General features: G+C 40.2%; 1 protein-coding gene and 1 long non-coding RNA gene across 9 annotated transcripts; one reads left to right on the top strand and one right to left on the bottom strand.

Moving 5' to 3' along the window:
• Window positions 1-30,391: 30,391 nt before the first annotated feature.
• myt1la (myelin transcription factor 1-like, a) lies at window positions 30,392-124,340 on the top strand. 8 transcript variants are annotated; one of them, XM_012923915.3, is made up of 24 exons: window positions 30,392-30,781; window positions 53,323-53,420; window positions 54,494-54,548; window positions 55,306-55,339; window positions 64,002-64,064; window positions 79,698-80,185; window positions 82,948-83,578; window positions 85,020-85,441; window positions 87,265-87,399; window positions 91,294-91,384; window positions 98,157-98,267; window positions 99,213-99,370; window positions 100,865-101,148; window positions 103,156-103,404; window positions 109,626-109,777; window positions 112,770-112,838; window positions 113,229-113,291; window positions 113,410-113,493; window positions 115,299-115,520; window positions 115,752-115,843; window positions 116,025-116,128; window positions 117,076-117,219; window positions 118,737-118,799; window positions 120,676-124,340. In XM_012923915.3, exons 3-24 carry the CDS (start codon window positions 54,494-54,496, stop codon window positions 120,814-120,816), a joined length of 3,855 nt encoding a protein of 1,284 aa, XP_012779369.2. In that variant the 5' UTR covers window positions 30,392-30,781; window positions 53,323-53,420; the 3' UTR covers window positions 120,817-124,340. The 8 variants fall into 8 exon arrangements, with proteins under 8 accessions (XP_012779369.2, XP_012779367.2, XP_012779366.2 ...); XM_012923913.3 differs by having other exon boundaries at window positions 99,147-99,370; window positions 103,180-103,404; window positions 109,653-109,777; XM_012923912.3 differs by having other exon boundaries at window positions 99,147-99,370; window positions 109,653-109,777.
• On the bottom strand, window positions 39,521-50,428 carry LOC143412683 (uncharacterized). The gene is made up of 3 exons (XR_013093210.1): window positions 50,289-50,428; window positions 41,161-41,209; window positions 39,521-39,952 (listed from the first exon to the last, which is right to left on the bottom strand). It is a non-coding gene; the product is annotated as an uncharacterized LOC143412683 (long non-coding RNA).
• Window positions 124,341-124,741: the final 401 nt, after the last annotated feature.

Here is a 124,741-nt window from a genome sequence, read left to right as displayed (position 1 = left end):
TGAAATGAAAGGCATTAAGAAAACATCAAGCAAGGCTGTGAGTTTGGTTTCAGATCCAGTTACAACTGCTGTGTAAATCACTGCAGAAACCCAGCTAATAAATTATTGTAATTTAGTGTAGTCATGACTATAAAAAGGTATGTCCCCTTCACTTCATGTCTTTGGAGAAGAGTAAGTGAAAATAAATCACTTTTAGTCAGAATTCTTTTTATCTTAAAAACAAAAACTTGAGTGGAGTCTGTTTCTCAGGCTTCACACAGCCCAGACAAGCTCTTTAAATAATCCAGTGTGCTCGGGAGAATATGGCTGTAAGCATCCATAAAATGAGGCAGGGCAGCCTGCAGATTGCCTGAGAGCCAGAACCCAGGGCAACAAGAAAAGTTATACACTGAAGTTTCCATGCAAATTAAATTCTGATAGAAGTTTCAGAAAATCCTCAAAAGAAAGTGATAATTCATGTAAATACTGTTGGTGAATTTAGATTACTTACGTCACGTCATTATTGTTCTAACAGTTAAGGGGGCTTTCAGTCTGTGCTGACAGACTGAAGCAGGACTAGGGAAAAATGAGTATTCCCTAACCAGCTGATGAGAGGCTGCCGGAAGTTTTTGGTTGTTGCTGAGTGAAATCGGTTGAAAACAGACCGCTGCACCAAAAACCAATTTGTGATTGCTTTGGTCACTGGAAGATTGATGGGGTTGCCTGTAGTTTGCATCAAAGATGCCAACATTTCTGCAAACACTCGCTAACTAACCACCAAGCAGTAGTGAAACTTAGTGTGATGCAAATTGGAAATGGACACTGTCTGCCTTCAAAGTAAAAGTTGTGCGTTACTGCTGAATCCTACATGTTTCAAACAGCATAAATGACCTTCTTCATTGTTTCACACATGCTTAGCGAGTAGTTCACAAGCATTTACACAAAAGTCTTCCATTAAAACTATGGGTAACCGCACCAATCTTCTAGTGACCAGTAATCACAAGGAGTTTTTCTATGAAGCACCGTATACCACTGTGGTACCATTTTGCCTTGGTATAAGCTAGCAACCACTTTCCAACTGCTTAGAGAATGCACATTTTTCACTAGTGGCCAGAGGATGCTAGAGAGTCATTTTTGGAGCAGTAGTGAGAACACAACCTGCAGCTAATAACACATTTTGATATCAATGTTTCCAAAAGAATGCATTGTGATTGTTTGCGTTCATCAGTGCATCAGTGGAAATCAAAAGTCTACGCTTATAAATTAGATCGCAGACTTTGCCAAACTGTCTGAGAGTGACTGCAGACAGTCAGAGTTGGACCATAACTGTTTGGAGGCCGGTTGCCTCTCACCAGGTGACCCGTGGAATCATCTGACTGAAAGGGGTCATCCAGAGGTTGAGGTTGCCATTGTATAGGAAGAGTTGGACCTCCTCCAGTGCAGGAGTGGGCAATAAATTTTCCAAAAGGGCTGCATGAGTACGGGGACCCAGCAAGGGCATAGTAACACCACCAATTTATCACTATTTGATCAGCATTCCCAAAAACAGTAGTGAACAAACTGAATGAATGTTTTAACTTAAAAACTTTTAACTTACAAAAAATATTCTATTGCTATTTGGCTTGTGGTTTAATTGCTTAATCTTTAGTTTTTCAGTTCATTCAATGGGAAAAATCTGGTTTTGGGCTTGAACAAGTGTAATAAAGTCAGGTTCAGTTTCTGACATAGAAATGTGAATGACACAGCAGGATCTCCCTTCCATTCGACATCTGAGAGCCCTGGGATGCCTTTTTCTCACAGAACTCTCTAATTCCTGCTCTCAGGTCCCACATTATTTATACCACTTTATCCAGTCCGAGTTGGTTTTTCAGCTCAAGCTCCAGATTTCCTGCAATGTCCTTGATCTGTCTTGTTACGGTTCGCCAGGAAGGGGACACAGTTCTCAAATATTTTTTTCTCAGGGCATATCAGTGGGGCACAGTCCGCCAAACACTCTCTGATAACTCCCCATCAGAGAATGATTTACTGGTTTTTGTGATTTTGTGGGAAATCGCCAAGCTGGTCATGACTGCTTCATCCCTGAGTGTGTAAAGCTGAGTAAAAAGTCCTTGTTGCTTTTGCAGCTCTCCTGGAAAAGGTTCAGACGTCTACACGCGGCCTGCATCAGTCAAGTTCTTGTATTCCTTTGCATGTTTAGTCTCAGAATGAAATTCAAACAAACTAAGCACACAGCTTTACCTTTAACTTAAGCAAGTAAATAAACTGCTCAAAAAGGAACACATTGAAAACACATCAGATCTCAATGGGAAAAAAGTCATCCTCCAAATACTGATATGGATTCAGGAATGTTAGGAACGAAAGGATGCCACATCATTTGATGGAAATTAAAATTATACAGCAAAACCTTCTGGCAATGACATGTATTGATGTGGCATCGTGGAGGAGCTGGGCTACTTATTTAACCTCTGTAGGGTCCAGCTATCACCTCATGCTACCAGTAGTGACCCAGACGCTAACCAAATGCAAACCTAGTGAAAAAAAACAGTCAGAAAAGATGAGGGCAAAACTGATTAACAACCCCCTCGGCTACTTACTGCTACTGACCAGAACAGAATGTGAGGGAAAGAAATGCAGTCACCTTCAAAAATAAAAGGTACAAAGTTGTATTGTAGTTTCGAAGAAGTTTACAAAAAAGCACTAAGCCATTGTCTGATTTATTAAAGACTGTTTGGTGTCTGAAATGGGACAAACTCCACACTGATTTGTGTTTGAATTCTGATTTCCCACTGAGGTCCTTGGGGAGAATAAAAGGGCCGGATGTGGTCCGGAGAGCGTCCGGAGAGCGTCCGGAGCGTCTGATCCAGTGTGACAGAGTCGGAATTGAACAGCGAGTGAAATCAAACGTCTGCCTAATCTTTTGGGCAAACGTTTTCTAACTTATTCCGCTGCTCCCCCTCCTGCCTTCATTATACTTCAGCATGTGATTGTTTTTTGTGTATATAAGTAGGTGTATTTTCGCAACTATTTCACAAACTGCCATGGTATTGTGTGTAATTCTTTCAGACTTTATAAAGCTCACTCAGAACAAGTGTAGTCACCGTCGTCCTCGTAAGAGGCAAACTCTACTTCCTGTTGAAAGCTGGTGGACGGTCAGTGCAGTGAATATTAACCGTTCTACCAAATCTGCACATCCTGGCCTTGTTTACATTTACGTACAATGATGTTAAAATTTTTTATTTAATGATCAGCATTTATTTATTCATTACTGTTCAGTGTTGTGATGTTTCCATTCATTTCTGGCAGCTTGAATGAATTCCTTCAGTAACATGGACAGCGCTGTCTCACTCTGTCTGTCTCTCACTTGTATTAAATGTTAATCAGCCTCCTGCAGACTCAGCTGCTCTCTCTGGATTTGTGTTTCTTAATTCAGCTCCAAAGCTTCTCCTCATTCTTTATGCAGAAGTCTTAGAGAGAGAAAAAAAACCCTGCAGAGAGACAAACCGCACTCCCAAATTACAACACAGAAAGACTGACAGAGAGCTATTCTTAGAAAAAATGTGAAGTGTGTCCCCGGGGAGTTACCAAAAGAAAGGTTGAAGGGTGATCCTCTGGGGAGGTTAAATGCTGTCAGTAAATTTTATGCTAATTTTGTCCACAATTACTGTAGATTTTTGACATTTCTTCAATACAGGTGCAACATTTGCCCTGAAGTGGTGCAAGAGCAAAGGTCAGAGGGTTACACAAATCATTAAGATTCAAACCCCTAGGGTAGAAAACTATCCACATGCACATTTCATGCTAATTTCAGTGCTAATAGGTGATGGGAGATTGAAACCAACCGCAATCTAAAAATGCAAAGACTAACTGACATTAAAATCCATAAGAGGAAAATTAAAGCTGTATCAATAAATGTTTTATTTCTACTTGGCTGCAGAAGAGCTGCAAAGCTCTCTGCTCTCTCATGTGTTACAGAGTTGCACAAGCTGTCCTTTAGTATCTGGACGTGCTGGGTTAAGGCAAGAGTGAGACAGCGCTCACTCCTAACCATATAACATGGCATCGCATGTGAACACACTGAGCTAGCTACATTTTTAAATATGCAGGGTTAACGCTGTTGGGGTAAACTTTAAACCAAATCTTGATCTTTTACCCATCGGCCACCAAGAGCACGAGTTTGGATGTATGAACTGCTAATTTCATCCAAACCAGAGATCATGAGTCATGCACACATTTATATTAATGTTTCATCTTTACACTTAAACTATGTTTTAACTCACTGTTTAATTTAGTTTTCACGCTGGTTTGATAGATTTGGGCACCTGCTTTGTTAGGCTGAAGAAAAGATGACAGGGAAATACGCTTGGCCATCCGCTTTATTAGGTACAGCTTGCTAGTACCCCCTTTGGTTTCAGAGTTGCTTTAATTCTTCCTGACATGGATTCAGCAAAGTGCTGGAAACATTTCTCAGAGATTTAGATCCATATTGACATGATAGCATCACACAGTTGCTGCACTGAACTCATTGTCATGTTCAGGAAACCAGTTTGAGATGATCTGAGTTCTGTGACATGCTGCTGGAAGCACAAGATGGGTTCACTGTGTTCATAAATAGATGGACAAGGTCAGCAACAATACTCAGGTAGGCTGCGGCACTGAAATGATGCTCAGTTGGTACTAAAAGGCCCAAAGTATGCCAAAAAATATCCCTCACACCATTACACCAGCCTGAACAGTTGATACAAGGCAGGATGGATCCATGCTTTTACGCTATTAATGCCAAATTTCTGAGTCTACCATCTGAGTGTCGCAGCAGAAATCGAGATTCAGAGTCTGAGTAGCCTCAGCTGTCTGTTCGTAGCTGACAGGAGCAGCACCCAGCATCTTAAAGTCGGTTGTTTGGGAAAATCCTGCAGTTTTTAAAATACTCAGACCAATAACACCACGCCACGTTCAAAGTCTGAAAAATCACCTCTCTTCCCAATTCTGATGCAAGGTTTGATCTTCAGCAGGTCATTTTGACCGTGTCTACATACCCTAATGGACTGACTTGTGATTGCCCAGTAAAGATGAACAGGTTTACCTAATGAAGCTGCCAGGCTGTGCGTGTGGTGCAGGCATGAAAGTCACTTCAGTTATGCCACAAGAAAAATAAAGAATAACTCGTTGTACACAAACAGAAAGCTGACATTTTTGTCGTAGTTGAATGAAATGGCACGAGAACTGGCTGCTTCACCAGCTAGTCTCTGACTGTGTCTGCTGCTTGGTGCTGAGCAGACAGTGTGCAGCAGGTTAATCAGAGCTTGTTTTCTGTAAACACCTCCTGCTGCTGGACTCAACAATCAATGTGCCTTAAAGCCAAAACCACCAGTTATTCTCTGAAATTAGTGGGAATGTCACACATGTTTAAAGAATTTTGAAATTGTGGTTTGATGGTAAAAAGCAAGTTTTCCATCAGCTAATGTTCTCAATTATGTTTAGAAATGTTTTGATATATTTAAAAACCAACAACAACAATAAAAAATAGCATTTATTTTGTGTATACTTAAGATAAGAGTCATGAAGAACATGTATTTCTTTGCATTCAAGCCCACGGTTTAAACATGCACACACACACACACACACTGTACTCTGTATGTGTGTCACAGCTCATATCAGAAGCCCTGTCGCCACGGGGAACCACAGTTTGATTGATGGCAGCCGCATTTACGCCATCAGCTTCCCTGTGAGAATCCAAAATGGCTGCCTGTTTCCACGGAGACAACAGATGTGCCCCCCTGCTAGGGAGATGAATGAAAATTCTCCGTGTTCCAGGAGAGGCAGACGGAGGGAGTGAAAGAAAGGGAGGTCACGGTTTTAGTCGATCTGTTTTATTGCGAAAGAAGCCGTCGTTAATGATGATGCATGTGTTGGGAAGTCCTGGATGGTGTCCAGCTGTTCAGAAATCCATCACCGAGCTTGTGACATCCTTCCTCTGCTCCTGTGTAATGTTCTGGTGACTCAAGACGTTTAGACTACGAGTCAGATCCATACAGGATGTTATTATGTACACTTCAAGCTCTTTATCCACCTCACATCCACAATCAGTTCAGACTCATCAGTTAACCTAACATGCATGTCTTTGGATTGTGGGAAAAAGCGCAGAGGAAACAGAAGCAGGCACAGGGAGAACACGGAAACTCCACACGGAAAGGCCCCAGACTGGATTCACAGCAGGAATCTTCCTGCTGGGAGGCGACAGTGCTAAATGCTGCACACTGTGCCACTCACAGTAACTTATAGAGTACTAAACTCTGTTACATCCAATGTAAAAGATGTCTTAGCTGCTATAACTGTTCTTCAGCTGTGCTACCTGTGCTCCATCAACCTCATCAGCAACTGTATGAAAGGACCAGCTCCTGCTCCGAGTCTCTGCCAGTTCATCGGCCTCCTAAGTGTGGTAATCAGGCTCTTTTGTAACTCCTTTGTGAACGTACCATACTGTTTCTTTGTTTCCAGTGCCTCCCTGCTGGCTGAAGAAGTGCTTTCCTCCACTCCTGAACCAGCCTGTTTCCGTTGAGCTGGTCAGCTTCCACCGAAATCCTGCTTCCCCGTCTGCCTGCTCAGCCTCCATTGACCTCCTCCTCTCCAAGGAACAACCCAGTGGACAGACACCTCTCCGCATAATTCCTCCCGAGATCCAAGTGAGCACTGTGTTTCAGTTCCTTTTGCAGCAAAGGACAATTCTAGTGGATTAACTGAATCGACTCGTCTGGACTAACCACTCTCTCTTCTTCTGGTGTTTGAACTTCACCAGTTGTTTTTTCGGTTTTGAATACTGGTCTGACTGGCCTTTGACACCAGGAGTTTTTTTGAGCATTTATTTTCAATCCCTTATCTAAATGAATGAGGATAGAGCCTCAGCATTAGCATGACATAAAAATGGTCCAAAATATGTAGTCAAAAAGGAATGACACAATCTAACCAGAAAACATGAAAAAGTTCACTTACCAACATACAGCTGAAAAAAAATGTAGCCCTCGTCTGTGTGTGTGAGTGCAACAGCACAATTGGCTAATAAGCTTTTTGGGGGTGAGGGTAGGGATGGAATAACCACCATCTTTGCTGTTACTGAATGTTCCAGATTTGCAGTGCTGGGTCTCAGCAACTATTAGAAATGAGACTGAATGCCCCCTGGAGTCTAGACTTTGGTGGTGATGGAGATGAAGCAGTTGGAGTCTTGAATGAGGCTCCCTGACCAGAGTGCGCAGAATGAGGTGGAGATGGGGAGGAGGTCAGATGCAGAATGATAGAAGAACAATGAGGTTTAAATCACTGGGAACACAGGTTGATTGGCTTGCAGAAGGTGGCAAGAAAATTGTTGGACCACAGTGATGATGACAGAATTGAGTCTAACAGCGGGGCAAATGCTTAAGTGATGTAAAGAGCTCAAACACTCAGCAGTGCAGGCAGAGATCTTGTACAGGTTTGCTTGAGCTTAATTTAAACAGTTTTATCTCTAGTCCATTTATTATAGGTTATAATCACTCAACAGCCTTCCAGTAGTTAGCCAATAAGATGAAAGTGGCTTTTCGGGAGGGGTGGGTGGGGGGTAAGAGACCGAAGCTAAAAAGTCTTGTCCATAAAATTCTTTAAGCGTTTGCTTATGTAAATTAAAGGCAACTCAGAAGTGCCTTAAAACTAAATTCTTTCTAAGCAGCAGGGGGCATTTCCCGTGGCCCCCAAAGGATGTCCAGTTGTACAGAAATGAATGGAAAAGAAGTGTCACTTTATACAAAGTGATTATCACTTAACAAATTATGTGAGATAACAAAAAAAAAATGCAGATAATGCGTAGGGTATGATTTCAGGTTCAGATCCACTCCTCATCAGTCACGTTTAATTTAGAAACACCAAGACACCGATGTTTAAAGATTCAGCTTGAGGCCCTTAAAGCAGTGCCCAAGTCTTGTGATATAAACAAAAACCCAGCTTCACAGCCAAGTGGTTATTAGAGCAGGAATTTGGCTGGGGAAGGAACACTGCAGGGACATAAACTTTTCCTAACCTATACTATAATAGCTTCTATAATTGCACATCAGGCTGTTGTGGAATTAATTGGACGGACATTAGATATAAGTCAACTAACAACAGTGTGTTTGTGTCCTTTTATTTTTTTATCTCAGCAAAAGAATTGAGAATAAGCAAACTGGAAACAACAGAAAAACATATTGTTTATTGATTCTGTTCAATCAATAAAGACATTATATATTAATAGATTTTCTTGTGTTGTGCATCATGTAAAATGGTGCTGTATCGTTTAAACTTCAGTTTTATATTGATTAAAATAAAACATGTCCAACATTTCAACATCCCTCTAGTTTTTCTTCTTGTTTTTTTTCTTTGTTTGTTTTTGGATGGGTTCGTCCCTGTAGAACATCCTTGAATGTGTAGGAAAAGTTCATGAGAAATATTTAATTTTTTCCTCTCCAAAATCAAACAGTCAAGTAACTGAAACATTATCTGGGTCCTCTCTGTGCCTAAAGGGCAGAAATGCAGATGAAGGAAAACAAAAGAAATAAAGTCCATAAAGAAAACTCAAAAGGTGGGTTCGATTAACTGGGTAAGCACAGGTGAAAGTAATACAGGTAATCATACAGACAGAATTTCATACAAAGAACACGAGCAAAACTTAACCATCAAAACAGGAAACAACTCAAACGTCATATACTGAAACACGGAGACAGTGGAACGCTGACTGGAAAACACTGTGGAGGTTAGAATAAGGAATACAATTAAAACAGAAAGCAAAGAATGAATCAAAAACAGGAATATAAAACTGAAAACATAATGATAATGGATTGCATTTATATAGCGCTTTTCAGGGCCCTCAAAGCGCTGTACGATTCCACTATTCATTCACTCTCACATTCACACACTGGTGGAGGCAAGCTACAGTTGTAGCCACAGCTGCCCTGGGGCAGACTGACAGAAGCGAGGCTGCCATATCGCGCCATCGGCCCCTCTGGCCAACACCAGTAGGCGGTAGGTGAAGTGTCTTGCCCAAGGACACAACGACTGAGACTGTCCGAGCCGGGGCTTGAACCGGCAACCTTCCGTTACTCTTTGAGCCACGATCGCAAAATATGACTAAAAAATATAACATAACATGAGCTGTCTCCATGATAAAATATCCACTTTCTCATAAACGTTTCTGTGGCTACATTCTCTATAAACGCCTCAAAAACACACTCCCATGAGCTTATTATTATTATTCTTTGACAAGTCTTTTTTAAAGTAAGTAAATCTGTAATTTCTTATTCACACTGATATTTGCGTCTCTGAGAAAAACCAGTGAGGAGGACTTCATCTCCATCGATACCTCCACCTCCTGTCAGGGGTGATTTTCGTGCTTCTCTGATTGGCGATTCATCACCCGGCTGCTTCGCTTCAATCCCTCTTTCTCTCTCTCCTCCAGCACAGAGGCCGCGCAAGATAGGAAATGACCTACATAGCGTGGCGGCTCCCTCGCCTCGGCTGTCGTTTGCATTTCAAGGGGTGATGAATAATTTACACACACATGCACACACACGCTCGCAATTCCCAGACCTCCCCATCCGAACATTGAACGTACATCCCACCGCAACATGACAGGCCTCAATAACGTTAGATAACTGAATTCAAATATGGATCCGTATGTGTGTGTATGTGTTATGGAGGAGGTGGTAAGCTCTTTGAGGAGGTGTTAGGAGGAGATGTGCGTGCAGGAGAGGGGCTGAGAGAGCTCAGGAACCACAGGTGAAACTTTCTGTCTGGAGTAGGAGCAGAAGACGAAGAAAGAGGGGGCGGCAAGAGAGGTGAAAAGTAGAAAGGAGGAAGAAGAGATGACAGGAGACGAGGGGCAAGAAGGAGAGGAAAGAGTTGGATGTGGCAGAGGAGGTAGTCATGCAGTTCAGATGTTTCTTTACTCGTGGCTTGTTGTTTGAAAGACAGAAGTTTGGGGTGTTTGCACTAGTTTTGCTGACATTGTGGGGTCTATCACCTGTTTGCTCTCACCTTTTGGGGATGCAGGAACAAAAAGGACACCAAAGCCTGGCACTCACCCCAAACAAACACAAGTATGATTGCACTTCTATATAAGTACGACGAGCCTTCATGTGTGATGCACTTCATGCTCTTCATCGAGTTCTAGTAACAAACAGATCTGGTAGGGCACATGTGGGGTACACTCTGAGAGTACGAGGTTGTAGGTTTGTTGTTATAGGGCACCAGGTCTTTGTATAACTAAAGTGAGCGCTGAGTCTGTGTCCTTTGCACAAAGTCAAGAGTGTTTTGAGTGGGTCTTGAACTTTGTCATGATCACCCCTTGTCTCCGATCATGTTTCTGATGTTCGTGAACATGATCTCATGGCTTACTGGGGGCGGGGAGGCTGTCCATTTTTTGGGAACTTCAGATTATCATTCCGTGTTTATGCAGATGATGTCATTCTATTGGTATGCTTCTTTATCTTCTCTTACTGACATCATACAGGCCAAGAGTAAAAAAAAAAAAAGAAGACTCAAACTGAGCATTTAAAGCAGCCTGAAGTCTGAACTTCTGGGTTACAGAGATTACTTGTGGATAAACTGACCTCATTATTTGAAACTTGCTTGAGATGTGCATTCGCCAATGTAACGATGTGAACATATATATGCATGTGTGGCATTAAATAGAGAAAGAATAGGTCCCTTTTATTCAAATTTGACACAGATAAAGTTATTTTAAGGAGTATTTTCAGGAGTGGATTAATCCACATTTGATTCACTATTGAGTATTTGATGAACTGAATATGAATAAAATCTATAGTGTTTTCACTGATGTATTCTCTGATAGATTTAAAAAACTAAAAACAAAACAGAATTTGCCTACATGTTAATTTTAAAACCTACACAGTATCAAGAGTTACCCTTTGAGTATTAAGAAAATAAAATGTGTTCAGCTATAAGATGCGGGAGTGTCTATAGTGAGACACAGGGGTGTAATGTGGTGCTTTAAATCGCAGGAACAAACATGATTAACCCTCTGGTGGGTATGCGGTGGGTTATATTTAGGTATAAAGTGTGTTGGGCTTTATTTGAGGGTACATTGGTGTAATGGGAGCTGAATGGGGGGTATATGAGGTATAATGCTGTAATCAGTTCACTGCAGGAGGAAAACCAGTGGAGCTTATTAGCTTCTGCAGAGACAGAGAGAGAGCGCGCCCATGAGCTCGGCGCTCTCTCACAAGACTACTAATCCTGTGCAGCGAGAGCTTTAGGCTTTCAGATGTACACACACACACACGCACACACGTTGTATATATCACCGTGGAGACCTTCACCTGATATAGACACATTGGCAGTGTCCAATATATCTAATTATACCTCAGCATTTTCCTGATAACAGTTTATCAAATGCTAACATGAAACTGATATGAAATCAGCAATAGCGAGAGCCTTCAGAGGATTATCATCTGAATCTGCAGCTTTACGGTGACTTTCAGCGCGCTGTTTGGCTGCCGGGGCCCTCAGCTTTACCGTTTTGGTTCACTGCTCTCAGAGCATCATTTCTGGCTGCAGCAGAAGCTTTGGTTGCTCCGAACAAACATGGCAACAAACAACAAAGCCTCCGAGTTGCGGGAGGTGGGCTGCAGTCAGAATGAGGATTTATTTATTAATTTTCACATAGAGTTCAGCTTCTGGTTTTGTCAGACCACAGTTAAATTTCTTTTAAATTAACCTTCAAAGACTTAACAGTTGTTTAATCCTGAATGTGTCTGTAGAACTCTTTATACCCAAGATATGCACTGCATTGGAAATATGCAGGTTAAAAGATCTAGATATAGCTGACTGGACAGCTTTTATTTCAACAGTATTTATACACCAGTAAGTAAGTAAGTTATATCTTAAATACACAGTGAAATATTACATCACAATAAATTAATATTATAATATTACAATACTAAAAACCTTTGTGCATAACTGCACAAATCCATCCTCAAAAGACACATCGTAGAATGTATTTTCTTCAAATCTAGATTTGATTTGTTAGTGAATGTGGACATCTATCCTAGTCTGCTGGGGAGAAGCCACAAATATATATATATATATATATATAAACAGGAACACACTGTGGTGAACAGTAAAAAAATAAATAAATGAATCAATAGAATCTGGTGCTTCTCTTTCCAACATCGAGGGCTTCCACTCTTCAGGAAACAGGAAGCAGGTAGGGAATATTTTCACAGATCCCTCACACCCTGCCTTTTTTCAACTCCTCCTCTCCAGCAGGCGGTACAGTCAACACATTCTCACTCGCAGCTCGTCAGATGGTGACGTTTGGTCAGAAGCCCATTCTCCTCACATTGTAACGCAGGAGTTACCCCCCCTTTATTATCACTGATCTCAAAAGTGAGCAACAACAAAAACCTGCCAAAGGCCACATTAGGAGAACTGTGTTGAGAACAATGCCGCTGTCCCAGGTTCTTTTATGGTATTTGTTGAGTTCTGGTTTCTGTTCTGATTTCATTAAAATGGTTTGTTTTGTTTCTACATTCATGTTTTTCTGTTTACTATGTTGTCTTCCGTATTTAAACTTCCAGTTTTATTTTGATAGTTTCTTTGCTTTTCCTTGCCTGTGTCCTTTATGCTCCTGTTGTTGATTTCGAGCACATCCACCCAGTGCTGTTTGGACCAGTTAAGCTGATTCTGTTCATTTCAGTGAGTATTTGGGGCTTCTGGTCATGTTTCAGCTCTATTTCAGTGGTTAGCAGTTTAATCACAGAAACATTTCCCTGCTAAAATTCTCACATGGTTTCATTTCTATAACTGTTTGAAAAGATGAATAATTAATAGTATTTCACAAAGAGATATGCCTGGGATAAGAGAGACTTGCAAAAAATGAAAATGTTTCCTTTTTTTCTTACCCGTTAACGACCTGAAAACACCTCCGATTTATATTCTGACGTGCTGCAGGGGAATGCATTTGCAGATAGTCTAAACTTAAGCAGTAAAAAGTGATGCATGTCACAAATCGGTGACAGTTTCTCAGCTGCAGAATGAATGCTTATACTTTTAATATTGTATTTTTTAGATGATACTTTTGTACTTTGACTTGAGCAGGATGCATATTGAGCAGGCTGTTTCCATTGTAGCAATGTCACCTTGATTTCAACAGTGAAGTTATCATTACTGATGCAAATGTCAGGGTCCTGGGTCTGAGCAACCCAGGATCCCTGAGCAGTTATGAATTATATGATTATTATTATATGTATTTTGGTGTTGCTGCTGCTCTTCTCCATGCTTGTAGATGTGAGTGTGTGTGTGTGTGTGTGTCTGCGGGTATGCTTGGAGGATGGAGCTCAGCCACCTGCAGGCCTGAGGGGTGTGGCCCTGCGGAAGGACTGGCCACACCCGAAGTCACACACCTGCTGCTGATCAGGCCTCGTCGGGGGAGCTACTTAGGAGAGAGTTGGAGCTCCCACCGACGCGGGATCATTTGCTTGGGACTCCACGTTAGTTACCCAGTTTAGGTTTTGGTCGTGTAGTGTATGCCTGCCATTGTTCAGTGTCCTGACTGCTGCCGCTATTGTTTCCCGCAGGAGGAGCGTGGAAGGCTTAAGGAGCAGCGAGCACCGGGAGTGCAGACACGGGAGCAGAGAGCACTTGGAGGACACGACACGGGAGTCTGGGGAGAAACACGGGGATTTATTGTTGTTTGATATCACCCTCTGTAAATAAACACTGTCTATACGTAGAGCACCGCGCCTGGGTCCTCCTTCCCCACACCTTCCACGGTGTGCCATGCCGCACCGTGACAGCAAATGATAAACAAAACTTAGGAAACAAGCATCAAGATGCAGTGAATCACTATATATTATTAAACTCTGTGAATAAAGTGCAATTTTACAAGGCACAAAATTAATGATCGGGTGTATGGATCGATACAGCTAATCAATAAATGACTCGTGTAACCATATGGATGTGAAATATTAAAGTTTAAGAGTCACCTCACTTCCTCTCCTGCCTTCCTCAGAGGTTGTGCTGCAGCTTTCTGGCTCTGCGTCTGGAAAGATGCAGCAGGGCAAAGTGCAGCGCTCGCCGCCCATGCGTGCAGCTGGGGGAGCGCTCGTCGGCAGCCATCTTTATGTTCTTATCTTCCTCCCATACGCCCCCCCGCAGGCCAGGCTCAGCCCTGCTGTAATTGACTTTCTCCCACTGAGCCCAGTGGAGGCTTCAGGCTGCAGAGCTGCACTGAAAAACCTATTACACACTGCTGCACACCTACACACTGCAGACCTATAGAGAGGGAGAGGAGGGAGGGAGTGTGTGCCTGAATTCATCCAGAGGAGTCGACAGCGTGTGTCTTGGTACAGATCCAAACAGGTAGGAACGACAGAAATCTGATTAACCAGCTTAGATCAGTGTGAGGATGATGGATCTGTGTGTGTGTGTGTGTGTGTGAGTGTGTGTGAAGATGTGTGTGTGTGCTTTCAGACAAACCCATCTGCAGAGGTCTGAAACTAACTCAAGTTTGTGTGATCTATCTAGAGTAATAATCCTGCCTACTTTTATTGTCAGAGTTATATGAAGAGAAAGTGCGCTGCAGCCGATACCAGAGGACAAGGTCACCTTCTTCTGTTTTACTGTAAATTTTCATATTATCGATTCAGACAGTATTCAGACGCCTTAACTTTTTGCACTTTGTGTTTGTGTTAGAGACTTCATTTACAATTCACAAAGATCGAGTGAAAGTATTACAAATAAAAACCTGAAATGTTTTATATTTACACCAGTACCTTGCTCGAGCACGTGATCGAAGCCTATCATAATGTCACAGGACATTTGCCCCTTGAAGTGTCACCTTCTCATGCACCTGGGGACTGTTTCCATCAGAGTTACTATATTTAGGGTGTTTAGGGCTGGTGCACTTCGTTTGTTTCGCAATTGGACCAAAACAACTAAACTCAGAGACTCTGGGGTGGTCTAAGTCCAGCTCCAAATGAACTCCACTGTGGTTTGTTTGTGAAAGAGGTGTCAAACAAAAGGCCTGGGGACCAAAATTAGCTATGCTCACTGCAGAGCTTTGGAAAATGTAAAGGACGACATACATTTTGGACTTTTAACGATATTTAAACTTTTGAAGCTTTCCCTACTGATAAAGACCAGTTTCACTGGTCCGGCCCACTTAAGATCAAAGTGGGCTGCATGTGGGCCATGACCTAAAATGAGTTTTACATGCCTGGTGTATGGTGTGAACATGATCAGACCGACCCAACTACCAGGTGTACGTTTCAAGTTTGAGCTAAACACCTTCCCGTAGCCACATATTCATTGATGTGCAAAGGTGCGCTAATGGGCTAACAGCTAGCTGTGAAATTAACTGAATTCTTAATGTTCTCCAATAATCCAGAACACAGACACTTCTTCCTGCATTTACTTGTTGATCTCAGCTCAGACGCACCTGGCCAATTAGTGGACTGAACATTCTCACGTGATTTCAATTCACCTGGATTTTCTTCTGTGAGTAAAGAAAACAAACCAGAGGAATAAAAACGACAGGTTCACAAACTCGTCAGCTGATTTGGACCAGAGTAAACGGATTATAGGTGTGAAAGTGCCTTTAGTGTCACGGTTATGGGTCCGTTGGACCCAGTATTTTGAGTTTATTATGTTTTGGTTTATTTCTGCTTCATGGATTGTTTTCTTCTCGTAGTGATGATGATGATTATTATTAGTTTCTTGTTTCTGTTTATCCGTGCTTAAGGATTTGTTCTCAGTTATATCTCACGTTTAGTTTAGTTCAGATTCCATGTGTCATTCTGTCTGTCTCTCAGTGTAAAGTCTGCATGCTTGTTTAGTAATTCATGTTTCCTGTTTTATTGTGAAAGTCTTTGTCTTATGTTAGTGTGTGCAGCTTAGCTCCCCCGTCTCGTTAGCCCTGATCTCTCCCAGCTGTGTCTCCCTCCTGTTGCCGATTCCCCCGTTACTACCCTGTGTATATAAGCCCTGTGTTTTCCCATGCTCAGTGTCGCGTTGTACCCTCAGAATTATGCCTGTGTGTCCTTGGTCTCAGTGGTCCATCCTCACTCCATGTTTGTTTTTCTGCCAGCAATAAAGCTGAGGTTTTTTGAGTTTCAATTCTGTGTTCGAGTCCTGCATTTGGATCCTCATCTCTGCCTGCCCGCACACAGAGCCCTGACATTTAGACAATTATTCTGACTGCATGGTGGATGGTGAGCAAGAAATGTTTTGGTGCATTAGTACATTACAGTAGACCTTGGAGATTTGAATTTAAGGTGCACTAGCACCCGGTGTGCTGCATTTGAGTTCAGAAATTGTGGAATCATCTCCTGAAAACCTGCTGTTTGGTCTCCCATTTGTAGCTGAGATAAAAATCGGATCATTTTAACTCTGAAAGTTGTCTTTTTATTAATTATTTACATCATTAAAGCTGTGATGCTGTCAGTGAGGCTTGCAGCTAGCAATTGGGATCATAAACTCATCAGGAAAGTTGTTACTGAGGTCATAAGTCAAGGGAACAGAAGTATTATTTTCCCATGGACTTTTAGAAAACTGGACAATCAGAGGAGTCGCCCCCTGCTGACCATTAGAAATCATCATGCCTATTTCTGCTACCTCATTGGTTCACTTTATAGAACCAGACGATATGTCCATCCTTTAGATAAACTCCAGGGTCCTGAAGATTTGGAGAGCGTTTCATTCTCGATAGCATTTATTCTTCTCCTTCAACAACATAATAAAGTTTGAGAAAAGAGGAAGGGGGCTGAAATCTTCCAGAATTCACTTTAAGAGTTAAAAATAACAGCTGGTAGTCAAATAAATGCAAAAATCAATAAAAAAGCAATATAAAAAACGGGACCCTCACTCCGTTGTATTTACACTGAGTTTCTTTTTAAACAGAAATATTTTCGAGGCTCTGCTTATTTCAAGTTGTTTTTTCTTTGCCTAAAGTCAACAAAACACAACTTTCTTTTTTTTTAAATTAAAAATGTGCAGACCAGTAAAAGCTTGTCTGTGGGCTTGAAGGTTAGAGGGAACATAAATATTCTGTAAGTGTTCATAATGAGGAATATTTCACAGCCAGACATTATGTTACATAACCCTGATTATGTGAAAGCAGCTGGCATCGAGGTCATTCTTGAGACTATTAGAGAAAGAGAGGAACTTGGAAAAAGGACTTCAAGGGAAACTTTTTGGGGTTTCAGCACTTAAATGAAGAAAATCCCAAGGTTTAGTCAATATATTGAATTAAATCCAGAATTTGTAAATGGAAAAGTTTTTTGGTGGAGAAGTTCCTCAGGTTGAGTGAATTAAACCCCTGTTAGGTAACTTTTTTGGATGGCTTCATTCTTGCATATTTCATTGTGAAAATGCACTGGAGGAGTCGATGGTCAAGCAGCTTTTTTGTTTTCCTGCTGGATTTTTGCAGCCTCTCCTTCATTTTTTGTGCTTTATTTTTTCAGACATCTTAATGAAGACTTTCAGTTTCTCTCGTCTGCTTTGTCTCAACTCTCTAAACAATGTGTGAAATCCTTCACAGTTTGTTACTTGTGCACAAAACAAAGACCCTTTTCTCATTGTCAGTTGTTTGCCCAAATTTTTAAGCACATTTGGGCAAATAACTCAGGACAACTGTCTGCACTGTTAACAAATATTGTTGGGATGTCTTTGTGAGAGCTGTTTCCTCTCTCCAAAATTCAGTCAATGGTTACTTTATTAGGTACACTGCTCAAATGTTTAGCTGCTTGTTAATGCACTTATTTAATCAGCTAGTCAGCAACTCAGCTCACTTGGACATGTAGACATGGTCAAGACGACCTGCTGAAGTTCAATAAGAATGAGCAAGAACGAGATGAAAACTGTGAATGTGGCCGAGATAGGTCTGAGTATTTCAGAATTCCAGATCTCCTGGGATTTTCTTACACAATCATCTCTGAAAGATGGAAAATATCAAATGAGCGGCAGTCCTCTGGCCCTATTGATGTTAGAGGTTAAAGGAGAATGGCCAGACCGCTTGAACATGGTGGTATTCTCTTGGCAGCATTGTTCAAATAAGACAGCCGACCTGAGTTTTGTTGCTGACCACATGCATCATCATGTGGCTGCAGTCTACCAGTTTTCCGATGGCTACTCTGAACACGATAATGCTCCATTTCACAAATCTCACATCATCTCAAATTGGCTTCTTGAATATGAAAATGACTTCACTGTATTCAAATGGCCTCCACAGTCGTCACATCTCAGTCCAATAGAGCAGCTTTGGGATGTGGTGGAATGAGACACATCTGCAGCAACTGTGTGATGCTCTCATGTCAGCGTGGAGCAAAGTCTCTCAGGAACGTTTCTATCACCTTGTTGAATCTGAAGCAAGAAGAATTCAATCAGATCTAAGGGGGTCCAACCCACTGCTATCAAGATGCATCTAATAAAGTGGCCAGCAAGTTGTTGGAGGAAAGATGTCATCGCCTAAGTCATCAACAGCAGAATATTTCATCTAATAGTCATAACCTACCCTCAGAGCCCAGAGTTAAAATGCATTTACAGACTTGTACCCACAGCAACAACTGAAACAGCAGAAATTTTCAGAGATAAACACGATGCTAAGGAAGGTAAGATCGATGGATAACCTCCGCATACATGAAGCAGAGCTGGAAGACCTTTGTTTAAACATTTTCTGAAAACATTACCATCTGTGTTTGATTATAGTTTGGAACAGCAGGTTTTTATTTTGTTCCCAAAGTGATTTTTTTTAAAAGCAGGATGATGTTTCTGGAAGACGTCTAACAATATTTGATGATAACCTTAACAATGGCATTGTGTATCAATGGTAATGTTGGAATAATTCAGAAATATCATTTAAGAAGCCGAGGTGGAGCACCTGGCTCAGTTTCCGCTGATGCTGTTGGTGATGCATTGGGACTACATAGAAAAACAAAGGGAACTTTTCTCTTTTAAGAAAACTTTGCAGAATGAAAAGAAGGTCAATCACGCTTATGAGGATCTAAGCTGATTTGAGGATTTTACAGGAGCAGATGATACATCTCTGGGTCATAAAAGAGCCCAAACTATTTTTCCTGGCGATGTGGAGAAGGTTTTGAGACACCACTTTCAGTTTTTCTCCACTTTTACAATAATTAAATTTCAGTCTTTGAAAGCCTTTCATATGTCTTTTCATGTGGCCCCGTGTTTCTTTTTTATGTAAAGAGTTGAAATAAAGGAGCTGAATGTGCTGCTCTGCAGAGAGACGCTGTGCTCTCTTGATGAACTGCTCGAGCAGAAGCGCTGCCCTGATGCTTTTTGCAGCCAAAGTTTTGAACTAAATAGAAACCTGATCTCCATAATATATGAGAGATGTCAAGAAACGTTACAGATTATAAAATACAAAACTCATTACAAATAGAAAAGTTAAAGCTAGCCTTATGCAAATTTCAGAATTGTTCTGATTATGAACCGCAGCAGTAGCAGCATTAAACAGACTTTCATAAAAGCAGCTGCATTAGTTCGAATCAGTGACACAACAGCTTAGATTTAAATTAGATGACTAAATAACTAAGGCACTATAAATGTTCTAGTCTAATTTAAAGGATAAAGTCTCATAGATCACACAGATTAACAAACGTGAACCTCATCATCTACAACAAGCCAACATTAAGGACTCCACCTGCTCTCTGATTAGGATAAATCTGCAACAGGAGAAAAAAAACATTTTTTTTCTGCTGGCTGCTGCTTTCACTCACAGTGGGCTATCTTCCTGTGCCTCTATGTACCTTACCTCACATGTGTAAAAAGACATTTCTGGCAGCCACTCTTTGTTGATTCTCTAACTTTTATCAGAGGTTATATGACATTCCAGATTACTGTCCAAAGCACAGTTCGAGTATCGCTGGATCTTGTTCCAGGATCTGGAACTACAGTAATGTGTGTGTTGCACTGGACTGTTGTGATGGGTCGGGAAGTTAATCCTAAAATTTACCGGAGGAGCTATGTTCTAACCCTCATCTCATCGTGAGCTCAGGGTGGAAGAATGAGGTCAATGAGTTTCCTCTGTGGGGTGGCTGAGTTTAGAGACTCTCTGATATTGGGGTAAAGATGCTGCTCCTTTGCATCCAGCTGAGGTGGTTGTAGTTTCTGATTGGGGTTCCTCTTCAGTGCCTTCTTTGGAAAGCTTTCAGGAAAAGCCCAATTGAAAAGAGACCACCCCAGATAGACCCAGAACTCCCTGAAGATAGCTAACTTTGAAAAGTTTGGATGGATGGATAGATGGAAATAGTAGATTATCGACCCCAACATTAAAGCCATGGAAGTTGCAGAAATTGATCATCTGATGTTACAGTGAATGTCAGTGCAGAGGTGCTTACTAATCACAGCCTGCGGGCCCCATGCTGGAATATTACAGAGACCCAATGACTTTGACCCAGGCTCCAAGCTCCCCTGATCCTAATCTAATCAAACATCCATCCACTTGGAATACACCAGAACATGTCTATCCATCTCCATGACTCATAGAAGCTTTTGGCAACATCCTCATGCCATCAGCACATGACACCCTTAGATGTACTGTACCCATTCTCCAACGGCCCAGAGGGAGCACCTAACCCTAACACAATATTCAGTAGGTGGTTTTCAGGTTTTGGCTTTAACAACATTGATCCATTTTCCTTAAGCTTATTTCTAATAACATAGTAGTTTCGCATAATTCCCAATCTAAATGAACGATTATGTTCATAATACTGGGGCTGGGCAGTTGATCTTATGTCCGACTCAAGGGATTTATCTCCTCTTCTTTTAGCCAGTAGCTCTCAACTGCTGGGTGGGCCATAGGGATGTGGATGCTCAGAGGAAAGATATGGAGTAAAACTAAACCGAACTACCCACTGATTACAAATTGTGGTGAGCAGGGTGTGGCATTTGAAATGGGGCTTGAAAAGATGCTTTAAGCCAGCTTTCTTGTGATTGGCTCCCTCTGATAAACAGAAGGTTTGATTAGGAGGTGGGCTGGGCTTCAATGCTCACATATTATAATAACATATTACGGTAGCTCTCACTGACATCACACAGATCTAATTAAAGAAAAGAAAACTGCTTCTGGCTCATAGGAATTATTTGTACACACTTAATCTCTGACATGTTTAATATCAGCATCCATCATTGTAGCAATAAAAATCATAAAATATACACTTAAACTGCTTCTCTACCAATTTGAATTTGGCAGCAAATGGAGAGAAGAGGAGGCAGTACTGGGGGGACATGGAGGTTATGATGTAGGGCAGCTGGCCTGTAAGTGCCCATATGTGGAGAGCCGGTCGAGAAGTAAAAAATTGGGAAATAGCAGATTTCTGCAGTAATAACTGACCGATACAACAAAACAAGTCCTGCAAACACTGAAACTCTGCAGCAACATAAACTGTTGGCTCCAGTAACTTCATAAGTCACAAACCATGGTAACAACAGCCGTATCCCAGTCGTGTCCAGGCACTCCCTAGTTTCCCCTGGAAACAGCTCTCTTATTTTCTCCTCTGTGCAGGATTTTTAGTAAATGCCACACAGGTGAAAAGATGTTTTTCTTTCTGGTTTGCCACTGTTTTTACTTTGTGTTCTCTCATAAATTGCAGATCTTGGAAATTTCAAGGCCACTGTAAGTTTTCATATTTAGTCAAACTGACATCTTTAACAAGCATCGCAGGAACTGTTTCTCAAGTTTCCAGAACTAAACCTTGAATCCAAAACTGAACTCTCCAAAAGAAGTCAAGGTAGAGAGAGCTGAGGAAGCAGAGAGAGAGGGGGAGAGAGAGAGAGTGAGGGAGAGAGAGACCTGTGTGTTTCTTTTCTCAGGCTCAATGTTTTATTGAAAGGAGAGTCTAACTAGGTCAGCCTGTTCAAACCAAGCTCTCTCTTCCAGCCTCTCTCCCTCCATCTCTGTCCTCAGTTCACTCTGGTCTGCTGTCAGAGCAGAGAGACGAGAGAGGGGAGAAGAAGGGATAACAGAGATGTGCAGGAGGACACGCAGCGATGGAGAGAAATACAATGGTTCAGTTAAAAGACAAAGCGATGGATCAGGGGAAAGGTGGGGAAAAGACAGCGTGGCGATGGATTGAAGTGAATGTTTAAAAAATGGGAGGGAAGGAAGGAACTTTAAAGGGGTGGGGGAATGAAAAGATGAGGATAAACTAAAGAGAGAATTTAAAACTAAAGAACAAAGGTGGATTGGTGTGGTACTGCTTCCAGGAAATCGCCCAAGTGTCTAGTAGTGTCTAGCACTGAGCAAGCTTCTCCCTCCTCGTGATGTCTGTGGAGGCGAGGAAAGCAAACTGAAATGACTGACAGCTCAAGGAGAGATCAACAAGATGTTTTTGGTGTCTTAAACTTCATTCTTTCCAAGCTCCTTAGACCTTAAACTTCATAAAAAAGTCATGTTCAAATTCTACCATGCAGCTCTGAGCTAATGGAGTCTAATGGGGGCATTTAAGGTTTATAAGCTCTAATTCTGCTACTGTTTTCAATATTCTGCTACTGTTTCACTCTTCTGCCACAAGGTAGCACAGGGCTGTGCAACAATTTCAGCATAGCCCAGTGCCCAAACAGCATTACAATTTCCATCGTTCATCATGTGACTCACACTGGCCACAGTGAGCATTACCAAACCTGATTATTCCTAATTCCTGTCATTCCACTGCCCAGGAAGCGCATTGCTCCAAAGCTGGCTGTAGTTCATCTAAAGCTGATTTTAGTTTTCACAAATGCAGCATTGATTATTTTACCAATAATAAATAAATAATGTCCTTTCGTTCCTTTTACAGAGATTGCAGTTTTACAGAAACATCTAGTGCTAATTCCTAATCCTAATCCAAATGTTTAATCTATAAATTCAAACCTATGAAACAACTAAGGAAAGGAGAAATGAACAATTAAGCTAAATGTTCATACCAAACATGCATTTCCAAACTTTTAGTGTAGTGAATGATTCAACCAAATATCCTTAAAACTAGAGTTTAGAGAGGCTGTCGCAAGCCACCCCCACCCTTCATATCAGCCCAGATGCATTCAAAAGATGAGTTAGAATGAAATCTGTTTCCATAGGATGTAAATTTTGTGTTTGCAGTACGTTTGTTTCTACTTTTACTTCTCAGATGGGATGAAAATGAGTTGTAATTTATTTTAGTTGAGTCCAGTAATTTTTATAAGATAAGAGGTTTAATGCATTTGAAATCATGCAGGTAAGTAGAGGATGCATGTAGGATTCAAACTGGTACTCTGGTGCTGGCAGTGAAATGCCCCCTTCAGCTTCCAAATGTGGCCCTGACTGCCTTTCAAAAAAGAAAAATGTGCATATCAGTGTGTACATGGACACTTTGTTTGTCTTTGGGGTTTTTTTTTTGACATATGAGACCAATCTGATGAAAATTGTGTCCAGAAACACATTTTAATAAAATAAAAATCATGAATATTTTACAAACTGTTGCCAAAATACAGAAGAAAATACGTTAAATATTAAATCCTCCTGTCAGCAAATTTGTGTCTTGTTATTTCCCACTTATTTTCCAGCAAGCATAATTCCCCTGCACTGTAGAATATCCAGAAACCACATATACAAGTTTTAATGCAAGCCTGCCCAACTTGGTGCTTACATAAATGCATTTATACTCTTCTCAATTATAAATGTATATATAGAGAGAGTCTTAAAAAAATGTACATCACTAGACGTCTTCAGGAGAACCATGATGAGCAACAGCTGTAAAAAGAGGTGCTCCTCCCAAGCCAACCCAGTTATCAGGTGTGGATAATTGGCGACTAAGGAATTAAGCACATGCAACAACCAGTGTTGGGCAAGTTACTTTGAAAAAGTAATTAATTACAGTTACTAGTTACTTCTTCAAAAAAGTAACTGAGTTAGTAACTGAGTTACAATATTCTAAAAGTAATTAATTACTTGAAAAGCAACTATTGCGTTACTTTAAAAAAAACAACCCTCTGTGGTCCAGGGTATAATTGCATATTTTTCACTACTTTTGATGTTTCCTCTACATTTCACCTTTAAAAACTATTTAATTTGCCTTGTTTGGTATCATTCTTTTCAACACAACCTTGCGTGTCTGAATTTACAGTTATGTTTTCATTTTGACATACTGTATTAACACAATTGATCTAAAATCAGACAACAAACAAAATCAGAGTAGAAAAAGTTATATTTTGTACTGTAACAACCACAAACATGTTTATTGAATCACATTTCACAACTTTAAATGCAAATATAAATTGTCATTGTTTTAAAATCATATGCAGAAGTTTTGCAAACAACAAAGTTATTTGCAGCCATTTACCTTTTACCCCTTTTTTAAAATAATAATTTCAAACTGTTTACATAACAATCAGCTGTTCTGCAGTCAATAAGATGCCACACAAATTATTTGTGCCACTTCAAATATTTCTGTCCACTATAAAGGAGAACATCACAGCCTGATACCTGCAGGTCTGACAGCAGCAGGTGTATCACTCCTGTTCTTTACCTGGAGACAGCAGTCACCTCATTGTTCTGACACACAACACAAAACTATCCACAACACTACACACTAACTACACAAGACAACACATTAACTACAAACTACAAACACGTTAAATGTCACAAATCTCTCACATCTCAAAACTCGCTCTCTGTGTTTCTGCTGTCTTTCTCTCTCTCTCTCTCTCTCTCACCGTCACTCCTAAAACTTCCCCCTCTTCCTAAACAACCAAATGTCATGTTGCCATATAGTTTTTGATTGGTTGGCATGGTGCATTTTTCCACCAAGATCAAAAGGCTGTTTTTTTGTTTTGTTTTGGGTTTTTTGGTCATAAGCATGGAGTGCTTGCTAGCGCTGTCCTTAGACGTTAAACATGAAGAAACTATTAAGGAAAAAACGCCGCTTATATATTGTTTATCATGACTCTGGTTTTACGTGGCCTATCAACACAATTTAAAAAACTGGTGTATATCACCTTGTTGCTTTGTCATCTTGATGTGGTCATGTGATTGGCTTACCACGACTACTTTATGCTTCCTCAGTCAAACAGCAGCACTCATGCGATTGTTTTGCCCCTTAGCTCCAGGTGTTGTGCCAAAAAGTGATCGTCGGGCAGAAAGTGATTGCCTTCCACGGGAGCGCGCGCAGCTGCTTAAAGCTGTAGCGCCCAGATTACTTACAGCTACTGCCGTGCAACTGATATAAGGTAAGCTGAACACAGCTTCAACCGTCTGTTTGTTGAAAAATAGTAACGCGACTGCACCGGTAACGGTAACGGCGTTGTAACGATAGAAATAGTAATTAGTTAGATTACTCGTTACTGAAAAAAGTAATGCCGTTAGCAGTGTTGGGGAGTAACGGAATACATGTACCGCCGTTACGTATTTAGAATACAAAATATGAGTAACTGTATTCCGTTACAGTTACCGTTTAAAAAGGTGGTATTCAGAATACAGTTACTTTGTTGAAATAAATGGATTACACTGCGGTACTTTCCTGTTTCATTTTGTCGCGGGTCAGGACTGTTTGGGTTTTGTTTGACAGCTATGTTCTGTTGTTCCAGGCGGCAGCGTTACGGTTGCCATGGTTACAGGGCGACGCTCTCTCTCTCTTTCTGCGACTGTGTGTTTCCTGGGTGAGAGAGCGCCTTTTCGTTGTTGTTGTTGTGCTAAGCTAACAGGCAGAATGCTACAAGCATAGCTCTAAAGAATGTAGCAGAGGTGGGACCAAGTCATTGTTTTGCAAGTCTCAAGTAAGTCTCAAGTCTTTATCCTCAAGTCTCAAGTCAAGTCTCAAGTAATGTCAGGCAAGTCAGAGTCGAGTCTCAAGTCACTGGTGTAAAAGCAGAGGTGTGGACTCGAGTCACATGACTTGGACTCGAGTCAGACTCGAGTCATTAATTTTATGACTTTAGACTTGACTTGAAAAAATGTTCTAAGACTTGTGACTTGACTTGGACTTTTACACCAATGACTTGGGACTTGAATTGGACTTGAACCGGTTTACTTGAAAAGACTTGATATTTCACCCCAAATATAAAATTTAACATGCATATTATATAGAGATTGAAAATGTGACGTCATTCACGGGTAGAACCGCAAAGGATTCTGGGAACTCGTGGCAAGCGGTACTAGCGCACGCAGGCTTTCAATTAAAATCAGTCACACAGCGATAAAAAGAAACACAAAAATGTCAAGAAGCTGTTGTATTATTAACTGCAATAGCCGGTCGCATGACAGCCACGGGAAGCCGACGGGTAAAGAGATCGGTTGTTATCGGATTACGTCGTGGAAGAGAAATTGTTCGAGCCATGTTTCTGAAGTAACAAAGATGCGACTGGATTGCAGCCATTCAAAGATCAAATATAACGTCCTAGAACACTCCAGCTCACAGGTTAGTCTGCTCCAAGCATTTACACAAAGGTCAGTCTGCTGTTGTAGTTAATGCGTCATTTTTCTTAACATAATTGGTGATATAGGTTACAAGCAAGTCTGGCGCTGAACAGAAATGGTCGCGCTATGCTCCTTTATTTATTGTGCATAAATAGTAAATTATCCTGACACAATATTGCGTTTCGCTTCTGTTATTATGGTACATTGACAAAAACATATACTTTTATTCACAGGATAAAACAGGTTTTTTGTATCACTAATTGTCCAGTACGATTACAGCATACAATATTATTGTCACTGCTACATTTCTGTGATGCTACCAGAAATTATTTCCACTACTAATTAATTACCGTTGAGCTCAAAGGTCCTATTAATAAACGGTTAACGAATGTGTATTTATGAAGACGATTTGTGAGACTGGTAAACTTATGATACGTACGATGGTCTTTCGTTCTACACGGTGCATTTCAAGGTCCTGCACCCATCCGTCGGTAAACTGTACCTGGGCTTGTTGCAGTGACCTGAAGTTACTAAACTTCATGAGTGTATGCACTCACTCCAAGAACCGTATAATTATAAATATGCATATAAATATGCTACGATGAGATAGCTGACTTCATCTAACTAGCAAATGTTTTCCAGGCTACGTTGGTGATGCAGTTTTTTTTAATATGTATGATATTTTTGTCATGCGATTTTAAAGCTGGTCCTACAACCGCATCCAAGAATAACATGCAGCGTATCTCAGAACTGTCGGTGAAAATTATTCTTGGAGCTAAGTTTAATTGAGCTGCATTTTAAAGAGGTGCAATTTCACAATTTGTGTATATTTTCTAAGTTCACTATTTTGTATGTGTTGAGAAAAACACAGATTTTAAAATTACATGGTCTAATATTTACATTTAGCATATAACTGCAACATTATTTTTTCGTTTGTTTTTTTAAAGACTCGAAAGGACTTGAAATTCAAAATTTCAGACTTGTGACTTGACTCGGACTTTTACACCAGTGACTTGAGACTCGACTCTGACTTGCCTGACATTACTTGAGACTTGACTTGAGACTTGAGGATAAAGACTTGAGACTTACTTGAGACTTGCAAAACAATGACTTGGTCCCACCTCTGTGTAAAAGTCCGAGTCAAGTCACAAGTCTGAAACTTTGAATTTCAAGTCCTTTCGAGTCTTTAAAAAAAAAACACGAAAAAATAATGTTGCAGTTATGCTAAATGTAAATATTAGACCATGTAATTTTTTAATCTGTGTTTTTCTCAACACATGACAAAATAGTGAACTTAGAAAATATACACAAATTGTGAAATTGCACCTCTTTAAAATGCAGCTCAATTAAACCTAGCTCCAAGAATAATTTTCACCGACAGTTCTGAGATAAGCTGCATGTTATTCTTGGATACGGTTGTAGGACCGGCTTTAAAATCGCATGACAAAAATATCATACATATTAAAAAAAACTGAATCACCAACGTAGCCTGGAAAACATTTGCTAGTTAGATGAAGTCAGCTATCTCATCTTAGCATATTTATATGCATATTTATAATCATACGCTTCTTGGAGTGAGTGCATACACTCATGAAGTTTAGTAACTTCCGGTCACTGCAACAAGCCCAGGTACAGTTTACCGACGGATGGGTGCAGGACCTTGAAATGCACCGTGTAGAACGAAAGACCATCGTACGTATCATAAGTTTACCAGTCTCACAAATCGTCGTCATAAATACACATTCATTAACCGTTTATTAATAGGACCTTTGAGCTCAACGATAATTAATTAGTAGTGGAAATAATTTCTGGTACCCATCACAGAAATGTAGCAGTGACAACAATACTGTATGCTGTAATCGTACTGGACAATTAGTGATACAAAAAACCTGTTTTATCCTGTGAATAAAAGTATATGTTTTTGTCAATGTACCATAATAACAGAAGCGAAACGCAATATTGTGTCAGGACAATTCACTATTTATGCACAATAAATAAAGGAGCATAGCGCGACCATTTCTGTTCAGCGCCAGACTTGCTTGTAACCTATATCACCAATTATGTTATGAAAATGACGTATTAAGTACTAAAAGACACTGACCTTTGTGTAAATGCTTGGAGCAGACTAACCTGTGAGCTGGAGGGTTCTGGGACGTTATATTTGATCTTTGAATGGCTGCAATCCAGTCGCGTCTTTGTTACTTTGGAAACATGGCTCGAACAATTTCTCTTCAACGACGTAATCCGATAACAACCGATCTCTTTACCCGTCGGCTTCCCGTGGCTGTCATGCGACCGGCTATTGCAGTTAATAATACAACAGCTTCTTGACATTTTTGTGTTTCTTTTTATCGCTGTGTGACTGATTTCAATTGAAAGCCTGCATGCGCTAGTACCGCTTGCCACGAGTTCCCAGAATCCTTTGCGGTTCTACCCGTGAATGACGTCACATTTTCAATCTCTATATAATATGCATGTTAAATTTTATATTTGGGGTAAAATATCAAGTCTTTTCAAGTAAACCGGTTCAAGTCCAATTCAAGTCCCAAGTCATTGGTGTAAAAGTCCAAGTCAAGTCACAAGTCTTACAACATTTTTTCAAGTCAAGTCTAAAGTCATAAAATTAATGACTCGAGTCTGACTCGAGTCCAAGTCATGTGACTCGAGTCCACACCTCTGGAATGTAGCATCATGGGCAGTATAGTCCGTGTTGCAGGGAGAATGGACTGCCATACACGTTATGTGTCTGTGAGCGTGAGGAGGGAGAAAAAGGCGAGTGGAAAGGTACGAGTTGTCATCGAGGAAAAACGGGAGCTGGAAGCATGTAAATATAATAATAACCACTGCAGCCAAGAAGAGTGCCTGACGAGCCCAGTTGTAAGTAAGCTATTAAGACTCGACTGTACACCGTGTTCGTGTTTTCCTCCGAAAACAATAAGTTCCGTTGGAGCAGCCTTTCAACGCCTCTCTCTGTCTCTCGCAAGAAAAATTGACCCACACAACAAAGTAAAGCTAGTTTTCGGCTACGAGCCGACAGGGACCCCGCCGTATTAGTCAGAGGTCCCTTTACTACAGTTCGGAGTCGCGGACCTTCAGTAATAGTAATAAATCACACAGCAATAGTACATTCACGTTGTTGTAAAAAGCACGATAATATATTAAGTAATCCAAAGTATTCAGAATACGTTACTCTCATTGAGTAACGTAACGGAATACGTTACAGAATACATTTTGGGGCATGTATTCTGTATTTTGTAACGGAATACATTTTAAAAGTAACCTTCCCAACACTGGCCGTTAGTAACGCCGTTACTTGTATCGCCATTATTCCCATCACTGGCAACAACCACAGAGTCTTGCAAGGCAAGTAGAGGCAAAACAAAGAGCCTCCACCCCACAGCATCTACTTTAGATGAGTTATAGGTCATTTATTTTAGCAGCCATCCTCTAAAATGACACTTGTCAAGCATGCTTGTCTTTTTGCCTCTTTGATGCACCAGGGAAGCAGTTCCACTGGACAGTCTGAGCGCAAATCCTCTGGAAAAGCTGCAACACATCTGTGCCAAATAAAACCTGGAGAAGGAGAAAAGGACACTTTCACAATCTGACACCCCAAAAGTTGTGTTAATGAACATTTTACTCTCAAAATAAAACTGCAGTGTGAGTAGTGGCCTACTCCAGCTACTACTAATGAAGAGAGTCTAACCTCTTTGTTCACACAGAGCTGAACAAAGGGAATTACACACTGACACATTTCAACGCCTATGGAGAGACTTTTGTCTGTGTGTGTGTGTGTCTGCAGGGTGCAAAAACAACACACAAGCACACACACACGCTCTCAGAGTCTACAGGCTTGAAATTAATTCAGAAAAAAAGCGAGTGAGAAGGAGGGATGAGGAGGTGGCGCGGTGGTGGTGAATGCATCGCTATCCTTGGAGCCTGCACGCGCGCGTGCACACACCATCGGGAGCGTCGCTGGGCTTGCGTGCGCGTCCTCGAGAAATAAAGAAAAGAGGATCAGGAAGAAGGTGAGAGAGAGAGAGAGAGAGGGAGAGAGAGAGGTAAAGGCGCCGTCTTCTTCTTCTTCGCTCTCTGCTGCAGTGTCTGATTCTCCCTCCACCATCTTCATCAACATCATCATCCTCTTCTCCCTCCTCTCTGTCTGTCTGGCCCCCCCTTCTCCTCCTCGCCCTCCTCCTCTTCCACCCCCTCCTCCCCCTCCTGTGAAGGCATGGCCAGATATCACAGCGACAAAAGAGAGAGACAGTGGTAGAGAGACCTTTAGAGAGAAAGAGAGAGAGTGAGAGCGAGGGAAGAAGGCTGCAGACTTTCAGACCTGAGAGGAAGAGGAGAGGAGGAAGAAGAGATAGAGGAGTCTCCATCTTCGCCATTTCAGTATGTTTTCCTTCTCTGAGGTTTCTCTCATTCTCGCTCTTTCTGCGGCTCCGGTTACGTTGAGCACACTGCTGTAATTTTCCTATAGTGTCACGCTCGCGTTGTTTCACAGCTCAGTTGTGTTGACAGTCCTCTTATTATTCCCGTAAGAGCGCGAGGCTGTGGAGTGTGTCTGTGCCGCTTTCCGCGCGCCTTCGCGGGAACATTGTCTGACTGTGGCACCTCTGTAATCTCCCTGTAGTGAGTCAGTCATGCTTCTGTTGTTCCCATGATATTTTGCACATGTTTGTCATGTTGTGCGTTGTTTCTATGGTGCCGTGGCGCTTTGCCTCACTGTGCCTTTTGTCACGCGTTGTACTGACTTTAATATTCCTGTCCTGTGATATTCCCATCGCAGCGCCACAGTGAGCTGTTTGAGCTGCTCAGTCTGTGGTGACCTTATGCCACCTCTTTGATTATGTTTATGCTCATTATCGTGCTCGTTTATGATTTCACTTTTATTGCTTAGAGGTGTGAGTGAGCAGACCCGGGGCTCCGTAACATCCCTGTAATATTTATGTAATGTTCCTACTGGGTGCCATGAAGCCTGTATTGTTCTGTATGGTGAGTGTATAGGATACCTCTGTAGGATATGATAATCTGGGCTGAGACCACTGTATGTAATGCTGTTTATTCCTACTGGATTACCAAGTAATTTTCCTGTAATGATTTATGCAGAGCTGAAGTGAAGTCTGCGTTGACCTTTTGGAACCTTTAACATCTTTATTTTCAATTTGACATGTTTGAACAATCTGCTTTTCCCTGCATGGGAAGAATCTCCATAAAATTAAGGTAAATTGCTTAAATCCTTAAGAGATTATTGACTTCTACAGTAAAAATAAAAAAGTAGTTACATTTTTAACACTTAAAGTAACTTAATGCTGCATTTTCGTTGTTAACTTTTAACAGCAGGCAAGAATGCAAAAAACGTCATACAATAACATAAAATACATGCTAAAATTGACTAATTTAGATTATGCGACAGCTTCACATGAAACCTGGATTACTTTTAGACTTCATCATCCAACCCAACCATCAGTGGATTATATAGGAAAATCTGCCCTGGCTTATCTTCAGTCTGCTAGCTGTGCAGGCGCCTATGCTGAGCTTATTGTACATATTTATGTCGAACCCAGTGCGCAAATTAAAGTTGCTTAATTTTAAAAAAGGGTTAGTACAGCCGTGGGAAATTACATCACTGAAACTCTTGAATAAGAACCACCTGATTTCCCTGCAGGGGGAAATTTTGGGGGGATTGGAAGCTCTGAAGCAAAATCAGGGCATCTTTAACATTTATGACTCGTGTCTTTACTCAGATATTAACTCTTTTTTTCTTCACCTAAAGTTTCAGGAACTTTCCCAGAATTAAGGTTCCTTCAGTGCATTTCCACACAAGGGTCAAATCCACAGGAAGATAAAGCAAATTATAGCCTGCTGACACATCAAATCTGGACAGCAAACCCAGTTTTCATTGGTATAAAACCTCCTGTGCTTCCTGATTATCATCTGCTACAAACTACAAATAACAAAGAACCGGTGTGCAGCTGAAAGTTTTCCAAAAAAACTGGGTGAATAAAATTGCTGTTAAAGGCGCTAACACAATCAGTGCATTCCCGACAGGTACAGTACACGTTTATGTTTCCCCAAGGACCAATTACTGGGCCCCAAAGTAACCATGTGTTTCTTCTTAAGGTCCTCAAAATGCACATAGAAGTTCTCAAGCAATAATATTTGTGCAGCTGTTTGGTAAAAATAGAAAAAATAAATATTATGATATAAAATATTAACTTTATTGTTTCATTAAAATCAATATATATTACAAGCTTCCTTCTTTTTCGTCTTGCATATCAGCAGCAGAGGTTTGCACACAAGAAGGTCCTGGACTTTGAATCTTCTGGAGGTCTTTGTGATTCTAAATTGGCCAAAGATGTTTAAAAGATAAAGAGTTGTGAGGTGAGCAAGGCTAGAAAAGTGCCTCACAAATGTCATTTCCACATGTACGAATGAATAATAAAAAATAAACCTGTAAAAGCCCCTGAGCCCAATTTTTCCTTTTTTAAAGGGTCCGTTTCTGTGCCGTCACATTAACGTGCAGAGTTCTTACCAGAGGTTCAACACCGGCCTCTGTAGGGAACCAACCCTGAGGGTGCAAATAAATACCCCCAGTCCAGGGTACAAAGGCAGGTTGTTAATTAGGAAGTTCATAAGAAGGTTTTGTTGCCGTCATGAGCATCCGATCAGAATGCACTTAATTAATAAGCTATTAGATTATTATCCAGTGAACAAAGGTTTATTATCTGACTTAAAGTTAATTTCAGCCACGATGAGAAATGTGAGAAAGATGTACACTGACTGCTAAATTGGAACCGTCGATGGTGTGAAGGTGAAAAAAGTGAGTGCTGCCCTCAAATAAGGTGTGACAGGCGAATTCAATGAGGAAATGAGCAGGTGACAAAGGAACAGGAGAGCAAGTCAGTGATGAGGAAAGGATGCGAAGTGAAGAAAGTAAAGAAACATTAAAGCCTTTACTCAATTAGATAAATATAATATTCTACAAAAACCATGCGCTAGCAAAATGGAATCTCATTTATTTATTTATGATTATGTTTGTTTGTTCTTCTTCTGTAGTTTTCTTTATTCTTATACAGATCTTATAGTTGGGGGTGAAAAGCTAAAGAAACTAGAAATCTTTCCTGCAGCAGCGCCTTAAAAAGCACTGCTCAGTGTTGTAACTACTGGGGAATCATTTTGTGGGTTAAATCATTCTCACTGGAAATGGATTTAGACCCTGGCTTCAGGTACACTTGACCCTTGAAACTGGAGAGGTGGGCCGCTGTCTGGACGTACAGTATAGTCAGAAATCAGGGACAACATTCAAGCTTTTCCATGAATGAGTTCCGATTTAATGCAGGATTTCTTTAAACTGTCTGAGGTGTTCACCAGTGAATATAAAAGAGAACTTTAGAGGTCAAAGGCAGGCCGTCTTAGCGTAGGATGAGTGTTTGCATAGATATCCTTTATATATAAAATATACTTTATTCCTTGTGTTTGTTTGGTTCCATTTAAAGCAGAAGTTCATAGTTTTGCAGGGATAGCAAAGTGTCGAGACTGTTGTCTCGATCAGGCGTGAGGACTTTTGTCCAGTTTCCAGCGGCTTTATTCCCTAAACGTGTATTAAAAAAGAGAGACTCTCAGATGCTTCTATACATGACGAAAGATTTTATGAATTTCATGTGAATGCGCTCTGCAAAGTAATGAAATATTCTAGCTCAGGTGTTGGTTAAAGTCTATATTGTACTTTTAAGTGAATCATTTGCTGCGTTAGCATCCGTTCCTGTAGAAGGTCCACTGCATCAAGTGGTTTTTCTCCACTAACCGACCTTAAGTTGATTTAGGTTATAAAACCCACCAACAGCAAGTCGGCACACTATTCAAGACAGTTTGTGATGGTACAACTGTTTATGTCTCATGTCAGGGAAACTCCACCTACTTATGAATTATGCGTCATTAGATTTTTGTGAAAAATGTCTTCGTTTTTAGATGATTTTGTAGCCTTTGAATTCTAATTTTTTTGAATTTGTGTTTGAAGCTTTAAGTGTTGTTGCAGATGCTGAAAGTCGATAGTTTTCTAAAACTTGTTGCTGTCCTACCTGCTAATTTAGAGCCTGAGGTTGTGTAGGGTGAAAGGCCCAAAACTTTATTTACTTTTTCATCCTAAGACAGTATGTCTATGTCTGTATTTAGACATTTATAGATGTCTGTATTTTCACCTTTTGTCATCATTACTGGGTGATCACAGTGTTCTTGGCTGAGCGAGCTCTGATCTTTGACCACGTCTCTGTTGTTTGTCGTATCGCTGTTGTCGGAGGGAATGAAGTGGACTTTAGTTCAGTGATGTCAAACTCGTGCTCCAACCCGGACAGATGGGAAATTTTCTGTGAAAAGGTTTAGGATCACGCTTGTCGTTGATCTCAGCATGTGGTTTTGCGTAAACGGTCTTCTTCTCTGCTGCGATGAAGAATGAGAAGAGACCTGACGAAATATAATCTTCCTGTCAGACCGGGTGTTGTGGCTCTGCATGAACCGTAGGAGATTTCTCTCCTGGCTGTTTTGCTGTGTAAACAAAGACACCAGGTGAACTCAGTTGAGAAGTAATGAAAGAAAAACTCCTTTATTTTCTGTCGGCTCTCTGCAGAGTCTGAGTCAGAGACAGGCCAGAGCCCGGCGATCGTTCATAACTGCAGAGGAAAATAAACCTGCCTCATCTCCGCAGCCCAGCACCACCTGTGTGTGACAGAGGATATTAAACACAGGTTCAGCTTACACTTGACCAGTCATAGCAGACTGCTGGTCACAGATAAATTCTCCATTCACACCTGTGGGTCTCTTCACATCACAGATAAAATAATTCCTGCTGCTGCTCTCCGTGCTCAACGAGCTGTTGTGTTTCAATTTGCAGCATTCGGGAAAGTTCAGCTCAGTTTCTTTACAGCCGGGATGAGGATGTCACTTTGAACATCAGGCTAAGCTTCTGCTACGCAACTGACTTGCAAATCAGTGGTTGAATGCAGATTTACAGCAGTAAGGTGGGGAAGTTGGAGGAATTTTCGCAAACTACAATTTACAATGTAGTGGTTTACACATTCATCTAACACATGAGAGATCTCGGGTTCAAGTCTTGGAGGAGACAAAAATGCCTGGGAGGGTTGTTTCGGTAAAAATCTGCCAAATCAAATATGTGGGTCCATCTGCTGTGGGATCCCCTCATGAATAAGGGAGCAGCCAAAAGAAGTTTTAAACGATAGTTTGCAACAACTTTTAAACGATAGTTTGCAACATGAGAAAGTTTGGAACATTTCACCTAACAAACCAAAGCTATACTGGTTACCCAGACACGAAAGAGCCCAGTCATTTAAGAAACAAAGCATAATACTGTCACAAACTAATTTTTGGTAGTTATGACAACCAAGGGGAAACTTCCTGTGTTGAAGTACCAAAAACTGCAATTCCTCTAATGGCCACTTGAGGCTTCCTCTAACAGTTTGTCAGTCTTCCTGACATCTAAATGTCCAACTTTAAAGCAGAAATAGACAAAAACAGCTTGGAGCTCCTCCTAGTTCCCCATTCTTAACAGCTGAAACACCTGAATTCATTCATGTGTGTTTAGGCTTAATTTAGGGGCGTGGATGCTGTAGCTCAGCGGTCCCCAACCCCCGGGCCTCGGACCGGTACCGGTCCGTGAGTCGTTTGGTACCGGGCCACGAGAGTTGAGGCTCAGGTGTGAAATGTATGGTTTTCAGGGTTTTTATCGGTTTTCAGCGTTATTTTGTTATCGTTTTTATCATTTACTCGGTTTCCCTGGGTCTTTTCACGTGTGTTATGAATAAATCTTCTTTTTTCGGTACCGGTACTAGTTTTATTTTGTTGTATTTATCCACGACACCTTAAAGGCCGGTCCGTGAAAATATTGTCGGGCATAAACCGGTCCGCGGCGCAAAAAAGGTCGGGGACCGCTGCTGTAGCTTATTGGTGTATGGGCCTCACTTCCACTAATTTAAGTAAGTGAACTGCTGTGCAGGTAATTGTAGTTGTAGCTGTTGCAAGTGAAATCCTGGTATTTAATTAGTCTGTCACTTAGTAATAATTAGCAGGGATTGTTGCATCGCTATATCATTGAGCAGTTCTTAAATCCACCCATTATATAATAAAAACTATAACTAATACCAGAACTAAAAAACAAAACAAAAAAGAACTTAAATGAGCTGAAATTTGATTTAAAACTAAAACTGCAGAATTCTCGCAGTGAACGCTGTGGGTCAGCAGTCAGACCGTTCTCATTCTGGGGGTGTAAAATAATGCTGTTGTATAGCAGCTGGTATGCTGTTGGTTATGGTAGTAGTAAGATGGTGCAGTCAACCTGCAGTTTTTCAGTGTGAAGGATTACAGGGTGTGTTATAACCCAAACCATGATCTTTCGGCTTTGGCGCTGGTACAATTCCACCCAGAGACTTAAATTCCTATTGGGGTGGGGTCAGTGAAAGCATCCTAAGAGCTACCAACTGTGGCAACTCCTTTTGGTAAGGAGCAGCCGACAGTAACTTTCTAGTAGCGACTGTGCAGCATTCAGCTGTCGGAGACAGACATGAAGTCACATTGCCTTGTGAAAATGTGATAGATGGCAGCACCATTTGGATCTCTGGGGTTCAAAAAACTCTGCACCCACAGAGCTGATGAAGACTGGAGGAGAAGCTGAAATTAAATCTCAACAGGGCAAATGTTATAGCAAACGGTTCCCTGGTTATAAAGAACATCACATATCAGAATGTTGGTCGTCATGTCTGCAGACAGCTCAACAAATGAGGAAACACATGAGGTGGTCCAGGGGCAGCGCTCGATGTCATTTTAAGTGGGCCAAAATGGCTTTTCCTTCATAATGTAGGACATAGCAGCACAAAACATAACAAAATGAGCTATTTTCTTCAAATTTCACTTCTTGTCTTATAGCCATCATGAAAGACTACGCATTCTTAACACATACACATGCAGTGCCATTTCAGTAATGGTGTATGAACTGTAAACGAGTACAAAAATGACTTTAGCCAGCCTAAAACACCATCAACCCCAAAGATATGTTACAAGGAGCAACCAAATTGCTTTTATTGTTCTATCAGTGGCTCAAATAACAACACTGCCATCGCCATTTTACCTTTGCAGCCTTCATTCATGTGGTGGATCTCTAAGTTGGCATATCAACTTTGAGAAACACTGCCCTAAACACAACCAGCAAGAGAAAGTGGGAATATAAGAATCAGCTAGTGGTAAAAACCAAACATGAATAAATACAAACTAAAGCCTCCTGGCTGGTGAACCTAACACTTCAAGCTATCCAAAAACGGTTGTATCTCTCCATGGCCAATATTCCCAGTTGGTGCACCAACACCAGAAGACGCCTTGTGTCTAACAAAGGCAGAGGAAACATTACGTGATGCTCTGTGATTAGAACACACTGGGTCTGTGCTGGAATTATAACTGACATCGTTTGTGGTTTTCAGAAAATTCCAGCTCAGGAAGACGAGCACCATACGAGACATTGGCATGACACCGACATTTGCAGGTTTACGTAACATCTGAACATCTGACAGTCTTTCTCTGTGATGTCACACTGTCAAGTCAGACCGACACGACCTCATCTGAACTGCCCGCCTGCATGTCTGTCCGTCTGTCTGCCTGTCTGCCTGCGGTTTATTAAATCTAAGCTGCTGCCAAGACTGCCATCAATCTGATTACCTCACTCTGATCAATGGAGGTCACACACACACACTCACACACAGACACGATGCAGAAGGCTTCATCACAGTCTATTGTGGAGCCTCGAATGACTCATAGTGTAAAAATCACAGACGCACACACACTCTCTGGATAAGGACACACACATTTTCAGTGATTCAGTGTGGGTAGATTCTGTTCTCTATGAAGAGTGTGTGTGTGTGTAAAATCATTCATGTTAGCAGACCGACAGCTGGTTTCTGTGGAGTCCGACTCAGAGCGTTGATTACTGGAAAACTTAGTAATATTTTTTCCATCTTTTATGGCCTCTGACCCCTGAAACATCTGTAATCTTATCTCACAGCTGGAGTCTGTCTGGGTGAAAAACTCAAATATCTTAATTGTTAGGCTTCCTTCCTTCCTTTAAAAATGATTCACAGAGTCACCTCAGATTTGGTTGGATGTTTTCTGTTCCTTCACACACACACACACACACACACACACACACACACACACACACACACACACACACACACACACACACACACACACACACACACACACACACACAAATTCAAGCAGGAGTAATGATTGTGGATCTCTGTAGCCACTCACGACCTGCTTTGTCTGCTTGTTACAGATCATTAAAGCTTCACACATTGACCGCATCCACTCATCATCCTGTCAGTCACTCAGCCCCGCCCCGCTGCTCTTTGCCACAGAGGTGAATGATGGGAGGTGGAGGAGTCGTTAGCGGCCAAATCTGTGTCTACATGATGAAAAATGACAATGACGTGAGCTGTGAGCTGGTATCTAACACGTCGGTTTCTTGCTTTTAGAAGCAAAGTGTTGTTTTTGCTCCAGTAAACCTGCTGAAGGTTGGATAAGATTTCCTTACTTTTATTCATTTTTAATTTTTATTTACTTTAAACCTTTTGTCCTCTGTTTAGTTTTTGTGGATGGTTGTTTCATTTGAGTGCTTTCTGTTCCAACAAATGTTTAGTTTCACTTAGGTTTGTAATAGTTTTAGTCTTTATATAATTTGCATAGCGTTTGTCAGACAAGCCAGTTGTCAAATACCAGTCATGTAGACATCACAGCCTCAATAAACAGAAGCACCAAAACCTCCTCATGCTTGTTTCGTTGAAAGGCATCAGCCCAAACAGTTGTTTCTTCTTTATCTTTTTTAATTTATAAGAATACTATATTATTACACCTGAGTTTTATGCCAGTTAACAGAAACTTTTTTTCAAGGATCCACTGCCCCAACTTTGTCCAGCTCCTCCTAAGTAAAACAAACAAACAAACAAACAAAGAAACACTATAATTTGACACTGAGTTACATTGTAATTAACTTTATGGAAATACCCGATCCAATACTTGTGTTTGATCAATAAGCCAAATTCCTCACTCTGTGGAAGAGACTGGGAATCTTTCACTGACGTTTAGGGCAATGTTATTTTACCACAAGTACAACAACCGTTTTCCAAGAACGTGGCACCAGTATGGGTCGCCTATTTAACCCGTTGGTTAAATAGGCGACCCATACCATATGAGGTAAGGCTAATGTGAATGCCTGGGTCCAAGTCTGCTTGGATACCATTTACTGAATGTCTTTCTTCCAGCTTTCCCTGTCTTGTCTCCGCTATCCTACCAAACAAAGACTAAAATGGTTGCAGTCATTGGAGCTCTTTAGTCCTGTTGACTTACTTAATCACAGTTTGTGTTTAAGCGCAAAAAATTGCAGACATACAAAGAGAAGCTGTTGGTGTAGCACAGCTGAAACGCCTCCAAACTGCTGCCACTTTGCTGTTAGGCTCCTGGATGATTTCTCTCAGTAGAAATCGCTGCAGTGCTTTAAAGGTGCTGCAATAAAAACACAGAACAGCATGAAACTGAATTTGATACTTAGCTCATCAGTGCATTGCGACCTATAGTGTAGTTTTATTGAACTACAATAACAGTAGATGTCACAAATTCATTTCCACATATAAACAATTACAATAAACAATTTTTATTTTTAGAAGTTTGGTCAGTCAGTCACCGTACTCAGGCAATTAAGATGCAAGCAAGTTTGCATCATTGCTCTCCAGGCTCTTGTGGTCAGTGCCAGTCTTTGATACTTTTTGGATAAAGTAATTACACTACATTGCAGAGTGTAATGTAGTGTCATTATTTTATCCATATAGGGGACATTATTTAAGCTGGTTCAGCCTTCATAGATTTGCTTCTGTCGCTGCAAGCCTCTTTGCAGCCCACCTCAACTCCTCCGTTTCATGCTACATTTGACTTAATCAGTGTCATATCGATGGTCACTGATGACTGCTCTGTCTTATTTTTTGGTCTTGCTCATGCCTTCCTCACTTTTTCGTGTTTTCTTGTCTGAACACGTAAGTACTGGAAGTTTCAGAATAGAGCCAGACTTTCAAATCCACCTTACTGCAGACAGAACTCCCGTCTTGCATCTTTTGGAGAGCAGTTCTTGCCCTAACATCCAAATTTGTGTTCATCAAAATTGACTTGATGCATGCTCAATCATCCGGGTAAGGAAATCCCAAGAAGTTCATTCTGTTCATCTGGACGTAGGTGAAGAAGTCCCTTGGATGAGTGACGACTTGTTTCTCCCGCTGAAAACATTCCAGATGAACAGAATCAACTTTTTTGGGCATCAAAATGAACGTTTAGCTTTGCTTCCTGTTTAATGTTCTGGAGTGTTCATTGTAAGAAGCACAAGTTACTGTACATGTTCTCTACACACACACTTATCTTGTTATTAAGAGACAAAAAAAAGCACACTCAAAGTGTGTACTTTGTTACTGGAAAACACAGCATAGAGTAATGATTCAGACTGACACTGCTGGACTGGGTTTGGAAGTAGTTTTGTTTCAGTAAAGTTGGAAGTTTATTGTCAGGGATCAAAACTTTGTGCTGAGCCTTAGCAGGAAGTAAGAGCCTTCCTTAATTCTTCCATATCCCTAAGTAAGCTTTAGAAGACTAAACCTCAAGATAAAGTTATTTGAAAATGAAGATCCTGAATGTCCATTGAGCCAAATCCTTCACGTTCAGTACATTACCCTGTGGAGTTTTTTTCTGCATCCTTCAAGCCTCCTCCTCAACACGAACCTGAAAGAAATCGAACTCATGTTACTGGAAAAAAAAATCCAGATATCGAGAAGCACGACTTGTTGCTCACAGTCATCCTGTTAAGAATTCATAGCATGTTAAGATGCTGACTTACATAAGAGTGCTGCGAGTTTCTTTGTGAGATGAAAGCAGGATTATAATATAGTGATCTGATGACTCACTGACACCCATGAATTAATGTTGGCCTTTAGCCTTTTGGCATTTTACGACCTTCTGCTGTATCTCTTTTATCAGTTTTTCAGTTGTCTAACAGAAACAGACACATACCTGCATGTCAGTGATTGACAACCACTGCTGTATGGGATCATTTGAGGTCAAATTCAGCTTTTAAAACTGTGTCCGTGTGTGAATCTTCACAGTTATGAAGTGAATAATGTTTGACAGAAGCTGTTCCAAGGGCTGAGGAGGAGTTTTATCTCCTCTGAAGTGCTGACGTGACACCTCAGACCTGGTCATCTAACTGGAAGAAGGAGGAGGCCGGCAGGGTGTTTGTGTCCAGGTCTGAGGATATGAAACATGGCACTTCAGATTCCCACATTTACAGGAGGGCACATGGAGTGCAGCAGGGTTAATTATGGCCAGCACACCCTGCAGGAGAGTCAGGTCTTTGGCAAGCTCATGTGTGAAGTGGGCTCATGTATCCGTATATTTATGGAAAAAATTACGCCGAGGCAGAAAACTGCATTTATTTCCGAGCTGCAGTTACCAAGAGCAAGCGTAACAGGCTTTTGTTCATATTTTGCGAATTATAAAAGTGATTTTACTGAAAAAAAGTAGCTGGGAAATTATGAAAATAATAATGAGCTTCAGTCCTGTAAAAAGTCATTAAAATGACTCCACTGTGAACAGCAGCAGCGGAAAATGACTCTCACAGTATTTTTGCTTCTTTTAAACACAATTCTCCTGATTAGCCTCTCATACTTTTACTTAAATATCTCAACAGCTCAACCTCACCTTGCAGCAGAGTGATTTTACGCTGTGATATTTGCCTGTCACGCGGCACCGAACGCTTCTTGATCGACTCGAGAAGATCGTTTTTTGTTTTGTTGTATTTCGCCGTTCGAGCTTTTGGATTCTGCTGTGACTGAACCTGCAGTTCACAATGAGCTGCTGCTTCTCAGCCTCTCTCTGTGATTGGTCAGAGGTTAATTGACGCGGCTAATCACCCGATCAGTCCAGTCTCCATGGAAACCAGAATGGAATGAGGGAGGTGATGAACGAGGAGTTGAGGCCTTCACACCAGGCTTAAATGCTGCAGCTTTTTTTTTTAATAGTGTCTGTTTACACCACAAACTGTACTGCAGTACTGTTTGTGCACCAGTGTAACAGCGTGAGGATCCGCTCTGTCCTTTGTATCAGCTGTCAGTCCTAATAGCACGAAAATATTTATCTCCAGGCTGTGAGTGCAGAGGTTGAGTAAATGTGGTCATCTTTTGTAGACACACCTTTACTGTGTTAATATGAACTTTCAGAAAATACAATGGTTCAGGTGAATGAGCAGGTGGTTACGATGCAAACGAGAGCAGTGGATTTCCACTTGGCTTCTTGCTATCTTTCCTTTATTCCTCTCCACTGTCTGTGTCAAAATCAAGACAAAATTCCTCAAAATAAATCTTAAAATAATAGAAATAGCATGGAGTGAAATAGCTATACATAATGTAATCTGCTTATGCACAAGATGTTCTTTGACGCTAGCGTCCTAACGCATTACCTGCTGATAACCGTTGCATCAGGGTACAGATGGTAAAGGATAGCTTATGCATCCATGAGCCACAGAGACCAGCTTGGACAAATAGCACTATCTGATGCCACAGGAATAATACGGACTGCAAATATAGCCCATTCCAATGCCTGGATGCCCTTTAGATAAGCAGAAGTTTTGGCATCTGTGCCTTGATGAACTGGAAACTCAATGCCGGGACATGACGGCCTCTTTTAACAAGCTACAAAATCCTCATTAGGAGGTTTGAAGTGTGGCGGTGGAGTCAGTTGCAAGTTCTTCACCTTCAACACCTTGGTTCACGTCTCGTGGTTTTATTTTTCAGTCACTTCTTTTCTTTTGATTTCACTCGCTGATGTTTGAAGAAATTAAAAATAGGGCTGGTCTCACAAGTGAACTCGTTTTGGTGGATTTCCTGATTATCACAGGTTTAGACACAGAAATAAAAAAGATTGTTACAATGAGTTAAGAAACTAATGTGAACACTGGCTTTATGGTACTTTATTATTATTGTTGTTAGACAACTTCTGGGACTGACTCTGAGAGACACTGGCCATTATTTTTTATGCCTATGCATGGTTAATATGCTTTTAATTGCTGAGGACTGTCTTGCTGTGTACTACAACTGTATGGCTGCTCAATCAGGCTTTAAAATGTGAAAAAAATAGAACAGTTAATTAAGACGTTCTGCAGAAATTTCATGCCAATCCATCAAACAGCTCCACTGATATTTTGGCAAGACCTTAAGTGGTCAAGCAGCTGCCATCGGCTCTAGACTCGCACGGCTCACATAAATAATATTTTATAGGTCACCAATAAAAGCAGTTTACATCCAGAATAATAAAAACATTCTGCAATGATATGAAGACAAACACGAGGCAGCACTGCACCTCTCTCTCTCTGTTCATTTGTGCTGTTTGGTTTGTGCACTGCAGCATCACATCACACACCAGGTGTTTCTGTTTGTTGGGTTTGTTAAAGTTCTCTGCTGTAATAAAACACAGAGCTGCTGTCTGGCTCTGGCACAAACACACACCTCACCTGGCTGCCTGATCTGCGCGTGTGTGTGTGAGTGTGTGTAAGCTTGTTTGGACTCACAAACATTTGCCTGTGAGTGTTTGGATGTGTGCAGCAGATTCTCTGCTCCAGCCTGAAACTGGAGCAATTTTAGGGAGCGATGACAAATGATTTACAATCATTTTTAGGTATGAAAGTGGGTCCTCGGGTTGTTGAGTGATTTCCTGTCCGTCTGTCCATTCATCCATTTTCAGCTGCTTATCTGCAGTCGGGTCAAAGTGGCAGCAGACTAAGCAAATTAGTCCACACGTCCATCTTCCTGGCAATATCTTTGAGCTCCTCCTGGGTGATGTGGGCGGCATTTCCAGGCCAGATGAGATAAATCATCTCTCCAGCGTGTTCGGGGTCAGTTCTGGAGTCTCCTACCAGTTGGTTGGGTCTGGAAATTCTCCAATGGAAGCCACCTAGGAGGCATCCTGAAACACGTAAATTGGCTCCTTTCTGTAGCTCCTCGCTGTGTGAGTCCAGCCACCCCGTGGAGGAAAATAATTTCAGCTGCTTGTACTTTCTAATCTTTCTTTCAGTCACTACTCAGAGCTCATGACCGTAGCAAGGACTGAAACATAGATCGAAAAGTTAAGCCCCTCCTTTGACATTGAATTCCTTGTCTTCGGGTTGTTCTGTCGTTTTCTTTAATTGCTGGGAATTACTTTATACACTCTAGGTTGAAGTAAGTGTCATTACAGCAGGACTTTTCCATTACTTGTATCAAAAATCCCTCAGCTTGGAGTAGAACCCTGGACTTCAAACATTTGGCTTCAAAGGTGGTCCCAACTTCAATTTTAAAGCACTTTTTTGTGGTACTGATTGATTTTCAGTCATACGCCAGGCATGTAAAACTCGTCAGTTTTCAGCCCACTCTTGTGTACTTGAAGGGTCTCTATGGCTTCATTACACATAGTACAGTTATTGTACAAAAACATCAGCTGATTCAGGTCTCATTCTCTCACAGTCTCACCAACAGCTCAATCCAGGCTCTGCACATGATCAGGGGTCTCTGGCTCCTCCCACCAGGGTGCTGAACAAATGCAGTTCATGTTATGGATACAGTAAGCCACATGTTTCCTGCAGTACACGGTTAGCATGCATACAACCCTCATGAATCTCTTTTGTGTGCATGCATGAATGCCACAACGTGACTGGTTCATGTGTTTCAAGGATCGGTTTTTGATTGGCTCGTTGGGGGGGCAGGCCATCTCTAAGTGCCATGCCTCTCCTTTCTAATGTCTATGACATTGCACCCCATGGTGTCTTGATATAGAAAGTAAATGATTTGATGGTGCTTGCTCCGCCTCCTCCATGATGTTCTTACATTGTACTGAACTTTGGCACAGTTTTGCTAAAAAAAACAAGCCCGTCACAGATATAGTTACTAAGTGCTGAGATGGCTTTGACCTACAGGGCAATCTGCAGCCACCATTTCTTTTTAATGTGCCACCTTTAGATTGTTTTCAGGCAAAAAAAATAGTGCAACAAAAATGAGAACACCGTAATGTACATTTCTGCTGTAACCCAAAAGTGCGTGAAACTCGAATGAATTTGTGTGCATTTGGAAGACTGTGTGTGTGTGTGAGGGTACACGCTTTATATTGAAGTGTGTTCCTCAGTATAGGGGAGCTCTGCATCATATTGTACCAGACAGGCAGAGTGCTGGACTGAATACTAAGCAGCAGGAAGCTCCTCTTCACACAGCGCCAATCCAGCCATATAGGACACAGTGACACATACACTCGCTGGCTGAGAGCTTCTATTTCTTTCCATTTTTCACTTTACTAATTCAGGTTGGTCTTTCATAGCAAAATTAATGGACATCTAAGAGGCGCACTGTATTATTACACGGTAATTACTACTCCATAGCTTAATATTTCTTATTATTAGACAACCAAACACATATGTTTGTATGCTCTTCTTGCAGGGGTTTCATAAACATTATGCATTTTATAGCTAATAACATTATTAAAACCACAAAATAGTGAAATTATGAAACTTGATGTTCCAAAACGGCTGCTATTTTAAAATAATATACATTTGCAAACCTACAGTGCATCCTATGAAAACAACACACCTTTCCTTCCAGCTGAGTCCTTTCAAATGCCGTGTGACTTTCAGAAGTTTCTAAGAAAATGCGGGAAGTTCCTCATTTTCTAATGTAATTTTCCAACTTAGTGTCATTTTAAATGTTCCTATTTATGTCATTGCTCTCAAAAAATAAATTTCTAATGGTTTCAAATATGCCCTTCTTTTTGAAAATGTTTTTCCTCACTCGCAAACGTCTATAACAGCCTTTCTTTCTCCATAATTCTACCGTCTTCACCAAAAATGATGCTATATGAAAATATCCTTTTTCATATAGCATAAGATTATTGGATAATATTGATATCAGAATTTCCCCATTTTCCCAGTAAGTCCTTTAATATTATTTCTTCTCTCCAAAAATCTGATAAAATATAATTAAAAAAAATCACAATTCAAATTAATTTTTAAAAATGCTGTTCACCAAAATCTGTCTTCTTTCCAAACACAGTCTGTTCTGACTCTACTCAAAATCCCCCCAATTTGTAGAGATGCTCTCACTTTTCAGAAATAAGTTAACTTAAAACGTTCTTCTTTCCTCCCTTTTCTGAAATGTTTTTAAAATGATTTTTTCAGAATTAAAAATCGGTTTCCACAAAATCTCCTCAATTCCTTGTTTTCAGAAGTTTTTTTCTTCTCCCTGTTATAAAGAAGTCCTTGTCCTCACTCAACAGAAATCTTCTCTTATTTCAATAAGTCCTCTTTCCAACAACATTTTCATTATCCTTGACTTATAATAATGCCCTTCCCCTTAAGCAACAGAAAAAGAAAACAAAAATAATAAAATGTTAAAATCAGTTTCCCAAAATTTGACATTTTGTCTCATTCTTTTCTTATTTACCAAAACATGTTCTTGATTAAAAATACAAAAATATTACAACTTTACATAGTTGTAATATTCATCATAGTTTAGCATGTCCTTAGTTTCTAAAATAGCTCACACTTTCCACTTAATGTCTTTCATTCATGTCAGTGCCAAAATGTCTTTAATTCCTCTCTTTACAGTATTTCTTTCACTCTTCTTATAACGACTTGCTGTTTAACAATTCCAGATGTCCTCCCTTTTCAATAATGTTTTCCTTTTCCGAAAAAAGTCTCTGACTTCCCCCTCCTCTTATTATTCTATTTCACATTACTGTTATTTTGTCCCAGTTTTCCTCACTTTCCAAAACTACTTGTTATTTCCCCCTTCATTCCGTCTACGAATATACCTCTCCACAAATCTCCTCGCTTTCCAGAAATGTCCTCGCAGTCCTGAAAGTCCCCGTGTCCAAAACCTGAGCGCGGTCCTCAGAAAGACAAAGAGAACCACAAAGAGGATGCAGCCTATAGAAATGCACATTCATAAAGGCGCAGTAGTGAGGTTAGCGCACCCTCTGCACGCGCTCAAACTCACATTACTGCGCGCACATTAAGCGTGCAGCCCACTCAGTCGTATAGTTTCCAGGGGAGGTGGAGGAATTTTTTTTCGGCTCAGCTCTTCACAGCAGAGGGAGGGAAGACTGTGTTTGATGTAGGGCGCGTTGGAGCGCCCTCAGTGAAGTGGCGGCCTTAGATGCACCCAGCCTCGGTATGCTGTGGAAACATAATGGGAGCTGGTTGAGAGTTCAGGCGAGGCTGTCCAGAATTTACATTTATATTAAGACTGCAAACCCCCCTGAGCTGCACTGCAGCCGAGGAGAGACGCACTCGGAGCTGCTGTGTTCACGTCTTCATGATCAAACTGTTGTTTCACTCTTGTTTCGCTCCGTCTTATGTTGCTCTTTGCATTGAAATGCTCGCAGCAAGATGCTGTGGAGATTTTTGGGGGGCTCATTTCATCGCAAGATGTGGTTTTTGCGTTGCTTAAAATGTCAAAAAGATGCAGTGCGTTGGTTCGGTTGGGATTTTACTGATCTCAGCGCTGCATTAATGGTTTTTTAACATTGCATCATATTTCACAGAAGAAGCACATTATGAGAATCTTAAACATTGCCCTAAATCACTCCCAGTTTCATTTATCATACTGTGTGCTGTAGTCACACTATACTTTCTCTGGCATCTAAGTGGCCCTCAACAATTCCCACAGTGGACAAGTTAGTGTTGATGGCATGCACTCAGCTTTCTACTACCTATTTAAAAATGCAGTACATCATATAAGAGATTTCTTCCTTCGGCTTCTCCCTTTGAGGATCTCCAGAGCAGACCATCAGCCTTCATCTCACCCTGTCACACCAACCCCTGTATGTCCTCCTTCACTACATCCATGGGTCTTCTCTGTGGTGTTCCTCACAACAAAATAAGATCATTAAAAGGTTTATGGCAAAGAACCTGACCTAAAATGAATCTATTCTGATATTTAACTATATTTAACAATATTCCAGTGCAATCCTTGACCTGCTATGATGCACATGAAGATGAAACTAATGAGGAGAGGTAGTAGTTTTGTTACATAAAGGCTTAAGGGTTCAATTTAATGGATTCTGGCCAGATGAAATCTACTCGATTGGTAATAACAAGCATATTTTTCATAATAATTAATCATTTCAATTCAATTTTATTTATTCAGCGCCAAATCACAACAACAGTCACCTCAAGGTGCTTTATAATCTAAGGTAGACCCTACAATAATACATACAGAGAAAAACCCAACAATCATATGACCCCCTATGAGCAAGCACTTTGGCGACAGTGAGGAGGAAAAACTCCCTTTTAACAGGAAGAAACCTGGTAAAGAGATGTTAGAGATTAATAACAAGTATGATTCAGTGCAGAGAGGTCTATTAACACATGGTGACTGAAGAAGAAATACTAAATGCATCATGGGAATCCCATTATCCCATTATTCCCATTATTTCAATAAGACTATATAAGACTATATATCTATATATATATATATATAAGACTATATATCTATATATATGTATATTAGGGGTGCAACGATACACAAAATTCACGGTTCGGTTCGGTTCGATACTTTGGTGTCACGGTTCGATATTTTTTCGATACAAAAAAAATGTTCATGCCTTTTTAATTTGTCATTTATTAAAATTATAAATATATATTTTAACTCAAAAGTACAGTTTTTGAATTTAACCCTAACCCTTGTGCGCGTTTTTTATTTTGACAGCAAATGCGCACCTGCGGACCACTATGTGCAGCCCTGGTTATTTAGCTCGTCATATTGCAGCCACAGAAATTCTTTTGTCCATGAAACCATGAAGCTGCACTTTCTTTTTGCCTTATAGTCTGATTTGTCATAACTTCTCCGTTTTGTGGTAAGCTTTTCTTTGGCTGTCACTTCTTCACCCTGACCTGTCTTATTTGGCTCAGAAGAAATGAAATATATATCCTCAACCTCTCACATGTTTAAGCTTGCTGCGGGAGATTTCACTTGTCATGTTTGCATAGTGAGCTAACGATTAATAAGACGATGTCAGAGGAATTGGTGCACAAATTTTCATCACTCACAGATCAGTGCTGTCGCTCTCTATACACAGTTCGCACGATTGCAAAGTGAAAGCAAAAAAACAAGCGCAAATTCAAACGCGATTTCAATATGTTACATATTGACAGTGGCTCACCGATGCCAATGACATAATTACCCAGCTACATTTCTGAAAGAATGCAAAAGCATTGACATATATTTTTCTTCCTACAATAGCCCGACGGGCAGGGAAGAGATAGATTTTGGTAGCCCGACTGAAAAAAATCGCTAGCTCCGGGACGTCGGGCTAGCGATATTGCGAGCCCTGTATCTGATTGAGGAATCACTCATCTTTGGAAAAGAGAGTTTATCACAGAGAAATGGCTCTTTCCAAAATAAAAGCTATACTATCCGCTTCTTCTGGGCTATATTCTCAGCAGCATAAGGAGAATCATGTGCTAACAGCTGTCTAAATGACTCGGCTAAAGTTAGTAGCATGCTTGTTGTTTTTGTCTTTGCACTAGGATGATGTCGGCGTAAATGTGCAGTCATATTCGTTGTGTTCCCACTAGTGATTTCAGGTTAATCTCGTTGAAATGACCTTAACGCCATAACACGGCAAATCTCCGTTAACGAGCTACCGCCGATCGCCCCGTGCATGGGGCTAGACGGCCAACACGTTAACGAGCTAACTGCGCTAACACACTAGCTCCCACCCATGTAATTGAGCATTGCACGGCACATCCAACATACTGTTTTACTTTAGTCCATGACTCGCTTACCTTCAGGGTCATACGTCACATGAAAACCAAAATAATTCCAAACGCCAGATCTGGAGAGCTTAACTTCTGTCTTGCTAGCTTGCCCTGCGCTCTTCCTTCTGACTATGCTGTCTGTGTTGAGCACTCAGTGGATCTGCGCTTGACAGTGCAGCCTAGGCGGAGTAGTCGAACGCAGATTCACTGAGCGCTCAACACAGACAGCATCGTCAGAAGGAAAGTTGATAAAATAAATTACAAATGTTGTATTGTTCGATACATATGCGTACCGAACCGAAAGCACTGTATCGAACGGTTCAATATCGATACGAATATCGTTGCACCCCTAATGTATGTATATATATATATATATATATAAGACTATATATATAAGACTATATATATATATATATATATATATATATATGTATATATATAAGACTATATATATATATATTTCAGTTACATTTTACTAAAAATGTTTTTGCTTCAAGAATATTTTTTTCGGTGTGAAACAGGAAGTGGAAACAAGGGAGGCAAGCAAAAGTACCACATGTTCAAAACCGAGGGAGACAAAGTATATAAACATCAGAAACATGAGAAGGAATAACAAATCAAAACAGTGACCAAATTTGGTTTTACTTTCAAACCCTAACAGAATATATTTACTGTGAAAGTGTAAAAATAAAAAAATAAATCTGTGGTTCAGTGTAGGGCTTGAAACGTGATCTCTGGTGTGATCGATCTAATTATTCTTGCCTCTTGCCTCCGAAACGTCGAGTTTTGAGCCCTGCAAAATCTCAGCTTCGTCTACATGTGCAAAACTCAACAGATGTCGACGCGGCCTGATGAGAAATGTGTTGATGGGAAGGAATTCAAGCCTCGAAAACACATAAATACCACGACTGTTTCAGGAACACAAATGTCTGCCTGCAGACACCGACGCCGACGTGTGCAAAGTCATTAGGAGAAGACCTTTCGTGCGCAGTTTCAAAGTGCTTTTCTTCTGCGTTAAAAACGGGGAGGCTCTGACCCTCTTTTAAAGGTGACCGATGTCGAGGCTAGAGCAGGGCGATATGGCCAAAAATATTTATCACGATATATATTTGAAAATTTGCGATAACGATATAACCGACGATATAATTGATGCGAGACAAAATACAACTCCACAACATTACTAGTGCAAAAAGACAACCTTCCATTTATTTTCACATAAACAAGAAGCTGGTTTTTATGTACATTAAAGCTTTATAAAAATTTAACAGTGCAAATGCAAATTCCTTGCTGAAAGTTTAACCAAAAGGCATTTCCAGTAGAAATGGGCTGACATATCCTGAGCATAACCATGTATAATATCCACTGAAGTTAAAAAGAGGTGCTTTGCAACATTAAACTGCAGTGTGCAGTACGCATTTTTCGGACCATAAGGTACACGGGATTATAAGGCACATTAAGCGAAACAAAGCAGTCAGATAAATCAAACTTTATTAAACTCATTCTTCTTGCTTCCTCCACTTCTGTACCATTGATTCATTAATGTTGAATTCTCTGGCAGCTGCTCTATTCCCATGTTGTTGCAGTATATTAATGACTAACCTCGCATTGTGGATGGATTATCTCAGTTGTTCTCCTGACTGAAGTTTGGTCCGTTTACAGCATCCTGCCATGCGATTGCATTTGTCTCTAACCATGAAGAACCTTCACGTTAACTTTTATAAGTGGAAAAGTGTTAGTGTTCGTCCTCCAGCTTCACTGTTTATGTTATGCTAACATAGCTGTGTCGCTAGCGATCACGTAGCACATCATTATATACCAGCTAGCCCAACTTCAGTAACCCTACAAACATCACTGCTGTTTAGTTTCCTGTCTTCATTTATGTTGGAAGTGATAGCAGAGCTGTACGTTTGATTTTTTTCAGAAATCTCTCAGTCAGAACATGCTATATCATGCTTAGGTAACTAGCGAAACTAGCGAGCTAACTTCTGCTAGCTTCCTGCTAACTTCTAACTCCGTTAAATGTAATAACTTTTGTTTTCATGGATGCCTGGAAGTTAAACTTTATAGTTACACCTGGTAAAGCAGCAATGCTGATCGTTTTATTAAAGATGAAAGAATTTAGACAGTTTTTAACTAAGTGATGCTGCAGTGTTGTTTGACCTGAAGCATACAGAGTTTAGGACCCAGATTACTCCCAGATTTAAGAGCATCTTAGTCCGACAAATATGACAGTAACAACGGCCGCTTGCATGTTCTGCAAAAAAATGTGCTTTGTTGTGTATCTGACGGACAAACACCAAACCAGTTCCACATCACGGAAGTTGCACCATTTTTACAAACCAATTCTGGTTCATCTGTTTCACTCAACAATCGGCCATGTGCGTATGAAAACAAAGGCACCGCGCATGCGCGTTTTACTCCCATTCTATCGCGATATTTCATTTTCCTATCGTTGCCTAACATTATACCGGTATTACCGTGAACGGTATAATATGGCCCAGCCCTAGTCGAGGAGTGGGGGAGTTTTGGGTTTTTGTTACTTGCTGACTAAAATGCTGCTTGTGCTCAGATGCTCCTTAGGAGTCATAGTTTTTTATGCCTTTACATAGACTTGCACCTTTTTTCATCAAACGTGCAGGGAGATGCTCTTCTTTTATGCTGATAATTCAGACAGGTATGTCTTTGAAGCACGTTATCCTTCCAGGGGTAAGATTTCTGTGTAGATGGCCTTATTATCCATAATTTGCAGGTCATGCTACGGGTTTCTGAAATGTGTTTAGCAGTGACTTTCAAGGACCTCTCTTGAGAAACACCTAATTGACTGGATGAATTAAATCTCACATTTGAAAATATCAGTGAAATGTTTAGACGGTATTTGGTACCAGTCTCTCGAGTCGTGAAATGTCATTAGGCTTCATAATTATACATTTCACAGAGACAATGAAGTTCGCCACCTTTCCACACATAGTGTCTCGCTAAAGGAAACTACTTCAGAGCAAACAGCTGCAGACAACAAATGTCTGGCAGCAGAACTGAGAAAGTGTTTTTTGTTTTTTTGCAGATCATGACTCTGGAAGATGGTGTCTGAGATTTGAATTTGAAGTCTAAAGCTACAGGACCAACAGCAGATACAGAGGTGCCACACTGAGCTACAGCCAGGTATCGTCACAACTGACTGGTGTTTCTATTCTTTTTGGCTCAAAGTATGGCGGTAATTGCTTTTTTATAGTTGATTTGTTCTGATCCTGGGACTAAAACCTCAAAAATTTTAATTCCAGCAGCAATCTGATGATAATCTCTGCAATTAAACTCTTTTTGTGCACAAAATCCGGATAATTTCAAGAGAGTCAGATCGGATGGGCTTTCTCTCACCTAGTATTCAGCAGGAAACAGGGAGCTCCAGAGCTAGCAGGTTAAAGACTGACTGATTAGTGTGTCTACAGGGTGTGTATGGTTGTAATGGCTTCAGTAGTCCATATAAAGAGTTGTTCAGAGTGGTTTCCAAGTGGTGGTTTAAGTGGTTTTATATCAGCCACATGAGAACAAAGAACCTAAACCGAAATCTTAAGATAGAGTAATGCATTAAATACTTGCTGTAGTTGGTGATATCATTATTTGCAAACTTGTGCACTGGTGTGTTTGGGTTCTTCTGCAATCACAAGAAAAACTAAGCTGAACAACAGCTGAAACAAAGGAAGGGGAGAAGAAATCAGGGCTGATTGAGTCTAAATGTTCAGCAGATGCTCACTCCGCTGCACTATTACATTTTCTTTCAGGAGGTTTGGTCTTTGTGGTAGTTAATATACCTTAATGTGTTTGCACAGACAGACCTATTAGGATTCTTGGGGTGCAGGCCAGGCTACAGTTTAGGCTGGGGTATAGAGTGACGCCGTAGCCTTTATGGTGGGTTTAATGCAGAACTATAAATCACGCATTCAGCTGTTTTACTGCAGAACTGTCTATATAAATTAAATGTTACTTTGACATATCCACATTAGCTTTTTGTTTGCACTATTTAGTCTAAACAGTATCTGTCGGAGCTTTTGGAAACTTGGCTTTCCCGCTTGTAATTAATGACTTTGATGCTGATGTGAATGATGCAAATGGGAATTAAAGTCCTCATGTCTCCAAGGACAGCTTAAAGCAGAGGTGGCACAGTGCCTCACGGAAATATGAACACAACTACTTCTGCCACTGCAGTTTCAGGAAGCTAACTCGTTTTCCCTCTGCAGATGGAGGTGAATGCAGTTGAAAAACGCCATCGAACGCGATCCAAAGGAGTCAGAGGTATGTGTCTGTCCATCTGCCTGTCAGGTTTTACAAATGTTTTTTTTTTTTTTTTTGCCAGAGTGGCTCAAGACCGCTGAATGAATCACCGTGTATTAGGAAAAAGCCAATTTAGACATCTAATATGTTAGCTGCTCCTGTCCCAAAACTTTTATTCACACAAATTTGAATGTAACAAATCTTTCAACATCTTTTCCTTGTGAAAAGTCTCCATGTCAAAGTGTCCCTGTGCAAGATATTGAACTCCAAATTGCCTGTGATGCATCCATTGCAGTGTGATTGTGTGCATGATAAAGGACATATAATAAAGAGATGTATGAATGAATGTGTGTGTGTGTGTAAGCGGGTCAATGTGGCTTGTACCTTAGAAAGATCTCTAAGGGCTCAGTTAAGGTAGAAAAGCACAATGATGCCTGAAAGCAGGACCCAACCTGTTAACCTGCACGCAGGATTAGGTTTATATATCATTTTTAGCGTGGGCTATTATTTCTCTTATAATCCTCGGTGACCTGTTGTATTATAAAAAGGAAAGTAAGTTTGTCTACAACAGTAAAATTAGAAGATACCTTTCTAGTGATGTCCAGTTAGTAAATGGGGAAATTTTAACATATTTTACAGGTTGTATTTCTGCCTCCACTTCATGCTAACTACAGTGGGATCATCTGAAGCACAATTACAGTGGATGTGTTTATTATTGTTAGCTCGTGACTGTTGAAAGCATTAACATTAATCTTTGTTGTTGTGTCCCTGTCTGCAGCCGCCGTGGAAGCAGTAACACAGGAGTTATTCAGGTAGGTAAACCTCTGCTGATCTCGTGCATCCATCACTGTACTGCTCTTTTTTTTCTTCTTTCTTTATTGCATTTTGGCTTTGTATTGAGGCAGCAGCTAGCATTCATCAAAGAAAATATTACTGAGAGACTTTTCCTGTATAATCAGTTATATGTCATTTCTATCCATCATCTTGCAGTTCTTATTCTCAGGCCCACCACGTCTGCTGCTGGGGTCCAGCCTGTGAAATACAGGAATCGGCCTGATGCAGTACATCAGATTTTTGAGCCTGAGCTGAGCTCGAAGGCGATAAATAAATACCGTCGGTCGCGTGTTAATTTGTCCAACGCTGTGTATTACACGAACAGCTAATTTAAATTAAATGCAGCCAGTAATTCATTAAATTTTGATGACTGACTAGAGAGAATCAGCAGCAGCTCCTGACAGTGACTGCTGAATACCACTGCTACCTGTGTGTGTGTGTGCGTGTGTGTAAATGTGTGTGTGTGCGAGAAGGGCAGGTTTCTGCTTCACTTAATCTCATTTAGTAAAACTGACAAATATTGGTGTGTGCAGCAGATTATGGTCGAACCCAGTTTGATCCAGGTCAGCGCTTTACTGTAAACAACATGTCCTGCCTGTGCCGCGTGAGCCCGGAGCGAAGGAGCAGAAAACTCGGCGTGATTCACCCTGAATTTAAATCTGATGGGTGCTGGTGAGGGCCAGACACGGACAGGACAAAGTCAGCAGTAAATCGTGGAAATGATTCACAGAGTAAATACTGCAAAATATTATAAGAACATCATGACCAATCGCTTAAATGTGTTCGTCAGTTTTATTTTTTCATCACAGTCGTTGACTAATCTGACTAATCTTCGGGGATAAACATGTACAAATAAATTTGTCATTGCGGTGTGATGCGGCAGATTGGGGGGGGGGGGGGGGAGTGAAATGAAAATTCTACCATGACTTAATTTAAATTGCTAAATAAATACATCACATCTGTCAGCTCAGTGGGAATCAGAGCTGCAGCTAATGCTGCACCACAGCGATGAATTTTAACTTTAGCTGCAGTAATTTCTGGGATGACTAATGAGTACAGCTAATGGTGGACATTTACAGTTCCCTGCGGATGGTGTTTTGGTGGCCCCCTTGAACTCTCTTCTGGTGTAACCATTGGGCTGCAATTTCAGCTTGTACCCAGGAAATGTCAACATTTGATGAGCACACTGTGGGGACAAACTCTCGTCTAAATCCCGGTGTGCCTGATATGTTTCTGGCTGCAGAAAACAAAAGGAAGAAAGCAAAAATCATACCTGATTGTAATCTAGCTGTTATCCCCTTCAAGGTTGACTCCTTTTGCAGTCCATTTCTGAGCCAAGAACATGTGCTCCCACGATGTGATTTGGATTTCCTTTGGGGAAGAGGACAAAGGGTGCATCAAGTCACATGACCCTGACCTGATGTGTCAGATCAGTTTCTTATGCAAATTTATTAGCTTTGTTAGCTTTTTCTGCATTAACTCAGATCACGCTCCTATTCTAATCTCAGAATGATGAAGCTTAACTGAAGTTTAAATAGGCAATGTCACACCTCTTATTCCGGTGTTTTCAGCTGCATTGCCACACAGGTATAAAATCAAGAACCCAGCCACAGTCTGCCTTAAACAACTGGTGAAAGAATGTGTCGTTGTAGTCGAGCGTGGTGCTTTAACAGGACGCCACCTCGATGTTTCATGATCAACTGATTTTGATGTTATTAGCAAGTGGAAGTGCTGTGGCAACTCAGCTGCAAAGTGGCAGGATTGAGGAGTGCCAACCTGCACAGAATGCTCTGGTGACTGAACAACTGCAGAGCTCTGAACCTCCTCTGCCTTTAACATCAGCTCAAATACTGTGTGCCGGGAGCTCTGTGGACGAGCAGCTCCCTTGAGAAGAGCTGGCCAAACAGAAGAAGAATGAATTGGATTGAGGAGATGAGCTGACTGAACGGACAGGATACGTAAAGTACAACTACAAGATAAAGAAGAATAGTTTTTAAATATTAATCATGCATACTCCAAGAAAAGTATGGAGCTAGTATAATGGGTCCCCTTTATTTGATATTATAATGCATGACTGGATGTTTGGTGGAAAAAAAACAGATTGGGTGAACATTTTTCTGTTTGTGTGTCCACCTATCTGAGACATACTGATAGATGATAGGAGTGGGAATGGGATACTTCTTTCTTTATTAATGCAGCCCTGCTGTTGGTAATCAGTCGTTTTCAATCAACTTCAATCAGTGGATTTGAATAATTGCAAACAATAATCAGAGAAACAGAAGATCAGAGGGTGCAGATTTAAAGAAAGCCATTGTATTGCGTCACATGACTGTGTCTAAACTTTAACTCAGGGAGGGTTAGCACACAGCAAGCCATTCAATCTTACAATGAATCTAAAAATGCTCTTCAGATGAGAGCGACTTGAAACTCATTTCAATAGTACTGTATGTCACTGTGCTGACATCAGTAAGACTGATTATTACACTGTGACCGGGAGAATAATGCTGAAGTCAAAGGTATATTCAGCTGCTGTGGAAACAAGTGGAAATATCTCACCGCACAAGAGAAACAACATTTTGTAATTTCAAACTCGGGCTCGTTAAGGTTAAGGTCGCACTGATGCATTGTAAAAAAAAAAGTTTTACCGTGTATGTTTGGCTCTAACCACACACACACACACACACACACACACACACACAAAGCTGTGGTGGGCTCAATAATGCAGTGCTATCAGTCTCAGCTCCCACACCGGGTGATGAGCTGCCTCACCTTGAACAAACCATCTCCTTCTCCTCCTCTCCTCTTTCTCCTGCCATTCCTCCTCCATTGGCTGTTTTTTCCTTCTTCTTCACCTCTCCGTCACTCTCTTTTTGTCTTCCTACTTCTCATTTTCCCTCTCTTTTACTTCCACTCCTTGTTCCAATTCCTCTCATTTACCTACCTGCAGTCCTACTCTTCTTCCTCCTCTTTAACCTCCTCCCCTCTGTTCTCCACCTCCTCTGCCTCCCTGCGCTCGTGAGCCTCACCTCTATTTTCGAGCAGCTCTCATTTTAGCCCGAGGTTGCAAAGCATATAGAGCAGGTGATGTTGGGTGGGTGGAAGGGTGGGTGGAGCTCTGCAGTGCGGGGTCAGAGGTCGTGCTGGGTGTGGAGTCCCTGAAGGCAGGCAGCGTGATTTGGCTGAACGGTCTGCGTGTCTTCACTGCAAAGAGGTTTGAAAGCGTGACTCAGAGCTCGGGAGAAATCTACAGCTGTGATGCAGAAATAAAAAAATTAATTAATAAATACATAAAGAGATAAGAACTGTTAAAGCTGCGGCTGACAGATGAAAATGTTCCACATCTGTCTTAATGAACCAGAACAAATGCTGATAAAAAAAAAAAAGAAAGATGCAAAACATAATCCAGGAAATCAAAATTGGATCAAAGATGTGATTTTTAAGGTTTTGTCCAACAGCCAGTGCTTCACAGGGTTTTATGATGCTGCAAGGGAAGACTGATAATCATAAAGGGAACAAGTAGAGATGCACGTGCAAAGTAATCTGCAAACAGTGCATGCTTGTGTGTGGGTTTTTTCATGTAATGAGAAGTCAAACAAGCTAAATCCCTGGGACAAAAACATCATCTCCTCTTGCTGCGCTGCTTTGCTTCCAGCATGACTAACAACTTTACATCGCTCTGTCAAAGGCTGCTCTCTGACCCAAACACTCGCGTTTCTGTCATGTCCGCTGGATCCCTTAAATTTGAATTTCATTTTGGCAAAGAGGACAATATTGCACGGAGCCAAGTCTCGCAAAATTTTCTGCACACTGCACATGAGGTCCATACTGAAATCGCAGGTGCACGCGTGCCTGCGGTCTGAACGGGATATCCATGAAGCAATAAAACAAAGACAGCAGCCACACTGGCAGTGGTTACAAGAAGATGAAACTGAAAGTGATACTGTTAATTTAGATAGGGCACTTTCTTTTCTTTCAGTGGGAGGAGTGGTCCAGTGGTTAGCACTGTTGCATCATAGTAACAGGGTCTGAATCCACCATGCTGGCTGCATGGAGTTTGCCTGTTTCTCTGTGCCCGTGGATTCTCACCAGCTACTCTGGTTTTCTACAACACTCCAAAGACGCGTGTGTTAAGTTAACTGGTGATTCAACATTTTGTTGGTGTGAACCGCGTTAGTTGTTAAGAGGATGGATGGATCCTTCTGGTGGGACCTTCTAAATAAGCTCGTTTTTCGGCAGACAGGTCTGAGTCTGTGAAGTTTTTCTGTATCACAACAGACCATTAGGTGCTGTGGGTCCCTAAGCATGAAATTTCAAAATAGACCTATTATGGTTTTCCTTATTTTCTGCTGTTACAATGGAAAAAATATCGAAACCAAATAACGATCTATTCAGGACAAAAAAATCCACACTGAGAAAACAAAAAGCCCACTCCACATGATTAGATCTATGAGTTACTTTTCCAAAAATATTATCTTTTATCTTTTGGGTTCTTAAACAACTGAGGTAGAAACTCGGTAGAAACAGCTCTGTAGAAACAGCTTTGGTTCTAGTGGAATTTCCTTTGAGATAATTTTCTCATATGCCATGCTGAAATCTTTCCAGAATCTTTCTGTGAAGCATCTCAGTACAACTGTTATTAGGTCATAAATATGTCTTTATGATATTGGGTAGAAGTTACACTTGTTTGCGATAACCAGTTAAAATTTATTAATCCGTGCAAGCAATGAGCATAAACTGATTTTTGATCTGCTAGTGAAATTTCAGTTTCCAAATCTTTTGTTGTAACCTCTCTTGGGAGACAGACACTATCTCTACTTTTAAGATTGGGCTTAAAACTTTACTTTTTGATAAAGCAGTTAGGGCTAGATCAGGTGACCCTGAATTCTCCCTTAGTTCAAGTATGCTGCAATAGGCCTAGGCTGTGGGGGATTCCCATGATGCACTGTTTCTTTTTCAGTCACTATATGTTTATACACCAATCTGCATTTAATTATCAGTTATTATTATCTCTGGCCTCAACCACAACTGGTTGCGGCAGGTGGCTTCTCCTCCCTGAGCCTGGCTCTGCCAGTTTCTTCCTGTTACTGTCCTCTGGTTGTTGGGGTTTTCTCTGTATTATTGTACGGTCCTTATCTTACAGTATAAAACGCCTTGAGGCAACCGTTATTGTGATTTGGTGCTATATAAAAAATTTAACCTCTTTGATGAGCAGGATGTAAGGTGATAATAAAATTTAAACATTTGTTTGTCGTCAGTATTTCAGTCAGTTTTTCGGGGCCTAGTAAGTGAATTATGCTTTTATGTACAATTGCTTGTATTTGATTGGCCAGCACTGCACAGTTTTGCTGGAAAAGGTCATCATATGTGCTGAAGGAAAAAAAAAAACTGTTATCCTTGCATTTTTGGCTGAAGCCTTTTGTATTGGTGCCCCTGTGGATTAGAAATGAATGAGGAGGCTGAGTTGAAGCGCTGTTGTCTGTCTGATTGCCGACTGTAAGAATAATCCAATGAAAAGCAGTGGCCTTGAATTTAGAGGAACTACAATGGAGTCCAATGGTGAAAAAAAAAAATCACAGATAAGACAGTCCAGATCACAACAAGCTAAATGTGGACAAATGTGGGATGTTACTAATGCTGAGTTTACACCAGCTTCACACGGTTGTGAGTAGTTTTCCATTTTTACCTTTTCTCTGTGCTAATGTCCACGTTATTCACTTTAAATCTGTATAAATTTTGACTTTGTGGTAATTCACATTTCTTCCCAGTTGGGCTGCTTTTTTCAAAGTTACTCTCTCTCCTGCAGCATTTACCTTTTAGAACTAGAGGCCCCAACACGTGAAAAATGGGATATTGCTGTACAATCTCAAATAATTTTAGAAGAAGCCACCTCCTGTGGAGTTCAGAGATGATGGTATAAACAGGATTATGCAGCATTTTTTTTTTCCAGAGGATCATCTTGACCTGGACAAAGTAACTGGTGGCACCAGTGTTGGTCAAGTTACTTGAAAAAAGTAATCAGTAACTAATTACTGATTACTTCCCCAAAAAAGTAATCCCATTACTTTACTGATTACTTATTTTCAAAAGTAATTAATTACTTAGTTACTTTTTAAAAACACGATTTACAACCTGATAGAGGTGATAAAGCGATAGATCTTTCAGCCCAATTCTACTTTTTCTCCATAATCCATCATACAAAATGTAATCAAATGGAAAAGTCTCTTTTTTTAACTTGTTTTATTAATTTTAATCTTTTAACTTTATGCATCAAGCAAAAATTTTATTATATGCAACATTCTCTGACTTGAATAAATTAGTTTAACATTTAAACCTATTTTCTGCACATTCCAGCACATAAAATAAAATATTTTTTGTGTTTACACTCACTCTTTCAAATAGATGCAAGTAAAACACAGCAGAAAATCAATAAAGTCAAAGACTCAGCGGTGCTGTTGCTCTATTTTCACCTGTAAAGCAGGACTGGCATAGGCGGAGGTTTACCCTGGTGCAGGTGTGCTGCGGTCAGTTGAAGAATCCGCGACTTTCTCTGTGAATTTCCCATTACGTCATGGCGCACTCGGTACTTGCTTGGAAGTTTAGGGTTTTTTTTCGCTGTAAAAAGAAGTTTTCTTCCCACGCACAATGGACGCTAATGTTTTTGTCACTTTTTATGGTATCAAACTCAAAGTAAGGTCAGTACTTCCACACTTTAAACGCTGCACGCTCATACTCTCTCCTGCACTCGATATGTGATCCATTGTTGATCTGCACACAGCTGTTGTCACTAACGGCGCACTCGCTTACGTCACTGTCGTGAGACATTCTCGCAAAAAAATCAGGTTTTAGTAACGCAGTAACGCAGCGTTCCTACGGGAAAGTAACGGTAATCTAATTACCGTTTTTGCAATAGTAATCCCTTATTTTACTCGTTACTTGAAAAAGTAATCAGATTACAGTAACGCGTCACAAGTAACGCGTTACTGCCCATCTCTGGTGGCAACACAAAGCTGAATAATTTTAAAGGTGGAGTGTTGGAAATCTCACCACTAGATGTCAGTATATTGCAGATTTCATTCAACTGAATTCTGGTTTCCTATCCCTCGAAATTCAAGTGTAAAATCTCAGCTGTGGTGGTGGCCACTGCAGAGCAAGCATGATAACCGGCAGTGACGTAATTTTGTGGAAAATGTATTTCTTTTTCCTATGGGGCATTTACGAAGTTATGCTGGTGCTTTTAAAATTCATGTTTGAGTTTATGCCTGTGTTTTTTGCAAGTTTGGATTATAATATTTTTGTTTTGTTTTGTTTTTCCCGCAGTACATAAAAATTGGTGTATCTCAAAAATAAAACTATGAAGACACTCAAAATAAATTTCCTGTGAAACTTTTTGGCATTTACAGTTTTGAGGGATATCTCTCTAAAAATTCTCTAAAATAGAAATATGTGTAAAAAAAAAACCCAAAATGATTTTTTTTTTTAGTTTATTGCACTTTTTTGCCATTCATGTAGGTACTATGGACTTGAATGAATTTGGGATATAATGGTTGTATTGATATAGCAACTTGAAGTACTCCCAAAAATGGCACTACAGCATGTAAAAATTTAAAGATGAGCTCTGGGTTCTATGGTAGGTCTTAAAGGGTTAAAATCTTTCTCTCTCTGTATTTAATGTCATTTTTTCCCAGCGCTGGTCGGGTTGTTGCTTTCCTTTATTTTTTCACTTCTTTGTTGTAGAGCAACCATTCTCAAATGATAAAACTTAGCTATGATCCTTCATATCTTGGGTCTGAAGGTGCAGACAAGAATTTAAATTTTGCCTCCACCACAGGTAAAACACCTACGATTTCTCCTCTCCTACATGTTTTCCATACTGCATATGTGTCTTTAGCCACATACACAAAATGCGGTCTAACTCGTCCACTGTATTCAAGATGGTGGAACAACATGGCAGCTTCCACAAAGCGGTGCCCACACCTATGTGTTTTTAATGTTTTAATGTATTAATTCTGAGTTTATGAGAGTGCTTCAGTTTATTGGAAGACGCACTTACACACTATTCAGTGTATATTTATGTGTACAATATTTGTTCTATTAAATAACCTCAAAAAGTAACTCACTGTACCTTTATACTGAACAAATTTCATGGCCATTAGAGACTTCTTTGTGTACAGAAGCTACTCTTTCAGATTAAAACCCTTGTAAGTGTAGTGGTATCAGGTAATAACATACTTATAAGCATCTATTTAACTTGCATTAATCTGACTGTATTGTAACCTTTATGAGGATATTTTCTCTCGATGCATGTCATAGATGCAAAAAAGCATACTTAACTGTTAAAAAATGCATAACAGTTTGTACACAAGGAGAACAGAAATACTTGGAGAATGTAAAAAGTCAGAAAAACACATGTAAGCGAAAGTCTTAAGAAGCTATACAAGCTATAAAAAACTGCAGCAGGGCATGAATGATAGATATAAATAGGCTGAACGTGCAGCCCTGGATGAACCTCAGATATCATTATATTTTGCGTGCTGGATTGAGATGGTCTGCGTGCGGTACAGGAAAAATAAAATCCAGACTTGCTGAAGGACAGATGATGTGCTCCTTGTTTCTTTCTGACCATGTGTGTTTCCTTCTCAGCTGTCCCACCCCCGGCTGTGATGGCAGCGGTCATGTCAGCGGGAAGTACGCCAGACACCGCAGGTATGAGATGCTCGACATATTTTCTACAGTGTAAATGACGCTCTTAGATACTCTTAGAATAATGTTAGGTGTTGTAATATATTGTCATGTCAGTGTCTTTGAGCTGGCGCTGGTCTTTATTTTCCTTGTGCCTGAGATATGAAGCTGCTTTAAATGAAGCCAGTGCAGCTGAGGTCTGAGGGAGCTCTAAAATATGTCCTGTATATATGAAAGGTTGGGATATCGTCCTAATCAGCACACGTCATCGGCTCGGTCCTGCCGACACTTGTGGAACTAATCATCTTTATTTAAGCACTGGACAGCAAATAATCTGTTACAAGGTCCTTTAAACTGAGTATTCAAATAAAATTAAACTGATGACATGAACAGTTGTAAGCTAAAAGACAATTTAAAGAAGGATATGACCTGAAATAAAGTGGAAAAAAATGAATATAGTCAGGGAAATACTTGCATAAATTTTCAACAGTCCATTTTAAATAGGGGTTTAGGAGATGTTAATGACACCACCAGCTGGTTTCCTCCGTTTCAGAGCCCCGGAGCCTCGACTTCAAAGACCGCTGAGACAGATAAAACACCTCAGCCTGTGAATTGTAAACGACATACCGAATTGTATGGTATTACAAGGTCATGTAGCTGAGAGAAGAGGCTTACTAGTGAGCCATCAACAGGAGCTTAAAGTGAAATCGTAAATGCACTAGTTTACTAAGAAACTAAGATCAATTTAGCAGCAGCTGAGAGACCAAGAAGGGAACATCTAATGGTAATTTTTTTGACAACTTTTTGACTGCTTGCTTTTGCCAGTAAAGCTCATCAAGAAGTTGTTTTTGGTCCACATAAAACTCAAGGTAATTTTTTAGATTGACAGAGAGTAAGTTTCTTAAACAAAACTGTGGATTTTTCTCTTTGTGTTGGACAAATTATCAGTATATTCTAATCATCTGAGGTGCAAAAGTAAAGAGGTTCATTACACGTGAATGTTTTCTATTTTGGGTGTTGATTGACTCTTAGGTTGTGTCACATCCGCCATCATTAGCATTCCTGTTCAGGATTCTTTTAAAATGTCACTGGAAATCTTAAGCTAGATCACAATTGAAGATTTCTGCATGGTCTATCACATGACCCAGTTACTAATGGACAGTACTGGCTCATTCTGGAGCTATTTGGGTAAATGTACACATACAGATGTGTGGGCTGTGGCATTGCAGTCTTGTGCGCCGCTATGGCACAATCCTGCCGTAACGATCAGGGTAAAATTGATTGCATTGGAAACAATAGCTCAAATTAACAGACCTTCATTTGGATGGAGTGATCCTGTCTTTCACTGACATGTTTCAGAAATATGGCTTGGCGAAGACAGAGAATTTTTGGACATATCTACCACTGACAGACTGTATTACCAAAGGCCAATTTATCATGGACAAGAACCCAGTGAGGGAATTTTTTGGATTCTCCTGAGATGGTGCATTAGGCAGCTGTGTTTTATAAAATATTCAACCAATTTAAAAATGATGCGTTTAATAATCCGCCGATTATTTGGCAAAAGGAACGTAGATACATTGTAACTATGTATTACATTTTATTTTTTCTCCCTCTAAACTTCATAGTAAATAGACTAGTTTTTACATGATGCTGTTCTGCTCTACTTGAGCACTTGGATACAACATGCCTCATTCACACACATGGGGGGAAAATTGGGGTTTAGTATCTTGCCAGGGATTGAACCACCAATTTTCTGATTAGTAGCTGACCTGCTCTAGCTGCCCCCAACCTTATAGCTCCTGGTATTTCCCAATGGTCTCCCATCTGAGATCAGACAAGATTGGGCTTGCTTACACTTGATGTCCAGCGACATATGCTCGAAATGCAAAGCAGGAATATTTATACATTCCAGTCAATCTTGGCCACTTTCTCGATCAGTTGGAATCGTTGACCCTATGACTAAGGAAAGACACTTCCTCCTCAAACATAGAAGCTACGTTAGAAATGATATTATATTAAAAAAAACATGTTGGCAAGAGATCATAATGGTATTGAAAACCTCAGCAGATCTTTGGGATGGATTTTTATTGGCGATGTTTGAAGTTGTAAGACATGGTTGTTGCCTTCTTTGTATCTTTCTGTTTCTATGCCGTTGCCCCTTCTTTCTTTCTGTATTCATGTACTTAAGTAAAATAATGGATACAAATTGTGTATATTGTGAAATATGACAATACAGGATTTGAACAGATAAAATGGAGAGAAAAGTGAAAAAGAATAACAAAAAAGTTGCAGACTTTTCTTGGCGGTGGCTCACAGGCTTCAAACGTCTCACTCAGCAGCTGAGAAAACGAATCCTACCAACATTAAATGGGCTCATGTCACGGTTTCAGACCTCCTCGATCGGCAGGTCACAGCCTTCATCTCAGTAAATTCGTCCCTCTGTCACAAGGCTGCAGATAGAAAAAAAACCCCAATCTGGTGGAGTGTGGCGCTGCGAAGTCCTCAGGTCACATCACTCGGGCTGTAGGACAGATGGTTTGTGCCTCAGATCTCTATCACCTCTGGAAATAGTGAATTACCAACATAATTAGAGGAGCTCTAAAATTTAAAAAAAGCATTAAAAACTTTTTTTCTTGCCAAAAAAAGACAAAAAACAAACCTGAGGAAGTTATGTATGCACAAACATAGAAGTGAAACAACATGAAACCACCAAACTTTTTCTGCACAAATCCTGGTAGAACACGTATGAATTATAAAAACCAGGTGAAATATATATCAAAGCAAGTCTGCTGTATCTCCACTGAAGTAGACATGGATCACAGAGGTTTTCCCTTAAAGAAGATCTATTTGAAATCTGAATATGAGAATATATATATATATATATAGATATACATATATACATATATGTATGTGTGTGTGTGTATTCATAATAAATGTATATATAGAGATTATATGCATATTATATATATATAGAGAGAGAGAAATTTATTATGAAATCCAAGCACTTGGATTTCATTGGAGTATGTCCAAAATAAGCATAAAATATCTTTTTTAAGTGTAGGTGGTTGGTCTGTGTGTGCGTGGGGGAGGGCGGCATGCAGAGGGTGCACAGCTAAGGACAGCATTTCGATAAAGCCCGTGGTAACAAAGAGATAATGAGGAGGGCATGATGGTGAATCGCTGGCAGGGCAGACGGATGGCGCAGCGAAGGGCACAGAGGAAGCTCGGGAATTTCAGTGTTGGGCGAAGAAAGAGTCAAACGGGGGGGAAAGAGTGTCAATATAGGAAATGCACACCTGGTTATTAACGGTTTCATGTTGGTGAGACGACAAAGATGGGATTTGCTGTAGTATTGCCCTTACATCCTTTTTCATTACTCTGGTTTTACTGTTACTCAAAGTGTTTATTCAGGCTTAAGGAGTTGCGATGTCGATGCATTTAAACTAGATTAACTCTGTTTTGCTGTTGCTTGCTGGTAGTTCAGCACAGTGATTCAGGTAGTTCAGTGAAAGGGAAAATATTTATTTATTTATTTTATTTCACCGTTTTTTTCTCTATGTAATTAAAGACTGTTCAATAACATTGCACTCTTTTTTGTGATGATCCTGAGTGTGTGACATGCGCTGCAAATAAAGGCTGCATGTAGTTTCTGGGTCTGAAAAGTGAAGTCGGGGCAGAAGTGGCAGTCATGTTTTATGCTTTATTGTTAATTTGACTCTAAATGGGATTGCAATGTACAAAACAACCGTCTTTTTAGTTAGAAAATGAGATAATATTCCCATTGTCATCATTTTCTTTTTACTCAAACCTTAAACCATGTGAGCATAAGCTTCATTTACCAAAGGTCTGCCTTTTATTTGGAACCAGAAACCTCACCCCCTATTAGCCACTGGAAAAACTGCAGCTTGTGGTACTGCTATATTGTATATCTTTGTATACAGTCTACTATGTTCTGTCAAGAAAATTAGATTGGATTTTTTTGGCAGTAGCAATAAGAAAAGAACCAACATTTTATTATTTAAATCAGTCAATAATATTATATATAATTTTCTTATCTCATGGACAGACTCCAGTACAGTGCTGGACTGCAGTAGGCGATGGCAGTCCTTGTTCTGCTTTGCAGCCTTGCTTAGTTACAAAGCAGTGGCAGCAGCTCTCCAGCTGCTTCAGGTTTTGGTTTGAGTGGACCTCCAGCTCACAGCGCATCTCAAAAGAACAAGGGCTGCTGTTTCCAGCTGCAGTTCAAGATGGTGGGCATAAAATGGGACTTGAGACAGCCGAATTACATTGAATGTGAAAAAGTGAGTGGTGTTCTTGTGCAAGACAGGTTGCTGATTCGTGAGGGACTGAATTTCAAAATAAGAATAATGGTATTGTCCACCAATCCTTCAGTCGTCATAACAGATAAAAATACAAATGAATTGCAAATTTTACTTTGGTGGCTGACAAAAAACAAACAAACCCTAAGCAACCTGTCCAAGTACAGTGTGCATGAGAAACCCTGGAGTGTATATCACTCTAGAGAATACTACATACCACAATGTGTTACATTAGTGTGCTGTTTATGTGCAGTTTGAGTTTCCCATGTGGAAGATTTTGTGTGTTTATATGGGATTTGTTGGCAGTAAGCTTTATCCCTTTGTCTCGTCTTATTCCCCAAACCCAACCTCCTGCTTTGAGGATCCATTCACAATTTCTCCCTATTTCTCCCTATTGTTCTGCTGGGATCAATAACTCCTTGAGGCAGAGACGCAGTTAGTGCTTTCAGTGCTGCTGAATGAGTTTGGGGAGGAGACAGTCAGGTTCAGAGTCACTGTCTCTCTCCCTTTCTCCATGCTTCTGATTCTCCCTCCTTCCCCTACCTCTCTTTCTCTCTCTCTTTACCTCTCTCGCTTTCTCTCTGGAGGATGTCACCATGGCGACAGCACTGTGCGGATGCTGCAGTATGAGGACCAGGAGGGATGCAGCCTGTCTCCCATGGCAACTGCTAGTATACGATGTGAACATTGTGTCGCCCACACCACCTCCCCCCCACCAACTCCTTGTATCACTGTCACCACCCAGTCTCTTATAGATCTCCTCTGTCACCTCTGGCACCAGAGCTGAGGGCACTAATCCCACACATGCTTGGATATAATTATCACACAGTTGCCGGTTTATTAACATAAGTAATAGCAAATGGAAAGCTGATTTTAATAAACAATAATTTATCCTCTTAATGGGGAAAATATATAACTGTTAGTCTCACCTTAGCAATGTTTAATAATAAATGAACCGCAGTCATGTTATAATGATTTCTGATTTTGCTGACAGGTGTACGATTAAACTGAAGCTAACGCTGATGCTTTAAGCTCAGATAGACTGACTGCAGGGTAAACTGAAATAAACGGACTCTCTTTGTTACTTTGGTAAGTCAGCGTGTTCATGTAGAGACAGTAAATCCCTCACAGGTGTCCTCAGTGGAAAAAAAAGTGACTCTTGTACTTGTTTCACACCAACACTTGGTGTCAATGCTGGTTGGAGCCCAGTTCTCCCTTGGTGCCTCGGGAACCAGCAGGTTTAGTTTGAAGAAAATTATGGCAAGCAGAATCTTGTTGGATCCATCTGTTATTTATTGATGAATTGATTTTGACAGATTCAGCGTTTTATTGGCCAGTTTTGCATGAATCCATTTCAAGACTGTGTACCTGCATTACTTTGGTGGATCAGAGGTTTAAGAGCTGAATGAGAATACTCTCTAAATCGAATAATGGAAAATATTTTGAATTTTCAGCCATCTAGTCATTGATCGTGATGTAGATATAAAAATGTGTAAATTCAAGGTGTGCTTAAAGACAACTGCTAGTTGTCACACACAGACAATATAAAGCACTCCAGCTTTTGTTTGAGTCTTCCCATTCTGAGCTTTTTGGCCATTGGCATTTTATTTTACTGCTTCGAAAACAACACTGCATGTTCATTTGCTATAGCAACTCGATGGCATGAGAGTTAAATCCTAAAGCGAACCCTTTAATGTCTATTTGACTTTAAATAGGGCAGAAACTTAGACAGTGAATAACATGAGGAATTTAATAAGACATTAAACTAGAGATTGAGACATAAACTCCTCAGAAAGGTGTTTAATTAAATACATAATCAAGAGCAAACTATCAATTTTTTCTCACAGACTGCTACACAATGTTACCTCTATTTGCAAATCGCCACCTGCTGGCCATTAAAAAGACACTGAGACAAAAAGGAATATCAGGTGTAACTTTAAGAGACCAGAATACACTGTTCCTTTCCATACAGAAAAATAATGCCCTGTAAACAATTGATAATCTACAGAAGTCCTCATAGAAATGATGATAAATATGTGGGTGTCTTTGTTAGGCACCTCCACTTGTCCTCATAGCCACAAAAATGGACTGCAGTTTGTGTCACAGAGGCAGTAATGGACTCTGGCTGTCCAAAAAACACACAGAGTGTCCACTTAGACACAGTAATGGATAAGCTGTCATGCAACACTGTGTAGAGTTCGCTGTTGCGTTGCATTCTTTATTTTATAAAAACAATATCTGATGTTGGATATTCTAAACTGCACCAAGATCCAGATCCTCATATAGATAACCAATAAATTATTAAGTGATTCAGCCCACAGTATGTATTCAATCATAATGCTTCAAGACTGCAGCACACCAGTTTAGAATGAAGAAAAAATGTAGTGTGTAAACCCACCCTCTCTTGTTCCCTCTCTCTCTCGCTCTCTTTTCCTCCCCGTAATTACCATGCGTAGTCTCTCGCCCTTGTCTGCAGTGTTCCCTCGTTTCTGATCTGCTTTAATTACCACTGGAATTTTAATTGGCGGGAGACAGCAAGGTGGCCGAGGTCACACTTGCACACATGCACAGGCAGGAAGGAAAGTTGGCAGCCTGACAGCCTATAAGGTAAAAGACGAAGGGATCATTTGAGGAGAAGCGTGTTTGCATGTGTGCGCGTGTCATCTTGAAGGAATATTCACTGCAGTGGTTTGTGGTGAATGAGCAGCTTTTAATCACTGTGCTCGCTCTGTTCTCCTTCTACACTCAAATCTGAGTTTTAAAAAAAATCCAATGTTGTTGAAATATTTATGCAAAGCATTTAGTAAATAAAGAATAAAATAATAGATGCCTTTTATTTCCCAAATCAGTGATTATATATAATGAAATATAATGATGCAATTTTATACATAATTTCTTGCAGACTAGACATAGATTCATCTGTATATTAAGCTATATTAACTTTTAAAATGATGGTATTTAAACCATTACTTGAAAAGCTGTCACATGACTCAGGCATCTTATTTAATTGTAGACCAATCTACAGACATCTATCTAAAAAAAATCAGCAGTCATACAACAGCCAACTGACGGCAGTTGATTCAGAATTCATCACATTTCATGAACAGTCCTAAAAGCCCTGAGTTCAGTGTTTTATGCTGTTGACAATAATATTTTATTACAGTGATTAGAGCATGCTTTATTAGTGGTTTAGTGGTTTGCATCATATCTATCCAATAGACTCCATTTTATTCATGCGAATGGATCCCTTAGCTAATAGCATTATAACATTATACATTTTCATTGCTTTGCAGATGACACCCAACTCTATCTATCCATGAAGCCAGATAACACAAACCAATTAGTTAAACTGCAGGAATGGCTTAAAGACATAAAGACCTGGATGACCCTTAATTTCCTGCTTCTAAATTCAGATAAAACTGAGGTTATTGTACTCGGTCCTAAAAATCTTAGAAATATGGTGTCTAACAAGATGCTTGCTCTGGATAACATTACCTTCAGTAAAACTGTGAGGAACCTTGGTGTCGTTTCTGACCAGGTATGTCCTTCAATACACATATTAAACAAATATGTAAGACTGTTTTGTTGCATTTCCACAATATCTCTGAAATTAGAAACATCATTTATCTGGGTAACTTTGGATAAGGCCAATACAAAGTCAAGCTCAGGCTTCACTGTTGAACATCAGTTACGGCAGAGGATGCTTTAAAACATGTATTGTTGAAACATTTATTCAAAGTTTCCCTGAATGTAACAAAAGGAAAAAGGGACAGGTCACGTTCTTGTGTACTTTCAGAAAGATTGGATTTGGCATTTTCATGGTGCTTTTAAGGACAGGCTGACGGTACACACCTACCTCTACAGATTTTCCCTCTTTGTCAGCTTTTTGAGAGGAAAAATTGGCTGAAGCTACAGCAGGAGATTCAGATTCAGCTGCCTGTTTTGTTTTTCCACCGTCAGAGTTTGAGTTTCAGACCGTTCTGGCAGCTCATATAAACAGACCGCAGATTGGAGAGCATTGGGTTAAGGTTATGTACACTGGTCTGAGGTCAGTGCATCAGAAACCTGTGCCAGCAGAGACAGACTGCATCTGTTGTGTTAATGCTAATAAGCATACTACTGGTGAGATGTTTCAGAACTAGCATGACTCTGACTCAATTTGGTAGAAAACAGTGTTTGCATGTGGGACTGTTTCAAATGTCTTTATTCATGTTGCCAGATGAAAAGAGACAGAAAAGCAAAGAAGTAAACAAACCCATTTTTTAATAGACTGCTTGTGATAAAATGAGCTCATTATCGCCTAATGAGGCTGATTCCTTCAAAAACTGTCTGACTGACTCTTGGCCTCGTATTTTCATTCAGCTAGGAAGTGTAGCAGACAGACGCACTACAATGTGCTAAGAGTTTTGCAAGCTACAAATGTGTGTCACTACACCATTTATGGATTTTATCTGCTTTAATCAGATGATTGATGTCACTCAGGTCTATTTTCAGCAATTTTGTACACTCATTTGGTCACTTCTGAATGTTTCTTTTAGCATAACAGATTTACTTCTTGTTCTTCAGATTATAAGATAATAGGAAGCTACTTACTCCTGCTTGAGAAACAAAATATATGTAGTCAAGTCAAACAAAGTCACTTTTATTTGTGTAGCTGTTTTGCAAAACAGCAGGAGTTAACCCAAAATGCTTTCCAGCTGATTGTACAAAAGAAGCATACAGAATAGATAGTGACAGCACCGAATAGCTAGTGCTAAAGACTTTGAAAGAAACGACAAGAGAAACATGACAACCACAAAATGTAAAAGCCACAAAAACATGGTGGCAAATAGCGTAAATAAAGGAATACACTATAAAACAAAATCGGTACAAATATGTCCCGGTAAGTTTCTTTCTTTTCTTTTCTGAACAGTAGTTTATGTGCATTTCAAAGCAAAAAGAAAAAAAGAGAATCGTTATATGTAACTAAGTGTAAAGTAAAAGAAATCTTTAAAACTACAGTTCAGTGAACTGTTTTAAGATAAAGAAATTTACAGTATTTCATTTATTTATCTATTCTTCTATATATTTTAACCACACATTTAATTGTACCATTTAGGAAAACCTTTGTTAGAAGAAAATTACAAGCATTTGTTTTTTTTGTTTTTTAACAGTGTAACTTACTAAATGTAAGTTAAATGTAAACAGAGTCCAGTAACTTAACAGAGTAACATGAACTAAGTAAAAATAGATGGCTTTTAAGACCTAATTTAGCATTTTTAACACCTGGACTGGACTTTATGTGGACTGTATGCAGACTATTGCAGAGCCTGGGGGCAAGCACAGAGAAAGCATGGCCACTTTGGAGAGATGAGGACTGAGAAATGTTGGTGGGAGGATGACCTAAGAGACCTGGAAGCAGAACGTATAGTCAGTACATCTGTAATATCATCACTGTGTTACTTATCCATTTAAAGTATGACTTCTCATAAGTACTTTTTTGTACCCTTGTTGTGTACCTGTGGTGACAGATTTTGTACAACCTTAATATTATGGTACAAAAAATGATATTAAAAAAACCCCCAAAACTTCAAAATCTGACATTCTTGGCGGTGGTAGGGGTGTACCCATTATTATTATTATTATTATTATTATTATTATTATTATTATTATTATTATTCACACACTTAAAATTGCCATTTGTGCTGCAATGTTTTAGTCTTACTGTCGCCACTTACCCTAACATGCATGTCATTTGACTGTGGGGGGAAACAAGAAGAAGAACGGAACGAGCTGAACCTGAAGCCTATTTGCTGAAAAAGATCTCAATTCTGCACCTTGCTGCCAATGTACAAGACTAAAATAGAATTAAACTTATATAACTTATAATTTGTTCATGCATGTCTTTAAATGTATCACTCTAAAATCTAGGATCTATGTACCTTTTACTACATAGAGTACATATTTAGTTACTTGACCCTCAAAAAAGGTTCATATAGTAACTTGAGGGCCAATATTTAGCCCTACAGAGTTTGTGTGTTTGTATCTGTAGGGCCAAAAATGGACTTTTACTATACCTATTTTTTGACAGTACAGTGAAAAGCCTAGCACCTGGGTTTTGAACCATTTCAATCAAGAAAGGTTAAAAATTAAAAACTGTTTTAGATACTTTGCCTGAATATAATAAATGTTACACATATTTAGCGTCATTCTTTGATTCTTTCTTTGTGATTCGCATGTTGCTCAGCTGCCCTTCCCTACCTGACCCTCACCATTTATCCCGGCTTGGGAAGCGGCTTGTTGCCCGCTGTGGCTGGGTTGCCGCTTTCTTTAGGGGTCTGTGGTGAACTCTAAAGGGAACCGCCAAGTAGAGGAGGAAGATATGAAATGTCACATTTATTGTTGTTATTTTTATCATTAGGGAGATAAATATGCTTAAGGAGGGGTAGATTTTTGTTGTTGTAGCAGTTGCTGCTTATTTGCATCACCCACGCACGATCCCTCATTTCTCAAACTGGGATTTTTTGGCTTCGGTAGCAACAAAACCTAAATTCTAGGCTTCAAATCATCCCTTTGGAAAATGCAGAGGGATCACAGGAACACTACAGATGTGTTCTTTCTAGGTTAAGAAACTCTCTTAATGAGCTGCTTGCACTTTACTGCTTTAGGAAGGTTTCAGAATGATCTCAGAAAATTCCTGGGACGGTTTCTTCATGGGCAATGATTTAGCAGTGAGTTCAGTAATATAGACCAACGCCAATAGGCACTTTCCTACATTGTTGTTGAGCCGGTGAAATTAAAAGAAGAAAGTCTTTTGTGCAGGTTTGTGCAAAAAACACGCAGCGGTTTTTGTCAGAAAGACACAGCCACCTCCTCCATCTCGCCCTCCAAACATAAAATAAGCTCTTTCATATGGAAATGGGCTAATTGATTTCCTAAAATCCACATTAAAGCCGTGTATAATTGTGCTCACTGTTTTGGAGCAATTAAAGCAGAATTTTCCCAACAGTTAATGACTATTATGGGATTTGCGTAATTGAGGCCCCGCTTGAATAAGCTTTGTTTGGGTTTTTTTTTTCTCGCAGCAGATTCTGGGCCTCAGCGAGAGGAAATCCACTCCAGTGTCTTAACACATGAGCACACAGCAGTGGGAGTCACAGCTCTTTGACCTTTGAACCTGGTGCACACAAAGCCATTCACACTCATGACCCTCACAATGTCTGCACACATCACACTCTTGGTTTCTCTGCTTGTTTGAGCTAAAAAGAAACAGTTTTCAGGGAAAATCTGACTTCACACTGTAATGTGACATGTGGGGAAGATTTGGTAAAATGAGTGAGATGGCAATAAGTTTTTAACAGCATATATTTATATATATATTTTAATACTATATCCTTTGAAAAGGTCTTGGAACGAAGTAAATGTTGGTATGTTGCTCAGTGTGTTAAAACATTCACCTGAAGACTCCTCGTGCTGTTCACCTTACTAACAAACACTAAACATTTTATTAAAATTGTTTTCTACTTTTTTTGAATGTTTTTGTTTGCGCTCACTTGTTATCGACAGTATAATAACTTTTTGTGATAATAGCTTTTCCTAAATACTGTGCGGATGTGTTCATGCCTACTGTACACGCATGTATAATTTGTCTGTGGAGAGGTTCACAACAAAAACCAACGCAGTGTATTGTCAGGAAGGGGATGAAGGAGGTGTGTGCTATTGCAGACAGCAACTCTTCAAGGCCAAAACACAAAGAACTCATTCATTCAGTCATATGTTATCTCACGGGAGCAGAAATGTGTGAAAAGCCTCCATCACAGATTTCAGAGAGAGGAGGAAGGATCCAAATGCAAGACGCATAAAGCGGACGAAACTTTACAGTAGACGTATAATTAGAGCAGGGCGATATGACCAAAAATATTTATCACGATATACATTTGAAAATTTGCGATAACTGACGATATAATTGACACTAGACAAAATACTTTACAACTCCACAACTTTATTAGTGCAAAAAAACCCTCATCAATGTATTTTCACTTAAACAAGCAGCTTTTTTTTATGTGCATTAAAGTTATATAAAAACGTAACAGTGCAAATTCCTTGCTGACAGTTTAACCAAAAGGCATTTCCAGTGGAAATTGGCCGACATATCCTCAGCATAACCATGTTTAATATCCACAAAACTTAAAAAGAGGTTATACACGCACAATACGGTAATATTATGTTGAAGCACAGTACGTATCACTCCGCCAGGCTCCTGCCTACGGTAGCTGTAATGTGCTGACAATCCATCAAGCAGTGCGGCTTCGTAGCTTAGCAAAGTCGTACTGAAACATTTGACAGATTTTCGAGCGCCACGCAATCGTTTCGAGGTCAGTAAACACAACCAGAATTCATACATGAGGCACACGGATTATAAGGGGCACTGTCGATTTTCAGAAGAATCAAAGGATTGATTTTTAAGTGTGCCGTATTTTCCAAACAACACGGTAATAACGACGGCCCGCTAGCATGCTCTACCAAAAATAGTGCTTTGTTGTGTATCTGACGGACGAAAGCCAAACCAGTTCCACACCACTGAAGTTGCAGCATTTTTACAAACCAATTCTGGTTCATCCGTTTCAATCAACGATCCGCTTACGCCCTTCTCATTCTGCATCGCCGCCATGTGTGTATGTAAACAAAGGCACTGCACATGCGCGTTTTACCCACATTCTATCGTGATATTTCATTTTCCTATCGTTGCCCAAAATTACACCGGTATTACCGTGAACGGTATGATATAGCCCAGCCCTACGTATAATCAATTTCAATCCAAAAGACAAAACAGCAATCATCAGTAACAACAGCACAAGTAAGCAGTGGTTCCTGTTTTTTTGAGATGCTAGAGGAATGTTTCTGTTTTGTTTAGAAGCACATTATAAAAAGGAATTAATTGAGACATAAATTTATACCTAAAGTTTCTCAGCACAGTGTGAAAGGTAGGAACATTACTCATCACAGGTATCTGAGTTGCACTTGCCCATCTTTGAAGCTTGTGCATCAAGCTATATGCTACACATATATAACAGAACATTCCTGATCATGTGACTTTAATATCTGACTTTAGTTACCACATTTAAAACTTGATATTGAAACAGAATGAGGGAACAATGTGGTCAAAGCGATCAATATTACGGGACGCTTAGATTTGAACTCAGTATCACACGTCGACATCCACAACTTGAGCAGCTGCTGAAGCTGCCACTATAAGGAGACAAATGATCAGCATGCATCATATGATTAATAATGCTCTCTGCATTCATACATTCAGTGTTCTGCTTCTTTAATGTTTTAGAAAGTTCATCATACCAACTGAACAGAACAAGGTCCCACCTTTTCAAACCCTGCTTTTTACTCCTGCCACCCTGGACTTACAGAGTTTGATAAGGATACCAGTAATATTTAACATCCTTTCCAGATATGAGCCCGTGCTCTTGTAACTTAGTCAATAATTTACAATAATTAATATGGTCAAAAGCTTTTGATTTTGAGGAAGCACATAAATATAGTTGGGTTTTGCCTGTTATACTTGTAAACATCTTATGTGCACAGTTAAACTGTCTTTAACCCTTGTATGGTGTTCGGGTCTGTGAGACCCGTGTTCAGTTTTTTTCAAAAGAAAAATTAAACAATTAATTATTTTTTCACGTGTAAATGTGTTGTGTCTTTCCACTCACTCCACTTGATTATAACTGATTTATTTATAACATTTTATATAAAAGAAAAACGAGAAGCACATTAATTCATAAATGTGATCTAACAAAGGTAAAGGGAAAAAATTAACCATGTTTGCTGTTCATATGTCTTGTAATTGGGATGAAGTAAACATCTGTTGAGTAATTTAACCCTTTAAGACCTACCATAGAACCAAGTCTGCCAGAGCTTATATTATATTTTTACATGCTGTGGAGCATTTCAAGTTGCTATACATCAATACAACCATTATAGCCCAGATTTTAATAATATGTATTCATTAAGTGCATAGTAATTACATGAATTGCAAAAAAGTGCAATAAACTACAAAAAAATTGAAAATCGTTTTTGATTTTTTAACATATATTTGTAGTTAGAGAAATTTAAGAGGCTTATCCCTCAAAACTGTAAATACAAAAAAGTTGCACAAAATAGTTTCCCACCACAGGAAATTTATTTTGAGTGTCTTCATAGTTTTATTTTTGAAATACACCAATTTTTATACACTGCAGGAAAAATGAAAATAAATATTATACTGCAAATTTGCAAAAAAGCAGCATATGCATCAAAATAAACTATTTCCAGCAGTGCAATATGAGTCCTAAGCATCCCAGAAACGACACAGAAAGTCATAAAGTCAAAGATAACTTTTAAAAAGAGCAGTATAGGCCCTGAGGCCCTGATCGCAAAAAAGACTACATTTCTGCGAAAATGACGTCACTTCCGGTTTCGGCCAGGTAATGGCGGAAATGCAAAAGTTCGCGCTGACGTCTATTCCAACGTAGGAAGTGTTTTGAACAGCTGATCGGACCGGCAAAGCGTGTTTCTGGAATATTATGTTTTTGTTCCTGCAAGCGCTTTTTATGCAGTTTTTGCAAAGCTTTATGTGGAAGGAAACCGTGACCTAGGACAAGCTGATGGCACAATATGTAAGTACAACTCCTCCGGTTTCATATGCAAAAAAAATTTTTGCGCTAGCTTACGTGGTTGCAGTGCTACCGGGATTTAAAAATAGTTACGCATAACAGAGCGTTCCCGCTCCGATCGGCTCTAAAGGGTTAACATAAAATTGTTTGATAGTGTTAATTTGGAAAGCCAAAACTCTAGCGGGTCCACCAGACCCATGAACACTGGCTGAGTAACAAAAATACGAAGTCAGACAGAGGTCATACTTGTAAAACAAACGCTTCTGACAAAAAGGCAAGAGGCACAAACAAGAATGTTAAGAATTACTCTTAAATTTCTCTAAGAGGAAATCAGGTGGTATTAATTATAAATAACACACCTGCCTCCTGCACCCCGTCCCCTTCATTTACAGTATGATCGGTATTACTCTTCTGGATTCATATTTCATGGTAAATTTGGAAGTTTACCTGCTTCATTGGTATGAGAGGCCAAATACGAGCGCTCTCTCTGGCCAAACTGAGCTGATTATGGCTAAGTGCCGGTATGTGTTCTGGCTCAGCAGGATCAAATGTGTTTGTCAGATTTGGCTGTTTTTAAACTTATTTATCCTCTGAATCTGTTGCAGTTTGCAGCAAAAGGGCAAACGATCAAAGAGTAAATAGGAGAGCAAAGATGGTTACTGATCATGTGTGTGCCCTCTGTCCCATCTCAGCATCTACGGCTGCCCGCTGGCCAAGAAGAGGAAGGCTCTGGAAAAACAACCGCTGGAACCGGCTGCCAAGAGGAGGCCCTTCCTCACCTCCTGCCCGGGTGAGTTGGAGGAGGATGCTGGCAGCTATGGCAGCTATGGGAACGAAGCCATGGAGGTGGGGCAGGAGGGGAAGGAGCAAGGGGAGGTAGTTGAAGAGGACGAGGAGGAGGATGAAGGGGAGAGGGAAGGAGATGAAGAAGAAGAAGATGGCGAGGTGGAAGACGAGTTCTCGGAGGACAACGAGGAGCAGGGAGAAGAAGAGGAGGAGGAAGAGGAAGAAGAGGAGATAGAGGTGGAGAGAACAGATACAGCAATGGAGGGTGAGCAGGTGGAGGAAGAGGAAGACGGGATGGATGAGGAAGAGGAGGAAGACGGCTATGACGAGGAGGAGCAAGATGATGAGGGAGAGGAAGACGAGGAAGAAGAGGAAGAGCAGCGTCGTCAACAGGGTGAGTGTGCGGTTTGTTACTTTAGTTGCTTGGATGAGAAAAAGATGAAGGACACGAGCCACGTCATAGTTTTGCTTTGGTTCATGCAGATTAAACGAGTTGCTTTTCAGGATCTGGAGCTCCAATCAGGAAGAAGAGTTTATTGTTTCAGCAGCCACGTAGCCTAATGTATGACTTCAGCTGTTCATCAGTTTGAGGCCTTCATTGTTGTGTTTTTCATTTCACAATCTGCCAAATGTTTCCATTTAGTGACGGGTCGAGACTGCCTAACTGCCAAATGGTCTGAAGGTCACGGCCATTCAAAAACTACAGCATTGCCACACAGTGATTTTTGATCCTCTGAATCTTTTAAAAGCCTTGAGTACATTATGTGATAAAATTTCCAAAATTCTAGAGAATTTGTTAAAATTTCAGGTAATAGTACAGGACACAATACAGGACACAGTTAAAATAACTAAAAGTGAATTTTTTTAGGTTGAATGCAAAAGTCCACAAAAGTCCACAGGCTTAAATCCATGAATAGCAAATGTGGACAAAGACTAGATCACGGAACAAACAGACAACCAACAGAGTGTAGACATGTCTATATAGACTCTAAGGGTAATCAGAGAAGTGGGAAGACACAGAGGAGGAGAGAAGAATACTCAAGGAGAAAGTCTATAACTAACACAAACACCTAACACACAGAAAACGTACAAAATCCACAAATTATAAATAACACCTAGGAAACTGTCGAGACTAGTAAAAGAGAGAAATCAAACCTTGAGGAATAGTTAAACTCAAATACAAATAAAAATTCAAAAATACATGAAAGTCAAGAACCAAACTGATCATAAAAACACAAAAAGAATTCAAAATCCCAAACTCAAAAATCCTGTGTAATACTAAAATCCTTTTAGTATTACACAGCTTTTCCAGTCCTTTGTTCCAACCTCTATAAAACACATTGCCTGTTTCAAAATGACAAAATGAGTTTATATTTGTAAAAACGCTGTGAACTTTTTCACATTCAACAGCTGATGGGTTGTCCTTGTGCTCTTTTCAATTAAATATAGGACTTAAATGATTTTCAAATCACGACTTTCTCTCTTTATTTTAACACTTCGTCCTTACACCTTTGGAAATAGGGTTGGAGAATAATCAACACTTGAGTCATTTTTAAAAAAGGAATGTACAACAGTGTCATGCTAGCAGTTAAATTCATAAAGTGAACTGAAAATCAAGGTGGAGTGGCAGGTGGTTAAATGAAAAAGTACTGTAGTGAATAACTGAACCACTGCTGATGCATGGTTTATCAGTATAGCACATTTCAACAACAGGGAAATTCAAATTGCTTTACATAGCATACAAAAGGCCTTGGTGTAAAACAAGCAAAACGAGACAATGCAGATAAAAGAAATTAAAAGACAAAAGAATAAAAATTTGCAGTTAGGGGAAGAGCAACTTTTTGTATTAATCAAAAACTGCAAGAACTGATTCAGATGTCGAGTAGACAAAGACTGACAAGCTGCAGACTAAAGACACATACAGGGGAGTGAAAGACAGTAAGACACAGGTGAAGTCAAGATTATAATGATTATAGGAGAAGGAACAAAGGAGAAGGCAAAGAAGGAGAACCTTTAAAATAAAACAGGAAGTAAGTTAAAAAAAAAGGTAGAAAAACCCAGAGAGCACATGGAAGGAAAAGACAGGCTCAACATTATAACTAAGCTTAGAACAAAGCAACAGAAAGAACACATGGGCTTGCTAAACAAATGCTGTAAACATTTGTTGTTGTTGCACTTTTCATGAAACCGGTGCTTCTGGCCGGGACATGCCTTCAGTGTTGTGTGCCAGATATTCTGCGAGCACTGCAGCTCGATCCGTGACGGGGCCACCGTGTTTGTGCAGATTCGTGGAACTTTTCCAACCTACAACACGTAAAGATGCCAAAAAGCTGTCGAATTAACAGATGGATGAACGCAGCAATGTCGCAGATATTCAGGTCTTGTTCTGTGTCGCGCTGATGTCCACTTTTGCATGCGGTTTGCAGAAGGAGAGGACTAAGTGATGAGTGCTGCTGAGGAGGGTTTGGTAGACCAGATGCTCTGCGCTCTCCCTCCCACCTCGCTTCCTTCTCTCCCCCCAAACACCCCCCGTGTCCTCAATCGCTTCTGACAGTGCCTCACGAATAAATGGGAGAGGAGCTCTGCTGAGTTATTAACTCCCTCCCTCCCCTCCTCGTTTGCCTCCTCGTCTCGGCGGACGTGTCACATGTGCTCTGCCTCGGTTTCTCCTCCTGAGGATATTTATGGCTCCTGAATCGGAGCACCTCACACGCCTCCCTTTTCAATTTCTCTGCTCTCATTCGCCGCCTCTGTCCCCAAAATCAACAGCGAGGCTTATCGGAGAGAGCGACACTGCCGCGCACCGCTCTGGGTTGTATGTTTTTTGTGAGTAAACAGTGGATCATAATTGGGAGGGATGAAGATAATACAGGCGAGAATATAACAGGGGGAAAAAAAGAGTTCATCAGCACTGCTGACATGATTAGAGGATAAGGGTTTCATTTCCACTTCATCTGCAGGATTTTGATTCTATAAATGGACTGATAGTTGTGTTACCTGCAAAACAAATCACTTTCCCTCACATTTTTCACAAATTACCTGCTGTTTATGTTGCGTATAGCGTGGGTTATTGCGGGAAACGTTTCTTGGCTGCATTGTGAGATTCCTGAACAGTATCAAGACAAAGGGATTTGTTTCTTGCTTTCCTGATTGCAGAGAACCACTACAAACCCGGTGGACAATCAAAGCTCATTCCAATTCAGAAGGACGACAACAACAACAACAGCTGTACCATCAGCGCCGGTAACGGGACCGGAGAGGAGTACGAGAACTACGACGAGCTGGTTGCCAAGTCACTTCTCAACCTTGGCAAGATCGCCGAGGATGCTGCCTACCAGGCCATGACCGAGTCCGAGATGAACAGCAACTCCTCCAACAGCGCCGGGGAAGACGACGATGACGAAGAGGACGACGGCAGCGAGCAGGGCGAGAGGAAGGGTGAGCTGAGCGTGGACTTGGACAGCGACGTGGTCAGGGAGACGGTGGACTCCCTGAAGCTTCTGGCGCAGGGTCACGGCGCCATGCTGCCTGAAGACGGCTACCCCGAAGACACCATGGTGAACGACGGCAGCCATACAAACGGGCGGCCCGGCATGGGAGTCAGGGGTCAGACTGAGGAGAGCGAGGAGGAGGTGTGTCTCAGTAGCCTAGAGTGTCTGAGGAATCAGTGCTTTGATCTGGCCCGGAAGCTGAGTGAGACTCAGCCGTCTGATCGTCCTGTCCACCACGTTCTCCACCACCAACTCCAAAATCCAGCAGACCACCAGGGGGTGCACCACCTGAACAGGTAGATAATCTCTTAAGAGTTCACAGATATGATTTTAAGATTAAAATAATATGCGCATTACCTCTGTCTGCCTTTGAAATATGTTGACCTCATTATTGAAACCTTTGGTCATGTTTAACATGAGCATCTACAAGTAAACGAGGAAAAACATAGTAGGTAGCTTTTCAAAACTACATAGATGGTACTGATGGTACTTAATACAGCAGTAACGCAGTAGTTCTTATGCAAGCATGCACGCATGGAAAGGGTAGAGGGCACTCTTCTTTTCTTCCATAGCCAACGGCAAACTAAAACTTGTAGTCCTTCTGATGCGTGTTTCTGTTCATGAATGGCGGGACAGAGATATCACTAGCAAAGAAAGCATAGATAAAAGTGCTTCCATCACTGGGTGAATGAGGCAAGTTGCATAAAGTGCTCTGAGTGCTCACAGTAGAAAAACGCCATAAAAGAACCAGTTTATTAACCATTTACTATCAGTAATGCATGAAGTGTGAGGATTTGTATAAACAGTGCAATGGAAAAAATGTTTTGTTTTCAGTTTGGCCTGTCTCCCCCTTGAAGGCTGTCCTCCTGTGCATTTCTGGATCTCTTCCTGTATTCCTTTAATTCTTTGCCCTTGCAGCTGTCATGCTGCTTGTCCTCCACTGACTCTAAATGCGAACTTTTAAGTTTAATTCCATTATGATGCAAAGGACAAACCACAGGGAGCTTGTGGGTAGCTTGGGTTTTGGGTGTGTAGGATAAAGCAAACTAAAGCACTACTCCTCCAAAATTTCAGACTATGCTATACTGAAAAATGAAAATCGCTGTTTGCATTCTGAGCTATAGCCTCACACCGGCTCTCATTTATAATGATGATCTGCAAAATAAAACTCAAGGTGATACAGAAGTCAGACAGTGAAGTATGAAACGTGCATCTGCAGGTGCTCATTCTGAATATAATGCTCTGCATGGTCCAGAGGTGCACAAAGAGACAGCCTTGAAGGGGAGGTCAGACATCTTAATCAGTTTTTTGTGGGCACGGTCAGAAGACCTTTGATTTATCTTTATATTAGTCCTTTTTAAATGTGAAAATTATTATTAATTATTATTAAACATTCAATTACAGGTTTCATTTGTAAGGTTGCAGGATCTACTTTTAAAACATAACTTTATCCTTTTTAATATTTGATAACATTTTTTACTTTGACTGTTGAGCATACATTGTATAGGTAGCCTTGCTTCTTAAACTTCAAGGTAGCTCCAACAACAACAGTTCCTAAATTATTTCAGAAAGTTTTTTTAATAAATCAAAACTGTAATAAACCTTTTTGTAGAATACAGCTGAACTGGCAAAATTGTGACCCTTCATTCAAGTTCATTTAGTTGAATAAGTTAGGAAATATAAAACATCCTTTTGATAACCTTTCCACATATTCGCATCTTGACTTCAAACATTCAGGTATGACAGCTGCCAGCAGGGTGCACAAGACGAGCCCCGGTCTCTGGAGCGCAGCTACTCCGACATGGTGAACTTAATGAAGCTGGAGGAGCAGCTGAGCCCGGCGTCCCGAGGCTACCCGACCAGCTGCAGCCAGGAGGGCGACGAGGACACCACATCTGTGGCCTCCGACCGCTCGGACGAGACCTTCGACATGGCCAAGGGAAACCTGTCGCTGCTGGAGAAGGCCATCGCACTGGAATCGGAGAGGGCAAAGGTCATGAGGGACCGGATGGCCTCGGAGCACGCGATGCCCCGTCGGGATCACCACCACCATCATCATCGCGGCCACGGCGAGCACAGCCCAAGGCTGAGTAGCGCTGCAGAGGAGCGCAGGTCCAGGATGCAGCAGGATGGGTTGAAGAGGGCGTACTACCCTAAAGGTAGGCAAGGAAAAACCCACACACTGACCCTGTCTGTGTTATTATCGATCTACACTCTGCAAACTTGGAAAATTATACTGTAGCATATGTCGATTTTCCATGTTCCATGTGTCAGGTCTGTTAAGTAGTTTGGAGCCAACTTAAGGATCTTTTAGGCGTCATTGCTGTTTCGACTTCCAGTGTAAGATGTTGCGTAACATGTTTAAATTGGAAACGTTCCTTCATGTCCACGAGGAGTCTTTTCTTCATTCACACGGTCCTGCATCTGGTTTTTCATGCCAGGACTATTTTTACCACAAAAGCCTGGACACTGAGAAACGAATTTAGTTCAGTCAGCCCTCTGTAGCTCGACACGATCACGCTGCATCTGATCAAAATAAACTTCCTAAAAGAAATGTGCCTTTAATTCAGCAGTAAAGGTTAAATGTGATGGTAATGAACAGGATTCATTATGTAGTGGTTTTACTTCCATGTTTCCTCTTTTACTTTTGTAAAATTGCTGTTTTGCTCTTTGTCCTACAGTAAGCTTATATGCCGTGTATGTGTGTAAGCACTTTGTAGCTCCTGTCTGAGAAATAGATATTGCTTGCATTCCTGCTTCTTCTAACCTATTACTATATTCACAAAGTTGTCAAATAATCATGCTTCTCTTTAAATTCTGCCAGTTTCCCATCACCTTTTCACATCATATTTAACCATAGCCATATTTAACTCAAAAATGTTGACCCCGGGTCAGCAGAGAGGGAGTTTATCTTGTCTGTCTGACTTATTGAAACCCTCAGTACAGCAGCAGCCAGGGGCTATTAGTGCTGCAGCAGGAAAAAAATAATACATAAAAGTAACTTTAATGTCTTTTCCTCCCTGATTTGAGCATTTTTACGGACACTGCTGGACTGAATGAGTTTTCTGACCTCTGGGCTTGGTTAAAATCCGGCTGTGTTATTTCAGAAATGTTGTACATGGCTGCAGACGAGGTAATGGGCACTCATTTTCTGCATTCAGGGCTATACACAATTTGGGGGTTTTTTTATTTTGCAGATGCATGGTTTTCCACTGACAGCAGCTTATGTTGTTAAAATAGGCCGGTGTGGGAACATCAGACGGCCAGCTTGTCAGGCATGAGTAATGGCAATCTGCACGGCCCGTTAGAAGAGCAAATCTCATCTGTGGGACGCTATCTGCGGCCTATTTCTCCAAATCCACTCATATACAACCCCACTACCACTGGTAGGGAGTCGGCACTGTGCGGTTATCGTCCTCACTACAGACTCAGATGGGCTTCAGACTGTTTCATTAGCACAGAGAGAGTCTTTGTTAACCCATAAGAAGCTGTTATTAGTCCAAAGGAAGGCTTTTATTATGATGTCTGCATCTGTGCAAGGACAGCTTCACCTATTCAGCCTGATATTGTGGTTTCTTGTTGGGAGGGGGCCTATTTTGTTCTGTTTGTCCCGACTTGTCAGTGATTTGCAGCATGCACACCCAAGTGAATCTCATCCGTGCTTGCTAGCTGAGGTAATGAGTTATCTATGTAGGAGGATGATGCTTAATTCGGCATGATAAGCTCTGATTGATCAATTGTTTCTTGAACCAAATGAAGCAGCCATCAGTGGATCCAATATCACACCTACAGTGTTTGCCTTGCTAAACAAATCTGAGTTGTGGGTGGTTTTTAAGAACCAGGCTACTGGCCAAATCCATGAGCCATATACGGTCCGTGTTCAGTCCTTTCATGGCCAAAAACTGCTCCGACACTTGGACGCCGATTACCTGTTGACTCAACTCCACCTCCGTCTAATTTTCGCTGCCCCTTGTCTTCACAGACTCTTCCAGGGGAGAGAAGAAGGAGAGCAAGTGTCCGACTCCAGGCTGTGACGGAACCGGTCATGTGACGGGGCTGTACCCGCATCACCGCAGCCTTTCTGGGTGTCCCCACAAAGATCGTGTCCCACCTGAGAGTAGGTCCCTCTGTTTGCATGTTGTGCTGCATTGACAACACAAACTCAGTAGCACTCTGACAAGTCATTTCACCCAGAGCGGTATTTCAGTCTTTTGGTGGGGGTGGCAGTTTTATATGTGCAGACATTTCTCAAAGCGCTCTGGAGGCAGGAATCACCTTATTGGTTGAGTAAAACATCAGATGACAAGGACACGTTTGCTGAATCTCCAAACCGTGGCCTGAATAATAAAAGGTACTTTTATGCAGTACGTTTTTAATGCTCTGCTCTATAAAAAGAAGGTTTTCCTTAAAATCCTGAAATCTGATCAAAACATTCTTGGCTACATCAGAAGCACTGAAATATCGTCATAACCTCAAATGTCTGTGTAGATGCTCATCATCCAGGCCACAGTGGTCTTAAACCTGGACTTTAAGGCAGTTGGACTTCTTTTCAACTTCACAAAGACATCTCACCATTTTCCAGAGAGGTGTCTTAACATACAATGGAGTCCCAAGTAATTAATCTGATGATATTAGTCACACTTTGGCTCATAAGAGGATGAACTACACACATGATGACAGGAGAGGTCAGCAACTCCGGTAACCGTAGACAATAAGATTCACTAAACACGAGCTATCTGCAGAAAAGGGTTCTCCAGAATAATAAACACAGTTATTAATGAATAAATATTCTGTAGTATTTCTAAATTAATGTGTATAAATGTATAAATAACCACATGTAAGCACTACATAAATCTGTAATTTGTCATCCTTCTGTGTTAAGATGTAGTTACAATATTTTTCTAGTCTAAAATGAACCACTGAGGCGTCAACAGTGACCAACGGTTATCCCATAATAACTTGCGTCTGCTATTCACTGCCACATATTTGTAATACAACATGGATAATGAGTTCTAGTTTGTTTGATGCTTGAAATGACTACAAAGTTGGCGATAAAGGGAGCTGCACTTCAGTGTCACAAACCTCTTTTTTCTGTTGTGTTACATTAACGAGTGAGCTGAATCGTGTTTATTTAGCTGCGCACTTTGAGGTTTTACTCATGCAGTCAGATCATTTCTGCCTCTGAGAGTTATATAAGACTGAGAGCACAAAAAACATTTCACATCAGACATCTACCCCCAAAATTTGTCTTTGGGACCAAATGGAAATAATTTACTGGTCAGAACTGTTTTTGTTTAGTTGTACTTCCAATTTGAGGAGATTTAAGGAATAAATGCTGACTTCAAATGACTTGTTAGATGGATTGTATCACAGTTAAAGTCGGACAGTGCTGGCAGTGTTGGCTGTTCACCATCATGCATCTGTCCTGCATGAGTCTGCATTTGTGTTCTGTCGTGTTGGACGTGCTAGATAATCTGGTTTTAACTTTGTTATGATCACAAGAACTTGTGAACGTCTTGTCTAATCATCATGCGCGAATGAGCTTGTTTAACACATGTTTGATCAACTGAGAAGGTAGACCTTGATTGCTGCCAAACTTTATCAAGGGTTTTGAGTTTCAAAACCAACTGCGCTTTAAATGTTTATCTATCTATCTATCTATCTATCTATCTATCTATCTATCTATCTATCTATCTATCTATCTATCTATCTATCTATCTATCTATCTATCTATCTATCTATCTATCTATATATATATATATATATATATATATATATATATATATATATTAATGTAATTTCACTTCTGTCTGTTAGGAAGTCTCTACTAAAGTATCTTAATTATCTAAAGCAAACATACTGTAGTGCTGTTGTGGACACAAAGCTGCTTCTGTTCATACTCATGTTTACTGTGGCACCAGAAATAGTATTATTTTTCTTTTTTTGGTTCAATTTTGTGAACTGCTTTACTTTCTTTTCATTCTCCTCATCGCGTCTGCCTGAAGTCTTGTTTTGATTTCTGTGTCGCTGTTGTAACGTGAACAGCATGAAGAATCAGTTTGATCAACCTGCTGACTAAAAAACCTCAAAAAAAGACCTACATGAAATTACTTCCAACCATCTAAGCCTGCTTGAAGCATGCTCACTGAACTCACAGGTAAAACATTACATTAGTTTAGATGAGGCTTCATTCACCCTGGTGGAACAATTGAACACATAGACTGTACAAAAGATCGATAAGACATCAGCAGTTTGTTAGTCGTCAGTCATGCATGCCCAGAGACCGGTCAGTGACCCTCTAGTACCTAACGGTCACTAGGAGGAAAAAAAAGATATTCCCAAAGCTTTTTGGGAAGTGGATGCTGGAGTTTGCTGGCTGTAGCAAAGTGAAAAGGATGCAAAGAAGGTGCTGCACCAAAAACCTTCTTGCTTTGGCTATTTGCAGAGTACCACATTCACCCACAGTTTGAATGAAAGATGGCAAGTCTGCAAACACTCAAAACTGAAACTGAAACTCAAAAATGTGTGATGCAAACTGGAGACAAAGACCATTTCATGTCTTACTGCTGAAATCAACACATTTCACAATGTGCAACTTTTACTCTGAAGGTGAATTTTCTCTGTTTCCAGTTTTAATCACAGTTTGTTTGGTTTTTTTTTTTTTGTTTTGTTTTTTACAATTTCCCAACATTTAGCGATTAGTTGGGGAAGGCTTGCAGATAAATTAGCAATCAGAAGGAGGTTTTCAGTATGGCACTATATACCTCTAAGGAAAGAAAAATGAATAATATATAATAATAATATTCACCCAGCAACATCCAGCTATCTTGACCAGCCACTCGTCATAGGGGAATACACATTTTCGAGGCCTGCATGACTGGGTCTCAGCAGTCAATTTCACAGTGACTAGCAGGAACCACTGACAGCGACTGAGCCAATCAGAATACTCATTTGTCCCTAGCGAACGGTGGTTGCCAGGTGGTTGCCAAGCAGTCTCTTGTCCTCTGTGAACGAGGCCTGTTCAGAAGTCTTGCGCTGAACATTTTGGCTTTTAGCATCGTGTTGTTTTGAGACCAGGCATGGTGGGAGAGGACCGTATTTGATCTGTCAATCACAAGTGAGCCCTTCTGTAAACCATGCCCCGCTTTATCATCCTGCCTATTTTTCGAGTTGTAAGTCAGTCTGGTATATAAAACAAAAAGAAAAATGTATTGGCAGCAAAAACATTCAGCCTTCCAAATGAGACTTCACATCCTTTTTTACATATAGCTTATCTTCTGTATGCAACAAGGTAAAAATGACAAAAAGAAATACCTGCATGGACAATACAGAAAGATATTCAGACATACAGGTAAAAGCTTGCTGGGCTTTTCAATATCTAGAAACTTAAACTGTATATGAAGATTATACATATTTGAAAGAAACGATCTGAAACAGAATTTTAAACCTTCATTTATTACCAGACACATTCCTCTTCCTCCTGCGGAGTCATCAGCCATCCTTAACAGTGCATGACGAACTACTGCATCCAGTACAGTCTCATCTCATGAAATTTCATGACATGACCGCAGTGATCAAAAGGCAAATGAGAGCTGTGTTTCCTCAGTAGGAAGGGAATACTTGGGGCAATCATAACTACAAACGGAGAGCAGTTTAGAGGAAAGTTCGTGGGGAAAAAGGCAAAAAACACAGCACATTTACCTTAATCTTTAATGATTTTTGTGACAAAATAAGCCCCATGAGGAGGCATGTTTCTTAAACCGATGCAAAACATGAAGCACAGCTGAATCTGAGGTGGCTACAAGGGAAACAAAGAGGAGAACTGGCGACTTCCTGCTGTTGACGCACTTTGTCTTAGCGTTCATGCCCGTTTTGTGAAATTCTTGCCCACTGTCACATCAGTCGTGCAGCTGTAATCTGTGCATGCCTAACCGTCGAGCTGAACACCCGTTAACTCTCCTGTCTGCTCCTAACCCTGGCTGTCTTTCTCACCTTTTCCTCTCTGTCAAAGTCCTTGCCATGTATGAAAATGTTTTAAAGTGCCCTACTCCTGGCTGCTCTGGACGGGGTCATGTCAATAGCAACAGGAACTCGCATCGCAGGTGAGTGAGTGGCCTTTCGCCGGGCCGCTATCAGCTGATCCACACCTCCATCGTACAGATATCGTCAGTGTGTGTGTGGTTTCAGGAGCACATCTCCAGTCAAACTACTTGCTGATGCTTAGGTCCTGTACTCCATAAACTCTGATATGTTTGCTTTGGCTGAAAGGATTCTGCAAACTCATAACATGAAGTATTACTCATTTTTATTTTTGTTTATTATTATCATTTGTTAGTGTGCAATATGTAAGAAGCATTTACGAAGAAACAGGGATTTAAGTAGGAACTGGTAACTTATAGTTAATGGTATGATATGAATGGCCTTAATTCTGTGGAAAGTTAAAAACATAAATTTTTACATTACATTTCTGTGCCCCATACACCACACACTTATAGAAACATTGGTTTTATCAGCATTTGACCAGCATTTCTGAACAAGTCCACAGACTGGGCATCATTAATCGCTACAGGGGGTTTGGTCATGGACCCCTGCTGTTAGCTAAACCCTAACAGAAATACTGGAAACTAAGAATCAAAGTCTAACCACAGCATAAGTTAAATAATAGTCACAACACTAAATTGCCTCTGCAGAAGTGTTCGTTGCTTATAAAAAGTAAGTATGTAAATGAATAAAAACACAAGTATGTGCAACTTTACTTCTCAGTATGAAGGAAAAAAGTATAGATAACATAATCTATGTAAGTAAACTTCAGTGTTCCCTCTGTGTGGTTCACATAGTCCAAAAACTTGGAAGTTATGATGACTGGTAACTCTAAATCACCCCTAGGCGTGAATGTGAGTCTGATTGGTTGTCTGTGTGGTTATTAAAAATAGCTCTCTGATTGACTGGGTCACCCCACCCCTCTCCTAGTATAAGCTGAGTTTGGCTCCACCACCCACACAACACACTACAGGGTAAGAAGATGTAGCTAACAGATGGATGGAAGTATCAAAGTCCTAAATGCCTGAGTGCAAGTGAAACTCAAGTTATAAATAAGTATTTCAGGTTTTGAAAAATAAAAATGTGTTAAAAGTCCAGCATTAAAAACTGCTGCTCAATTTCACTTGTAGACTGTATATAAAAGAAGGACAGAGCTCCTGTGACATCACCCACTTGTTTATAAAGTGCTAATCTGGGGCTTTACTGACTCTTTCAAGCTGTTGGATTGCTGTTGTTGACTGTTTGGTGCTATATAAATAAAATTGAACTGAGACTTTGTTATTTGCTAGCTTGGTCCTCAGAGTCCTTATAATTCTTCTTCTAGACTTTAATATTAACAACTTTATTTATAAAGAATGGAAGAAAGTACATAAGTACTTTAGTACAGTACAGTCCAGAATTACACCTCCTAAACGGATTATTAACTCTGTTTGCAACATGTATGCCCAAAATGTAGAAATAAGTAAATGAAACACATAAAAATGAATGAATTACAAATCAAAATAACGAAATGAGCACATTCTTGGTCTTGATGCTACAGTCAGAAAGCAAAGGGCTATAATAAATTGTATTTATAAGTATAACAAATTCCTGGCTTAGGGTTTTTTCGCCCATTTTAGAAACCTGAATATAGAATTTAATATTTTTTTATTTATTTTAATATAATGCAGGAAATTTACAGTGGGGCAAAAAAGTATTTAGTCAGCCACCGATTGTGCAAGTTCCCCCACCTAAAATGATGACAGAGGTCAGTAATTTGCACCAGAGGTACACTTCAACTGTGAGAGACAGAATGTGAAAAAAAAAATCCATGAATCCACATGGTAGGATTTGTAAAGAATTTATTCGTAAATCAGGGTGGAAAATAAGTATTTGGTCAATAACAAAAATACAACTCAATACTTTGTAACATAACCTTTGTTGGCAATAACAGAGGTCAAACGTTTACTATAGGTCTTTACCAGGTTTGCACACACAGTAGCTGGTATTTTGGCCCATTCCTCCATGCAGATCTTCTCGAGAGCAGTGATGTTTTGGGGCTGTCGCCGAGCAACACGGACTTCCAACTCCCGCCACAGATTTTCTATGGGGTTGAGGTCTGGAGACTGGCTAGGCCACTCCAGGACTTTCAAATGCTTCTTACGGAGCCACTCCTTTGTTGCCCGGGCGGTGTGTTTTGGATCATTGTCATGTTGGAAGACCCAGCCTCGTTTCATCTTCAAAGTTCTCACTGATGGAAGGAGGTTTTGGCTCAAAATCTCACGATACATGGCCCCATTCATTCTGTCCTTAACACGGATCAGTCGTCCTGTCCCCTTGACAGAAAAACAGCCCCATAGCATGATGTTTCCACCCCCATGCTTCACAGTAGGTATGGTGTTCTTGGGATGCAACTCAGTATTCTTCTTCCTCCAAACACGACGAGTTGAGTTTATACCAAAAAGTTCTACTTTGGTTTCATCTGACCACATGACATTCTCCCAATCCTCTGCTGTATCATCCATGTGCTCTCTGGCAAACTTCAGACGGGCCTGGACATGCACTGGCTTCAGCAGCGGAACACGTCTGGCACTGCGGGATTTGATTCCCTGCCGTTGTAGTGTGTTACTGATGGTGACCTTTGTTACTTTGGTCCCAGCTCTCTGCAGGTCATTCACCAGGTCCCCCCGTGTGGTTCTGGGATCTTTGGTCACCGTTCTCATGATCATTTTGACCCCACGGGATGAGATCTTGCGTGGAGCCCCAGATTGAGGGAGATTATCAGTGGTCTTGTATGTCTTCCATTTTCTGATGATTGCTCCCACAGTTGATTTTTTCACACCAAGCTGCTTGCCTATTGTAGATTCACTCTTCCCAGTCTGGTGCAGGTCTACAATACTTTTCCTGGTGTCCTTCGAAAGCTCTTTGGTCTTGGCCATGGCGGAGTTTGGAGTCTGACTGTTTGAGGCTGTGGACAGGTGTCTTTTATACAGATGATGAGTTCAAACAGGTGCCATTCATACAGGTAACGAGTGGGGGACAGAAAAGCTTCTTACAGAAGACGTTACAGGTCTGTGAGAGCCAGAGATTTTCCTTGTTTGAGGTGACCAAATACTTATTTTCCACCCTAATTTACGAATAAATTCTTTACAAATCCTACCATGTGGATTCATGGATTTTTTTTTCACATTCTGTCTCTCACAGTTGAAGTGTACCTCTGGTGCAAATTACTGACCTCTGTCTTCATTTTAAGTGGGGGAACTTGCACAATCGGTGGCTGACTAAATACTTTTTTGCCCCACTGTAGTAAAGCAGAATTTACATTTGATTACATTTGGTTACTGTTATGATGATGATGATGATGATGATGATATTGTTGACCAGGAGTTTTCAGTATTACTCCAGACTTGATCAGGTGCACACAGATATCTTCAGTTGCAGACTATTAAAATTAAAGAAAGTCTCTCACAAACTTTTTGAAGTGTTTCTTATTATTTAATTGTTAGTGGGTTATATTGTTTGTCATGTGTTATAAATGCTTCAGAAAGCACTAATAGCACAACCATCATCATGAGGTCCAGTTGAGCGAGTCCTTACCTGTCGCTCAGAGCAGAAACAACCAGAATAAGACAAAACTTTAAGTGTAAAAAAACATTAAAAGATTCGAACTTTGTAGAGTTGATTTAAAGGGAGAAAACTGCTAGAAAGAACAAACCCAGTATTTGTAGCTGGCTGTAAACATTGACATTTTAACATGGGAGGTTGTGGGGATTGAAATAATTTTGGGGCGCAACCTCAAGTGGCCATTAGGGGAACTGCAGCTTTTTGACGTGGTGGTTTCAGTTCTCATTTCTGGATGCTTCTGGTTGGGTATTGCTTTGTCCTTAAAACTGCAGAAATATAAATAAGTGCTCAAAATCATCGTAGAATGTGAAATCATAAATAGTGTTTCTGTGTTTTACCTGCCACTGTGGGAGTTTTCCTCTAAACAAGAACAGTTTGCAAAATCAGTTTTGGTTTTAACTCAACTCTGGCACAAAAAAAGTCACATTTTCTTTCAACAGCATGCAAAATGTTGTAATGTATTCCCGTTTAGGTGGAATTGTGGAGAAGGGACTGGAGAAGGAGAACCTGCATCACATCAGCAGTTCAGCTGTTTAACAGGCAGAGCAGAGCATGAAGTGCAGGCAGCACATATATGCACGCACGCACACACACACACACACACACACACACACACACACACACACACACACACAGATACATACTTTTGAATTATGTAAAGTGATTTGCTCACACATACGTAGAGCTTTAGATGACACGCTGTTTCATTCGCACACAGCCTGACACACACACACACACACACACACACACACACATACACACACACACACACACACACACACAGTCAGACACTTACAAATGAGCTCACAGACAGCAGCACATGTGTGCTGGCAGACAGAATACACTCACACACACACATACACACTCAGACATGGCTGCAGGGTGTGTTATGTAGCACAGCTCCACTGGGAAAGGAAACAAAGCACTAGCTAGCTAGCTTAGCTACTGTTAGCCACCAGCTTTCATGTCTGGCAGTCACCATGGAAACGCCTTCATAGCAGCAGCAGTAGCAGGCACTGCCGTGCTGATCTGTCACACACTACTCACACAGTAGCCCTGCCATGCTTTAAAACGAGTGTGTGTGTGTGTGTGTACTAATGATGTTTCATAGCCTCTGTGGGTATGAAGCAATTAGGAAAAGCCCAAAGTGGCAGGAGGGAGAAGCCACATCCCCAACCAATCAGCTTCTCCTTTACCCCTGTTTGCGCCACATGAGGGTCAGCAAGTCACACATTTTAATGACTGGTACATCTCAGAAGTACACAGGATGGAATTTTCCGTCCGACATCAAAAATTTTCTTCTGTTTATTCCAATTTTAATTTGTTTTTAAAGAAATTCACTTATCATTGTTGATGACATTTAATTATTTTCCCCAGAAGACCAAAAGCAGCTGCTTAATGAATGTGATCTAATCTATCACACAATCAGTCAATCACTGCAGCGGCCGATGAGCAGGATTATTAGATTTGTGTTTCTGCTTCCTGTGAGGTTGCACTTGGTTACAGAAGAAAAACAAATTTAATGATTAAAAACGGAGAAGGTGTTACCTTTTAACACTTATCACTGGGAGTTGGTGGGAAGTGACAGTTTTGTTAAGTGGAAGTGTCTTGTGGGACAGATAACCAAACTCTCCCAAATAACTGGAGAATACTCCGTGTGTGTGTGTGTGTTGTTAGTAAAGAGGCATCTGCTAAGAACTATTAATTTAGTCACTTATTCAACCAAGTATTCAGTTGCTGTATAAAGAGTCATGGGAGTAGATCCAGATACAAACACTGTAACAAAACAAATTTCCCACGTGTGGGACTAATAAAGGTTATCTTATCTTATCTTAAACTTTAAAGAGGATGAGATAGAGTGACCAACGAAATAAAGACAAAGGCCCGTTTTGGAACATGTCATTAAGGCTGTGAGGGAGTCTGAATTGGTTGATAAAAGAAAGATCATCAGTTACGCTCGGTTTGGAGCTTTGCATGCAAATCAATTCATAACTTTTATGAATGTTTTTTCTGTATTTTTGATATTCTGTCTATCTCCATTAAAATGGTTCAAGGTTAGAGGTTTTGCCGGTGATGTGTGAAGGAAAAATATGCCAAATCTGTGCTGCTGTTCTGTCAGCTAATCATCTTTGATGATTAGTTGTTTAGTCAGTTTTGTAAATATGTGAAATGGGAGGACAATAAAGAGATACAAGAATGCTGTCACCTGGTCATTTACATACCCTCACTTAGTTTCTAGTCTCCACTTTTACTAGCCTCACATTATTGTTTTGAGCATCACTATGTTGATGTTTTTGGAGCGAGGACATCAAAGAATGCATAGACAAAGATACCCGGTCATAGCTAGTGCTAAATAACAGCCCAATAAAACAGGACAATTTATTTTCTTGCCATTTCCAAACTACAGCTTATTTAAAAGGTACCAACAGCACAACCACAGGCAAGAGGCCTGTTCTTATATGAAGCTGTAAACATTCTGCTTTCATGGCTGAAGTTGTACATTGATGTGGGAGTGGACTAGTGACTAACTTTTTGAGCCAGCCTCAGGTGGACATTAGCTGAATGCCAGTTTTGCACTGGCTTCATTTTCAGCCTAGAATTTTGCAGTTTGAGTGATGTACAGCAGCGGTCCCCAACCTTTTTTGCGGCATGGACCGGTTTATGCCCGACAATATTTTCATGGACCGGCCTTTAAGGTGTTGCGGATAAATACAACAAAAATAAAACTAGTACCAGTACCGAAAAAAAGAAAATTTATTCATAACACACGTGAAAAGACCAAGGAAAACCGAGTAAATGATAAAAACGATAACAAAATAACTCTGAAAACCGATAAAAACCCTGAAAACTATACATTTCACACCTGAGCCTCAACTCTCGCGGCCCGGTACCAAACGACTCACGGACCGGTACCGGTCCGAGGCCCGGGGGTTGGGGACCGCTGATGTACAGAAGCAGGAGTCACAAACATGTCTGTCTGTAAATTTAAGCAATACCTGTTTAGAAAAAAGTCACACAGAAAGTCAACTGATAAACCAGTTTGTCTTCTGGAAAGCAAGTCATAAAGTCAACACAAAGTAGGCCATTTTTAAATCCATAATTCATTTTGAACTGCTGGTACTGACAGCTGAACCGCTCTTCATTGAGAGCCAGATGCTGCATGTGTGTGTGCGTGTGTTGGTACAGTGTGTAACCAGGCCGTGTGCTGTCTCCCCCTCCCTAATCCTTCAGTCTGTCCGGCTGTCCCATCGCTGCTGCAGAGAAGATGGCGAAGGTCCACGAGAAGACTCACTCAACTGACAGCGGCAGTAAGACCAATCAGGCGTCAGACCGTGTCCTCAGGTACCGCCCACTTCAGTACAGTAAAGCAGCATATTTTGAATTCTGATAGCTTAGCAAGGGATGCCGAATTGCTCACTGAACTCTGAATATGGTATGTTATGGAAGCATTTTTTTTCTTTGGGGTTTTTTATATCTGGGATGTTGAATGGTGCAATGAAATTCCCACACATACAGCTCCAGATCATATCAAACATAAGGAACTGGGGATGCAGAACAACTAGTAATCCTCATTATATCTAGGTGCAGGTCACTAGTACTGTACATTCAACCACATGTGTGACTAGTTCAGATATGGTGGGAATTCCGGAATCAAAAACTATCCTGTGAATAATTAGCAAACACAAACAAAAAATTTTATTACTAAAAGTTTGCACTTATTTTGATGGAGAGCATCTCGCACCACCTTAAATGATCGGGGCAAGCTTAATAGTGTCTTTAAGCTTGAGACTTGCAAAATATTCCATAACAAAGAAAACCTTCATTGTTTTCTATTTGATGATGCAAAATGGTTTAACAATTTCCTGGTATATTTCTGAGTTGTAAGGCAATCTGGGAATATATGTTGCCTTTTTTAAACAGAATGTACTGAAAGCTGAAAGGATGTCAGCTAGCAACTAAATAAAAAGCTGGGCTTAAATATTCTTCCACAAAACAGAAACTCACCATCTTCTTCCACTAATTACCATTCGAAGTTTTTTAGGGATGCTGAATGGTGCAGCCAATTTTTTGGCGTAAAGGTAAATAACACAGACTGTTATTAGTTCTTTGAAAAAACAAAACAAATATAAAAAAAAACCCACTTTTTAATCCGAAGTAGGGATGCTAAATGGTGCAGTGAAGTTCGATCCCAGCCTTATTTACCCTCTGGCTGCCTTTCAGACCAATGTGTTTTGTGAAGCAGCTGGAGATTCCTGAGTATGGCTACAAAAACAATGTTCCCACCAGCACGCCACGATCCAACTTGGCGAAGGAGCTGGAGAAATACTCCAAGACCAGCTATGACTATGGCGGCTATGATGCCCAACACGGCAGCTACGGAAAGAGAGGTCTGACGACCAAGTCCCACCACCACGGACGAGACACCTCCCCGAAGGGGTTCGACGGTGAGAAGAATGAACATACACAATTGCAAATCATCGGTCCCACATTTAGATCATGTGACAACAATTTATCGTATATTTTGATTGGTGATTTGCGTCTTTTGTTTGTACGGGGTCTGACATTCTTCTTACCTTTTGAAGAATATTGGAGATATTTATTTGAGTTAATGATGGATCCATGTGTCTAAAAAATTTATTATAGGTAAATTCAAAATCACCGTAAAAACCATGGTCAGGCTTATTGTGATTCCTTTTTTTGTTTGTTTGAAAGGAAAAAGAATCCTTCCAGATGATCCCACTCTTAGGGATTACTATTCATTTTCCTGTTCTGAGGAGAACATTTTGTATCCGATGTTAAAAGCATTATAACGTGCACAACGACACATGCTCTGTGCTGCTTGTCTTCTCTTTGTTATAGAGCTAAAAACACTGATGTTTTCGGCCTCTCCACATGGCTGGAGCAGAGTTATGGAAATGCCAAGCTAAGAGCCTGCCTCCTCTGAGCAGAGGATGGAGGGATGGAGGGAGGGAGGAGGTACAGATGGAGGGATTGTGAAACAGGAGAGATAATGGAGGCGAGCCCTGTTTCTTTGGCTGGGAGCCATTAGTGAGAAGCAGGCAGGAGGGAGATTTTTAGACGAGGTGTCTGAGCTCCCCTCTGTCACGACTCCCTCCCTGCCTCCCTCCTTTCCACCATTCTTCCCTCCATCAGCATCGTTCCGGCCTGCCGAGGCCGGATTCACCACCACGCAGCGTCTTTCTCTGGCTTTGCCCAAACATCTGTTTCTCTGTCTTATGTTGAATGACTCTATGTCTCCCTACTTAGCGCATAAGGCTGGTGTTCATATATGTTTTCTATCTGGCAGCAAATCCTTTAAACAGACCAAAAATGGCCTCTAAATACTTTGCTTATTGTTCCTGTGGGTCCATTTTTACATACTGAAGATACAAATATTGTAAGTAGTTACTTTTTAAAAAAAAGGTCAGTTATTTTCTGGGACAGCTGGGCATTGTATTCTTTCTTTTTTTTAGCAAATGTTACTCACAAAGAAGGAAATGCTGCAGTTCTTAGAATTTGTTCCAAATAAAAATCAGATGTAGACATCCAGTCCAAAGCATTTTCAATTCAGTTCTGAGGCAGGAACAGTCTTAAGATATGTTATCTTGATTTACGAGCTCTGATTTTGGCAAAGTGACCAAAAAAGTTGAACAACTTCAACAATCTCAGGCACTGAGCTTGTTTGAATTTTAGTTTGGAGTGGATTCTTGTTCTGGTCAATTCATTGTTTCCCCACTTAATCCTAGAAAGCCTTAAATTTCAATCTGTTTCTCTCGCTCTTTCCCCTCACCAGTCTGTCTTTTTTATTGCATATTCTTAAAAGCTAGAGGATCTCTCTGCAATTTTAAACCCCGTGCAAAAAACCCATCTGCTGAACAGCTTGGCCAAAAGCCAGCATCAGCCTAACAAATCAGCCATACTTGTGTGCACCCCTGCAGCTAAGCGCTACTGTAAGACGTCCAGCCCGGCCAGCAGTACGACCAGCAGCTACGCTCCCAGCAGCAGCAGCAGCCTGAGCTGTGGAGGAGGAGGAGGTGGAGGAGGAGGGGGAGGCGGTGGAGGTGGAAGCAGCGCCAGCAGCACCTGCAGTAAGAGTAGCTTTGACTACACCCACGACATGGAGGCGGCCCACATGGCGGCCACGGCCATCCTTAACTTGTCGACACGGTGCCGGGAGCTCCCGCACGCTCTGGGAGGGAAACCCCAGGACCTGCTGACACAGGTAATCTGAGGCGCTGCAAGTAAAAATGGGATGCCTGCCTTATTACATCACATCCCTAAACAATGGCAGGAGTGGGGGAAAAATAAGACAAGGCAGCTTTGTCTAGAGAGCGCAACTCAGAGACGAGCATTAGGAAAACATATCTAAATGTAATTTTGCCTAAAATTCTTCATACTCGTGTCGGACTTTTGGGTTTTAAGATATATTATTGACACATCAAATTTATTCTTTCACCATTTTATAAAAAAGGTGACATAAGGCTATGAGAAGAACATTCAAATCGATGTTCGATATTTTTAACTATTTGTATGATTATATTTGACTGATTTCCCAAAAAATCTCATCTCCAGAATTATTCATACTCTTTCTCTGTAGCCTTTATTTGTAGCTGCAGCCTCCAAGTACTTTATGCAGTTGAATATATTTCTACACGTCTCCACAATGATTTTGGTGAACTTCTCCAGGTCCTCAAAGTTTGAGGGTTTCTTTGCCATGATCTTGGTCTTTAGTTCTCTCCAGAAATTCTAACCGGGCTCAGGCCGGTGCGCTGGCTTGGCCACTCCAAAATATTTAGATTGTTGTCTGCAAATTGTTCCTTTACTAATTAGGCCATATGTTTTTGGACTGTAATCTGGTTAGATGGTCCATGCTGCCCAAGAATGCTGGATGAATGATTTTAATGATTCCTTCAGCTTTTAAAAGGTTCATCTGGGTCCATCCCGCCTTAGTGTTTGACCAGTGAGACTGTGTTTTCTGGGTGAATGCTTCACATTTCTTTCACCAAACAAAAGCCACATCTCTGTGGCTGAAGAGTTCCCATCTGACCATAACACTGGCAACCAAAATTGTAGCTCTGTCAGAGCTACAGAAACTAGATGAGCTTGTGTGTGCCTGTGTTGGAGGAGTGGTCACTGTCCATGAAAAGCCCCCTTGGATAGTGTTTGCTGCTGTATCTTCTTGAAATCTGTGTTCTGGTGTTGCTCAGATTTTGTAGAATAGTCTTAGTTGTGATGTGTGGGTTACTGCTGGCCTCCCATAACACACTTCTTCCCAGATGGCGTGTAACTTTGGGCTTTCTACGATGTCTCTTCAGGTTCTTGACTGTGTGGAATATCTTGTTCTTGTTAATGATGCTCTGTGGGTACAGGGACCTGGAATCATTTGGATATGGCTTTGGAGTCCATGGCATCCTTGACAACAATCAAAATATGTGACCAGAGCTCCTCACTTAGTTCTTACTCATAGCACATTCTAGTGCTGACCATGAACTGGCAGCATTTTTACCAGCTCCCCTCAGCTTCTCGGCTTCTGGACTTTTCTAGAAATTGACATGGATTTCTTGCCTAACATTGCTGAAAATACCTAAAATACCTACACTGTAAAGAAACAATAATCCTAATATTGAGGCAGGTGAAGAATATGAATCATTTTGGACAGCATGTACAAATTATTATAAGTATTAGTATTTTTATTGTTATGCCCATTGTGTAAAATCAACATGCATCTGGAACATTCTATCACAACTACAATAAACTGAATAAAGTAAAATTTCACCCCTGAGCTTTCATGTAAAAGATTTCACAGGAGTACGAATAATTATGGGCATTACTGTTGATACAAATAGAATAAAATCATTTAGGCTAGCATATAGTAAGATAACAGTTAGATTGCAGTGATAGTAAAAGTAAAGGTGCAAAAAAGAAACAAATCAAAAGTAGTAGAAAAGTAGCATCACATTTAAGCATCACCTGGAAGTCTAGGAAATGTAACTGGATGCCAGCAGAGCAGGAGTTTAGTATGGAGAAGGGTTTATACAGGTCTTCTGGTTTGGCAGCAGCTTTTTGAATGACCTGAAGACTGAAAACATTTAAAACCTCTGTGACTGAGACTGTGTGTATACTAGCCTGTAACCTCCTGAGAACTTGTTAGAAATGATAAAATAAGCTTTTTTGAAAAAAAGCAACAATAATCACATAACAAAAATAAGCCCTCTGAATACCTCACCAGTATTCAGATTCCTTTGCTCTTCAGAGTCCAGTTGGCGATCTGGATGACAGCGGGGCGGTGGATGTGGCTGGTCAGCCAGGTGGCCCTGAGGGCAGCGGGACGGTGTTAACCCCGCTGCAGCCGATGTCTCCCCAGCGGCAGGCTCTGCTCAGCAGCCGCTGCTACCAGCTGAGCGACACCGACTGCTGGGACCTGCCCGTCGACTGCAACAAGATCAAACGTTTGGGAGACGAGCAAGACCACAAAGAGGTAACGGGAAGGTCTACACTGTGCAACACTTACAGAGCTTAGAATGAGCATTATGGGAATGAGGTTAAATACAACATGATGTTATTACAGCTTATATAGTTAATGAATGCATTAATTATACATACAAACAACTCTGACATGATACTTTTACTTCTAGAACTTATCATTTGGATGTTATGAACAAAACCTCAGAAATCACAGTTTGCACATATTATAAAGCTACTATAATATAAAATACAATATTTAATACAACACAATATAATATAAATATAATATAAAAGCACATTAACACCTAAATGTTCATAGTTAGAATACATTTCTGTTATGACGATGTTTCCAGAAATTATTATTATTATATTTTTTTTTTTGGGATGCGTTCAATTTAAAAAATTTTATTTGCAGTGCTGTTCGAATGTGTGTTTTTGATGCTGTTTGTCTGCCTGCAAGGTTTTTCAAAATCTGCCAAGTGAAATTTCATGAAACTTAGTTGAAAAGAAGAGCACTGACAAAGCACGTCTAAACATATTTCATTAAAATAGATCATGGGCCTTGGTAGAAGGTGTGTTTTTGTGGTTGATCTGATATCCTCGTGTTGGTGTTGTTCCCAGATCATCATACTAAATGTTCCAGGATCAACATTGCAAGTGACCAATCAGAATGTTGTGACGTCATACTTTTGCGACTTCGGGAAAAACCGGCGTAAAACAAAAAACTGTACTAAAGCTGCGTGAAACCGCCTCTGTCCGCCGATCAACGGACCCTGACCCTAACCCTAACCGTAACCCTTTAATAAACAGTAAGCAGAATTGATATTGTCCTTGCAACATTGGAATTTTATAAATGCACGAATGGCTTGGCGCGCAAAGGAATAACGTCACAACAATGTGATTGGTCACTTGCAATGTTGAACCTGGAACAACATTTTCATGATGGTCTGGGAACAACACCAACACGAGGATATCAGATCATCCGTGTTTTTGTAGGTATTTGAAAGTTTCCTATAAATACTGACTTTTTATCATAGGGCGATTAAAAAGTCCTGACACTGTTGAGTTTATTTTCTGTTATTGTTTCCTCACAAGAGGTCTCCCGATTCACTGATATCGTTAAATAGACTATGATGCCCTTTTACAACTTGATGCTGTTTATTATTTTACTTTTTAGAGTAGCTTTGCATAAGTCACAGATCAAAATGAGCCTTACAGCCTTTTTCTAGCTTTTTTTCATAGCCTCTATGAAAAAAGCGCTTTTAGCTCCTTCCTTTAGCCTTCGCTGCGGTGGAATAGTGGAATAAAATCGATGGGTGGATGCAAATTCAGATATTCCTCTACAAATAGTGACGTAGTGTAGTATGGTGATTAAACGATACTGCATCTGTAACATCTGCTTGCAGTTGAAAGTGGTCACCTAGAGGTTGAGTGTGCAACACCCTGAGGCTCTGTAGTAGCTGTGGCAAAGAAATACTTACAATCACAAGGAGGTTTACTAGTGTGCCTTTGCCATTAGATGCCCATATAAGGATAACCCCTCCCAATGACATCATACAGAGCCAAGAGTAGAAAAAAAAATTGAAACTGGGTGTTTAGAGCAGTAGAAATCCTGAGCTTTCAGCTCAAAGGGACTACTTGCACATACACTGACATCATCATTTCAAACTTTGGCCATGTGTAAAATGGGCGTAGGTTATATATATATATATATATATATAGGTTAACTTTAATAAACTCAAATAAAAAATGCAGCCTTTGTTAAAACCTTGTTAGCTTGTTGTAGATGTTGAGCTGACCTGCTGTGCACTGACTTACAGACCAAATTACTTAAGCAACTCATTTGAAATTATGTGACTTGTAGGAAATAAACAATTATTTATTTGTAGCAACTGATATACGTCGTTCAAAGAGCCTTCATTTGAAATTATAAACCAGTTATGAGGAATTTTCTGGCTTTCAAATCAACTTTTATCTGAAGTTCTGCAAAATACTTTTCAGAATCGCTGATCACATTAGCAGCATCTACACTACATATTTAAAATCTACTGATTTAAATGCAGCAAAGAAGACTAGAGTTTGGTGTATTTAGTGTTGCGGCAGATTATTACACAGCTTGCAGGACTCGTCTTTACAGGAGGTTCTGCACCACTCTAAGTAGTTTATATAGAAACGCAGCAGGGAGCAGATTAATATTTACACTGACACAAACTAATGTAGAGAGTAATTTCTGTACTACAGTATGCTTGATTAAAACTTAAAATATTTAATGATATGGAGGCAGAGACACCTTGAATTTTTCATTTTAGGATTAAGGTGACAAGTGCTTTGAATAAGTAACCTGAAGAGGTGGAAGTTAAATATTTTTAGGCCACGCTAAAGCTCTAAATGTTGCTCTTGCTGCACTCTCTGCCCTTACAGTTATGATTAAGGGTTTTAAGCACTTGATTTAAGATTTATTTAGGCCCCTAATCGTGCAAAGTAAGGATAATTTCAAGCATGAAATTGAGAGATTTAAGGAACCCAGAGTTTATATTATGTGTTCATGCATAGATTAGAAGATGATCATAGTTTATAAGCTGTTAGAAGGGAATCCTTATTCTGCGGTGCAAAGCAGAAAGGGCCATAGAGAAGTTCTGGGCTTATTTTTTGCGAGGGTGTACTTCTGGTTGCCGATTGTTACGCATAATTTTTGCATCACTTTACATACGCAAGAGGAAATTTTGTGAGTTTGGAAGGGTTTATTATGTTTGCATGCACTTCTTCACCAACCCAAGGCATTGAAATGGCACAGAACGATGGTGCTTGCCAAAATTGTACATCGCCGCTCAGTTTCTGCTGTTCACCCCTCACCCTGGAGCCACCAAACAGACACAGTTCAACAAAAGAATAATAAAGAAAGACCGCTGAAGAGAGAGATTGCAAAATCATATAAAAGAAGAAACGCCATCACACATCTCACACAAGAGACTTACAGCCGAGTGTATGAGTGAAAACAAAGAAACAGAGCTTTATTGCTGTTAGTTACCTCAGTGATGTTATTCTGCCAAAGCATAAGTAATTTAAACTTTAAAGTCGAGCTGTGTCTTTTTTTAAGCCTTTAAATAACACTTTATAGTAACCATCACATATAAACTGTAATCGTTAATAAAACATTAATAAGTAATTATTTCGTTTTTTTTAAAAGTAGATATTGCACAATGCATCAGTTTTTTTAGACATTATTTTTGGTGATAAAAGTTTCATTTGTATTTCTCGGGGCATCAAATGTTGTTTAGTTTGTGTTGCTGTTCTTATAATCATGTGTCTTATTTTGGTGAATCTTTGACATGCGAAGAGCAGATGAGGAGGACAGAAAGTCAGACACAAGAATGGGATAAAGAATAAGTTAAACTTTCAAAATAAAACTCCTTTTTAAAATGTTATATAGAAACAAAATGGACTTTATTGTTAAACATGGCAGAGAAGTCCAATTTATTGATCTGAGTAATGGCCTGGCAGCTGTGTCAGAGCACCTGTCACTGAAGATGGCGACGCCCCTAACTCCGTTATACAGTTGGATGAATGATTTTTTTTTTTTAAAGCACTGATATGGAGGGGGAAAGATACTTATTTCTGCTGTAAAGTTGGAGATATTAACATGAGAGTCTGAGGAATTATACACTTTCAGAGTCAGCCTCAAGTGGCCATTAGAAGAACTGCAGTTTTGGTGCCTCTGCACTGGCTTCGTTTTTCAGCTCTGGAGGTTACTGCTTGGTCTGCAGAAACTGGGTCTTTTATTTTGAAAAGATACTTCTTTTTTTTTTTTTATCCAGCTCCTTGGTGTAGCCTCCTAAAAAATAAGTAAATAAAAAAACAAGATCTGACTATTTTAAGCAAGTCAGCATCTAATATATAATCTAATATCTATAATATTAGATATATTAAATATTAAAAACCTGTTGAATTAATTATCCACTTTCCATTTATGAAGATTGTTGTTATTGTGTTACCAGTCTTTAATACACTACTGTGAAATTAACTTTATATTACACACATAAAAGGGAAGTCGCTCGTGCTGCGGAGATGCGATAGATCAGAGAAAATCTTACAATGTGGCACGGAACAAAAGGATCAATCGGCTTTAGTCTTTTAGAACAAAAAGTTGTGATGCAATACAAGCATAAATAGGGTTACAGCTCTTCATCACAGCCGTTACAGTCCATCCACGTTGTCAGTGCACTGCAACACTAATCTAAGATCTAAGTGAACAGAGACAAAATAAGTTTGATAAATGGGTTTTAATCTAAAGTTTCTGGGGAGTAAAAGTCAAGAATTTCCATTTTTATCTCATGCAAGTTCAAATTTCTCTGTGCAGTTTGATAAATAACCCTGGCTGATAGGGTGGATGCAGACAGGCTCTCCGGAAGGCTCAGTGCGCTCCCATGTGGCCAGAAGCAGCACTGCATGGTTCAGACTAAATGAACGCTTCAGGAGCTCACACACGGTGCATTAAAATACTGAATTACAGCACTAATACATAAGTAAAACACGATAGATCATCGGCACGCTTTCAATCCTCACAGATCTGATATCACACAGAGCAACCCATGCAGCAAATTGCTACATTTGCCTCGTTGGATTTAGAGCGCTGGAGTGAAAGGTTTTAATCAGGAGAGTAATTGCGTTTGTTAATGAAGCACGACATTGCAGAGGAGGCCGGAGCCCAGAGCGAGGCGTCTGATGGGATTTTCTCCAGACAGTCCACAACGATTTCTGCTCCCGACTGAGGAGGTGTGATGTGTGGACTGCAGAGCAGACTGCAGTGTTCTTAGAGCCACAAAAGCTTTTTGTTCACAAACTGCTGCAGAAAGAAGCTCGACCTGGTTAACAAGCAGAGAGACACGCCTCTGACACCTGTGCTGGGAACACATTTACCTGGAAATCATCTGGCAACCAGTACAGATCTGCTTATTATGACCAGAACTTCAGGGACACTAAATTGATATGACTCATACAGCTACATTAAAAAAGGGCCTAAATGCTATAAATCAGGCTCTTCTTATTAGTTATTCGTACACACATAAATGCCATAGCACTCGATTTATGTCCACAATAATTCCCTGGTATGTTTATAATTTGTTTCTTAAAATTAAATTTATATAAATATGTTTAAAATGTTCCACCACACAGAGAAAAAAACATAATATACATAAAGCACAGCTATATAACAAACCTGTAGGTACATATAGGCTGTTTATGTGTAAACAGCCTATATGTATGTTTTCAGACCTTATGCTTGGTAGCTCTCTGGGCACTGACACACTACGCTGATCTAAAAAAGGCCAAATGTTTTCTAAAACACTGATTATAATGCACTTTTTTAGATCTATATACCAAATACATTCCTGAGGATTCTAGAATATTTTTTTAAACTTAATGTAAGGAAACACTCCATATTTTATTCAACTCATGTAGAATGAATCAGGTTTTCTTCTGAATTTTTGAGATAAATGTGTTGTGTGTAACTAATGTGAGAATCGTTTCAGTCATTTTTTTCTCTCCTAATCCTGCTTTTAACTGTTTTATATATAACGCACATGTTGTAATCTGCACATTTTTATAAGTTAGCCTTTAAAACTTTCAGATTGTAACATTTTGGATGACACCTAAAAAGTTTTCACTTTGTGACATATTGATTATTTTTTTTTACATAAATGAGATGAAGCCCTGTTGTGGGTTAAAATCAGCTAAACTACAGTGGAGGGTAATATTCTTACTTACGGCAGGAAACGTACACGTATGAATGACAATAGCACATATTCTGTGAGATGACATAGAAGATTTATACATTCTGACATTAAATTCACAAACTTAATGTCTGACTTTTTAATGTTATTTCTTTACATATTACCCTCTTCGTTTGCATCTGTAGTTATTTTTTATTTCAGTAAATTAAAATGTTCTTTTAATTCTGACTTTTTAATTTATTTTAATTACTTCTAAAGTTATGGAACACAAATTAATTTACTATATCATAGCGATGTGTTCAGACATGAGGAATGTCTAATTAATGTTACAGGGAATCTAACGACTGTTTCACTGAGGATAACATTATCTTTGACTAAGGAAAACCTAACATTACCTGATAATGCTGTTTTCACATAACCTTGTTGTCTCCTGTGTTTGAAATGGGAATGTGTTGTGAAGTTTGTGTAAATTTGCAAACGAAGAGCTTTTAGTGACGCGCTGTAGTCGGCTTATTTCTCGTCCTTACACCAGAGCGACGAGCTGGATCCCTTCCAGGAGCTGCTGGACGAGCAGCACTACCCGGCCGAGGTGACCATGCCCAGCCCCAAACACCACAAATACCTGCCCTGCAAGGAGAGCAAGAAGGAGCTCATCACGTAAGTAATCCGACTGCTGCACGCTGTTACCCAGCAGCCTCTGAGCCAAACACTCTCACGTTCAGGTCGAAGGATGGCGAGAAACCCTCAGTCAAAGGCAGCTGAGGTTCACTATGCGCTATATGTCACTTCACTTTCCTGTCTCATTAAATTGATGGTGCAGCAGTCTTACAAAAGTACATAAATATAGACATAACCCTGAAACATCAGCAGATAGCAAAGACAAACAGCACGAGTTTGAAGCGGGAACGAAACTAATTAGCAACCTTGTAAATTTAGAAACGGAGATCGGCACATCAGTACGTGTTTTAGTCTCCGTGGTGTTTCTGATCTCGTTGAGAGGCTTCATCAGATGTGACACAGGCGTTCGCACCATCTTCTGTCGCCAGCTGCCGAAGAGCCAATAAGACAAAGGCTAACAGCTCAGGATTATTAATGACAGGAATTCACAGGCCAAAAGAAAAAAAAATAGTTTTCATCATTTTTTATTGATATATTGCTTTTCCCCTCACTGTAGCTCAATAAGTGCAGACACTTCACAGCGCACACGTATCAGGAGATGTGTGTGATATAAACAAGTAACTGTGGAGGAGCTTGCTTCGCTTCTTTGCTATGCATAGCATGTGTCCTGATCGAGCCTTTTCTTTGGGGTTTGGGCAACTGGCCAAATTGTTTTTACTTTCATCAGCTTGTGTCACGGGCGCTCGTGTAAGCAAATAAAATCTGAAACTCTTGACTATGAGGCAGGCGTCTGAGTTGGAGGAGGGTCAGACATCAAAATCATCCCAGAGCAGTTTCCCTTAATTGATCTGGTTAATTACTTTGAAGACTGCATAACAACCAACAAACAAAATAAGTAAGACTTCAGGCTGTGAATTTTTTGCATGAGTGAAGCAGGATTCATGTGAGGACAGAGAAAATCTCTGTTATGCGTGTTTAGCCTAATCGTTCCCTACAGAGGCTCATCACTTCTGCGCTGCAAAGTTTACGTTTTACTTCTGCTTAGATGTTATTTGACCTGTTTCAGCAACTTCAAGTTTCTTTCATTTCAAAAATTTTAAAGAAAAAAATTAATTCTCGTAGAGATTTTAGTATTTCCACACTTTGGATTGTGAAATGTGGAAACATGATACACTCAAAAAAAAAAGATTCTTTGTCATCAGAGTCTAAGGAGCTTGGACGGAAGCGACTGGACTTCTTTAAGTTAAGAGTCGCAGGTATGTAAACCATAGTGGGGAGCAGATGAGCCAAGGTGTGAAAAACGGCATGGGTCATTACCACCAGGGTTTAGGGTGAAACTACTTTGAGACCTAACCTCATTCTACCATGTGACCTATAGAGGTCACCTGACACCTGGGAAAGGATCTTAAGACTCCACAGTTGGTGTCGTGAGCCACCTCCTCTGTTCAGTGATGGACAATCACAGTGGACATGGATGGTCTCTTTTACCCTGCTTTCAAACCATCTGGCTTCCCGTCAAAAATGTGAACATTGGCATCTTCAAAAGGCTGAACAGCTTAACCCATAGTATAAAACTACATGTAATCAGATTACTTTCATTCAGAATTTGGGACACAATTTGGCTGTTACTCCTGACTCATCATGTTTGGTGTGAAGAATAGTGTTTTGTCCCAAATCCCGATCTTTTTCCTAAACCAGTTACTTCATCATCAAAAAAAAATCATCAGCCATCAGTTAACATAACACCGTCAAGAAAGAGGACTTCTATCTATGAAGTGTATGTTAGCTCCACTGTTTTGTTCACTGACCATAAGTAAGGCTATTGTTTTCCAAACAAATGATGCACTTTCTTCTTGTTCCTTGCAATCAAATTCAAATTTTATTTGTCTCACACACACACAACCATACACAGTATGACATGGGGGTGAAATGCTTGTAGCTGTGCAATGCCCGACCATTGAATGACAGTGATTTTACAGTATTTACAATTTACAGGTTACTACAAAAATTTACAAATTAACTTAGAAATTTACAGTAAAAAATGTGCAAATAGCAGAAAGAGATTATAAAGATTATAAATTATAGGAAGTGTGCATAAAGAAAAACCAGAGTGCGTGTGGTGATGTGATGTGTGTGAGAGTCCAGTCTTATAGTGATGTAATGTGTGTGGGAGAGTCCAGTCCTACGCCTGGTTCAGGGTCCGAATAGCCTGGGGGAAGAAGCTCCTCCTCATTCTCTCTGTTTTGGCCTTAAGGGAGTGGAAGTGCTTCCCAGACCTCAACAGTGAGAAGAGTCATCAAATCAAATAATCAAGTAATCAAACGTCTTCAGCAGAAGGTGTTTGGTCTTTGGGAAGGAAGGTGTTTGTCAGATCCAAGTCCTTTTTCTTGTGCTTTTGTGTGCTGTTTTTGTAACCAAATAGTTGAACTTAAACCCAACTAATGACTTAGAAATCAAACAAACTGTAAAACTCAAATTTCTAAAGGAAGCACAAATCTTGGTATCCTGGCTAGTAAGCCTTTGGCTTATGGAGTTCATTTTTCCAAGTAAAGGCCTTACAGTATAGTGAGAAGCTCATCAGTCAGGCAATCCCCTGTAAGTGACTGATTGGCAACAGTAGTGAGGAAGAACTGCCCTTTAACAGGAAGAGACCCCAGATTTAGTGGAGCAACCAGAGGAACCCACAAACAATAAGCAGGACAGACACAAAATACAAAAGATGACAAATGTTAACGACACCTGGCGCGAGTAGCACAGTGCTGCCACAATGCTGGTGGTGAGTTTCACCAGCACCACCTAGGTGCTTGCCATAGGTCTGTAAAACAGGATCTTTATGTCACAGTGGCCAATGTTCCTGCAGCCAGTCCAACAAGGCACTGTTGCTAAAAAGAAAAGAAAAATAACTCTTGTGTGTAACAGTGAGACACAGCCATCGTCGGAGAAAACCACATTATGTGTGGCCCTGGGATGAGAGCATGTTTGTAAAACTGTCGGTGGTGTTAAAGTAATAGTGGCTCTTCTCCTCCTGCAGGTTGTCAAGCTGTCAGCTGGCCGACAAGAACATCCGCGGGATGATGACCACTAACTCACAAGAACTCAAGTGAGTCAACAGGATCAGTGTATCACTGGTGTGTTGTTCTCAGCAGAGTGGAAAGTGTGGGAAGGAAAGAATGTTAAAAATATCGACTGCTGTCCATTCAGTGTCCTTTCATTTAAAAGTGTGTAACTTTTTCTATGGTTGGATTTAGAGCCCGCTCTTCTCTGGTTCATCCGTCATCGGTTTTCCTAAAACCATTTCTTCCTGTCTATGATGCTTTGGGTACCACTCTAATGTGTTACTGTAATTGATTTGTGAGAACTGCGAGTGTCTGATGTCAGACATTCACGGAAAAAGAAAACATTTTTCTGGATGTAGTCTTTCTTTTTTTTTTTTCGACACAGGAACCATTATGTGATAATACAGTTGTTTGATCTTGTATTTACTCCTCAGGTGTCCAACGCCCGGCTGTGATGGATCTGGACACATCACTGGAAACTATGCCTCCCACAGGAGGTACATTCGTAAAGACTATAATATACAACTGCGTGCATGAAATCACAGACAAACAAACAGCAACAGTAAACCATGCTTCACTGAACGCACATGTTTTAAGTAATTTTCTGTTCTGCAGTCTCTCCGGTTGTCCACGAGCCAAGAAAAGTGGCATAAAAATCCTCCACAGCAAAGAGGACAAAGACGATCAGGAGCCAATCAAGTAAGGAGATATTTTGGAGATATGTCACAGCCTTAATATTGAGAATATTGGAAAGTGTCAGATCTAAGCTTAAAAGTAAACCCAAGCAAAATGAGGGGCAAAGACAGTGCCACTCAAAAAACTACCAAAGCTCTGTCATTGAGACATTTAAATATCTGGATAGATTCAAGGTTGTGCATTCATTTAAAGTGAATGCACTTCTTAAATATTTTCCTATGATGTATGAGGCAGTTTTTGCCATATTTTATCAGCTTCTTCCCTGGTGTTGTTAAACTGTCTGAGACAAAGCAAAGAACAAGTAAAAAAAAACAGATTTCAGACCAGTAACTGAGATGTTGCTCATAGATTTTATGTAAGGTCCACAAATACAGGGCTTAGGTGTCCTGTTTTTTAGACCTTACCACTATATTAAAGCTTATAGAACAATAACAGCGCTTTAGAAAAGCAAATTCTAGTTTCTCTTAAAAGTTTTTTTGCTGCTGTTGGTTTTATTCATGCTCATCAGCATCTTTATGTTCCTCTCTTAAATGTAAAATAATTATTTTAAGGCAGATATTGGATTTTAAGAGAATAAATCTTTGAAACAACACCTTGCCAAAAAATACAATAAGTCAGAGAGAACAAAACATTTAGTGATGTCAAACTCTGAGGGGGGCATTCTTTGGGTTGTGCAGGCTTGTTGGTGAGGTCAGTGGGATTGGAATCTGGGGACTTTGGAGGTGTTGTGGAGGATTGCTGCACATGCTAATGGATATATGAAGAATTAAAATAACAGGTTAAACTGTTGCCGTGTATTTTAAACAGGTAGAACAGGATTCTCATCTTCTGACAACTTTTTTAGAGAAAAGAGAGAAGGTGCATCAGTTAGACTTTTCAAATCATCAGCAAGGAGGAAGGACTGGCTTGTTTCGTTGCCTCTTAAAAGCACATTCCAGGTCCCATTATTATGCATTTTTTTTGCATCAAGGTCAAAGCACTTTGTTAATGACAGGTTCATCCATCATCCCTCTCTTAAAATGCTGCCTATGTAGACTGACCTTTCTAACTTTTGCAAAGAATATTGCAAAAGCGGGGAGCCGCGGTCAGTGCTGCACTCCACCTCCGGCTCCCAGCAGACCAAGTCCAATAAAGGTTAGCGCTAGTGAGCCTTTGACATTTGTGTTAAAGCTGAGCCATAATGCTAAGCCAATACGACCTTGTGAATAATCTAAAGTTCAGCTTGTGTCAGTCTGTAGCCAGCTGCCGCCGCCGCCTCTGTTCCATCCACCATCATCATTAACAGTAGAATCATAATTAAGCTTAACCTGAGCTCGGCTGGGGAGCGGCCTGTGGACGCTCGGCTCATTCTAATCAGCCCAAATGTCACAGCGAAGGGCGTTTTGGGATGCAGGAGGCAGAGCTGAGTGTCTGGAAGCTGAGGTGGTGATAGGCGTTTGTCCTGCTCATCGTTACGCTGCTGTGGCCTTGAGGCCTTGGAAGGGTGGGGGAGGATTGTAGATGAGGAAGTGAGTCGTGACTCAATGTCCTCCCCCATTCATCAAGAGTCCTATGGAGTGCTGTGGACAGTTTCTAAAGCAAAGTGTTTCTGTCCAGCTGATCAAAGAGCTGATGATGGTTAGTGTGGCTGGCTGCGTTAGTCTTTTCTTAAACTAAAGCTTTTTGGAGGTGACAAGACTTCACTTCAGGTTAGAACTGTGGAGTGTTTTCAAAGGAGCTTGCAAAGAAAAGCGTCTGGACTTCTTTAAGTGGAGTGTTTTAATTTTTTTTTTGAAAAGCAAACGGAGACCTTTACACTTGTTTCTCAGGTGTCCAGTGCCAGGTTGTGATGGTCAGGGTCATGTGACAGGGAAGTACGCTTCTCATCGCAGCGCATCAGGCTGCCCCCTTGCGGCAAAGAGGCAAAAGGACAGCTACGTCAATGGCTCGCAGTTTGTCTGGAAATCTGGCAAGACAGATGGCATGACCTGCCCAACCCCAGGCTGTGATGGCTCAGGGCACGTCAGTGGGAGCTTCCTGACCCACCGGAGGTAAGATCTTTCTTACTTTAAACAAAGTTTGTCATCAGTTCCAACTTTTTTTATACAATTTTGGGGGTAAATAATGACCAATATTCAGGTCCTCTCCTCCTGCTGTACATGCTGTTGGCTTTTGGTCACCGTTTTTCAAATAAGGCAGCGATTTGTATGACGTTATCTATGCAAAAATAAGATAGATTTTTTAACTTGGAGAAACATTTGGTTTATGTGTTTTTTTTTCAGTCTCTCCGGTTGTCCCCGCGCCACCTCAGCCATGAAGAAAGCCAGGATGAGTGGCGTGGAAATGTTGACAATCAAACAAAGAGCAAGCAAAGGTCAGAGCTCAAGAAACAGAAGAAGCTTTAAGTGAATTATTATATATATTATTATATATCTGAAAGAGTGAAAAAAACCTAATTTCCTTATATTAGACATTTTACATGTGATAAAATGCGGTAATGCTGCTTTGACTGCTAAGTCAGGGGAGATAGATCTTTTTGGGGTTTTTTGTTTCAGGTATCGAGAACGATGAAGAAATCAAACAGCTGGATGAAGAAATCAAAGATCTGAATGAGTCCAACAGTCAAGTGGAGTCAGACATGATAAAACTGAGGACACAAGTAAGATGGTCTCTGTTTGTTAATGTAACATAAATACAAATACGTAAGACACTAGTTGGGTAAGAAACTAGACTGTCCTGTAATAGACAGAGATAAAGGTGTCCCAGTAAGCTGCTATTTCCAGTAGAAATGTTTTTGTCACATTATTTGACAAAAAAAATTTCTACTCGATATTTTAATTATTTGATTATTTGAAAATGATGCTGTTTTTTAAGTTCATGAAAACCTTCAATGTTTTCTTTTTCTTCTAATAAGAAGAATAAATCTTGCACCTTAACTGCACTCAGACTTTTAATCTGAAAGGGTTAGAGGAACTTTTGGCATTCTTAAAAAATACTTTCATAAGAAAATCCTGCCCTCATCAGCCATCTTGCTTGGTTTCACATGCTTTTTAAGAGGTTGAAGAGAACTTCTTTAAGTTTGTTGAAGATCAATGTTAGTTCTAAAAAATGTTTAGAATTGAAGAAGCCTCTTGGTCCATTTTAAAATCCTAAGATGAAGGAAGATGCAGATGTTATGTGACTTGGATGACTAAGAACCTGCACGGACATAACATCTGCATTTTCCTTCATCTGCAAGACTTTCCTACTTTACCTGACAGATGTGCACGTGTCCAATGCAATGGGTTGGACACAGTGTTTAATCTGCCATCTTTGAGTACAACAATCCGTGTGATCTTTCAGCTAATAGTCAGTCAGTGCATTTAGGGTGGGCATCGTGGGTTTTCACGGAGGCTCCCTAAACCAGCTCCAGTAGTGCAAATGCAAGTGCTGTGTGCTACATGGGAGAGAGGACATCTGTGGGCAATATGCTGACTCAGTTCTCCTAAAATTGTCTGAAGTTAATGTTGGTTGATTGTTTGCACTCTTCCCAGCCTTTTTGCTAATGTCACTATTAATACAAAAGCTTTAAAAGGTCTCCTACTAATTTATTTCCTCATCCGGTAGATAACCACTATGGAGACCAACCTGAAGTCCATCGAGGAGGAGAACAAGGTGATCGAGCAGCAGAACGACTCCCTGCTGCACGAGCTGGCTAACCTCAGCCAGTCGCTCATCAACAGCCTAGCTAACATCCAGCTTCCACACATGGTAAGAAAAAAAATCATCTGTGGCATGAAGAAGTAAACCTAGGATGACTAATAATGTGACAAGTATTCTTTTACCACAAATATAAGCTTCCGTAACGTGTAATTTAAATATCTAGAGACTTATAAATGTCAGTTAAATATTTAAAATTTTGAATTTACTGGTTTGAAAATCTTGTATGTTTAACATCAGTATACAACATGCTTTAAATACAAAGACAAACATAAATAATTACATCTCAGAACAAATATACAGCAGTTTTAGAGCAGTGTTGGCTTTCTTAGCAGTTTAAAGTGGATCTTATTTTTATTCTTGGACTTTACTTTGAATGTGTCACAGTTAAAAAAATTCCCCTCATAACAGAAGGTTTTAAGACCAGGTGGGTGGGGCTTCTGTGCCTGAGATGACCATATTTGGGATATCTCCACTATCCGACATCATGCAGACCCAAGACTAGAAAAAACAACTGTCTGAAGCTGAGTTTTTAGAGCAGTGAGAGTGTAGTAAAGCCTAAAACCAGCATGCATAAACCAGCATGCATTATCCAATCAAAATGGACTGAAATGCAAATCTATGTATTTATTTCTATGTTCTTTGTCTGACATGACCTACTATATCTGTTACAGTTTGTGTAATGCCACTTAGGAAATGTTATGATTGTGTTTTGAGTGTTTGTTGGAGGCTTTTCTGTTTCACGTGTTGTAAATGAAATGTAGATCTGAGGCCAGCTGTTCATGATTTCGACCCAGGGATTTTTAAAAAGCCTTCTCCAGCTTCTTCCCCCCTTAGCAACACTCAGGTTTTTCTTCATCTGCTTCTTTCTGTTCTCCACCTTCTTCTTCTTTTTTTTCCTCCCAGCAGTTCATGCTGTGCTTCTCCTGTGCTTTGAAACGCCTCACAGATTTTCACATAAAGAAACGGCCCGTTGTTTTCTTTCTTTTGTTGTTGCTTTTTTGTTTTTGGTTGACTTTCAGTGAAGTTGCTCATGGCTGTTTTAACGTCATGTTGTCTCAGTGTCGGAAGAAGACTGGGGCTAATTGGATAATCTCTTAAAGCAGTAAAAACAGGAGGTGCTTGATAACTGGACTCTCTGCTTCCTTTCCTTCTTCCTTTAATGGGCGGGAATGCTTCATATCACACTGTAAGAAAAATATTCGCCTTAACAAGGAATTCTCAGAAAGACGCGATCTCATTACCAGAAAAATACTGAACTGAATCCAAAGTTCTGTTCACACTGCAGGACTTAAAATCTTTGATTCTAATTTAGCTCGCAGTGTAACAGTTAGTTCTCTCAGTTGTCTCTTTATTTTTGGCATTTTATACCTCTTTCAGTTCGTTCTGACTTTAAAATTATTCAGAAACTGGAAGCTTGCTGCAGTCTGAACAGAGCTGCAGGGCGAAAAGACTTGTTAAGGTGGACATTATGTTTTTTTCACTCCTCGGTGTAGCTTATGAAGCTTTGTGACCGCCGCTGTGTGTCTAGCGGGCTAATAGACTTCTCTGTACACCCTCTCCTGTAGAGACCGCTGCCACAGAAAGAGGCCCCAGTAAAGCATAACTGCTGTTTACAGATGCCTCCCAGAGTAAGAGATCCATTTATCCTTTATCCAATTATCCTTCTCTTCTGCACTGTCATCCCCCCTTCCTATAATTCCTGTAGCTCACTGTGGCATAGGCACATCCTAGCTATCCATTTATCCTGCAGCTTTCAACTCAGCCATGTTGATAGTGACATCAACTGTAGATAACCGCTTTTCCTCTTTATGACAAAAAATATATTGAGAAGCTAAATCTATCTTTAAATCAAATTTAGCCCCAGCAGAGAGTGTGAGAAATTCTCCTGCTTTGTTTTTTCTGACTGCACTGAAATGCTGAAATCATTAGATAGATAGATCATTAGATAACGTGACATTAACTGCAATTCTGCGCCTTAATGACGTAATGTTTTTTGTTTTTTTCGCTTACCTATAAACTAAACCTATAAACTCATCAGGAAAGTACTTAGAGAGGTAAAATCCCCTTGACTACTTTATGAACTGAAGTATGTCTGTAAACATAGGTATCGCCCCCTGGTGGCCAGTAAAAAGAAAGTTGGTTTACGCTTCTTTCTTTCAGTCCCAGAAGCCAAGTCCTGCTTTTTATGGTGTCTATAGTCGAACGGCATTATCTGCTTTGCTATTGCACCAGCACTGAGAAGCTAAAATGAGCATTATTCGGTGGGCACATACACTGAAACCAGATTCACACACATCTTTTAACTGTTTTCAGTCCATTAAACGACTCCTGTCAGTCCCATAGATTTGCCCGCAGGCAGCCTCTTCCATCAACTAGTAAGCTCAGTAGTCTATTATCACCTCATTTAACGGTGGGCATGTCACTGGGATTTTTTTTTTATCCTACTGATTACAGTGGGTGATAACAGTCTTCTGGCATACTAGTATTAAAGGTAGGTTGTCTAAGATCTAAATTGACTTATTAATTAAAGAGCATACATAACTGAAATCTTTTTATTGTCCATTTAAAGCCCTTTAAATGAACAATAGAAAGACCTCTTAGTGGGCTCAGTTGATCGCTTCATTTAAGGATTACAATGATCAGTGATTAGAATGGATGATAACAACCTTCCTGTCTCCTCTTAGTACAGGAGGGCATCTAATGGGGGGTATTATGACCAATCATGACCATTAAAGAGGCTAATAACAATGAAAGTGTGTGAATCATTTAACTTGAGACATGGATATTTGACTTTTATGTGCCAATTAAAGACGGATCATTGGCTTTTTGAGGCTCTGGACTCAAATTCTTTGATTGGCTGAGTCAGTGTGAAGTTAGCAGGATGCAATGACAGCAGTGCAGTTAAGTGCAGGGCAACTGGCTCAGGCACCGAAATAGTCATTTGTATTAGTGTCCCTTAAAACCTATAAATGCCAAGTATTAAATGGAGGTCAGTGAAGACCTCAAAGACTATAGTGACTCTATAACATAATGTGACATTTAAGGTGGGCAATCATCAAATAACCCACTAAAATTCCTGAAGCCAAAGCTGCACTCTCCCAGAGAAGTACTTGAACCACCAAAACTCCCAGTTGGCAAACATGACTTTCCAGTTATGTCTTTCCCATCTGCTCATTAGCATCCCATTAGTTTTTATCATCACAATTTTGTCTCCATGTGCTAAACATTAACCTTTCATATACCCACCAGCTAACCATCTCTCACCTGGTTTTTGCATGGTTTGGAGTTGCATTTTCGTAGATAATCGGCTGATATTACATCAAATATCGTACATTTACTTTTTAGAAAGGGAGTATTTTAGTGAAGCCATGCTTTCCCAATGGTGTCCCTTCCTCCCCCTGCCGCCCGCCTGTCTTCCAAACCTCCCCCCAGTGTCTGAGTGAAAATAAACCACCACCTTTATCCCACCTGATTGTGTCTACATGGGTTTCTTTCCCCTCACAGGAACCAATGAATGAACAGAACTTTGACACTTATGTGAGTACACTGACAGACATGTACACCCACCAGGACCAGTACCAGAGCCCGGAGAACAAGGCGCTGCTGGAGAACATCAAACAGGCCGTGCAGGGCATCCAGGTTTAACTTTGACTGAGGCCGGAACAACAAATGCAAAGCAAAAGCAACAAATGGGGGGAAAAAAAGTGGAAAAAGCACGGAGTGGGTTGTTTTTTGCTGCTGTAATCTATCATTAGTTCTTTAATTTCTTCTGCGGTAATGCTCTCAACTCCATGGGTATCTCTTTTTTTATTATGTTGATTGTTGTTGCCTTGCTTTGAAAAAAAAGGTTTTAAATGAACATTCACGTTTTGTACATTTTCATATGACCTAATATAATGTGATGTACTGTTTATAGCTGCTAATGTATGCACATTCTAGTGTATATGTATGTATTTATTTATTGTAAGCTTGAATCATTTTTTATTTTAATGCGATTTTTTTCATACATCAGAAAAAAAAAATACAAACTGGGCGTCACGGGTTTAACAGGGAGCAGAGCGGCGACTGGAACATGAAGAGCAACCACTTCTGAAAAGCTTCTCACGAGCTTGGAAGTTGCTCATTAATTCTTTTTGTTTTCCTCTTAATGTCTGGAAGCGGACACTAATGTAAATCTTTAGCAATGATGAGAAGAAGCGATGCTATGAGCAAGAAGATTTCAAACATCACGACACGGAAACTTTTTGGTGCAAAATCCCATCATCCCCTTCGGAGTTGTTCCGTTTCAAAGCTGTCCTGTTCCGCGGCCCGCTTTTTCTTTGTTCGTGGGAGGGAGTGCCAGTGGAAAGACCAATGGCTGCAGAAAATATAGGAGACAATCTGCCATTGTGAATTTATTTGAAATCATCAACCTCGACTAGCTAATAGAACAACGTGTCAGCAATATTGGTATGATAATATTAAAGCGTTTGTTTAGATATGGGATGCAATCTATATGAAAAAAAGTTGTTTGGGTATATGCAATTTCTTATGAATAAAACTAGAAAAGAGCTGATAGATCTTTTTACTAACTATAAATGTATTGCGTTTTGTATAAACCTTTTACTACAATCATGTTTTAGGAATCTGACACGGGTGAGAGGACTTTGGTTCTGTCATGTTCGACTTTGCACAGGGACACCTTTGTTTCCATGTTTTGATGTTTTTATTGCCCGTTAAGAGGCACTTAGCAGGCAAACGGATCTGTAGATATGACTTTTCTTTCTCGAGGCTGACGGCTCCGCTGGACTAACAGGGTCAAAGTTCCCATCCTTCATTGTATATTGCACTCGTTCTGTAGAAAACGTCTTTCCAGTCATGCATCTTGTTGTCTGAGCCACAATGAGACATGATGCCAGACGACGTGATGACCAAGCACCGCTTTTCTTTTTTTCTTTTTTAAGTCTTTGTAATTGAAAAAGATGAATGAAAACTAGAGCCAGCAGTCGTGACGTCTGTGCACTGAATTTACCGACTGAGTATTTGATCTGAATCGGCCTTACTGATGACATTCGGTCTGAAATCACAGTACTGATGGAACATGTTTTCTCAACACCGTCGATCATGCATGCACTTTATTGGAGTATGTTAAAGTATTATCACGTGGTAAATGAAGCAAAAACTGTACAGCGAGTTTGTGGAAACTGACTTTGATAAGACTTTGCGCTGGAGATGCCTGTTGGAAAGCAACTTGAAGCAAATTTCACTGAGTTGATTTATTTAAGGGAAAACTCCCCCTGTGGTCTCTCCCCAGTCTCCTTTATTTCACAGTCCAAGATTTAGCAGAAGAAAACGTCTTCACGGTCAAGCTTTTGTCTGAAACATCACAGTTCAGGATCTCTTCTTTGGTATGCAGACACATTCTAAAACGTGTTTGCACTGGATAATAAGACAATAATCATTTTTTAATATGTCTGCCATCTTTTCCAAAATATGGTGTCAACAGAGTGGAAAACTGTAGTGCCCTTTTATTTTCTGCATAGACATTGTAAGATGACTCCTGGAGGACTTAACCTCCTGAGACCTGGGCTCATGTTTGGGTTACTTGGGATGTAACAGGCCTGTGTTGGTTAGAATGGAAGGAGGGTGTGTGGTTCCAAAATGAGTTGAAAAAATCACATATGTTTTCTGTGTGTACATAAAAACGTGATTATATGTTGTAAGCCGATTACAAGCCCCAATGTTTCCAGAAGATTAATTCAACCAAGTGTAACTTTAGGTTACCCACTAATAACACTAACAACAAGTATAAATCAAACCTAATTCTTTATAGAAACAGATAGTATGATGGGAAACTGTGTTTATGCAATGCAAAATGTTTAAACATTTGCACATCTGATGGGCTTCTCTGCATATGCTGACTGATATATTACTGTAAAGCCACTCTGGACCAAATTAAGACATGAATAGTATCACTGTATATGATCCAGGAGCCTCGTGAGAATCTAGGATGGAAATGTTTGAGTATATTTTTAAAATATATTTGTTTGAAATTGTAATACATGGATAAAGACAAATTTTGAAACTTGCACTATACAGCTTAGTTATAGCAGTTAGACAGTTAAAGTGATGAAAGGGTGAAATTTTCCTCACTTATACAAGCATAAAAGTTCAATTTAATGTTTTAAAGGAAAGCAATTTATTGGATTGTTTCTAAATAATACATAATTACGCCACCATAATTACCAGCAGAAACACTTGATACAGCTGGTATCCATATGAAAGTTTTTAGACAAGCGGTACTAATGAAAGCTGAAACTTCAAAGTACAGAAATGTTGATAAATCTTTTATGGAAACTAAACTGCATTTCTGTGTAATCAGGTGCAGCAGTATGTGCTGATATATTTAAACCTGCACAAATAACCAGCTCGTCTAGATATGAATATAAATGAGGGGAAAATATTTACTTGTGTAAAAAAACTACAAATTGTCTCATCATACTAAAATACATTTTTTATGTATTTTTTTTTCCACACAAGGGAGAAACAAACTGCAAAGGGGGGAGTTTTCTTTTAAGACTTCTTTGGACATTTACTGCAAAGTCTCATTCCCTGACTTTTACATCTTCGTCCAGAACTTGGCGTCTGCAGCTTCCTGCCAGTAAACTTCTGCGTTAGATAGACTGACAGCTTGTATTTTTTATTTAGTCAGTTATTCTTACTGATAACAAAGGAAATGGGAGTAAAAGCACAATTCTGCCATTTAAAGACAGTCGATAGACTAGATATTGTAATAACAGATGTAAAAGCTAAACTGTAACTATTTACATAGAGAATCTCAACACTAACATGTGACACGCTAGAATGCAAAAGAAAATCCATATGAATATTTGTGAAATCATCAATTTATGAAGATGATCGTTTCTTTTCAGCAGTGCACAGATAAGGGGTTTTTATACAACATTCATTTTCTCTCCTTTTACCCCTTTTTCTCTGTTACTTGCAAAACTTTCGACAGCAGTTTTCTTACCACATGGCATGGGTTTCTGTTGATATTTTTGCTGTATGTTTAAGGTCATGAGTTGCTATGTGATATTTTAATTTGACTTGTGAAGTTTGTACAATTTTTATCATGCTGGTGTTGGCATCTCTTGCTCTGAATAAATCTTGTGTTGCAACACTGATTATAACCTTCACTTTGTTTGTCATTTTTAAAGCTGACAGTTAGTTATGTTAATAGTGTGCAGTCGGCAGACATTTAGGGATTTTTATTATTTACACACCAATGAAAAGAGATCCAGTTGCCCAGTTACCTTTGTGACTGAAAAATAGAATATACACCAATTTGCCAAACCATTAAAACCACTATGATGTAGGAAAAAGGAAAATGTAAGGATCTGTGTGACCTTGACAAATGGTAGTTTGAGTCTGAGACCATCTCCAGTAAAGCAAGCCTTCCCAGGATGCACTGGCTAGTTTCAGTACCTAAAGTAGTTCAGGGATATCTACCTGGGTACTGATGAAACGCATTAGAGTTAAGGCTGGGTTTTTGTTTTAGCCACATTCTAGATAAGCATATTTTAAATTTTAT

The sequence above is a fragment of the Maylandia zebra genome, linkage group LG15, assembly GCF_041146795.1.
Source record: "Maylandia zebra isolate NMK-2024a linkage group LG15, Mzebra_GT3a, whole genome shotgun sequence".
Taxonomy (NCBI): domain Eukaryota; kingdom Metazoa; phylum Chordata; class Actinopteri; order Cichliformes; family Cichlidae; genus Maylandia; species Maylandia zebra.
The sequence above is the reverse complement of the archived record's forward strand: the minus strand, read 5'-3'. Positions and strand labels throughout refer to the sequence as shown.

Coding starts and splice junctions, on each gene's coding strand:
- myt1la (XM_012923909.3), top strand. CDS start 54,494: ATGGAGGTGAATGCAGTTGAAAAACGCCATCGAACGCGATCCAAAGGA. Junction 103,405..109,625: donor ACGAGCAAGACCACAAAGAG/GTAACGGGAAGG, acceptor GACGCGCTGTAG/TCGGCTTATTTCTCGTCCTT. Junction 116,129..117,075: donor TGATAAAACTGAGGACACAA/GTAAGATGGTCT, acceptor CTCATCCGGTAG/ATAACCACTATGGAGACCAA.